The sequence below is a fragment of the Cryptomeria japonica genome, chromosome 2, assembly GCF_030272615.1.
Source record: "Cryptomeria japonica chromosome 2, Sugi_1.0, whole genome shotgun sequence".
Classification (NCBI taxonomy): Eukaryota; Viridiplantae; Streptophyta; class Pinopsida; order Cupressales; family Cupressaceae; genus Cryptomeria; species Cryptomeria japonica.
The window spans coordinates 325,149,849-325,294,027 of record NC_081406.1 but is presented as its reverse complement, the minus strand read 5'-3'; the positions used below and the strand labels follow the sequence as shown (position 1 = coordinate 325,294,027).

The 144,179-nt window shown below is 36.2% G+C and overlaps 1 protein-coding gene across 1 annotated transcript; it reads right to left on the bottom strand.

The window, feature by feature from the left end:
• Positions 1-74,997: 74,997 nt before the first annotated feature.
• On the bottom strand, positions 74,998-121,879 carry LOC131027202 (glucan endo-1,3-beta-glucosidase 8). The gene is made up of 2 exons (XM_057957202.2): positions 120,843-121,879; positions 74,998-76,702 (listed from the first exon to the last, which is right to left on the bottom strand). Exons 1-2 carry the CDS (start codon positions 121,178-121,180, stop codon positions 75,595-75,597), a joined length of 1,446 nt encoding a protein of 481 aa, XP_057813185.1. The 5' UTR covers positions 121,181-121,879; the 3' UTR covers positions 74,998-75,594.
• Positions 121,880-144,179: the final 22,300 nt, after the last annotated feature.

Sequence of the window (144,179 nt, the reverse complement as noted above, 5' to 3'; positions counted from 1 at the left end):
GGAGTTAGAGGGTGAGAGAGAGTGAGAGGTTTTTAGGAATAAAGGTTTCATTAGGCACACACAATTGGATATGTCCACTACTTGTGTGAAAAAGAAAGAGATAGAGGTTTCTCAATAGGAGGAGGTTTCTTAGTAGTTCCACTCTATCAAAGCATTTCCCCAATTCTAAAACTTCATTACCCAATTCCAATTGGAAATTTTTTTCAAAAGAAACTCTCATCTTCTTCAAAAATTACTTGAGGTTTTTATGTTATAGTATATGATTTATTATATCAATATCAAATCCTACGATGCATCCAAGCTTTAACATCTCACAAAAAACCTGCAACAAGACCTAGATATTCTAATTTAATAGATCTTTTGAAACTATTTAGCAAATTAAGCTGCCAGGCACATATTTTCCTTTTGGTTGTGTACATAACTATAAAGGGTTTAGAAACTTCATAAGATAGACACTCCAAAAGAGATCTCATAATTATATGCAGACCTTTCCTAAACAAAACCTCTAAAACCTCTCCTAATCGAAGCCTATGCAAATAGTTGTTACTTGAAATAAATACCTCCTTTTTCTTCATTGCTTCTGATAGGTTTTGAACTCTAAGAGATATCTACATTATGAACAAGTCCAATGGTATCTTGGTAACTGAAGGGTTAGGATGCCAACCAAATTGATAACTCTTTTAGTGAAAGGTTTTCAAGAATAAAGGTTTCATTAGGAACACATAATTGGATATGTCACTGCTTGTGTGAAAAAGAAAGAGAGGGAGGTTTCTCAATAGAAGGAGGATGTTTCTTATAAGTTCCACCTCTATCAAAGCATTTCCCTAATTCTAAAACTTTGTTACCCAATACCAATTGGAAAAAAAATCCTGAAAGGAAACTCTCATCTTCTTCAAAAATTACATAAGGTTTTTATGTTATGACATATGGCTGACTACATCAATATCAAATCCTACGATGCATCCAAGCTTTAACATCTCACATAAACCTACAACAAGACCTACATATTGTAATTTAATAAACCTTTTGAAACTGCCTCAACAAATTCAGTTGACAGGAACATTTTTTTCCTTTTGGTTGTGTACATAACTATAAAGGGTTTAGCAACTTCATAAGATAGACACTCCAAAAGAGATCTCATAATTATATGTAGACCTTTCCTAAACAGGCCCTCTTCTAATTGAAGCATATGCAAATAGTTGTTACTTGAAACAAACATCTCCTTCTTATTTACTACTTCTGATAGTTTTCAACCTCCAAGAGATGTGTACATTGCAAACAAGTCAAGTGGTATCTTGGGATCTGCAGGTTAGATGCCAAGCAAATTTCACCTTTGTAGAAGCTTTTTTTAATCTCTTTTAGTGAAAGGTTGTCAGGAATAAAGGTTTTATTAGGCACACATAATTGGAGATGTCCACCGCTTGTGTGAAAAAAGAAATAGGAGGTTTCTTATTATAAGGAGGAGGTTTCTCACTATAAGGAGGAGGTTTCTCACTAGTTCCAACTCTATCAAAGCATTTCCCTATTTCTAAAACTTCGTTAAGAAATACCAATTAGAAAAAATCTTGAAAGGCAACTCTCATCTTCTTAAAATATTACCTGAGGTTTTTATGCTAGGGCATATGATTAACTACATCAGTATCAAATCCTATGATGCATCCAAGCTTTAACATCTCACATAAACTTGCAACAAGACCTAGATGTTCTAATTTAATATACCTGTTTGTGAGATTTTTCCAAGATCTAGAGGCAATGGAAAGCACAAATAAGAGAGAACAAAATAGATGATAAGAATAAACTATATTCTATCAAGATGCAAAATATGATCAACTGGATCATTATAAGATGTTCAATGATTGCCCGTAATTGTCTGTACAAACAATGTAGATGAGCCTGCTTATATAGGCAAGGCTAGGGATATGTGAGCACACAAACATGACATGTGGATCAATAAGAAACAAGGGTAGGTAGGAAATAGGTGTGGGTAGGTAGGAGAAATAATAAAATATTCCACATGAGGTGGATCACCCACCGAAGGTGGAATTATCACTCCACAATAAGTGGATATGATAGAGTAGTAACAAGATCAACACCATAAAAGGTGGAAATTCTCCTACACACTCTATCCCAATGTGGCACAAACACCCAAGTGTCTCATACCCAAACTACTATGAAATGCATTTCCTAAGTAAACTTAGGGTGTAATAATATCCATGATGAATAATTGTTTACACCAACACTTTTGAAACTACCTCATCAAATTCAATTGTTAGGCACATATTTCCCTTTTGGTTGTGTACATAACTATAAAGGGTTTAGCAAATTCATAATATAGACACTACAAAAGAGCTCTCATAATTATATATAGACCTTTCCTGAACAAACCCTCTTCTAATGGAAGCCTATGCAAATATTTGTTACTTGAAACAAACACCTCCTTTTTCTCCACTTCTTCTAATAGTTATCGACCTCCAAGAGACATGTACATTGCAAACAAGTCCAATGGTATCTTGGGATCTGCAGGGTTATATGCCAAGAGGCTTTGTAGAAGCTTTTCTGAAAGCTCTTTTGGAACAAAGGTTTCATCTTGATCTTGAATAACTCTTTAATTCATTCATGTTCCTCTTGTAGAAACAACAACTTGATCTTCTCTAATGGGACATGAAACTGCGAAAACCTTAATTGTGAAATCGTTGGCAAAAACATAGTGAGAGGAAGGAAGGGAGAGGAGGGAGGGTTGGAGAGAGAGAGGGAGAGGGAGGGATCTTATACTCTGTAGTAACATGGTGGTTTCCAAATTAAAAACAACAAACATGCCATGGTTATGGGTCATGGGTCTGGTGAACTCAACCCATATTGATTAGCCTCCTTCCACTCTCCAACCATGACCAATAAATGGGGCACAATGTTCAACAAAGAGTCTATTATTCTTTGACTGATAAAGTGAGCATTCACATGAAGAAAATAAATGGGGAAATATTGGTGGAATATAATCTATATGTATAGATTATACATGTATACGTATATATACATAGATAAATGTTATAGATATACATATATATACATATACACATACATGTATAAAATTAAGTAAAATTAATGTGTACAAGTTCCTTACACATCAAAACCCAATTAAGTTTTTAATAAATAAAAGCTTGATCAAGTTTTTAAAATTTTAAACCACAAACGAGCTATGGCTCGTACTTAGACTTGGATGACAAGGTTGAGGCTTGGGAGCCTTATTTCCCTACTTTTTATGTGTTTTCTTCTTCCAAACTAGTTTCTCAACTCCATCATCATCGGATTTACATATTATTAATTGGGTATTTGTAAAATTGCCACCATAATTTCACCCATCTGTTGAGCTTTCTAACCATATAATGTTTTTTATATTTGAACAACATTAACATATTAATTCTTAGTTTCTTTTACCAATGTATCCAAAGTTCTCAAAGACATATGTGTACCATTTTTTTAACAAATTTTAAACTACTTGTCCAAATTTGAAATAAATTATATATTATTGTTCTCCACTTCATTCTTTACACTTTAAAAAAATGATTATTTTGGTACAATTTATGTGACGTGTATGAACAGGTGCCTGATTTTCACGATGCATCCACTTCAAAAAATCATTAAAAAAAATACACAACAAAAAATTATAAAAAAATACACAACTTCTAGTTCTCACTCTTAAATATCTTTCTATCAAAGGGTTTTTCAAAATACTAAATGCAACTATAACATTTTTGACGTGCACACCAGATGTTATGTTATATTTTGCTGAAAAATAGAAACACTTTTGTGTGCGTGAAAGATTTGACCCCCTTAATCTTATCCATTTTTGAAAAACTTTAGTAGTTTGGAAACTAGATTCAAAGTACTGCAATTCTTGCTATTTTGGTATCTTCAAATTTTGAGTGGACGAGTCTCAAATAGCTCCTCCAAGTTTAGGTTTAGTTGATTTTCATAAAAAAGTGGCCACTTATACCCCCCTTTTTGTTCACCATCTTGGTGCACTTACCCCAATTTTAGTACAACTTTGTTTTAGGGCATCAACCCAAGGAAGCAACAACTCCCTGAAATACAATAGTGGAACAAAGTACTTATTGTAATTGATGGCTATACACCACTGATTAGTCAACACTTATTTATATTTTCTACCATTAATTGCTTCTGACTCACTACCTTCAACATTTGCACATTATCACACATACTTGACTTTTTTTCAATAATTTTGGTCTTCTATTTATATATATCCAACACAATCTTCAAAACCTCAATCAGGTCGGCTCTAAGATGACATGTAGATGAGATAAGAATTGATTTCATCAGTCGACCACATGAAATACCCTCTACAAGTACACAAAATGTCAAATAGGTCAACGATAAATGAAATGTGTAGAGTATTACACTAGTTAGCCACAAAACTCATAAGCCATGAGAGATAATGTGTTGTGGTTCAAAAAAAGATTTAATTGGGCCCAAACACATCTTAATGCAAACTCTCGAAGTGGTGTTGACACAAAGAAACACAACACGAGCATGAATATAATGTATTATTGGTTCATCCATTAGACACCCAAAGAAACAAACTGAACTATTTTGCAATACCAAAAGGATATGAGTATCACTATGTAGATCAAGATACATACACTTTTACCCTTTTCAAACAATTCTACAAACATATCTTTCAATATATGATTGATACATGTAGGCACAAGTACATAATCATTTGTACAGGTGAAGACAAAGCATACCAGTTTGATTGTATCACTTTGGCATTATGAAAACTGAATTTGTGGTACACAAAATCATCTCAAACTGTAATAGAACATACCTTGGACATCTATGAGCATGTCCTCATAACTGCATGACCATGTCAATCAATATGGAGGAATGTGGAGCATTTTGTCTTGACCTCTAAGACCCTTTACTTTGCCTTGGCATAGTCTAGTACACAATCATCTCTAACTTTCTTTACAGAAAATGTTGTTGCGTGAAAATATTAATATAACATCTATGTATCTTGACAAACTTAACTTTTTAACTACAAGACAATATCTTTCCATGTGGAGAAATGTGGACCAGATAATTGTGTCTTTACCTTAGAGGATAAATTGTTAATGTCTTAAACAATTCTTATGTAACTTACCACTGTGTGTGGTACACCAAACTGATAAGATAGATCTATAGAAGTCTTGGAAATATATCAATATATGTGCATCCACAACCGCATCATACTAAGACATTGAACAATACTCAATAGAGCATTAACTCATCAAGGATGTACTAATGAATAGTTAAGCTATGAACTTCAGAAGATATGGTACAACTGTATACAGTGAATACTTACTCCTTGTCTTCCACGTCACTATAATGCTGAATCTTTATCTTTCACATCTCCACAAGGATGACCTATATCATAATGATAACATTTGGATGTCATATTTTCACTAATCTCCCCCTTATTCATATGGATGTACCATGGGTTCACATCAATGACAATGTGTTGCTCTACATTTGCAATAGTCCTATCCTATTTTAAAATTTCAACACGCTTTATTCCCCACTTTAAAGTTGTTAATCCACAAGACATTTCCAGATCCAATATCATGGCCCTATTATCTCACTTCCCACAAAAGCAGGGCCTATTTTGTCAAGGCAATGTTGCAAATACAACAATATTTGACAATTTTTGGCTAAAATTTTGGGGGAGTAACATGTTGGCCTTAACTTTGCCAAATTTGGTCTTGGTTTGTGTAAATAATCATTGTAAGTCACCCTTTTATCCAATTAAAGTTTTTAATTCATATATAAGCAAGTTACTTTCCTCATTTGTGATATCTATCTATTGTCTACACATATGGTAGCCTTATGATGCACAATTACTACCAAAAGTGAGTCTACGGGTCTACAAATTTGAGGAATACTCAGCAACATTTAATCTTCATCAACATTTTTTTATCATGATGGAACCTTAAGGAATGTGGGAGGATGATAGGGAATCACTAACTAATTATTGGCTTGTAGCTCTCCCTTAAGGTTTGATATGATTTCCTATTCTTACATTTTTTCATTTTAGCTTCAAATCTGAGTTCGTTTGTTGATTTATGATTCATTTGTGATTTGTGTACTCTTTAGTTGATATATGAATCAACCTTGATTGTCTCATTTAGGATTTTATTCTAACACATTTAAGGAGGGATCTTGTTTATATCTATGCACTCATTCGCTCATCACAATCTTAGACACACTTAAGTTTCAAAGCACACACTTTCGTTTCATATCCAACTTGGCTATCTATGGAGGTGAAAATCACCAAAGTGGGGGCTTGATCAAGGCAATCCCATATATAGGCAAAAAACCATTTTCCTTTTCTTTTATGTGTTTGTAGATTCAGAAATAGGTTTAGGCCTACATTACAAGTATACAAGCATAGTGTAGACAAAGATAGAGTTTCTTAGAAAAAATCACTAGAAGAGGCCTAAACTAGAGTGCCTGGAGTCAGTGTCTAGCCTATTTGACCTGAAACTTTAAGGGAAGGAAGTTTGAGGGCTTATGTCACTTGATTTTATAGTCACTTTCACTTAGACACCAATCAGGAGTAAGGCACCTAGCGCCATTTTCTAGCCATTTTGAGCTCTACTTTCTGTCATAGGTGCATTTCTATATCCCTATTCTAGTTTTGTGTTTTTTTGTATCTTCTAGTTTCCATGTAAATCTATTTTATCAATTTTGTGTTTATTTATGCATGTTTGGGACCTAATTAGTTCACACCTATGTCAATCAAATAAACTTTCATTAAATAAAGGAATAGAACCTAGGGATAGCTTGACTCTCTTTGAGTAAGAGTTAGTTAAGCATAAACACTCATTTATGGTTTGTATTCCAATGTTTAATGAAAGAGGGTTTGGTGCTAGTTGAAATCATAGCTAGAGCAGTCAATCCCTTTTTCATTGTAGACATGAACCCTGTACATTGGATACAGTGTCACCTTGGTCTTCTATACCCTCGTGCATAACATTCATTTCTGTTAAAATATTTTGACCTTCATATGAAAGCATAATAAATTATTCTTATTGTCTGATCATACCATGGTATATGTTTCATGTATTCACTTTTCTTCCATTTAGCTCTTTCACATTGGTCATTTCATCATTCATCACTCAAGAGCTCACTTGTATCGCTTTTTGCATAATTCCCTCCACATGATTGGGGCATATCATCACATTCTCCATATCTCATCCATCTCAGGATAGCTAATTTTTTTCTTTGAAACGACATTACTTCAATCATCATCTCAAAGAAGGGTAAAATGCACACTTAAAAAATGTCACCTTCACTTGCATCGTCTTATTCATCTATTTAACCTACATCATTGATTCATTTTGTCATATTCTAGGACCTTATCCAATAATCATATGTTTCATTTAATTCATCACTTGATTCATCTAGTCATATCCTATTCACCTAGGTCCTAGTTTCATTTAATTACCACCTTATTACCTAGAATACCTAACACCTAATAATTTAATTAAGTAATTTAAAAATTATTTTATTTTATTTCACTAATATTATTCAGTTTGATAAATGTTATCCATTAATTATTCCATTTGCTTATTCATAGTTATCCACATATTTATCCATTTAATTAATTAATTATACACACATTATCCATTGATAAATTAATTTAATATTAATCTCCACCTCATGTGTACCAATAATTCAATTAATTAATTCCACCTCACCTAGTTGACTGCCTAGTCTAATTAGTTTACTTAGACTCACTCTTAGTCCCACTCTTTAATCAAATCCACTTCACTCATCCATCCAATCAGTTAAATATTACATACATGCAATAGTCGACTCCCCTTGATTCTCTCGTGCACTTAGTTAACTCCTACATGCAAGAAGTTGACTAATCAACCTAATTTGTTAACTCCAATCATGTTAAGTTGATAACTTATAATTATTGTAAGTAAAAATTAAAATAATGTACAACTCTTCATGCATGACACGTCTCCTCATTAGCTCCCTAAATCATGGATCAAATCTCAAGTTGTAGATTCAATCTTAGCCATTCATCAAATCCTGTTGCAAATCAAAAAATAAAATCCATTTTTCCATCATCAATCAAGTCAAATCATACATCAAAATTTTGTCAATTTGTCATTTTAAAAAGTGCTAATCCTATATTGGCAAAATTGAGTGCTCACATCATAATGAGAAAAACTTTACACACACTCAGTCAAATATTTGCATGTGATTGATTTGAGTGTTGAATTTCTCTTAATTTGATGCTATTTATTTAGTTTATTTTGCATGCAAACAAATATATAATACAATATTACAATTATATAATTTATAAATGATGGTGATTATCAATGGAAAACTAACTTGTGCATAATCAATGTTCGCATTAGAAAAATGGCTAACAAGTCTAATTCATCATAAGAAAATAAAATTAAAAAAATCCTAATTAGTCTAACACATCACAAGAAAATTAAAAAATTGTCAAACTAGTCTAATGCTAAACATAAGAAAATTAGAATTTTTCCTGACAAGTGTAATGCAACTCTTGATATAATTAAAATATATTCTCAAGATGGAAAAATCAATCCTACTTTCTTGTGGAGAATATTATCATATTGTCAAGATAGGTTGTCTCATGGTCCTCATCTCTCATCTTAAACATGGGAACCATTTTTACAGTTTGGTCCATGGATGGTAGAGGATAGTGGTCCTTTAGGGAGGCCCAGTTGAGGCCTATATATAAATCTATGCACAACATAATATCACCACTCTTTTTCTCTATAGTACTAGATTAGATACCCTAATTATATGTTCTATAGGATATATGCAATTATAATCCACAATCTTGAATAATTCCTTTTCATTAATGACTCAATTTTGAGATTGATTAATTGATATTTCTTTTGCAAATTCAACATTAAGGCTTAGATATTTTCCAAATTCAATTGTATTTTGAATAAAAATGGGTAATAGGTTCACCACTTTTTAAGAGTTGTGGACGATAGATTGTGAAGAATGGTTAGCCTCGCTACAGACTTCACATTCTACTTATTAGGCAATAGGCACTCGAATGGATCAAATTGTGGCCCAATCACCACCATTTTATCTACTTCTAGAATCTAAGAACGAGGCACCACTTGGACATTAATAGAATCAAAATACTCAACCAAGTCCCAAACCCAGTGTTTATAAAACTTCATCAATGGATTTTACTAGGTAATGTGTTCCCAACTTGCTTAGCCACAAGCTCAATGCTGCCCAATACTTGCAACATCTCAATGCTTATCATTTCTACCAACTATATTATGTTTTAGAGATTAAAATAAATTATGTAGGATTGTAAGATTGTCTCTCCACTTGAAGAGACTAGACATACTCTAGTTGCTATAGTGATTTTGGATGTGACACTATTGAAGAACAATTTCCAATTCTTGCCATTTTTTTCCCCTTGACAGTCTCTAAAAAAGGAAGGTCCTCCTAATGAATTATATACGATGTCATGTCAATCCCCTTGAAAGTGGCATAAGGGTTGCTATCTCAATTCTTCATTCCCCATCACTCACCTTGTTGCTCACTTAAGATGATTTTGGTAGTATATACCTTTTCAACATGTGTTTTAGGAGAGGAGAGTCAATTTTCATATGTATTTCTAAGGGATTTAGTGGCTTAGTTTCTTTATGGTACATATTAAGAGTTTTGGACGAAATTTTTAGCTTGGATTTGTATCACATTCTTAGGAATGTGAAGCTATTGTCCAAGGACAAGTGGCCTTCTATTTTTGTGGTAAAATATTTGGATAGAAACATAACAATGGCAATGGGGAGTCCAATGAACCTTGGGTAACTTTGATATAAGGATACACATAAAAAGGCAATTGTAGATATTTTGCAATCTCAAAGATATTAACCAAGGTGTTGTCCAATTGGAATACCCATTCATGATAGGCTCATAAACTATCCAAAGGGCATCAATAAATTTATTGGGCATGACTAAGGTGCTTGAACCAATATCTACCATAAAACTATGGATGATTTGTCCTTATTCACCAAAATAAGATAGAAGGGTTTAGGTTTTATCTTACTCAACTCATTTTTATTGATTTATACAACTAGGAATTGCTTCTAAGTGATTTTTAATGGGCTTACAAGTTGATGCTTTTGCTTGCATAATGTCTTCTCTTTCTTCAAGGTATTGTCTAGGAGCTTCATTTGTTTTATGATGGAGATAATTTACCATAGAGGTATGCTAATTGTAGATTTCTTTAATTGGTCAACAAAATTATATGACCTCATTGATTGTACAATTTGAATGAAATTTAGTGCTCGACTCACTCAATTTTTTAATCAAAGGATAAGTGATTCTAGAATGTCTTGATATAGCATCAAGAGGTTTAAAAATTAAGGGCACTAAAACATTTGACCTTAAATTCCGACAGACAAGACATTTTGTGATCAAATTTGAATTATTTTTTTAAAATGCCCGAAAACGTTGAAATGCCGACAATGATGTCGATGATGTTTTCCAATGAAGCTCATGTTAGTCGCAATTCCAACGACCAGAGGCATTATTAAAAAAAAAAGTGCAGGTTCATTTGAAAACCACGTGCGATGGATTGAATTAACTCTCGACTTCCTCTGCCTCTGCCAATTCCTTTGTTTCTTTTGCCTCTACCTCTGCCTCTGCCTCTGCAAATCGGGTTTGATGTTTCCTTTGCCTCTTTTGCCTCTGCATCTTTCACTACCTATGCCTCTACAAATTGGGTTGTCTAGCAGGTGAAAACAAAGGATTGATTATGTAGTTTGGAGGGTATTGAACTATTGGAGATGGCGAAATTCCTGTAGATTTTTGCATGCCATTAAATTCCTATAGATTTGCAGGTTGTGTGTTTGAATCATGTAAATTTGGTTGCAGACAAGTTCATTTCAGAGTGTGTGTCTCATAAATTTGAGCTTGTCATCCTACCGGTATGTTCTCATTTATCTGTTTTTCTTTACTTTCTTAATGTTGCAGTTCCTAGTTATTGAAAAGTCTTCCAATTATCGATTATGTTAGATAAAGGCTAAAGGTATTGTATAAAAATTAAAAAATAAGTAAACCATATTTACTATACCAGAATTAATCTGCTTGCTTGCTTGTAAATGAATGTTTTCCATCCCTAGTTATTGAAAAGTCTTCTAATTATCGATTATGTTAGATAAAGGCTAAAAGTATTGTATAAAAATTAAAAAATAAGTAAACCTATTTACTATACCAGAATCAATTTGTTTGCTTGCTTGTAAATGAACGTTTTCCATTTGCTTGCTTGTAAATGAATGTTTATAAAGTATGATTGTATGAATTAGAAATATGATTCCTTAATGAAACTTGCTTTGTAAATATTTGATTCAAATATATAAAATCAATAAAAGACCAGTGCCTTGATTCCTTACTGGTTTCATATCATTTCAAATAAAAAATCCTACGTTTAACCTTAGAGACAATTTTAATAACTTGTTAATGTAACAAGACCATCATCTCAAAGGCTTCCATATGAATTGAAATTCAAATTTGACATCCAGTTAGTCTTACTAAATTTAACTTTACTTTGAAAGACCAATAAGACAATTTGAATTTTTCCAACGAATCCTTCAAACTGGTATTCAAATTGAAAATCAATCTTAATTACAACAACATAAGATTGCACAATGAAACAACCTATGTAAATAGATTTATCCAAGGAAATGATCAATCCATTGAAAAGATAGATACCATCATGAATTAGAAACAATTGAATCCTTATATTGAAAATAAAATACTTAAGCCAGTTGATTTCAGTGCATATCCTCCATCAACTTGGTACTTCCAAACAACGAGTTCATTGTTAGGATTCCCAAAGATACTAAGAGGGAGGGGTGAATCAGTATCTGACCGGTTATATAATTTTCTCCAATTATAACATGAAAAATATATTAAAATTGTGTACCGGTAAACCAAAAATAATGCAGCAAATAAGAATAACAACCACAACATGAAAAGCACACCAAAACACAATATTTAACGAGGAAACCCGATGTGGGAAAAACCTCGGTGGGATTTGTGACCCACAATATTCACTTACTGGCCAATAAGAGAATATTACTGCTTACAATAGGGGCCTGCACATGCAGGAAGGCCAAGTGCCTAGAGCTCACTGCTCAGTTACAAAAAAAGTCACACTGACTTACAAAAATGGCTTATACAAATCCAATGTCTTGTACTGCTTCAGATTAGCATCTACTATGCCAAATTCAGTACCGGTTTAAGCTCTACTACATACATAAACCCTTAACCTAATAATTCACACATTAGGTCTGCTATATTCCTTTCATCAATCGCCTTTTATCTCATCTGAATGATCTACAATGATCTCATACATATATGAGTCATATTACAATCTGCCATGTCGGCTTACAAAAGATTTTACAATTAATTACGAAATTGTTGTCAGCCAAGATGTCAGTTTTCTTCCTTTTCAGTGTCGGTGTTTTGTATGTCAGTGTAGAGTCTGTCGGTGTCGGTGCCTGTGTATGCCTGCTGGTAACACATGATTGTAAGGTTTCCATCAATGACAATACCTTCAATCACCTACAATTTCTCATTGGAGTGTGCATTTGCCAACAATCTCTCCCTTTGGCATTGATGGCAACACTCATGAGAAAAATCCAAAAAGAATATATCCAACAATGGTTTGCCAAAATTGTCTTACCAAAACTATGTGCCCAAAAATGTATGCTCCCCCTGAGCTTATGATGTCCTATTCTGGTCATTTTTTCTCATCACACTACTCCCCCTTTGACATCAATGGCAAAGGTTGTCATTCACTGTCAGTGGAGTGTGGTTCCTGCCTAGATTTTTGTAAACGGTGGGTTACAATCTGGAATATATCTGCCAAAACCAATTTTAAACTGTCACTGAATATTTTGCTTTCCTGTAATGCCTCTTGGGTTCTCTGAACTGTATCAGTGAGTATGTACATTTTCTCTTCCGGTGTCTTAAGTCCAGGAACCAGAGCCTCAGAAATTTCTTTTCTCAAAGAAATGAGGTAGTCTAGTTTTGGACAAAGTTTACATTTTAAGCTCTTTGCCTTATGCTTAACTTTCTCTTTGTCCTTCTCTAACTTCTCAATTTTCTCTTCTAGATCTGAAATTTTCTTTTTTATCTCCAAAAATGAATCGGATGTACCTATCAGATTGTCAGCAACATTGTTTATTTTAGTTTGAGTTATGTTGATCTCTGAATCGATATCCTATGTCAAGATGTCTATTTTCCAAGTATCCCTGTACATTTTGTTAAAATCCAAAATTGTTTTTCCTAGATCCGGTAATAAGGTGTCCATTTTCTCCTTGTTCTTCTTCACAATTTTCTCAAAGAGTTTCTCTTTTTCTTTAATCATTCTCTCCTTAAATGTGTCCTCATTTATTTGATCAACTGTCAAAATGTTGTCGGTGATGAACTTAGACAATGTGTCTAGTTGACCTATAGAATCCTTATTATTCACAATGCATTTAGGTGCTATCAATTTAAGAATAGGGATTGTATCATCTATAGCCTTATAGGCTTGTGCATTGCACTCTGTGATCTTCTTTATTGAATCCAATAAGACCTATGTTACATTTATAGGCTGAAATTATGACATTGAAGTACCAAATGTCTGCCCAACTGCTTTCACAATATACATGTTGTTGGTTGTAGTAATTACCTTGCTTGTTTCGACCTTGGGTAGGTCAGTCTGTGTTTGCATTTCTACTAGAAAAGGTTTAGGCTTTTCATTTTTAGTCGGTGGCACTGTCTCTATCTAAACTTGTGTCTCAACTTGTTCCTATTCCAATTTCTCCATCTGTTTCTCAGAGGGTTTCTCTAAGCTCTCAACAGTTGGTTTCTCAGATGTAGTCTCTGTATGCACTTCCGGTTTCTCAGTTTGTACCTCTGCACTGACCATTTCCAATTCTCTTGATTGTTTTTCAGTTTTATCTACCGGTTCTTCTAATGTTTTACCAGTGTTGTCCTTTGTTGGTTGTTCTGTTTGAGTAGGTTTTTCTGTGCTTATGTTTACACTGTTATTAACCTCAACCTCAACATCTGCAGCCGGTGATATAGTAGTCACTTCTTCCTTCTTATCCTCAATGGTTTCTCTATCAACCACAACATTTACTTCCTATGTGTCTATATTTACAATGTACAAGATTTCAGATTCAGGATTAGTATCCTCTAGTGGAGTATCCATACTCTCAGTGGTCAGTTGACTGTCTGTAGTATCTACCGATGGAGTATTCGAAGGAGGTGGGAGCACATTATCAATTATTTTAAGGCTTAGAGGTCCACCTACCCTACCTTTTCCTTTATCCCTATCCTTTTGGTATACTCTGATAGTCTTGGGTCTTAGTAACTCTTCATGTTTCTCTTTTTCTACAAAGAATATGTCCCATGCATCTGATGTCTCCTCAGAGACTTCATTCACTCTACCTGCCATCAGTGCTACATGTCGGTGAGCAGTTGAAAATACTATCCGGTTAGCTTCACTGATTAGTTTGTCTATTTCATCAGGTGAGTTAACTGGATGCACTCCAAGTAATTTTTTAATTTTTATTTTCTTATCCAACTCAACAATGGCTACCCTTATGGCTTCTAATCTTCTATACAAATCATTTGGTATTTCATCAACAATTTCGATCAAGAATTTCTTGTAAATATCCAAGTGTAAAATTACACTATTCTCTATGCTTTCTTTTTCATCAGCAGATAGTGTGTTGTACAGTTTGCTAATGTTTTTCAACTTTCCATCTTCAGTTATTTCACTTAAGAGTTTATCCAGTGGAGCATTATCTTGTTTTACCTGCTTCTTCTTAGGAGTTAACTTCATTACTGGAGGCCTCACTACCTGTTTCTTTTGTCTTATTTTTCTAGGAGTGGGTGAGGGTACCGGTGAGGGTTTTCTTTTCCTTTCTACCCTTTTGAATACCGTTGGCATATCACTCTTAGAGGAAGTTCCAACCGGTAAAAGATGAGCTTCTGGATGAAGTCCTTCCAACTCGCTTTCTTTTATACCAGTTTGTTTCAAAACATCTTCCTTAATTGCCTTTGCCTGTCAGGTTCCTTTCCTTACAATTTCTTCAACCTTCTTAACCCTTTTTCTTGACTGAATTCCACTTTCAATTGTTTCTGCATTTCCAAAGACTTTCTCAGTGGGTTCCTTTGGTGCTTCAAAGAGGGCTTTTGCATAAGTTTCTATGATATTATCATCTGTTTCATAGCCCATTTCAGTTACCCAGATAGTTCTAGGGACAACTGCCTCCATCCAGATTTCATCTTTCTTGATTACAAAACATATTTCCTTCTGATATTTATCCATAATTGTTTGTGACAGTCTTGCTCTTGTTTTCATTTGAGCCTTTAATGCTTGAAAGTGCTCATTTGTGTTTTTCTCTCTGTCTTCTCCCATATTGTTTAATAAATCCAATAGTTTCTTTCCTACCGGTATATCAAAGCCAAAATCTCTTCTACCAATACCGGGTACTTGCTTAGTAATGTACAGCATTAGGCAAACAAGCAAATTTCCAAATCTAAAGGTTCCTTTCTTATCTCCACTAATCTTCTTTAGATTGTCTATAAATTCATCTTTGAGCCATTCACACACATCTATTCTAGCATTATCATTTACCATATCATATGCACTTTTGATACATAGGCCAGAAACTGAGTTCAACCTATTTGCATGTGTGGCTTTGTAAACTAAGATCATACTGATAAATCTGACATTGATGTCCTTTACATCATTTACCTTTAGAGATCTTTTGTCAAAAGTTGCACCAGTTAGTTTCATCACTGTGTCATTTGAGACCTTCTTTGTTCTGTCAGGCCTGCTACCGGTGGAAGGTAACCCTGTTACTGCTTTTACTGCTTCTTTGGTGATCTTATAAATTGAATCCAACCAAAAGAATTCCCCATGGACTCTGCTTAGAACTATTCTTATTACATCTTCGGGAAAATCAAGAATGCTAAGAATATCCACAAAGCCTAGGGTTTCTACTACCTTATGTTCCGGCTTGACATTACCATCTACATCACAAATCACAGTCCTATACATGTTTTTGATCTCATCATCACCTAATTCCTCTATATGACAATGTATGTATATCCTAGGGTCTTCAGCATATACTACTCCCTTAGGAATTTGAGAGAATGCACCTATGCTATCATCTTTCTTCGCAATTTCGGGAACCAGTTTGAATACGGGTCTAGGGTGCTTAATAACCTCAATCACAGTAGGGTTTGCAATAAATTTAGGAGTGGATGAAGAAGCCATAGTTATAAATACCTCAATCTGCCTTAAGGATGAATGCTTGGATGAACTTCTTCACTTTTTCGCTAAGGATGTCTTCGCTCGGAAATTTTCGCACTCTCAAAGATTTGAATGCTCGGTGAATAAAAAAGGAGCCAAAACACCTACTTTATAATGTTATTTTCTCCAGCTACCACATTTAATGCTTGCTGGTTTAAGTCACAACTTAACTCATCTGCCGGTATAGAAGTATTTTGACTTCTTACCATCAACCGAGGGTATAATAGCATGTTTTTCAATTTGTTGCTAAACCCCCAAAGGATTTTCCTTCAGTTAGATAAAGAGTCTCCTGTCGGTGGAGTGTTACTCTGTTCTACCAGTGGAGGGGTATTCCCATCAACATTCTGATCTAACTTTCTGATCCATTGTTTTGAGAGTTCTTGCTTTACCTCTTCAACCTTTTCTTTACCCTTCAAACTAGGACCTTTGTTATTTTCCGGTGATGCCTTACTTCTACAAAATTTTGCAATATGTCCAATTTTGTTACAAGCATAACAAGTCATATTGTTTTTTTGAATAGTTTTCCCATATCCTATGCTGGTATGTGTTCTGCATCGATTAGATAAGTGTCCAAATCTTCCACAAATATAACATCTTACATTCATTCTGCAATTTTCTGAATTATGACCAATTTTGTTGCATTTAGAACATTGACCGGTGGGTGTATTAGTGTTCTGATAATTTCTAGATCTACATTGATTTGCTCTATGACCATACTTGTTATAGTTAAAGCATTTCCCATTGAATTTATAAGCATTAGGTTGTCTTACCGGTTCATTATGATCATGATTGTTTGTAGTATCAGAGCTTTCACCAATTTCAAAACCAAGGCCATTTGTATCACCATTAGGTTTCTGATTCTTCAGCATGTCAACAAGTTCTTCTGAACTTTTCTTGAATTTATCTTTGTGTTGATTTGCAACAGTCAGTTCATCTTCCAAGATTCCTTTCTATCTCATGAGTTCAATTCTGTCATTTTGTGTATGCATCAGATCTATCTTCAACATATCATTTTCATGACTGAGTCTTGTGTTTTCATTTCCAGTATCATTTAGTCTTCTATTCAAATCATCTTCATTCTTCTTTCTATCTTCAATTTCTTTACAAAATCTCATAGTCATATCTTGCATCTCATTCTTCATTGTACAATTATCTTATCTCAGTTGGTTCACCAGATCATTAAGAGTGTCCTTTTCATCTTCCTCATTCTATATCTTCTCACAAAGTTCTCTTCTTTTATTCCTTGCTATAGTGAAATTTTCTTGAAGTCCTCAAATAATATCCTGAACAGCCTTCGGATCATCTTCAAGTTTGATATTCTTCACTTTTTCTACATCATAGTCTGAAAGAGTTGTTTCCAATTGCTTTCTCAAGTTTTCCATCTCTATCGGTGACAAGATCTTCCTCAAGTTGTTAGGCTTTTGAAAATAGAGGACCAAGCTCTGATACCAATTGTTAGGATTCCCAAAGATACTGAGAGGGGGGGGGGGTGAATCAGTATCTGGCCAGTTATATAATTTTCTCCAATTATAACATGAAAAACATATTAAAACTGTGTATCGGTAAACCAAAAATAATGCAGCAAATAAGAATAACAACCACAACATGAAAAGCACACCATAACACAATATTTAATGAGGAAACCCGGTGTGGGAAAAAACTCAATGGAAATTGTGACCCACAATATTCACTTACTGGCCAATAAGAGAACATTACTGCTTACAATAGGGGCCTGCACATGCAGGAAGGCCAAGTGCTTAGAGCTCACTGCTCAGTTACAAAAGAAGACACACTGACTTACAAAAATGGATTATACAAATCCAATGTCTTGTACTGCTTCAGATTAGCATCTGCTATGCCAGATTCAGTACCGGTTTAAGCTCTGCTACATACATAAACCCTTAACCTAATAATTTGCACATTAGTTCTGCTATATTCCTGTCATCAATCGCCTTCTATCTCATCTAAATGATCTATAATGATCTCATACATATATGAGTCATATTACAATCTGCCATGTCGGCTTACAAAAGATTTTACAATTAATTACAAAATATGTTTATACAAAATTGTTGTCGGCCAAGATGTCGGTTTTCTTCATTTTCGGTGCCAGTGTTCTGTATGTCGGTGTGGAGTCTGTTGGTGTCGGTGCTTGTGTCTTCCTACCGGTATCGCATGATTGTAAGGTTGCCATCAATGACAATACCTTCAATCACCTAAAATTTCTAATTGGAGTGTGCATTTGCCAACATTCATAAGAAAATGCATAGAGATTGTCTTGATAAAAAAAACTATAAACTTGTGATATTTGTCTCTCCTAAAAGATCCTCCACATATAGATGAGGATTTGGTTTGAAAAATGAAAGGGCATACCCTTTCATTAAACTAAAATTAACAAAAAACTAACTAAAAACTAACTACCTAAAAACTGCCCTAACAAACTAAAACTATAAAATACAAAGTCACATCTTTAAACATCTTTTGATATCTATGGTTGGTCTTCAAGCATCTGATCACACTTCTGAATGTGCTTCAAATATCCCTCTGATTTGTAGGTATCTACATTGTAGATAATATCTCTGACCGCAATCTCCAAAGTGATGAAATTTTCCATCTGCTCAATTGTGTTTATCATGTCAAGTACATCAAATTGGGCATTATTAAGGGAAGCACTGAGAAGACTTTGGCACTCCATAATCCATTTATCCTTATCATTAATATGTACATTGTGATCTTCAATTTCTGAAAACCATGTTGTGCTATTTCCTTACATTCATTAAGTTCATTTTGCAATTATGTGTCAAAGTCTTCATGCTTTTTCAATAGCTTTTGTATTCCTTTAATGACTTCAGCATCTGTATTGGCCATTGTCTTATCATGCAACACATTTCCTATTCTATTATAAATCCAGTTGTGAGATATTGCATTATCCATATTCTTTTGATAAACAGCCCAGAAATCTTCAAGGAAACCCTGCAATTTTTCAAATCTCTTAGTCAATAAAATAGAGGTTGTGTCAACCCTCACACTCTGCATTTGCCTTTTCAACTTTTTATTTACCAGTTGCACTTCCAAACATTTATTTTTCCACTGAGACCCATCATGGATTTGTGGCACAGGTTGTCCTCCTCTTTTTAGCAATTCTTCATATAGTCCCTTGTACTGATCTCTTTCTTTGATCACTTTGACCAATTGTACTTTATTAAATTTTGAAATATCAATACCCATATCAGCAGTAACAATGGGATCTAATTCACCAACTTTCAATTTCATCATGTGACCAAAGGCTTTATCCACATCAATGATTGTTGGCCTCTTATTTGGAGGGTAAAGAGCCCATAAAAGAAAAGCCTCTTCATTCTGATCAAATATAGAGCCAACGTACACATCATTTACCCCCTGAATATCCAATTTAAAATCCTTATTCTCATAATGTAACATGCTATCAAAAATAAATGATGCACTCATGTCCCATCCTAGAAAGATGATGATGCATGCTTCACTAAGAAGTTGTCTTCCCCTTTGAGGGGTTATAGTGGTCAATTATAAACTTATTTCTTCCTTTAGTTTCCCCAACAATTATGATTCTTTTTTAGGGGTTACATTTGGGATAGATTCTCTCAGTTTTTTCCCTTTGAAATTATATAAAAAGGATTTAAATTATTTTGACTTAATAAAAACATCATCAGACACAAAGGCAGAATACTCATCGTATCTTGCATCACTATGGATGTTTAGCCTAGCAACAATTTTCTCTTGCAAGTCTGGCTCTTCTGTTGTGTCTGGTGCTTGATGCTTAGATACCACCTCAACTTCTTCGGACTTGCCTTCACTCTCTTCTTCTTTAGTTTCCATTTCTTGCAATCTCTTTTTCTTTTCTTCCAATTTCTTGTTTAACTCATCAATGGTTGTCTGGGCCTCTTCCTTCTCCATGTTTCTAAACATGTTCTATGCTTCCTAGTAAACCTGAATATAATCTCCCAGATTTTGAATTTTCTTATAATTGTGAATATATCCCTCAGGGTCATAATTGACCCTAGAAGCATATTTGAACAAATTGTATTCTTCAATTAGTTTCCTATCAATAGCTTCATAAGCCTTTGCTGATAAAATGGTAAAATCCCCAAAACTAAGAGTCCTAGGCAGGAAAGTCTACTTATGCATACCTCCAAAATGTTTGGCGTTCAAAACACTTAACTGTCTCATAATCTCCAGATAAGCAATTTTGTCTAGTACAAGTTTTGGCAACAGATATGGGGTTCCTTCGAAACCATAAATCCTTAATCAAGTAAAATCCTTGTGAACAAACCAATCACCCCAGTTGTGATTGAGAATACCTCTTTCATCAAAAACAATAGGTCTAAGAAATCTTTTAACTTTAGTGGAAATAGATCCTTCACATGGGACGCCATACATCTGGTATAATGGCTTTACTATTAGCTCTTCAAACTTGATGTAGTTTGATTTCACATATCGTGAATCCCAAACTAATGTCCACATTTGTATTGGTTGTTCTTTACCTGCTCTGTCCACTGTGTTCAATTTTAAATTCATTGGCCACATACCCCTAAATCTTTCATAAAATTAAATCAAATGCATTAACAATGAGCAAAAAATGAAAGTGGGCTCCCTATTATCTCTGAGGTTCAAGAAACCTTCATGTATTTTTTCTACAACATAAGTAGCATAATCAAAGGGTCTTGGCTCATACGTCTGTACATTTGCTAATAACACCAGTGGCCCAATATTAGCTACATTAGGGACCTCTATACCTCCAACCTATCTGCATGATATATAGGTGTATTGTAAGTAGTGTCTAAAAATGTCCATGTTGAATGGGGGACCATCCTCTTCGATTAGAATTCCCTTCTAAAGGTTGTGAAAAGATAAGTTCCACCCTTTATAAGTAGTATCCATTTTAACAAATTCCTTCTCTAGTTCTTCAAACGACAAGGGTACATCAAGGTTAGGGTCTAATCTAAAAACTTCATCTATGGTGCCCCAACTAAATCTGATAAACACTTCGCCATTTGGAAACTGAATGCATCTCTTCACAGAATTGTATTTTTTGACCAAGACTTCCATCAATTTGATATTTACGAAAACATTTGGAACAACGAGTTTCCCTAAGTTGGTTATCCATGGGCTACAAATTGGCACTTCTCTATCCTATCTCAGAAAATGAAACAAGAAGAGTTCATAACCTCTCACCTTTGTCCACACATCTCCAACCCCTTTAAACATGTCCTCAAGTTGGTCTTTTCTGGGCAAATGTTGTTTTGACCTCCTTGATTTTGGGCCTGGGGACTGCAATTGATCAATGATATCTTGATTCAGTTTCCGTGTAGGAGGGACTTTCGTTGTTTTGGATTTTTGAGACATGGATTCGGAGCCCTTAGCACTCCTCATTCTTCCTGATGAACTTGCATCCTTCATGATGCGTGATGAATTGTGAGCAATAATTCTCACCTTGTGTGGTTTTTACTAAGACGCAACCTACATTTGGTTCTTAATTTGCCTTGTGTGAGCCATCAATCTACTCAATTGCACGCATTAAATACAGCCTATTTTGGTTTCAGTTTTGAATTGTATCTATAACGGCTCATCGATATATGCTTTCTCGACAAATTACTCCCTTGGCGTCATCGACAATATTTAATTCCTTAAGTCACTTTGTTTTTTATCGGTGTGTGTCTTCTAGAGCCCTCCATCGGGTATCGACATAACCTTGAACAGCCTCTATTGATAGTTACTTTTTTCCCAGTGAATCTCTTGCTCTATTGTTTCCATCGGGCTTCAGGATAGCTTGAAATGTTACACCTCAATCTCTTTAAGTTGTACCGATGACTAAGGCTTCTCTTCCTATCGTTGTAAGTCTTACCGATAGCCTTATCGGCTATCAGCGAGACAACAATTCGCATGTTCTGATAGCAAAAGTCACGCCGATGATACTTTAGTAATGACTCGGTCGATGTATATCCTCCCGATGTATCTATTGGGTATCAGGATAACTCCTATCCCCTTTTAGCGATAGTTAATCACTTCCCGGTGACCTTTGGCTTTGCTAGGGTGCTTTCTTCGAGGTAGGCTACATTGATGGTTTGATTTGCAGACTTGTGGAGTTTTAATAGACTTCTTCCATTTATCTTCCACTTCTAGACATCCATACTTAAAGACATCCATACTCTCTTGTTGCTTAAATAAAATGGAGAACTAAATGGTACTAAGATTAAGAAGCTACATACTCATCATGAGTAATGAGAAATAAACAAGCTTGTCAAGCTTGAAATCAATGTGTAAGGCTAACTGTGCCATTTTGTCAAAAGTTGTCAAATAGTCCTATTCGGGTCCTGATTGTTCAAATAATGTAAAAGTACCCATGGAAGGGTAATAAAGGTTTAATATTTTGTTTTGAGTCCATTATAAGATGTTCAAAGTATCTAAGTAATGTTTAGTGGTCATTCATGTCAAAAGGCAAAAGTTGTCAAGGTGTCACTAAAAAGTTGTAATGCAACAATGCATAAAATATTGTCAAATTGTACATTTTAGTCTTAGGGGTAGTTGGAACAGTTATAGAACCATGAGATTCTATAAAATCCATCATTTATTTGGATTAAGTGTGTGTGACAAATTTGGAGTAAATTCTTGTAAGGCTAGATCAAATAAAGCCTCTAACTGTCACTTAATTCTGCAGGGTTGTGACAGTTACAGGGTTGTATATTAGTTTGAAAGTAAAACTTCCATGTAATTGTTTGTTGGATAAATAGGAAGGAAGTGTAATGCTATTGAGTATGTATGGGAAAATATTTTTGATGAATATTCAATGAGAAAATTGATATTTTATTCAATACTTTAAACTGTTGTTTTTTACAGTCATGATTATTTGCTGCTTTAGATGCTTTTCCTAATAAGATTTGGATTTAATCCGGGCCCTAATAACCTATTTGAGGTTGTAGACTGAAGAGTTATCTTTATTTCAAGATATGTTTGAAGGTCATCCATGGATTATAAAGAAAGTTCTAACGATTTTTTGTCAAAACTGTCATAAAACCCTTGTTGATAGGGTTGCAACAAAAGAATTGATTATCTCTTAATGTAACCGCTAAAGTTTCTTCATATTTTGGATTCTAATAGTCAATTCAATTCTTTTTCATATGAAGTTGGTTTCATGTTGACTTCTTCTTAAATTCATCATTCCTAAGTTGATTCTATTAGATGACACAATAAAAAGGTTTCTCTTTTTTTTAAACTCAAATATTTTTCATTAACTTGCCAAAATCAAGCTTCTTTTTTAGCCAAGAAAACTATCTAAATAAAATAGTCTTCATAATTGAAGAGAGTCGAAGTTTAAGTAACATTCAACTTCTATATAACTAGTTCTAAGAAGACTTTCATACTTGTGATATCCTTTTGCGTAGTTTGTGAAGGTTACGCACTGAAGTTTTGATAGCCCGACTTTTTTAAGTGTGAAGAAAGACCGTGTCATAAAATATCAGTGAAGAACAAAATAAGGAGACAATTTCTAGATTGTGGTCTAACTTGAAAAGAAAAGGTGATGGAAAATGTTATTGTCCCTACAAAATTTGTAAGGGCTTAAAGACTAGAAGACTTTTAATCAAAGCAGCTAAGAAACATTATAGGCAACATGGTCACATTGAAGGGGGACATGATTATCATCCATTGGTAAGTTGTTCATTATATTGTTTTAACAATTTATATACATAAGAAATCACTTCATGATGACATCATCATCATGGCTTATTTATGTTGATCATTTTTATATAGGTCAAGCTCCCCAGGGCACATGATATGAACCAACACAACCTGGAGAATATGTTTTTCGAAGCAGAGGAACATGGAGGTGTGAATATCGAAGTTGAATATAGTGATCCCATGGAAGATGATGATCATGCACCATAAAACACAATTGAAGATGATGGTACAAATACATTGATCCATGACACATTTAGTACTGGCGCAGCCGATCATGATGGTCAAGATGACTTTGATGTTGTTAATGATTTACCTATACTTGAGAAGGCATATGAGCCCCTTTATGAAGGCTCCCAAACAACTCTTCTCTCTGTTGTATTGTTGTTGGTGAACTTCAAGGTTATGAATGGTTTGTCCAACATAACAATCTCACGTATGTTAAGGTATGTCATATATGTCATTATAGTTAATAAAGGGTGAATCATGTACCATTAATATTCTTTATATTAACAAATTAATATTTTGTAGATTGATAGGTGAGATTTTGTTACCACCATCAAATATTCTACCTCGCTCATACCGAGAATTATATTCCATTCTGAAAGATATTAGAATGGAGTATCAAGCAATAGATGCTTGTCCCAATGATCATATTATATATCATAAACAACATGAATTTGCAACAGAATGCTCTGAATGTCATATCAGTAGATATCGAACAGATCAATTAACAAAAAAGGTGTCTCGCAAGGTTCTTCCTTATATTCTCATTATTCCACGTATGCAACGATTATTCAGGTGCACTAGCTTGGCACAATTTATGGATTACCATGCATGTAATAGAAGTCGAGATGACATTATTCAAATTCATGTGGATGGTTCAGCATTTATGGACATAGAGGAAAAGTGGCCACACTTTAAAGAACCTCGTAATCTCAAGCTTTCATTGGCAGCAGACGGTGTCAATCCATTTGGAGAGATGAGATTTGTTTACTTGGTGTGGCCAGTTTTTGTTATCGACAATAACATTCCTCCATGGATGTCAATAAAGAGGGAGCACATAATGTTGGTGATGATTGTTCCAGGTATTTTATCATTTAATAGTCATCTACATTTAATTATAAATATTGCAGTAAAATGGTCATAATAATTATGTAATGTTTTTGTTCATTCAACTAGGTAAGTGCCAAGTTAAAGATATGAATGTGTATATTGAGCCTCTTATCGACAAGTTGTTGGAGTTAAAGAATGGTGTCACTATGTATGACGTCTCTAGACCAATAGGACAAAGACAATTTCAATTCCATGCAATGCTTGTATGGACAATACATGATGCCTTAGGGCTAACACATTTTTGTGGTATGTTACAGTGTTCAAGTTGCGCATTATAATTATAATTATAAAAATTAACATATTTAATCCAATTATACATTACCTTGTAGGTCCTCAAACAAAGGGAAAATTTGCATGTCCAGTTTGTGGTCCAAAGATGAAATCTCGTCATTCAAAAAGTTTAGGAAAGCAGGTGTTTGATGAGTATAGGCACTTCCTCCACAGAAATCATAAGTATCGAAATACTGAAAAACATCTTTTCAATAGGAAAGAAGAGACTACATCAAAGCCACAAAGAATGACACCTTGCCTATGGAAGTTGGAATATAATAGAATTAATCGTCAAGGTAATGTCAATCCATCTAATGGCTTATGTTTGGAATTTGTATTTTTCTATTATGTTTTGTTTACTGATGATGTAATTGATGATCATCAAGGTCATCAAGGCATTAATGACCACCTTCCAAAGGGACTAAAAAGTAATCTGAGATAATTTAGTAGGTTTCCCTACTACGAGCAACTACAAATTATGCATTTGTTTGATACTATGCACATTGGAAACAATATAACAGAGACATTATGGAAAATATTGGAGGGAAGGTGTGATAGAGAAAAAATTATCAAAATTTGTAGTGACGTTCAGGAATCCAATTATGCAATGAAAAATGTCAATGAATCAAATAGAAATGGAGACCAGATTAATATAAGTGCCCTTCCTTGGTTATTAACGGGCCAGCAAAGCAATGTTATAAAACAAGTCATATAAAAAATTTGATTTCCCACAAGATTTGTTGTGAACATAAACAATCTCATATCAAGAAAAGTGAATTTGGGCCAGGGATGAAAACACATGATCGGCATACCTTCATTAGGGTAATTCATGTTCTTGTGTATTTACTTAATATTTGTATACTATGCATATACTTTTCATTGTATTATGTTAGAAAACAATGAAAAGATCAGTTGGTAATTGTTGCAGTATGTTCTACCTCTATCTCTCCCAGACAAATTTGACAATAATGTCCAGCAAGTCATATATGATCTTGGAAAATACATGAGGTAAGTAGTGATCTTTGTTCAATGTGTTGTATAGATAATATATTTGCGATTTGTTTTACTTGTTATGTAAAATATTGTATATTATTTTGTAAAGTCTCGCTTATATATTTTTGTGTCTTGAATCTCTTCTAGGTGGTTGTCATCTAAAGAAATCCATAAAGAAGATATAAAATATTGGAAGAGAAAAATTCCTCATTTAATGTGTGAAATGCAAAAGTGTTTACCTTCAACTTTTTTCAATCCACAAGAACACTACCTCATACACCAAGCTGAGGAGATTGATTGTGTGGACCTGTACACACTAGGTCAATGTGGATGGTTGAGAGGCACTTGAAATTTTTGAAGGCTTTGGTTCAACAAAGAGCACATCCTGAGAGTTATATGGTGGAGGGCTATATGGTATACCAGACTATGGTGTACATTGTTGAATATCTTCCTAAGTTTGCAGCAGAGATCCACGTAGATCTCATTTGGGATCCCAACCCCATTAACAAATTCGAAGGGGAGTACTTGATGGGGAAAGGTAGATTGAGGAAAGTGGGAGGTAATTATAAGATGTTATTGTAGTTAATTAATTCTTAATCTTTTAAATAAATTGATTCTAAGTTGTCTATTAATTATTTGTACAGTTGGTTGGGAGTGGGATGCGCTACATTTGTATATTGCAAACAATCTTGATGACGGTGTGGATTGAACGATGTCAACATTCTGGTTGTACATGAACATGGGAAGGTGTGGCTTCATTGGTTAAAGAAGCTCATCGTAATGGAGATTACAATGTTACGCAAAGGGAAATTGATTTAGCATATGGTTTAAGAGATAAACAGGTACGTATAATTTTATTAATCACCCGTATATTTATCAACTCACGATACAATAATTTTAACATGTTAGACATATTGTAGGTCAAACACCACAAGGCTATGTGTTGCAATGGTCAGAAATTTTGCATCAAAAAGTTGGATGACACGAAGAAAACTTGTGATTCTGGGATAACTGCAGTCTTTGAGGTGACCAATATTTCATCTAGAAAAGACATACATCCTCAAGAGTCTCAAATTAGATACTATGACATTTTGGATGATATACTTGAGTGTGACTTTAATTCCTTCAAATTAGTTTTGTTCGTCATCAAATGGTATAGGCTGCGATTGAATAAAAATTATCTAAATAGAACTATTATTGAACATGATAATGGATTTACAATGGTTAATGCAAGGTCATTTGAGCCAGTTGGGGATGAGCCCTATGTTCTTCCAAGCCAATGTGAGCAAGTATTTTACTCAGAGGTTTCACATAAACTGGGTTGGTCATTTGTTGTTAGACATGATCTAAGAGGAAGGTCGATAAAGTATAATGAGATGGAAGAAGAAGATACCTAAGAAGTAGAAGATGATGTAGATGATGATGATGGTGATGGTGATGGTGATGGTCATCATCATCATCATCATCATCATCATCATCATCATCATCATCATCATTATGATGATAATGATGGTGATGATGATCATGATGGTCATGATGATGAGTTGTATGAAGAAGAAGATCAATAACATTAATGAAATGTATGACATTTTTTGCACTTTGTATTTATTCATGGAATTTGGACTATTTATTAGCTATGTGATGGATGGTGATTTTAAATACATATGTGATGGATTACATGTTTATGATGATACATTTGACATTTTTTGAACTTTATGTTTATTTATGGAATGTGGACTATCTATTAGCTATGTGATGGATGGTGATTTATGATACATATGTGATAGATTACATGTTTATGATGATACATATGTGATGCCTATGATGCTCAATTACATATATGATGATACATATGTGATGCTTATGATGCTCATGATACATATATATTTATTGTTTATCAAATTACAAATGTAATGCTTATGATGCTCAATTGTTGGTGTTGATTTCATGTATATATTTTGTGTGATGTTGTCACCCTTGGTGTAAATAGGTAATTGACTATAGACATCATCAACCCTTTAGTCAAGGACCCTACATAGTCTACATAAAGTAAAGGTAAGGAATAAAAAAATATACAATGATTATGATGATTGCATATTGTTCATGTTGTGTACTATGTTATTTTTAGTGTATGTATCATGTAATTTTTAGCTAACATAAGATAATTGAATTACATATGCAGAAACCTGAACCCCTTTGACGAGGATCCTGTACAGTCTCATGGATCGACGGGTATAAGTCAATACACCCTATAGAAATAGTTTATTTTAAAAAAATTACTAGGAAAACAAACTTCTTTAGTTCTTCAAACCTCGACATTAGCAGCAAATCTAATATAGTTATCAACACTTGAGGCCCCAGTTGGACTTATTCAATTTTTAATCTCAACGTCAACTTCAGGGCTGACTTCTTCATCAACATTACCCTCATTTGCAAAATATCTCTCTCATTACCAACTAACTCTCTCATTTGATGGAGTGCAGGTACCACCAAATAGGTATTTGTCAGATGTGTCTTCCTCGAGTGAGGGAAATGTAGGAATAGTCGATGAAAGTGAGACATGTAGTAGGTCTAAAATAGGGAGATCAACTAGAGGTCAAAATATTAGAAGAAAATTCAGTAAAGCATGGAATTTTTCCTTGCTCAAGGGGGGTCATGTTCTTATGATGATGAGACCAAAGGCGACATTGAGGTGTCCTTGAGGTACAAACATCTAGAGAAACAATGGGTACCCAAGGAACTTCCTCCAATAAGCACTAATTTTTGTGTTAACGAGAGGATATATCGCATAGCACCTTTGTTGTTACATGGTTTGGGCCTATTTTCCATGGACGACATAAAGGTATGTAACAACAAAGTTGCTGAATTGATGGAGTATGTCGGACCTTGTTACAATTACCAAAACTGGATGCAGATTGTTCGATATAAAAAAAAATATGTGTAGGTATGCACTGTCAGCAAATTATATACAATAGAAAGATAATGATCAAAGTAAATAAGTGACTATATACATTGATGGAAGGCCAAAAGCAACAGGGAATATTCCAAGTTTTCTAAATAGTACGCGACCTCGGTCAACTAATAAGCAACACAATTGCATATTTGAGGCGCGCGAGGGAAATCGTGTATTCGTATGTGTGATAAAATCAATAAGTACAAGGGAAGAGTTGCAAATCGATTACAATTTGAATCGTAGAGATACAAACAAAGTTACTAACATGGGGGTGGTACATAGTTTATATCATTTAAACCAGCCTCCAATTAATGACTCCAATATACCATCTTATTATTAAGTTTTTTTGCTATGTCTATTGGTTTCATTTCACTAGCGTTTTTATATTTTTTCTTTGTCACAAGGTGACGTGGATCCGTCACATAGTACAGACAAGGATGTAGGTCCCGACACTTCTACCGAGCGGGTAAACCTCATTGTAATTGTAAAAATTAGATAGAAGCAAACGGTTACATTATTATGTTATTTTCTTGAGTGTTTTGGAGTAATTTTGATAGTGTTAATAATATTATTATCATAAACAGATGTTCAGGGAAAGGGAAAGGAACCTCCCTTACATCAGCACCTCAGCACAGTATTAAGCGATGAGGACTATGCAATTTCCACAAACCCTGTAGAAGTGATAAAAATGTCTATCACATAAATTAATAAAGAGAATGTTGCTTTGGTATGCATGACCCCTCAGACTGATGAGATAAAATATAGGCTGAATCAATTGATGCAAGCAGCAGAAAACATGTGAGTAAGCAGTAATGAAAGCTTTAATTATAACAAAAGTTCAATAATGGTTTATATTTTATACTCTTTTATGTCACTAACTAAAATATGTACATGTTGTTTTTACAGAATTTCATGTGTGATCATCAACCTGGTGGACATGATCAGGGTATTGCAGGTAGTGCAGGTGATGACCATGTTCTATACATTAAAATTGCTCCTTCTTTGGACTTGTGAACTTGCTTTTTTAATGCTAGTGTTATTTACACAGGCCTTTCCCTATCTATACTATTGCTCTCTCTTTAGAATGAATAATAATAAGTTTTGTGTGTGTATATTATTGTAATAATAGTTTATTAAACTGTTAATAAAGTATTTAGCTTCACAATTAGAAGTTCTCCTTTGATTTGATATGATCACTTGTATTTTAATTTACTATTATTAAATTATATTTCAAAGTAGAGACATTGCAAACACCAATAAGACAGCGTGAAGTTTGACAACATGAGATAGCACATTGAAGGAATCTAAATAAATAGATTCCATGGACTATATTTTGTAAGGACTATACTAGTTTATCACTTACACTGCCCTCTTGTCATAAATTTACATACCTTTGTCTTGCATCAAAACCTACCTTCCTTGTTCTCCTTCATAATGATGTATCATTAAGATTAGTATCGAACACTCAGTAAAGGTTCATATTTCTTTACAACTCTTAATAAAGGTTCATCCTTGTTTACAATTCTTGCAGTTTTCATATATTTAATGGATTATTCTTCAGGTGCTGCCAATGTTCCTATGGAAAGGCCGCCTCATTTGAGGTCATTGCCGACTGTAATGTCGGCAATAGGTAGCATGCAGATGTCCTCTACTGCTCATCATGTTGATCCACCCACTGTTGGTAGATCCCTCTTTTTCTCTCTCTTTTGTTATGTGTTTATTTCCCTTGAAGTGTTCTTTCTTGGGGGCATTTCATAGTGGATTCATTTTCTGTAGCAGGAGATGCACATGAGGATGCGCTAGAGGCGAATACTAGTGATACCATACCATCATTTCCTGGATCTTCCCATATTGCTAGTACGAGAACATTGCAGACCACATTGGTGGTGAGCAACGAAGAATTGATTCCCTTGAAGATACAGAAGGTTCCAGGTACTTTAAAATTATTATTATATATAGTGTAATTGTAATTTACTTACTGATCACTCATTTTGGACTAATTATCCCATGATTTTTTTTGCAGGAAATGATATTTTTTATAAAAATATTAATGACATTGCATTGCAGATGTTTGGGCCCACCATACGTAAAAGGTGGATCATATGTGAACTAACGCTAATTCACTATTTTTATTTCACATCATTTCTCAAATAGTTTTCCTTTGATCCATTTCTTGAACTATATTAAAGGTAGCTTCAGTTCATTTCTGAATCTAATAGGTTTTCTTTTGTTTAAAAGGTGGAATGACCAAGAAAATAGGTTAAAAGATGAACTCACAAACCGTATGGTTGATTTGTTCAGAAATGACACATTTGACAAAACCAAGCTCCTTGAAAAAGTTGGCACATATCTAAAGTATGTGAGGGACCAATACAGGAAACATTTAGAGAATAACGTAAAGTACGAGCGTCCCCCCATGATTCCAGAGAGGGAGTGGAAGGACCTGATTTTGGATGCAAAGGAGAGAATTGAAAGGAAAAAAGCAAATACAGCACTAGACGCCAGAAGAAGTTATGTGATACTATTATGTAATTATGTACTAATTACTCTTTATATTTATATAATCTAACATATTTCAAACTTTTCATAGACTGAGTGACACGTCAAAGGCAACCAAGGCAAGACAAGAAAAGCACGAGCAACACAAACTCGGCTCTGGTGGTTATATGAAACTTGTCGTATGAATTGTAAGAATTAGTAAATGAAATATCACATCAAAATATTTATAAATTACAAACAATTATTTTTTATCAAACAATACAAGAAAAATTCATGATACTAAGCAAAAAAGTAGGGCTCTAAATTCAATAGAGCACCCACAGAAGATGACAAGATAATTGCCTACCAGCAAGGCTATACAGTCATGGTTGAGCGGCTACGAGAATTGAGTGGGCAAACACGAGATTTTGGTGCATCCGTCAAACAGGTAAATAAGCTATATGAAAATAATTTCAAATTGAATACCTTACCAATAATCTATTTGATGTCAAGTTCCAACATATAGTGAATTTATTTGTTTTAATTAAGCAAGCAATTATAACAATGTGCATGACATTGGAATGTAGCCTGATAATCGTGGAACACAACCTCCACATGAAGGTCTGGATGTGCATCCCAGTAGTGGAGGTATTCATTTGCAATTCAAATTTTTTTATGTAATTATTAATACAAATAAACATCTTAAATTGTAATTGGTGTAGAAATTAATGTAACCTTTTTTGTTAATATTTTAGAGCATGTAGTCGGTGGTGACCAAGTGGAGCATGATCCGGGTAGACAACATCAGGAACGTGATGTTCCCCAGTTAGGTAAAGAGGACCAATTTTATTCATTTAAACATATTTAATTGAAATTTGTGTATGGATTAATGTAACCTTTCGTATTTCAACTCCATAGGATCTAGAGGGTGTTCAACATGTTGAGGTTGAGGCTGGACAAAATGATTTCGAAGATGATGTGGCCCCATCAGATAAAGAGTGCCACAGTTATGTTCTTTAAATTAATGAAATACTTGTAACAAAAATAAAAAATGATTTGAATTTAACCCATTTCTTTGTTATTGCAGAGGACCCCCCTTTGCATCGGTGTCCTCGTCCTCAGAAGAGGACTAGGCATACATCAAGATCACGAGTAGACGGAAGAACAACTGAAGAGGGGGGAAGTGATGAAGAAAATGATGGTCCACTTAGACTTTTCATAGCTTCAAAAAAAAATGGTTGTAATCTACATTATTTGATAATGACTAATTTGTATGTGTTAATGAATGTAATTATGTGCTAATGAATGTTCACGAATGATATGTGTTAATTAATATTGATGAATGTTGCGTGTTAATGAGTGTTAATGAATGCAATGTGTTATTGAACATTATGTGATAATGAATGAATGTTATATTTTATTAATGGATGAAACAATGAATGAATGTTAGATGTTAATAGGAAATTTAGAGTGATGTTAGGAGGGGGGGGGCGCAAATGAGCTTCCACCTTCACGTGGTTGGCCCTATTAAGTAGAGAATATTAAACTATTCTCGAAACCAAGCGAAGCTCAATAAGATAACACACTTTTCAATATTTCATTATGTTGCACAGTTAATCTTATTGAATAATGTATATTGAATCTTAATTGCAGGGTCCAATAGAGCCAACACGAACAACAACACCACAAGTAAGTGGTTTGTTTTTTAAGTTTTTTTTTCATGATAATATAGGAAGGTTCATCTGCAGTGTTATGTGTAACTATGAAGGTGAGAAATTTATATTTTTTGTGATTCTAACATTTTTTTTGTTCCAGGTGGATGACTTGGAAGAGGTCAATGATTACTATCAAAATAGGGGTCGCTTTGATGAACTCATATCCATGTTTGTGATGAGCAGCAGCACTGGAAGGAACTTACATATTTATATATTCAAGATGATGAATATGATAATGTTGCCACTACTATCATGAACCATTCTCCAGAGGCATGGGATCATATGCAATTCAAAGATGTTGTAGTTAAAGTGGCCAATGTTGAATTGTACTACAAAGTTGTAAACTTTTATTTGCAAGAACACCCAGATCTTATTAATGACCTCTTGAATGTCCTTTCCCTTAGGGTAGACCACACACGAGTGGTTGACATCATGCGTAAGGTATGGATCAAAACTCTTTTTTTTGTTACTGTTTTTAGGATTACCGAGATGTCTTTCACTTGGGTATTAAGTTTTTCTAGATGTTCTCTTTAGAAGCTATTTGGTTTGGAAAATTTTCATGAGTATCTTTTGTTCTATTGTATTTGTTATCCATGTTGGACATCTCTGTCTTGTGAAGTCGTACATGGTTGTACTACAAAGCAACAATGTAGTTGTTGTTAATGAGGCTTTGAATGAAATTTATGTAGAAGAGAAAGATTATGATAGGCTTCCAGAATCTATAGATATGCATGCTAACTTTGATGAGATAGGGCTTGCTCAGAGGGTGAGAGGAACTTCTCTATTGGTTCTTTCATTTAAGTTAAAGTGGGATGTAATTTAGAATTTGAATAGTTTTCTAATGATCTTGAATTTCAATTAGGTTGAGAAACATGAACTTATTGAATTTTGGTTAAATGCTTTTCTATAGCGAATTTTTTGAGGAGGCAAATGATTCTTGAATTCTGTCTGGCTATATTTATTGCTTGCTGAAAATTATGAAATGCTTACTTATAAATGTTTATGAAGTTGTTCTTGTAGAAATTAAAAGTATGATTCCTTGATAAATATTGCTTCTGAAAATACCTGATTTAATTATATCAGATCAACAACAGACCAGTGCCTTCATCCCTTACTGTTTTTATACTATTTCAAATTGAAAGATCCTACGTATAACCATGGAGACAGTTTTAATAACTTGTTTTCAAAACAAGATCATCACATCAAAAGCATCTATATGGATTGTAACTAAAATATAAAATGTAGTTAGTCTTATTGAATTTTAACTTTGCTCTGAAAGACCAATAAGACAATTTGAAACTTGCCAACCAGCCTTTCAAACTGATGCTCAAACTAGAAATTAGTCTCAATTACAATAGCATAAGATAGCACATTGACACAATCTAATAAAATAGATTTAGCACATGGAACTAATCAATCAATTGAATAGCATATACCATTCATAATGAAGAACACTTTAAATTTATATTGAAAATAGATAATCAAGCCAGTTGATTTCAATATGTATCATCCATCAACTTTGATATTTCCAGAAAACAAATTGCATAGGTGTTGTATAATATTGTCTTAATAAGATCATAAAACTTGAGGTATCTCCCCCACTTGCTCTAAAAGATCCTCCATTTATAGATGATGATTCAGTTTGAAAGTGAAAGGGCATACCATTTCATTAAAACAAAAACTAACTAAAAACTAACTTCCTAAAAATTGTCTTTACAATATGAACATGTTATAAAAACATAGAAAAACATGACTCTGGGCTCCAACTTAGACATCAGGTCTGGTCTCCAACTTAGACATCAGGTCTAGTCTCCCAGCATCTTGTTGCACTTATGGATATGCTCCAAGTACTTCTCTGACTTATATGTGTCTGCATCATGGATGATATCCCTGACAATGAATTCCAGCGTGACAAAGTTTTCCATCTGTTTCACAGTTTCTTTCAATTCAATTCCATCAATTTGGGCAATATCAAGGGCGGCATTGAGAAGACTACGACATTCTGGGATCCATACATCTTTATCCTTTATCTCACCCTTATGATCAATCAACTGTGGGAAACCATGTTGAACAATGTCTTTGCATTCATCATATTCAAATCCTAATTGTTCATCAAATTTATTGTGTTTAGCCAGCAACTTTATTTTTTCAATTTCTTTTGTTTCCGCTTTGGCCATTGTTTTATCATGCAACCTTGTTCCCAATCTATTTGAAATTTTGTTGTTTGAAACTGCATTGTCCATGTTCTTTTGAAACACTGTCCAAAATTCTTTCAGAAAGCCTTGCAAAACCTCAAATATTTTAGCTAGTAATACACCAGCAGTATCTGCCCTCACACTTTGCATCTATTTTAATATCCTTTTATTTTCTTGCTGCAACTCCTCGCATTTTTTCTTCCATTGAGAGCTATCCGGAGTAAGAACCATTGGCACCTGTTGCCCACTTCTCCTTAGCATTTCTTCATACAACGCCTTGTATTGGTTCCTCTCCCTCACTACTCTAACCATTTGTGCTTTATTGAATTTTGAAATATCCACTCTGATATCAGCAGAAACAATTGGATCAATTTCACCAACTTTTAGTTTCAGCATATGGCCAAAGGCCTTGTCAACATCAATGATCTTTGGTCTCTTATGGGGAGGGTACAAAACCCATAACCTCAAAGATTCCTCATCCTGATCAAATCTTGAACCAATAAATACATCATTTACACCTTGTATATCCAATTTGAATATCTTGTTTTTTGAATGCAATAAATTGTCAAAGATAAAAGAAGCACTGAGATCCCATCCGGGAAACAAAATCACCCCAGCCTCTGTAAGCAGTTGCTTCCCCTTTTGAGGGGTCATTGTGGTTATCTCTACATCAATTTCCTCTTTTAATTTCTTTAACAAATCAGCCTCATTATCAGTCGTTATGTTGGGAATAGAGTCCCTCAATTTCTTCCCTTTAAAATTGTACAAGAATGTTTTAAATTCTTTGGAATGAATAAAAACATCATCAGTAAAAAAAGTAGAAAAATCCTCTAACCGAGAGTCAGCATGAACTTCTAATGTTGTCTCTATTTGGCCCTGCATGTCTGGCTCTTCTTCCTTCTCTGGCACTTACCATCTAGAGACAACTGCATTCTCATCAAATTCACTTTCTGCCTCCTCCTCCTCGGTTTCAATTTCCTCGAGTCTCCATCTCTTTTCTGCCAATTCATCATTCAGTTGATCAATTACCTCTTTGGAATCTGCATCCTCCATGTTCCTGAAGATATCTTCAGCCTCAATACTGACATGCAGATAACCTCTCAAGTTTTGGCTCTTCTTGCAAGATTGAATGTATCCTTCAGGATCATAGTTTTTCCTGGCATAATGCTCATACAAACTGTATTCTTCTATCATCTTCTTATCAATTATTTCATAAGCTTTGGTTGACACTATGGTGAAATCACCAAAACTCAGTGTCCCAGACAGGAAGGCTTGCTTACGCATATCTACAAAATGTTTAGCATTGGACACACTTAATTGCCTCACAATCTCTAGATAAGCTATTTTGTCTGGTACTAGTTTTGGCAGCATGTAGGGGATCCCCTCAAATCCATATACTCTAAAACATGTAAAATCCTTATTCACAAACCAGTCCCCCCAGTTATGATCAATAATGTGTCTTTCATCATAATCCCTGGGTCTTAGGAACTTCTTGATCTCGTTAGAGATAGACCCTTCACATGAAATCCCATACATTTGGTACAATGGCATCATGATAAGTTCTTCAACCTTAATATAGTTGGATCTCATATATCGAGAATCCCAAAGAGATGTCCATAATTGGACGGGTTGCTCCTCACCTTCCCTGTTCTTGGTATTTAATTTTAGGCCCTCAGGCTAAAAACCCTTTACATATCCATAAAATAACACTAGATGCATCAATAATGAATAAAATTCAAAATTGGGATGAGTATCATACCTAAGGTTTAAAAAACCTTTGTGCAACCTCTCCACCAAATATGTTGCATAGTCAAAAGGCCTAGGTTCATACATTTGTATATCAGAGGCTAATACCAGCGGCCCAGTGCTTGCTAGATCAGGCACCTCCACCCCTCACATGCCCACACAACATATATGTGTACTGCAAGTAGTGTCTGAACAAATCAATGATGAATGGTGGCCCGTCTTCCTCTGTTAATTTTCCTGCCTGCATCTTGTGAATGGCAAATTTCCAGCTGGTATATGTAGTGTCCATTCTGAGTTATTCTTCCTCCAACTCCCCAAAGAAAAAGGGCTTATCAAAACTGGGGTCTAAATTGAAAACCTCATTTATGGTACCCACAGAAAATCTAATAAATGCTTCCCCAAATTTAGGAGTTGAATGCACCTCTTCACCAAATTATAATTCCTCACCAAAACCTCTAGCAATCTCATGTTTACAAAAATATTGGGGATTGTTAGCTTACCTAAATTTTGCATCCAAGGATTGTAGAGCGGCATCTCCTTGCTCCTTCTCAAATAGTGGAACATAAACAGTTCATGTCCCCTTACCTTGGTCCAGACATCTCCAACCTCTCTGTACTTGTCTTCTAATTGGTCTCTCCCCGATAGGTGCTGCTTCGACCTTCTGGATTTTGGGTTGGGTGCCTACATTTGGTCTATCATGTCTTGGTTTAACTTCCTGACTGGAGGCACCTCTTCAGTTTTTCCTTTCTTCGCCTTAGAGTTGGGGCTCTTGGTCGCCCTCTTCTTTCATGTTGAACTCGAACCTTCCATTTCTGCAATTACAATCCTCTGCTCTATTTTTCAAAGGCGCAATGTGTTCTATCTATGTATTCATCTTTCACCAACGCAATATTTAGACAAGGCAATTTCTAGTTCTGCCATATTCTTTTGAAATAATAAACTTCTCATAAAATTTGTCTCATGCGAACCATAGATGCATCTACTGCAAGTATTAAATAGAAGACTTTTAAAACTTTTGGTTTTGAATTCTGATATGACAACGGCTCATTGGCATATGTCTGATGAATACTAACAGGGGGGTGAATTAGTATACCAAAAATCTTTACCAAACACTTAAGCAAATTTACTGCAGACCGGTATAGCCTTTTAAACAGTAAACCAGTTAATACACAGAAAAGCCAAATAGCAAATAAAGCATTCACCCACAATAACACAATCACCATAACACAAGATATTTTGATGTGGAAACCCAAATGGAAAAAACCATAGTGAGTAAAACTCACAAGTCTACTATCTGCAGAATAGCAACCAGACCAGTTAAGGCCTTACAATGTTCTTCATGAGAACAGATCTTGTTAGGAATCCAGATCTTTGTAAGGAGATAAGTCATGTTAAAGACTACCCTGTTAAAGGATTTCAGATCCACAACTGTGAACCACCTTGTTAGAGGATTTTTGAACAGACTTAACTAAGCCTACCTAGTTAAGGGTTTTAGACTTGTCGAAGAGATTAGTAATCAACAAGTAAGTGATCTAGAAAGTAGCACAGAATGCTTAGTTAGATCCTTGAATGCTCTCTGTTAATGCATTATAGCATTACTTCAGTCTTTTGTTCAATCTCTATCGCAAGATACTTTTTCTGCAAAGACCTAATCTCTTTTACGCAACCCTTCTACACACACATAAAACCCTAGACATGATGTCCTCATATAGGAATCTGATTTCATGTTGGTCCAATGAGATTAGACTACAATTTCCTAGGTACAGTGCATCTAGACACAATTTGTAACACGGCATAGAATCACTGCATCAGTGTCGGTGGATGATAACTCATCACACTTTACAAGTTTGTTGGTTAACCAAACACAGTATATTGATTACCAGTTTACAAACAAAGACTGGTAAACTAGAACATAGTGTTTCGATCCTAAAAAGATTGGCTATCGCTTGGGGTCCTCATACCGCTTGAAGTCCTCGTATTGCTTGAGGTCCTCGGCCATGCTTTGACCGCTAAGATCCTTCTACAGACACCAATAGTCTTCAACAAACAAAGACTATGCATACAATAGCATACAATACCAGTTTGAGCAATACATCACATAGTATCGGTTGAGAATAACTCATATAACAAATAAGTGTGTGTCCGTCAATGACAATCACAACTAAACATCATCAAAATACCAACAATGTCTTCCCGATGAATATTTCCCTTTTGGCGCTCTCTGAATAGCCCTTTATCTTCTTTAACATCTTACTTTCTCTTGTCGGGATACCCTAAGCCAATGACTCCTTTTCCTCCTCATCAGTATATCTCAAACCGATATTCTCATTAGGCATCGAGTGAGCTCATTTAGCGTTATCGAGATAGGCATTGTTTCCCCGATGGGCTTCACCATCGGCGTAGATCTTCCCGATGCAACTGGCTTCATCGCCATGAGTCTTCTCGATAGTGTATTTTCTCCACTCAATCAATCCGCTCCTTCATTGGGTATCAGGGTAATCCGAAATGAAACATACCGATAAGAAAAGTCTTCCTGATAGAGTATGTTCCATCAGTATATGTTTCACCGATGATTTCTTCGGGCGTCGGGGTGGCTCAAAGTAACACATACCGATCACTTTAGCTATACCAATGCAACCGGCTTCATCACCATGAGTCTTCCGGATAGTGTCTTCGCTTCGCTCAATCAGTCTGCTCCTTCATTGGGTATCGAGGTAATCCGAAATGAAACATATCGATAAGAAAATTCTTCCCGATAGAGTATGTTCCATCAGTATATGTTTCACCGATGAATTCTTCGGGCGTCAGGGTGGCTCAAAGTAACACATACCGATCGCTTTGGCTATACCGATGTAACCGACTTCATCGCCATGAGTCTTACCGACAGTGTGTTTGCTCCGCTCAATCAGTCCGCTCCTTCATCGAGTATCGAGGTAATTTGAAATGAAACATACCGATAAGAAAAGTCTTCCAAGTAGAGTATGTTCCATCGATATATGTTTCACCAATGATTTCTTCGGGCGTCGAGGTGGCTCAAAGTAACACATACCAATTGCTTTGGCTATACGGATGGACTCTTCTTTTCGCCACTCTTATCAGTATAAGTCCTACCGATACCCTCATTGGCTATCGGCAAGACAATTCTCCACTGTTGCCACTAGTGTTTACTATGCCAATGGGTCATATTGGTATAGTTTTTTCCCATGCATCAATTCTCCTCAACTTTTCTCCTTGATCGGTATAACTTTTGCCGATGAGTACAACTCTAGCTTGCTACACTCTCTCATCGGTATATGGTATCTCGATGCCTCCTCACCTCAATCGGGTGATCGTGAACTTGCAGAGGAATTGCTAGTGTATTTTGTGGAACAGGTATACAATTGGTAAAACATATAGTTGGTTGTTCTCTCTCACAGGGTAAAGTATATTTTGAATTTTCATTTTGGATTGGGGCATTGAAATGGAGCTTACTTTTGCAATTTGGAACTGCAAGGCAAGAAATAATTCTTTGCTTCATGCTTGTTCATATGCTATGACTTGATCAAACCAGATGTGGCTTTGGAACTTGCCTGGATGAATAATATGATTGACTTTGTGTTTCCATACCTACTTTAGGTTATTGATATACTCTGATGATTTTGTGAATATTTTAAGTTTCTCTTTAATAAACATTTTAAATCTTCTGCACAATTAAATAGCTAATATTCAAAAAATTTCCTTTTCAAAGTTCATTCGAGAATACACGACAAAAGTGGATGAGCTTGTTAAGCACAAGTTAGAGGTTGTCCAAGAAGAGAAATCCAAGGAGAAAGAAGAGAAAGATCTTGTTGCTCAACAGGTATGAATTTTGCTTAATTGAACCTCAAGGAGCACTTGTTCTACTCTACTGACGATTTTTAAAAATTCAAATAAATATGTGCCTATTTTGCTTACAGAATATAGCATTTTAAGAGCATAATTAAGGAAATTGTAGAAACTAGCATGCACATTTCTAAGAGCATAATTTAGGAAATTATAGAAAAATAGCATTTTTTCAGGAAATTATAGAAAAATTATGTGCTAACATATTGCACTGTCTAAAAATAATAATCTTTACAAGGATGCAATGGAAACTAGTTCTCAATCGGGTGATCATGAACTTGCAGAGGAATTGTTGGTGTATTTTGTGGGACAGGTATACAATTGGTAAAACACATAGTTGGTTTTTCTCTCTCATAGGCTAAAGTATATTTTGAATTTTCATTTTGGATTGCAGCATTGAAATGGGGCTTACTTTTGCATTTGGAACTATAGGGCAAGAAAGAATGCTCTGCTTCATGCTTGTCCATATGCTATGACTTGATCAGACCAGATGTGGCTTTGGAACTTGCCTGGATGAATAATATGATTGACTTTGTGTTTCCATACCTACTTCAGGTTCTTGATATACTCTGATGATTCTGTGAATATTTTAAGTTTCTCTTTAATAAACATTTTAAATCTTTTGCAGAAATAAATGTGTGCCTATTTTGTTTACAGAATATGTATGCTCAGCTTCTTCCCCTTTGCTTTGCTAGTACCTCCAATGCCTAGCATGGGATTGGGCATGGGAGGTTGCTTTCAGCCATGTATGAGTGGAATGGGAATGCCTCCCATGTCAGCTTATGGTATGCCACCTATGGGTGGCTATTGATGGGATTGAAGAACTTAACGTGGGACACAATTCTTCAATCATACATGGTTTTTTGAGGCTAGTCTTCGAGTGGAAGATTAGATTGTCAAATTGTTTTTATTGTCATTTGGTTGGTTGATACAAAATAATGAATCTTTAGTATTATCGTATTGGTCAATCAGTTCAAATCTTTCCATCCACCAAGCATTCGACGCCCGAACTGTCTCATGATTAGATTATCAAAAAAAAAATTATTGTCGTTTGGTTGGCTAATATAGAATAATGAATCTTTAGTATTATCGTATTGGTCAATAAGTGCAAACCTTTCCATCCACCAAGAATCTGACAAGGATGTTGTATGTCCGAAAGCATCCTCGTCGGATAAGCGGTGAGGGAGCATCGAAATTCCGACACCCACCCAATTTATTCCGACGACTTATTGAGTTTTGTCGACGGCTAAGCAGTGAGGGGGCATTGGAATTTGGATGCCCACCCAATTTATTCTGACGACTTATCAAGTTTTGCCGATGCCCAGACCATCACACATATAGCATCCTCATCGGTGTGGATGCCCTCGTTGCCATCGGACTTCTGACAACTAAACAGTGATGGGGTCGTCTGAATTCAGAAGCCTGAACCTTCGCACATAAAACATCCTCGTCGATGTGGATGCCCTTGTTGTCGTCGAAATTCCAATGGCTAAATAGTGATGGGGCCATCTGAATTTAGATGCCCGAACCGTCGCACATATAGCATCCTTGTCGGTGTGGATGCCCTGGTTGTCGTTGGAATTCTGACGACTTATCGAGTTTTACCAATGGCTAAGCAGTGAGGGGGTCGTCGGAATTCCAATTTATTCTGACGCCTGAGCCATCGGAACATTACCTGCAAGGCATTGGAATTCTGATGACTTAATGAGTTTTACCGACGGCTAAGCATAGCCATGGTCATCGTCAGAAGAGTCTTCGACACCGTCGAAATTTTGATGGTCTTGAGCACTATCTAAATGTTCGACTACAAGTTTTCGACGGCGTTGCTCATCGGCAGTTCGACAAATTGTAGTCAAAATCCCGACGAACTAACATCGGAATTTGAGGCCAAATGTACTAGTGGGGCCATTTGGCTTAGTCACCACTTTTGTGCTCTATTTAGGAGGGGTTCCATCTAGAATTTTAAAAGAAGATACCCCTAGGGACTTTTGCATTTGGTCCTATCAAATCACCTAGGGTTTGGTCCTCCATCACTCTCTTCTTGGCTTTTGTTAATGCATGATAGCCTCGGTAAAATAAATGATTGAATGAGAGATAAATGAAGTCTCTCATTCAAACATTTATTATCATGAGGGGGCACGATCAAGTGATGTCTTGATCGGCCATGTCCAAAAGACATGGTCGGTCAAGGCATCACTTGACCATACCCAGCCCACTACATATACCAAATGAAATGTGTGATAATGGACATTGAAATATAAAAAATGCTCCTCCTCTCCTGCAACATAAAAGAGACAATCAGATTTATACAACACTTCAGTGATAGATAATACATAGAAGAAGATAAATTTTATTTCTGATCCACAAAATTAACATGGTATCAGAGCCAGGTTTCCTTCTATAAAGCCTAACTGCCTGAAGGAAGATCAGATTGATATCTCCTTGAAAGTCTCGAATATGGCCACATTGCAAGAACTTGTCCTCTCAAACTTAAACTACAAGCGTCCCTTGCTGAAGTCAAAAATTCAGACGTATGTTCAGAAAAATATGTTCTCTAGAAGAAACTCAAGATACCTTGTGATTGAGAGGGAGCTTACTAATCAATATTGAGCACTTCTGAGGTAAAAATTGTAAATATTGATTATTATTATTATTACTAATAATTATTTTATGGGCCCTGTGTAAATCATAAGGAAGTGACGACTTCAAAATGATTTCCACTTGTATTTTTTAGGTTATTGGAAGGTGACGATCTTACAATAACTCAAGATTGTGGATAGAATTGCCGACTGAGGCAATCCATGTAAAAGCTTGTGGATAGAATCACCAACAGAGGCAATCCACACAAGAGCTCATGGATACAATTGCTGACCGAGGCAATCCATGTAAGAGCTCATGGATAGAATCGACGACTGAGGCAATCCACATAAGAGCTTGTGGATAGAATCACCGACTGAGGCAATCCACACAAGAGCTCATGGATAGAATCCCCAACTGAGGCAATCCATGTAAGAGCTCATGGATAGAATCGTTGATTGAGGCAATCCACGTGAGAGCTCATGGATAGAATCGTTGACTGAGGCAATCCACACAAGAGCTTGTGGATAGAATCACCGGCTGAGGCAATCCACACAAGAGCTTATGGATAGAATCGCTGACAGAGGCAATCCACTCAAGAGTTTGTGAATAGAATCACCGACAGAGGCAATTCACATCTTGAAACTATGGTCCCAAGATAAGCATCATATGATTTATGAATATTGCTCCCAATACCTTTTACATTTATCTTACCTAGCTAAGAGGGAGTATTAATGCATGATAGCCTCGGTAAGATAAATGATTGAATGAGAGATAAATGAAGTCTCTCATTCAAACATTTATTATCGTGAAGGGGCACAATCAAGTGATGTCTTGATCGGCCATGTCTAAAAGACATGACCGGTCAAGGCATCGCTTGATGAAATAAAAAAATGCTCCTCCTCTCCTACAACATAAAAGAAAACAATCAAATTTATACAACAATTCAGTGATAGATAATACATAGAAGAAGATAAATTTTAATTCTGATCCACAAAATTAACAGCTTTGTGAAGTGTTTGAGCTAAATTTGTGGCCTTCCTAAAGTGGAATGTGGCTTGTTGAGTATGTGTTCTTCACATTCCTCCCACAAACATTTCCTAAATCTAAGTGTATGTCTCAATTATTGAGGGCTAACTTTTAGCAACCATAGCTTGTTGGTGGCTACCTAATAGGCAAAAATGAGTAGCATAATATGTAGAACATAGATAGCACCATATGTTTGGTTCCTCATCATTGTTGTTTGGTATAGAGACTATCTCCTTGCTAGGGTTATTAGATATTTGTTTGAGGGGGAACTCAATATGGATTAATTCATTTTAAGGCAGGTTTTGGTACTTGTTGAACTAAGATAGAGATAATTGTGATAGCTTTGGTTGCCTTGCTGACACTTGTAGCCTTGATATCACTGGTAACCATGTTGAAAGGGTGATTATTCTGGTATAGAAACTGTATGCGGGAAAAGCGGGTCAATAGAACTTAAAATGTGAAAAAAGAAGCCTAAAGAGCTTGTCCACACACCCACAAGACTTCTTGGTGCAAGTTATGGAGCTATGAAGGATAGCTCAACTTCCCAAGGTTGGTTCCATGGTTCTCTATCTCACAAGGTCCCTCAAACCAATGTCTTTGCTCTCATATTACTAAGCAAAGTGGTTTAGGGATGACAAATGCAAGAACGAGGGATGTTTTGATTGATTTTATTATGAAATGCATCCTAAGCTATGCATGATCCTACAAATGCAATAAACTAGTTTATAAGATGACAAGATTAGTAGCAAGACTATCCTAGCATGATATACTAGTCTATGATTAAGCTAAATGATAAGGAAAATACTCTAAACATGCATATTTAGATTATTTCCTATTTAAAAGAGAGGCTAAATGATGAAAACAATGATATATTAAAGCTTGGATGGATTTAAGTATAAGTATGATGCTAAAGACTTGGATCTATAAAATGGAGGAATGAAAGCTCTATTTATAGCAAAAATAGGGCAATGGATGGCTAGGATTGAAAGATTTAATCAAGGGTTGAGTTTGAAAGTTGGGAATCCATGTTTGCAATTCTCACCAATGAAATGGTGACAATTGTCAACATAAGGTTGGGTTGAGAAGAGAGGTAGGAAGCATGAAATGCTTGAGAAGACCTCATGGTTACCTTAAGAGGTAAGGGTTAAGGTAAGGGTTAAGGTTAGGTTAAGGTTAGGTTAGGTTTATCCAATGGATAAAGGTTTTACCCAAAGAATAAACTCTTGTGCAAAGGATTAAGGATTAACCATGGTCAAAGCAATGAATGCTTGATGAGACCCTTGGGTTACATGGAGGTTGAGTTTAGAAAAAGTCTCTAATCATGCTAGAGGGTTGAGTTAACCATTAATGGTTTGGAAGAGAAAGTTGTTGGAGACTTGAAGCCTTTAATGGTTATCAAAGACTTTAAGGGTTTGAGAAGTGACTTCCCCTTGCTTAGGGATGTGACAATATTTAGGAGATGGTTAGGCTAATTTAGAAGTGATTAGAAGAATCTAGAAGGGGGTTAGGAATAGGGTTTAGGAGGCAAGTGGGAGATGTAGGATTTTGCAAGTGGAGGTTTTTAAATAATAGGATTTAATTGAAATAAAGTTAATTTAATTCAATTTGGTTGCAAATGGAGGTTTTTAAATAAATTACATTTATTTAATTGGTATTCCCTTTTTAATTAAATGTAAATTTAATTAAAAGGTTTAGAAGAATAGATTTAATTAAATAAAATGATTTATTCAATTAAATGACCTAAAAGGGGTTAATTGAATTTAATTAAATAAATTGAGTAATTTACTTAATAAAATAGAGGAATGTGGATAATTTAATTAATTAGATTTAATTAAATAGAGAAATGAACATAAAATATTCATTTAGGAATATAGTCATTTTTATACGTCTACATTTTGCCCCTCTTTGAAGTGACATGTGTGCACATGTTAATTCAAAGAAAATGATGTGTAGCTAAAATTTAATTATGATCAGTTATGTATTTAGATTTTCATGTCGTGCCCCAGATTTGATAAACAATGTTTGATAATGCCCCCTCGGGAGATGAATCAAAATTTGGAAAATTTGATTTGATTTGATAATTGTGTTTGCATTGTAAAATTTTGGCTATGTGGAATGCTAAAATTGATTCATCTCCTGATATTGATGTGTGCGAGGGTACGAGGAAGACCACGAGCGAATTACATGCTCAATCCCCTAACCCTAATTTTATTTTACCCTATAAAAGGGGAAAAGTGCCTTGTTTTTGTCTCATTTGTGTTTGTTGACCTTGGAGAGAGAGACTTTTGGAGAGAAGACAAAATGCCTATTCTGTATTCTACGCATCGATTCGAGCACGTTCGGAGGTATCGGAGGCCTGTCGCGTATGGACCACTGGTAAGTCAACCTGTTTGACCCCTTTTTGATTTTTTATTTTGTCATTTTTGGTCATGTTTTGAATTTTAGCATGCATTTTTTTCGTTTTAATGCATATAGGTTGTCGGTTAGCGCATACGAAAACTTTTGTAGTGCATAAGGTTTTAGATTTTGGGTAGCGTCTGAAAACTTAGGGCAGCACATAGATTTGCTAGGTTAGCGCATAGCCATAGATTAGAGCATTAGGGACACAGGGTAGCGCAGATGGTTAAACGGGTAGCGCATCTGGTAAACCTAGCGCATTGGGTGCACAAGGGGTTGCATGGGTAGGGGTAAGTAGCGCGTAGGTCTGACCTAGCGCATAGGGTTAGATAGGTAGCGCAGGCATGGGCTAGGTTAGCGCATGGGATAGGTTTTAGCGCTTAGGGAGGACTAGATAGTGCATGGGAAGAAACATGTAGCGCATAGAGTCAATCTAGCACGTGGGGTAGATAGGATAGCGCATGGAGAAAATAAGTTAGCGCATGAGTAGGATTTCAGCACGTAGCCAAATATAGTTAGCGCATGTGGTAGGTTTTGTGAGATAGGATGACTTGTGAATGAGGAAAATTTATAGGATAAGGTCAGTTTTGTCGGGATAGATGCAATTTGTTCGTTTCTTGCCTGCTATCATGGTTTTTGATAGGTTGTCCAATATGAGTACTGATATAGCTTGGTTTGATTTGTGATTTTTCAAGTTATTTATAGATATTTAATGTGGAATTGATATGAACTTGATTTGATTTGCATTGTTTCAAGTTGATATATGTGGAGCTTGAAGTGTGTTACAAGCTGATATGATTGTGGAACTTGAGTTGTGTTACAAGTTGATATGGGTTGGAAACTTGAGTTTTGTTACAAGCTGATGTGATGTGGAAACTTGAGTTGTGTTACAAGTTTGATATGATTTTTGAAAACTTGAGTTGTGTTACAAGTTGATATGGATGGATATGATGTAGAACTTGATTAGATTTTCAAAGTTTTCAAGTTTTTGATGTGATTTTGATTTTGATATCTATGTTTTGATGAGGAAACTGATATTGGACTTGTTTTGCTTTTTGATAGGAGCGATTGGGAGTGGTTGAGTCACGTGAGCGGTTCCCTAGACCATGGGCATTGATACCACGATTGTCACAGGCTAATCTAGAGATTATTGATAGATGTGGCTTGTCTTCCCTACTAGATATGCTTCGGTTTACTGTGAACCAGGGTTTACTTACAGCGCTTGCAAAGAGATGGCATAGTGACACGAATACTTTCCATTTTGCCATAGGTGAGATTATGGTGACCCCGGAGGAATGTTATCGGATCCTGCGTATACCTGTAGTAGGTGCACTACTACCTTATGAGCAATCAGAGGAGGGCGGGATAGAGGCACTTCGCCGGATATTTCATGATGACATAGTCTGCGGATATGAGATCTTGTGGCAGGAGTTTCTGGATTTGGACTATGCGCCTCTTCCATCGGTACTGGCAGGCTTTATAGGTGGTTTCTTATGTCCCGACCGCAGGTCGAAGGGATTTTCCGTAGGATGGGGATTGGTGTTGGAGGAGATGGTGACACAGGGTCGCAGGTTCGCATGGGGATCATCTATGATAGCCCACTTGTACAGGGACTTGCATGAGGTAGTATACCTAGGTTACGGCAGTTTGTCAGTTGGCCTGACACTTCTACAAGTATGGTGTTGGGAGCATATTCCCGCAGCTAGGCCACTGGTGGATAGAGATAGGCATGTTGGGTGTGCATATGCATATGGATACTGGGGGTTAGTTGTCCAGCGGAAGCTGGGCAAGCTTGAGCATTGGAGGAGGATATTAGATGACATTGATATGGTCATCTAGCGACCTTATACAGGTTGCGAGGTTTGGGCTAATGATGGGTTGGAGATGCCATATGTCTTCATGACTCGATTTTTGATTGGGTAGACCCTGTTTGTGATCGAGAGATTTTTGGTTACTAGAGTTTTGCGACAGTATGGTCGTCAGCAGGGGATACCACAGGGGACCTGTTTGTATGCGCGTCAGAGGTAGGATATACCAGATTGGGGTCCGACTATTGACAATGCGGCGGCCGTAGAGGATTTTGTACAGTTAGCGGGCCAAATATGGGACTACGCCCCTAAGATACTAGATGTTGGTATGATGGATTATTTTGCCAGATTGTTTGCAGCTCATGTCGTGGCGAGGATATCAGATCCAACGGAGATGTGGCCCGCTTTTGATGATGATGAGGATGAGGGAGGTGGAGATGGGGATGAGGGAGATGATGGAGGAGGTGGAGGAGGATGATGAGGGAGAGGAGATCAAGGGAGGAGAGGAGACAGAGGTAGAGATGGTGGTGATAGAGGGGTGCGGGTGGAGAGAGCAGTTCGACGAGCTGTGATGGATAGAGGGAGAGGAGGATTGGCGATTGGAGCAGGGGGTGAGGGGAGAGTAGTAGATGTGATAGCAGCGGTGGGAGGGATTGATGATTTGAGACGACCAACTCAGAGGAGGAGGACTAATGTGCTACCTCCACCAGCACCGATGACAGGGGGAAGGACGTGGAGTGCGTCTTCCCAGGTACCCCTTCAGATCTGGGTTCTGACGCATCAAGAGGATGCTCAGATTAGGACCCTATAGGTGACAGTGCAACAGTTACAGGCACAGTTACTGGCGTAGCAGCGTTAAATTACACAGCTGACCACCGAGCGCGATATTGAGATAGAGCGGCGGGGTCGAGCAGAGGAGCTCGAAGCGAGCTTGCAGAGAGTGGCAGCAGGTGGTCCGATGAGAGACACCTTGAGAGAGTTGTCTTTGAGAGCCAAGGAGGCGGAGTACTACCAGTGCCTAGGGAGCGCCGAGTACAGAGTTTCACGCAGTCGAGATCGAGTCGATCTCGAGAGACTGGTTTGCGGTCAGAGAGCAGAGGCATGACGGGGCCTCATAGACAGGATCCACCTGGAGATCCAGGGGCTGGGACATTTGCGTCGAGACCGTCTCCTTCAGGAGATAGTCACTCTTGAGAGACATTGTCTCTATTGTATTTTTAGCATTTTTGTTGTGGTGGGCACAGACATGATAGATATTGTATATTGATCATTTGTTGAGATATATATATATGACACCATTTTCTTTGATCATGTGATGTATTATGGATTTATGATTTTTATATGCTTGTGATCTTTCTATGATGATGCAATGCTTAGATAGATGATATGTGATGTGAATGCATGATGTTATGAGATGTATCGTGAAAATGAGATGTTTGATATGATATGCTTTTAGATGTATCTTGAAAATGAGATGTTTGATATGATATGTTGTGAGATGTATCTTGAAATGAGATGTATGATATGATAATTGTGTGCAACTAATTGGAAAATGATATGCAACTAATTGTAAAATGATATGCAACTAATTGTTTTTTAGCAGCCTCGTTCCGCATTTGTCATCTGATATAGCCACATGTTATTTGCTTTCGACATATATATCATCATTGAGCCTTGATTGATCTTGGGAGATGTTGGAAATTTATACAAGTATAATGGTATAATTGAACCATGATGACCTGAGAAAAATTTACATGATGTTTGATTTTGCAAGATAGCACAAGTGTTAAGGTATAATTGAACCAGGACGACCTAAGTGCGGATTGCGTATAAATAGACAAGATTAAATCATATGTATGTGTAAAGTGGAATCATGTCTTCAATGATGTTGTGAATCACGTCTCGAGACAAATATTTACACAGTACAAATAATCGCCTCACAGACAGAAAACTAACCAAATATTGGAGTTTCCCGATGTTTCTCTAGCTTTGAAGCATTGTGGAGAAAATATAGAGAATCCGATAATTTAAAAAAAGTTAAATGCAAGAATAGTCAAAACTTAATGCAAAATGCAACATGTGATACTTCAGAAAATCATCCATCGTATTTCTTTTGTGATTCCTTGTTGGATCGATCAATGTTTTACTTTGTGTGAGCCTTTGGTTGTTGGATATGATGTTCTGAGTTTTGTAAATAGTTTTGACGGTTTGAACATGCTACAAGTTTTAGACGGTTATTACCCCTAGCTAAGTGTACCTCTTGATGCAAGTATGTACAGTGATTATCAAGCCATGGTGAGATGTGGTGAAAGGCTAGATGGATAAATCAAGATAGTGACTACGCTAAGTATGTCCTGAATGGATATTTGCGATAAAATGTTGGGCGATGGCCGATAGTGCTTTACTGTGGAGATAAGGATATGGATATAGATAGAGGAGTTGTTCTTTCACAATAGCGCCTGTTACCAAGTTTTCACCAGTTGCTTTTATTGTACCTTTTTATTTGCTTTTACTTGATTTTTTGATTTTTTTTTTGACTTTTTTCGTGCATTAGACTACTTAAGTGTAGTATTTCTTCAGATGGATGTTGTTAGTTGGTTCATCGAGCACATCTCCTTCTGAAGTTGTTAGCTAATAAGCACCTGATCCGTAGATTGATATGATGACATAGGGACCTAACCAGTTAGGTTCAAATTTCCCTTTCTTTTCATGATCTTGCTGATTTCTAGGATTTTCCTTGAGTACTAGGTCACCAACTTTAAAAATCTGAGGAATGACTTTGTGGTTGTAGCTTCTGCACATGCATTGTTGATATGCTTTGAGATGAGTATAAGCACGCTGGCGTCTTTCATCTAATAGTTCAAGTTCTTACAGTCGGTTAACTCGATACTCTTCATCTGGGATTAAGCCTTTTAGAGAGACTCTGAGAGATGGAATTTCTACCTCCAGGGGTAAAATAGCTTCTGATCCATATACCAATGAGTATGGCATAGCTCTAGTAGGTGTGCGAATGCTAGTTCTGTATGCCCAAAGTGCTGGATTAAGCTGCACATGCCAATCTTTGCCTGCATCATTCACTGTTTTCTTTAGAATTTTCAATATTGTCTTGTTGGATGCTTCTATCTGACCATTCCCCTATGGGTAGTGTGGTGTAGAGAAACGATGTTGGATTTTGAATTTTTCACATAGTTCTCGGACATCTTGGTTTTTGAAGGGTCGTCCATTATCAGTGATGATGGAACTGGGAATACCATATCTGCAGATTAGATAATTAAGGATAAAAGAGGCAATTTGTTTCCCAGTCACTGTGGTCATGGGGACTGCTTCTATCCATTTGGTAAAGTATTCGGTTGCAGTTATAATGAACTTGTGTCCATTTGAAGATGAAGGATGAATTTTTCCGACCAAGTCCAGTCCCCACTGACAAAAGGGCCAGGATGTTGTGAATGGTTGCAGTTCCTGTGTTGGTGCATGTATCAAATTGCCATGGATATGGCATTTAGGACACTTCTTGGCAAAGTGGTAAGAATCTTTTTCCAATGTAGGCCAGTAGTATCCCATCCTTAGAAGCTTTTTAGCAAGAGTAGTACCACTGGAATGTGTGCCACAGATACCTTCGTGAAGCTCGTGTAAAGCAGAGTTAGATTCATTATGATCAAGGCAACGAAGAAGAGTACCATCTAGACCTCGACGGTACAAAGTATCAATAGTAAGGGTATAACGGGCAGCTTGTCGGATAAAGTTATGTTTTTGGTTTCGGGACAAGTCAATGGGTAGGATATTTTTCTTAAGATACTCATCCATTGGTCCATACAATGGAGAGTCTGAACTAGTTAAGGCGTAGATAACCTAGGATTCCGAGTGGTCATAGGTTGGGGAGAACAGTTGCTCTACCAGAAACTCGTAATGACTTTGTTGTTCTAGAATTTGTAGTAATGAAGCAATAGTAGCCATTGCATCGACTGCTCTGTTGTTCAATCTTGGTATTTGCTCGAAGGTGATGTGTGCAAAATATTGCTTGAAGTCATCCACCATTCACTTATAGGGTAGCAGCTTGTCATCCTTTGTCTGATAGTCATTGTTGATTTGATTGACGACTAATTGTGAATCTTCGTAGACCTTTAACTCTGTGATTTTCCATTCTACGGCCATTTTGATGGCTATAACCAATGCCTCATATTCAACCACATTATTTGTGCATGGGAACATAAGCCTATATGATCTTGGTATAGTGTGTCCTTCAGGAGTGATGAATAGAATGCCAGCACCTGAACCATGTTGTGTGTACGATCCGTCAAAGTATAGGGTCCATTATTTGGTAGAGATAGCAAGAACATCCCTGTCTGGAAATTCAATCTCCATAGTTTGTTTTCCTGGTAGTGGTGCTTCTGCTAGTTGATCTACAATTGCTTGTCCCTTGATAGCTCTTCACTCCATATAGTGGATATCAAATTCACTAAGAATCATGACCCATTTAGCCAATCGGCCTGTAAGAGCCACCTTGCTGAGTAAATATTTGAGAGGATCAATTTTTGCGACTAGCTTGATTGTGTGAGCTAGCATGTAATGTCGGAACTTTTGAGAGGCGAAAACCACAGCTAAACAGGCTTTCTCAATAAAGGTGTAATTTAGCTCATAGCCATTCAATGTCCTACTGATGTAGTATATTGCTTGTTCTTTTCCTTGTTGATCTTCTTGTGCTAACAGTGCCCCCAGAGATTTATCTGTTGTTGAAATGTAGAGAATAAGTGGCTTTCTTGCTATCGGTGGTACCAGAACTGGTGGGTTCATCAGATATTGCTTGATTTGATAGAAGGATTCAGCACATTTGGCTTCCCATTTGAATAGTACATTTTTATGTAGTAAATGATTAAATGGTAGACTCTTATCTGCTAGTTGAGCGATGAATCACCTGATTGATTGGAATCGTCCTTGTAGCGACCTAAGCTGGCTAATGTCCTTTGGTGGTGGCATCTCCATAATGGTTTGTACCTTTGCTGGATCCACTTCAATTCCCTTTTCTAAGACTATGTAGCCTAGTAACTTGCTTGATGTTACCCCGAAGACACACTTCTTAGGGTTGAGCCTGACTTGGGATTTCTCCAATCGATGAAAAATCTTTGTTAAGATGCTTAGATGTTCTGCCCTGGTGAAGGATTTAGCTAGTAAATCATCCACATAGTCTTCCATGAAGGTATGCATCATGTCATGGAATATTATTGTCATTGCTCGTTGATAAGTTGCCCCTGCATTCTTTAAGCCAAAAGGCATGACATTCCAACAATACGTTCCCCAAGGACAGGTGAACGTTGTTTTATCTTGATCCTCTGGAGCAATCTTAATTTGGTTATAGCCTGAGAAACCGTCCATTAGTGATAGCATTGCATGGCCTGCTATGAGGTCTACAATTATGTCAATACTTGGCAAAGGAAAGTCATCCTTTGAACAGCGTTGTTGACATCTCTAAAATCTGTGCATATTCTGATACTGCCATCTGGTTTTGAAACTAGTATGATGTTGGAAATCCATTCTGCATAGTCGATGGGTCGAATGAATCCGACATCTAATAGTTTCTTTAGTTTAGCTTTGACCATGAGCGCCACATGGGGATTCATTTTTCTCAGTTTTTTCTTAACTGGCTTAGCTCCTGGAGCCATAGATAAGTGATGCATGATCAATTATGGATCGATCCCGGGCATATCTGCATATGCCTAGGCAAAGTTGATTTGCTTTTCTTTAAAAAATTTGGCAAATTCTAATCTTTTTGCTTCTGTCAAAGATTCTGCAAGGTGTATATTTTTGGCTGCTTTTGTAGTACCAATGTTGATTGATTGAGTGGGCTCAATCAATATGGGTGATCGCTCATGAAAATGTTCAGGAAGAGTGTCAAGTCTCCCATCTTTAGGTTCCTTAAAAAGGTTTTCACCCTCAGATGTGTCCTTTATTTTTACTTTTTTGTGATCTAGAGCTGCCCTTGACTGGTTTTCAGCATCAGATCCTTTATTTGGTTTATTTTTGCGACTGAGAGACTTGGCACTCCTTTGGTTGTAGACATCGTTACTTTGTTTACTAGTAGAGCCTGTTTCCAGGTTAACGGTACATAGGTAGTGAATGATAGATTCATCGTTTGGGAAAATCGGTATATCATGTATTTTGGGTTCGTCCCAGTCAATGAGGTCAGGAAAGACAAGTGGCAAGGGATCATTTGGTGGATCAAGTTCTTCCGCGGTAAGTGTCAGGATAGAGGTTTCATTGTGATTGTTTCGGGTGTTAAAGAAGTCCAGGATTCCGTTGAGGTCTTCGATGGTATCATCCTCTGTATAGACTTGTTCATAATGTTTTTGCTCACTTTCCTTAGCGTCATAGATATTCGTGGTCCAAATTCAAGCAGTCTAATTCCTGTGTTATGCTCTTCTTGAGAAAGATATATAGAACTAGTATTTTCAACGGTATCTTCAGTAGCATTTGAGCAGCTACCCCATTCATATTCATTGGAATCAGTCTCAGAGTTATCATACCAGATCTTTTCAGTGTTGTAAATAGGTATGTTGAATGGCAAAAATAGATCTTTGATAATTGATACTATTCTACTGGCTTTTTCTGATTCTGCGTCAGATCTTGCTTCTATTCTTTGCATTTGTTCATAGACTGTTTCTTCCCGGGGAGGAATGATGTTGTCTTGAGGTGATTCTGCTTTGTTGGATATTTGTTCATGAATATGAGCTACTGTCATAGATGTTGCCTTCTTGTGAATGATGGGCTTCTCCTGATGTTGCTTCTTTTCTTGATGTTCACGTTCCTTACGGATTGTCTCTGCTGACTCAAATAGTGCTTCTTGTCAGGATTCTTCTTTGTATTTCTTCTTTGCTTTCCACTGAGGTTTTTGATATTTGTGTGGTATTTTCTTTGGTAGTAGAGTGAATTTAAAGTCCAATCCTTTTTTGTCTTTACTAAATTGTGAAGGATGATCCAATGGTTCTGTGACACCTTCCTGACGCTTACCAATAGGTCCTTTACCATTGTAGCCAATTTGTTGCATGATTAAGTAGCCTTTTCCATATAGGTGTGTGGGTATAGCTACTTCCACAGTAGCTACTTTATCTTCTTCCTCATCTTTGTATAGCCAACTAAGGATATCCTTTTCCTCCGATTCATGTGCTAAAGTGCCAAGTTGAATGAATGTGTCATCGAACTTGGTGATGGGCTGAGTTGCTTGATGTGTTGATGTTGTAGGTAATCCATGAGATCTAGGTGATGTGGGTAAGCTGGTCAAACACATGGGTTCCAAAGAGTATTCCCCCATGCCTTATTCTTTGATTTTCATTTTCTGCTTGAAATCTCCAGGTAATGATTTAGACTTCTCTTGTTGAAGATCTGGTGTTGAGGGATTTTGTTTCTCTCTATTATGCGGAACCAAACTGTCTTGGGCTGCCCCCATTGCATTACAATGTTGAAATGGATTGTGATCAGCAGATATAGAAACCTCCTACCCATTATAGGGGAATTTGACACACTGGTGATATGTAGAAGATACTGCTTGCATTTCATGTATCCAGGGTCGACCTAATAAGATATTGTAGGTGAGGTCTATGTCTAAGACCTGGCACATAGTATCTTTTTGTATTTGTCCGACTTGAATCGGCAACACCACTGTTCCTTTAGAGGATCTTTCTTCATCATCATATGCCTTTATGGTAATCTTTTCGCGGGGATCAATAGACTCCTCTGAGAAGCCTAATGCATGGATAAGTGTTAAGGTACATATATTAAGCCCAGCTCCTCCATCTATCAATACTCGTTTTACTCGGTGTTTATAGATGATGACTTCAATATGGAGAGGAGTGTTATGTGGATGACTTAGTGAGATATTATCATACTCCGAAAAAGTGATATTATGAGGCTCTGTCATATGAGTGACCATGGCTTGGAATTTGTTAGCATCTAGATCTTGAGGTACATTTTGTAATGCCCCGCCAGGAAACCCCTAAGGGTTTAAGTTAAAAACACTCAATTAGAGTGTAAATATTTTTTAAAAAAAATAATAATTAAGAGCGTTAATGAAAAATTACAACATTAAGATAGTTTGAAGTTATCTCAGTTCATAATTAGACACAACATTAAGATACATTGGAGTTATCTGACAACTTAGATATCACAGCGGAAGGCTAAAACGATCCTAAGGAGTTTCCCAACGCGATTACATAACCTCACACCTAACTCAACTTGCGTCATTAGATCCATTAGACTGGATATCTTAATTACGAGATAATGCATAGATCTTGTTTATATATGTGTTCAATGGTTTGACATCTTATATCTTAAGGAGCGTTCAAATTCTTTGGGTGGTTAAGAGGCCATTGAGGGGTTATTTATTCAATGCACTTAAATTCATAATTTCATTTAGAGGCCTCCAATAGGTTCAAGCGTTTTAAATATAACAAAGTCCATTCATTAGGGTTTTAAGATAACCATCCACACTTGAAAACATCCTTAAATGCTATAAATATGCTTAACGAGATCCATTCGTTTAGGGTTAAACTACGATTAGTAAAACGAGGATTCCATCATTTGATTTCTTTAAAATAATCACCCACATTTGATATATGTTTCTTAAATATTAAAAGGTATGGTTAATAAGAAAAATTCATTCCTTAAAGATTAACTATAGTTAATAGAATGAGATCCCTTCATTAGATTTCGTGCATAGCCAACTGATGAGTTGAAGTTCTTTTATGAAAGGTATAATGTGAGTAGCCATGGAATTCATTTGAAGTTTTAATAATGCAAATAAATGGACTAATATCATTAAGAAGGATATGCATTAGGACGCGCGAGAGCATCCTTTAAATTAAAGTGTCATTAACTAGATGACATTCAACATTTCAAGATTAGAATAATTAAGATCATAGTGACATTCTTCTGTTAGGATTAAAATACAAATTCCTGATTGCATATCACTCTCTTTTTTTTTTTTTTTTGTTAAATGAACTTAAAATGAGAGAGGTACTTTTACTAAGTTTTAATGTATAAACAACAAATCAACTTATTTCCCATTTTAGATCAACTTTAGCAATCATGAGGGATTCCTTTTATAAGGATTAAAATATGGATATCTAACTGAGTTCACCCAATTATAAAATAAATCTGGTGAGGATTATTGGTTACAATTGCAACATAAATAACTAAATATATTCATCCATATAGTGGAATATACTTAACATGGCATTGCTCATTCGAGAAGATAAAAGTAATTACCTATATGTTGATCATCCTTTAGATTCCAACTTAGAAAATTATAACATTAATTCTATCTTTATTTTTCCATACTCATTTGGTCAACTTACATGCTTAATAACAAGTTAATTCATTGATGTAACCTAGCAAGATTCTTTCCACTATTACTACGTCTATTTAACCTTATCAAAATACTTCTTTCCACAACTTTAATTACAATATTTTAAAATACTTTGCCATAATCATAATTTACAATGTTTTATGAACTTAAATAACTACATTTATCCAGATGAATAATGTTATGCACTTAGTTTTGAATACATTAAATTTCCACCATACACTTAAGCAAGAATACAACCATTCATGATAATTTAAAACTTAAAAAAAAGTAAGCTAAAAACATCGCACAACACAGATATGATCTCGGAGTTCACCCCTAAAGGGCTACATCTCCGGGTCTGCTCAACTGCAAGACCCCTCTGGCATTTAATATAGTTAAGGTTACATATTTACATGTCTTTACAACTCTGCCTTTTAGGCGAACACATACACTATTCAACATCTATCTCGATTGATTATTACATAGTGATCCCTTTTAAAAGCGGGTCAAATTGAATTATAACCAAAAGAAAACAACAAACCTAGATTCTATTGCTTGACGGTAGCCTAACTAGGGGCTTGACCTACTTATAACCAACCACTATCATAACAAGTCTTGCCATTCCGTAACCAAATTCTATTATAGAAATTTAAACCTACATAGGCATAATCCGGTAGAGATGTTCGTTTACCATAACTGTCTAACCATTAATGTCGAACAAGTTTACGGATTTGATAATTTAGCTTTTATTTAAAATTTCGTATTAGTCCACCATGACTATTTAGTCCATGTAAAAAAATAAGTGTTAACTTGAGTATGATGAAACCAATATGACTATTTGTATTCAAGTATGGATTTACTAATGTTGATTCCCTAAAGTCCAAATCTATTAATTAATAATCCAAGATTTATAGTATACGAAACTGAATTTAAAATTGAATAATATCAAAGAACTGAATGTAAATCCCTTATACTAATTTTGAATTCACTTGTTAATCTGATTCTTCTCTATTTTTATTTTTTTATATCTTATATGCATATATTCATTTATTTATTTTTAAAACCATTATATAAAATAAATAAATAAATAATTAAAAATAAAATATGATAAACTTTTTTTTAATTAAAAAAAAACAAAATAAAGAGTGGGAAGGTACCCACGTGGACACCCACGTGGGCCCTCCCCCCCTGGCAGCCCAGCTACCATTGGTAGTGCTGCTACCAAATGGTAGCAGGCCGCTACCTTTGGTAGCAGTCCGCTACCTCTGGTAGCGTTGCTACTAACAGTAGCAGTTGCTACCAGCAGGGATGGGGGGGGGTTTAAAAAAGCATTTTATTTTTTTTTTAATTTTTTTTTAAATAACAAAACAAAAACAGGCATCAAAACAGATTTTCCTAGGCTGAACAAATTTCCAGGGTTATACAGATTTTAAAAAAAACAAATACAATCCCCCTAAAATCCCCAAATATTTATTCCTTCTATTTTTTTTTTTTTGAAGAAAAACACAGAATGAAACAACCAAAATAACACAAATCTTCCATTATCTTTTTTTTTCACAAATCCATTCATTTTCTGGATTTTACCAAAAACTACATTATGGGAAAAATAATTCTTCATCAAGTTTAAAATCACAAAATCCATTAAGAACAAGGATTTGATTCAAGAAACAACTAAGTCTGAAAGTAAACTGAAAACTAAACCCCAAATCATTCATGGGTAAGACTAAATTTCTTTTTGCATTCAACAAATAAATAAGGTAGTAGATTCGAATCCTACCTTATAACGCACTCCGGGCATGAATCTGATGAAGAGCTCCACCTGCAACTCCAAGCAAGAGAACCCCATTTTTTCCCCACCATTTTTCCCAAAAGAGAGAACCCCCAAAATGTTTACAAAACTAGGTTTAAAAGAGAAACCCTAATTTTGCCCTAATTTTAAATTTCGAAATTAGGCATTTATTTTTAAAATAAAACGGATGAAAAATGGAAACCTCTTATTCAATCCCTCTTATTCATTTTTCCTTTAAAATTAAAAAGCTTCCATTTCTTATTGCGTTTTTAAATTTTAATTTCTCACTATAAATTTTAGGCCTACTTCTTATTTCGAAACTATTGACCGGGTAAGGCATTTGATTAATTTAATTTTCTAAAAATCAAACTTTTATACTATATCGACTTTACAAGTAAAAAGGAAATAATTTCGTTTAATAATAATAATTTACCCCTTTTTTCTTCCAACATGCAAAAATGATTAATTTATTTCTATTTCTCAATTGACTTTAAATTTTTCCTTTCCAAAACGCATAACTCGTTAAATTTCATTATTATCGAATTTAACTATTAAATTGACTTGCTATAACATAGTAAAGCGACATTTTTAAATAAATGACTAATCTAATGCAAGAGTCTTATTTCTTCTAATTTCTCAACTACAAATACGTAAATGTTACAAATGTGCAAATGAGCACACTAATCCAAGTTAAATACCTTAAGCTTGCTACATTAATAATTTAAGGCAATCTCTTAAATTAATGATTAATCATATAAAAGAAGCTACCCATTTAAATTTCTAAATTACTAATGTGCTCGTCTACTCATAAATTTTGAATTTAATACTTAGGATAACAAACCTCAATTACCTCGCGCAAGGCACACAAATCGAGGGAGTCTTTCAAATCTCTCGACACGCATCCCAATGAAAAGCAAGCCCCACGAATCCACACACGATGCTCACCTAACCATGGCTAAGGCAAGACGAGAGTTATATGACCACTAAATCCGAATTCTAAAGATGAAGGAGGCATACTTAACCTTGCAAATCCCAAAGGAGATGAACCTTGCCCTAAGCGATGTTGTACCTGCAATCTCCTGCACCCATGAATTCATACAAGCATGCATATACATATACATATTCAATGAAGGCGTTAGCTCAAGATTTATCACAAGAGTTAGGAACAATTACATTTACACGAGAATCGATGCAAAAGCACAATAATAAGTATGCACAGTTATTTATATTATCTAAACTACACATTTCACCATGGTTAACCTACCTTTCAAGAATGCCACATAGGAAGTCAATCATGGTCAAACGGGTTTTACAAGTCGAACTAGGGTATGGGCATTACACATTTGTTTCTAATAACGCTTGCTCCAATATGTCTTTGTGTTTCGGTGAAAGTTTGAGTAACTCCAGTATAGATATTTGAGCAGGAGTTTTGCGCAATTGGCTGACTAGATCATACTGAATTTTGGGTATAGCGCTTGTTGTTGACGTATGTCCCTTCAATACATATTTTTGAGCTCTTGTTGTTATGTTGACAGATTCATGATTATGTTGATCTCGGATTGTGATGACATTGACTTGATTATCTTTAGCTGATATATGATTGATGGTGTTATTGTAGACGTGATTGATACGAACTCCACGTGTATCGTTCGAGGTTGAAGGTCCATCTTTGTTGTAGTTTGGAAGAGGATTATTAAAGGCTCCATGGTCACCGTTTGTCTTGAGACCATCTACTATTAAATCACCTCTATCAATCATGTCTTGAACAATGTTTTTCAGCCTCATGCAATCATTTGTTTGATGACCTTTGTTGCGATGAAAATCACACAAAAGTGTGAGTCATTCCACCAAGGTGATTTGATTTGTGGTTCATAGTTGCTGATTGCTGGTAAAGAGATAATTTTGTTTGCCAGGAGTTCTCTGAATGCTGACTCCAGTGATTGTCCCAGTGGTGTGTAGACACGTTTTTGGAAATTGTTGGTGCCACCTCGTGAATTGTTATTAGGTCCTCGATTTGTGTTATTGTTTTGAGTATTGTTGGTGTTGTTTGTGTTGGGTTGACCTTGATTGATATTTGGTGTGTATGTGTTAGTGTCTGGGTTAGCACCCTTTGGATTCTTTGTAGCTTGAGGATTTCCTGATAATGCGAGCACTAGTTGTTTAGATTTTGGATCATGCGGTTCATTACCTCCGTCGTTTCCATTGTTTTTGTTTCGAGTCCAAAATCTAGATTTGTCTAAGTTGTTGTTGTTTTGGTTATTGTAGTTTGATGAACCTGTTCCTTCTTTGAAGAATTTGAGTGTTCCTTTCTTGACACATGCTTCTTCTACTTGAATGTCGTTTTCAATTAGTTTAGCGAAAGATGGTATGCATTGGAGTTTGAGCCTGTAACTCATCTCACCATTCAAGTTGTCAATGAAAATTTCCAATTTCTCCTTTTCAGGAATATCGCGAGGATATCGTGAAACCATATGCCGCCAACGTTGAAGAAATACCATGAATGGTTCATTGTTTTTCTGTTTGGTGTTACAAATGTCTAGCATGGTGATAGCATGTTGAATGTTATAGGAATATTGAGTGATGAATTTGTTGACTAGTTCATCAAATGATCTGACAGGAGGTGTGATTTTGGATAACCATTCCATTGTTTGCCTCCCAAACTTCTTGGGAATAACCTCATTAGATAGGTGTCATCGTGAGCAAATTCAAAACTCATGGTGCAGAATTCTCAAACATGATCACGAGGATCGCTTTTCCCATCGTATTTGTCAAATTTTGGGACGTCTGAGTTTGGAGGAAAAGGGACCATGTGCAATCTTCTGTCAAAAGGATAAGGAAAAATTTCATTTAGTGAATATCGTACTATTGTCCCTTGTTGCATGTCTTGCATTTGTCTTTGTAACATTTGCATTTGTTGAGTAAGAGAAACCAAAGGTGCATTGTTTTTCTGAGGGAAGAGTTCTTCCCTTGCATTAATCCTGGGTTGAAATGGTGTATGGAACGGTATGTTTTTCTCGGGGATGTTTTGCTCAGGGATGTTTCGCCCTAGTGTATTTTGTTCCGGTATGTTTTGTTCAGGAATATCTTGCTCAGGGTCACGTGCTTCCCCTTCTCATTGTCGTTCTTGATACTCGTAATGTTGAGATCTTGTTCTAAACATGTCTGTGTCAAAGTCTTCAGGAAGTTTAACCCCTTTGCTTGTAAGCATGAGTAGGTATTTTTTCTTGTCATTTTCCATGAGTCTTTCCACAAGCTTTTGAAATGAAACACTCTCTTGGCATTCTTGAAGAAGTTCTTCAGAAATTTCAGTATCCTCTAGGTGTGGACCTTCAAAAGGATTTGATAACCTCCGATTCATACTGGATTCTGCTTGTGCTTCGCTTTGTTTATTTTGTTGAAAGCGAGTAACAGACATTTTTAGTAGAAACTTTCTGTGATAAAGGGGACAAAATCTTCTTCGATATGTTGCTCGGGGGTTGGTGGTTCAAATCGGGGTATGTTGTAAGTGATGCACTCGTCGGGAAAGAATGCAGGATTGATCTTTCCTCCTCGGTTTATGATTTGACTGAATGCGGATTTTTGACAATATATCCTAGTCTTCAAAGGCTCTTTGTCAAATTCGTTGGATTTGTTCTGGATATAAATTTTGACGTGATGAAGAAATGTGCGATGAGATTTGAAGAGTTGACGATTGATGTATAAAAATTTATTTCTTTTGACAAATTTGGAAAAACTTGGTTGTTGTTTCTTCAACGTGGTGTTACGATAAATATTATTTCTTCTCAAAATATGAGGATTACTCATGCATAAGTGATTAATGGTTTCCTTTGAGTTGTTTTGGATTCAGTTTATCTTGTTTTGAAGACTCGGGTTTTACTTTATTAAAGTGAAGGTTTAGATGCCCCCTCACGACAAAGTGTGTCACAAATGATATGGATAAAGTTTCCCGATATGGAAACTTGATTTGACAACTTGAGGCTTTGAACAAGTGTGTTTGGGATAAAATCCGTGAGATAGAAAAGGACCTATTCGTCACTTGCGATGATGTTTCCTGATTTTGATAGGATAGATATGTTTATCGTGCAACCAGTTTTGGATTCTGGACAACTTTTGTTTGACTAGAAATTTGCCTTAGAAATAGTTTATAAAGCCTTGTTTTTTATACTCTATTTTGATGAAAATGAAGTTGATGAAAGGAGGCTTCCAAAAGTGTTTTCAAAATTTTCAAAATTTTCAAAATTTATCACAGTTTTGCCCTCTATTTTTCTGGTTCTTGATCACACGCTAAAGCAGAGACGGGATGCGCTACAAAAAGTTTTCAATGCGCTAAAGAAAAGACCACACGCGCTAGGCTGCCCCCAGCTACGCGCTAACTTTGTTTAGATTGTTTATCTTTGCTTTCTATTTTGCTCAACAAGTCATGCGCTAGTATGGGCCTGCTAAGCGCTGACTGATCAACTCTATGCGCTAGTTTTTGACTCCCACGCGCTAAGCTGATGCTTCAATGTGCTAGGTTGTTTTCCGGACGCACTAACTGTTTCTGACCATTTCTAAATTGTGATGAAGCGCTACTGTTAAGACTTGACGTGCTAAAGTTCAGTTTTAATGCGCTAAAAGATAGCTTACATGCGCTAAGTGGTTGCTCTTACGCGCTAGACTGCCCTGGTTTGACTGTTTTCTGTGATTTTAGTGTTTTTGCCTTAAGTTTTTAATGCTGATGGATGATTTTCTGAAATAACAAATGCAAACACAACACAAAATACATAACCATTTTTGCCTAATCTAAACAATAAGTATATATTCTGCAAGGATGTGTTCAAATCCCCAATGTTTCAACAGGTTTGGATACAAATAATACACTTCAAGAAGACTCTTTATTCAAAGGTCATAAGTAATATCATAGCCTACTAGTCTCGATACTCCGTCAGCTCAAACAGCCGTGTCACCCCCTAGAGGGTGCCCTTTTTTTGCCTTTTGCCAGAAATTAACTCAAAGTGAATTGCTTCACAATTGAGTAGTTATCTTGGGAGATATATGGTGAGTAATCTTGGGGGCGGATTCTTCCCCACCCTTGCACTATGATATCACAAATGTCTAGTCACTGACTTGGCTCAAAGTTTCTATTTCTAAGGTTCGTAATCAGGCTTCCTGTTCGGCCATCAGTGATAAACTCCCTTAGGAGGCTTCCCAACCTTTAGAACAAAGGCTTTACGTATCTCAAGGGTACTGGAGGAAGGCTAATCGTTGCGTGCAACCATTGAAAAGGACTTTTGTCACTTTCCACTTTTGATTATAATGGGTTGGAACACTTGGCGTCAAAATCGTTTCCCACTTAGGTCGTTCCTTTCACACCGGCCACGAATGGCTTTAAGATTTTTTCAACCCCTCGGGAAGGCAGGCCTGCTAAAGGATGTAAATGCTTTAAATGACTAAAAGCGTAAGAGTAGTCTGGCTTTTTGATCACCCAGTTAATGGGAGAGCATATACTTTCTATTTTTGAGATAAGGCAATCAAGTTGTTCTTTTTATCCTTTCAATTCAGTGATTTTCTAAAATCTATATGGAGATGTTGCTCCACAAAACATGGTGTTCTTTTTATTTCTTCAAAGCAATGATTATCTAATGTAGAAAAGAACCTGGTCAACAAAGCAAAACTTAGATTGGGTCAACAAAAGAAAATCGGAAAAAGGGGAAGAACTTCCCTCTTTGATTGTAAACAAAACTTTCTAAATGTGATTCTTTTTCTTTGCGAAAATTTAAAATGGATCTTTTTATGCACCAAAGGATGGTGAGGTTCTTTTTAAAGCTATTTGTGCAAAAAAAACGAAAGGTTGTTTTGTTCTTTTTAGAGCCCAAAAAGGAAAGTTTTTCTCCTAGATAAGCAAGAGAAGATTTTGGATTTGTGGTTCTTTTTAGGTACCCAAATGAAATATGAGTTCAATTTTAAGGAAATTAAAAGAAGTTCAAATTTTAAACTAACTTAACTAAGTTAGTAAAAACTTTAACTATCTTAATGGTCCAAAAACTAAGCTCCTATCTGTAATAAAATTGTTAGAACCCTGTAAAATAACAAGCAAAAAGTTAAATAACTCGTGGACTTCAACAAGTCCAATTTTATCCTCGGTTACAGATTTTAGTTTTCTTTTTGTTTGTCTGTGATGCGCTACAGAACAAATTGTACGCGCTACAATATAACAGCGATGCGCTAAAAGATGACAGTGATGCGCTATGTTGTTTTCAGGATGCGCTAGGATGATTTCCGGATGCGCTACTCTGTTTTTCTCCCACGCCAAGACCTACAGGAAAATGTTAGTGGGATAATGCGCTATAGTAAAGACTGAACGCGCTACGAGATGGACCCAACACGCTGAACAGTAAGCGGGATGCGCTAGACTGTTAACCAGATGCGCTAGGGAATGGTTCCCACTCGTCGTTTCCTATTTCCTGCGGACTTGCAAAAATGGTTAAATTCAAAAACCGATTTGATATATGGGGTCGAGCCCCACGGTGGGAACCAGAAATGTATGCGGGAAAAGCGGGTCAATAGAACTTAAAATGTGAAAAAAGAAGCCTAACGAGCTTGTCCACACACCCACAGGACTTCTTGGTGCAAATTATGGAGCTATGAAGGATAGCTCAACTTCCCAAGGTTGGTTCCATGGTTCTCTATCTCACAAGATCCCTCAAACCAATGTCTTTGCTCTCAGATTACTGAGCAAAGTGGTTTAGGGATGACAAATGCAAGAACGAGGGATGTTTTGATTGATTTTATTATGAAATGCATCCTAAGCTATGCATGATCCTACAAATGCAATAAACTAGTTTATAAGATGACAAGATTAGTAGCAAGACTATCCTAGCATGATATACTAGTCTATGATTAAGCTAAATGATAAGGAAAATACTCTAAACATGCATATTTAGATTAATTCTTATTTAAAAGAGAGGCTAAATGATGAACACAATGATATATTAAAGCTTGGATGGATTTGAGTATAAGTATGATGCTAAAGACTTGTATCTCTAAAATGGAGGAATGAGAGCTCTATTTATAGCAAAAATAGGGCAATGGATGGCCAGGATTGAAAGATTTAATCAAGGGTTGAGTTTGAAAGTTGGGAATCCATGTTTGCAATTCTCACCAATGAAATGGTGACAATTGTCAACATAAGGTTGGGTTGAGAAGAGGGGTAGGAAACATTAAATGCTTGAGAAGACCTCTGTAGCGTCCTAAAATTGCGACACTTGCAATTTCGACTGCATTTCGGTCTTCACGATGGCGACGCAACACGGAACCTGAATGGAGACCCCGAAACTTGTCCACGACACCAAAAACTGCATTTTCAAGCACCCTGGCCTGAACCTCCTTTGCACCCTGCTGTCCCGGGAGGTGGGACCAGAGCGCCCAGCGCCCTGGTCCTCCAGGACCATGGCGCCCAGCGCCCTGGTCCCTGGGTCCTATTTTGGGCCCGGTCTCTTTTGGACTTCGGGTCTTTATGTTTGCAAATTGGAAATTATCTTTCTTGGTCGGCCTAAGGTCGGGAAAATCAGTCTTTTAACCCTAATTGGCAAGTATATAAACTACATTTTCCTCTCCCATTTGGGTAAGAGGGTGATATGTGTACAAGCGTGGAAATTATACTCAAGCATTCAAGCATTCCTTCAAGCAATTGATCATTCTAAGTCTCCATTCAAGGCTAAGTGTTGCATTCAAGACAAGGATTCAACCATTGAAGAGGAGATCACATATTACAACATACAACATACAACATACAACATACAACAACATCTATACCTTCGCACATAAGGATACAAACATCCTTACAACAAGGTATTAGTACTTGTTTTACATTACAGACATTTACATTTACAGCATTGCTCATTTCTTGGTTAATTCCAAAACCGGGGTTTGACCTAAAGGCAAACCCCTAATCCCTAACCCCCCAATCGTCTTCGCTTTTTTGTGTGTAGGTTGCAGGTACGCGGCTGAAATTGAAGATCTGGAATCCTTGTGCAGAGACGAACAGATCCCCCTTCGTTTCGCGGATTTTTCGGAGGACCGTGGCGCTCGGGCGCCATCGTCCCGGCAACTTTCGCTCAAATTTGCAGGACAGCACCGTATCGACATTTTACTGCTAATTCCAAATCCGCAACTTCATCCTATATCCCTAACTCAGTTTATAAGCGAATCTTTCTCACTTTCTATGCATTCCTAGCTTAATTCTTCTATGCACATTCTTTACAAAAGAGGGTAGCTTTGCTGTCATAACCCTTGAAACTCATTTAGCATCCAATCTTGCATTGCGTGGGATTGGATCTTGTGGGTTTCAACCCCTCTTTTGAATGTAAAGTCTCCCAAGTGAAAACCATCAACCCTAGCGACCTCCCTTCTCTCTCCTTGGAGTTGGAAGAGGGGAGAGCAACTAGGGTTCGATCGCGATTTTCCGCTTTACAACCTCATGGTTACCTTAAGAGGTAAGGGTTAGGGTTATCCAATGGATAAAGGTTTTACCCAAAGGATAAACTCTTGTGCAAAGGATTAAGGATTAACCATGGTCAAAGCAATGAATGCTTGATGAGACCCTTGGGTTACATGGAGGTTGAGTTTAGAAAAAATCTCTAATCATGCTAGAGGGTTGAGTTAGCCATTAATGGTTTGGAAGAGAAAGTTGTTGGAGACTTGAAGCCTTTAATGGTTATCAAAGACTTTAAGGGTTTGAGAAGTGACTTCCCCTTGCTTAGGGATGTGACAATATTTAGGAGATGGGTTAGGCTAATTTAGAAGTGATTAGAAGAATCTAGAAGGGGGTTAGGAATAGGGTTTAGGAGGCAAGTGGGAGATGTAGGATTTTGCAAGTGGAGGTTTTTAAATAATAGGATTTAATTGAAATAAAGTTAATTTAATTCAATTTGGTTGCAAGTGGAGGTTTTTAAATAATAGGATTTAATTGAAATGGGATTCCCTTTTAAATAAATGTAAATTTAATTAAAAGGTTTAGAAGAATAGATTTAATTAAATAAAATGATTTATTCAATTAAATGACCTAAAAGGGGTTAATTGAATTTAATTAAATAAATTGAGTAATTTACTTAATTAAATAGAGGAATGTGGATAATTTAATTAAATTAAATTTAATTAAATAGAGAAATGAACATAAAATATTCATTTAGGAATATAGTCATTTTTATACATCTACAGAAACATTTGAGTATTATGTTGTCTTTTGATGGTAATAAATTCATTTGACATATATTCCTAAGCAAACTTCTCATTTCATCTAAATCACTAGAGGCAAAATTGTTTGCAAAGTGGTATTATGAGGTAAAGTGTTGTATTGCAGATGGGATCAAATTCATTACAAGAAATTAGGGTAAGTTGTTAATTTGTAACTTGGGTCATAAGTGAGGGTTGTTGGGAGGTTGGATATTTGTTATAAAGGCATAAGGGGTCTATGAGCTAATTTCCCTATCTGCATCAAGTAACTTTCATTATTATTAAGTAATGAATTACACCCTATGAATTTAACCATCATGGCTATTTCAATATTTTGTGCTTTCAACTAACAAATATAGGTCATACTTGTTGGGAGTTGAACTCCAATTGAGATCCTATGCTAAGTTTTTTGAAGTTACTCTTTAGGTCATCTAGTGTCTCCATAGGAGCCACCTTGATGGTTGTCAACTACACTAGTAGAGATCTAGCATCTTCCTTTTATCCAAACTTAATCAAATCGGTACCAATATAGAGCTTTTCCCTCAAAAGATGCAACCAAAAGCCTTACAACAAAATTTTCCTCTACAATATTATGCATGAGATAGTGACCTGCTGCATCATGCAAGTGTTTCATGGGCATAATTGCATGCATCCTTATCAAATGAAAAAGAGATCTCAAGGCAACATCTAGAAAAGGATCTCCTATAGTAAAGGGAATAGGTAGTACAAGGGGGCCTATAGTATTCCAAGAGAGAGATTATTAGGGGTAATTGAGTAGCAATAATTAGATTTGTATTTGCAACAAGGGGTGGATTAGTTGGTTGAGCTTGTAGTCAAGGTGTGGTATATGTTACAACCTTCTTGGGACAAATGTAGGGAGTTTTCTACACGACATGTGGATTAACCCTTGACATAAGCCTAGTGCTTGGTCTAAGGGTCATATACTTTTAGATTAACACAAATAAAGTCACCAAATGATGGTAAAAGTCTTCAAACAACGACAGTTTGAGACGTCACCAAAATCTTAGTAAAGATGGGACATAATCCCACCAACATTCCAAAAAACTGTTGTTACTCAAATATTGCAACCACATGTTGTAAAATCCTAGTATAAACAACAACATTACACATAACAGAATGGAAAATCCTATAGATGTGAGACCTAATGTATTAGATGACCCTTGAAGTTGAAAAGGTTGGCTCCTTATAAGACATGGAATCCACACTATACAACAATTACCTTGCAAAGAGAGAGGGAAAGGTGTAATTGCATCAAAGTAAATCATTCTCTAAAAAGGGGCATTGTGCCTAAGTTAAGGGTATCTAATCTTCTACCCATACACATGAAACAATAATCTTATAAAAAATAAGAATAAACCAGAGTTCCGTGACTCGCGGCGAGTCACGCGAGTCAACGGGTCGGGTGACCCCTGCCGGGTCACGGTGACCCTGACCCGAGCTCGGACGAGTCAGGGGGCATGACTCCCCTGACTCACCGAGTCAGCGAGTCACTCCCTGACTCACCGAGTCTGAGGGTCATGACCCGGCCAGAGTCACTTAAAACAGTGCAATAAATTTTTTAAAAAAAACATAACATTTTTTAATGATTTTTTGGCCTCACGGGGCGCTGCCCCTCGACCCCGCCCTGTATCGCGACAGGGAACACGCAAGGGGCGCTGCCCCTTGACCCCAACTTGGGGGCGCTGCCCCCAAACCCCCATTGAAAAATATAGGGGGAAACCGCGTCGATAGAAGTAGGGAAAATCTAACCTACGAGTCTGATTAGGCTCCATATAACAACACGACTTAGAAATCTTGGTAATTGATATTTAGATTTAGTATTTCAAATTTCCTATATTCTCATTTGACAATGTAATTCTTATACTGTAATAGTGTCATACATCTTTTCAAAACTAGTTTTTCAAGTACTATATGTATATGTATAACTATATCAGCACCACTACCCCGCCACCCCCCCATCGCCGTCCCCAAACTTAGACCCTTGGTCCCCCCGTCCTGGAAACGCGTCCCCTCGTCCCCAACGCTCGTGGAACACTGGAAAAATAGGAAGCCATAGTTTTGCAACCAGCTGAGAGGAAGAGGTAAAAAGCTTGCACAAATCACATTGGGGCAACACTACAGTCCGATTGGCTCACTGAGTCCACCGATCCAGTCTTCACTAATGAGGACCTTGAGTGGGTTGACCAGGCAGACAGAAAGGCTGAGGTTGTAGCTATGGCAGAGGAGGAGGATAGAGCACGATCAGGCACAACACCTATGGCTACTCAGACTGGCACATCACAGGCAAAGACTATGGCTACTCAGTCATCCAGGACCTACCTTAGACGCCTTTCTAGGAGGCAGATAGATGAGCCTGAGCCTGAGCCTGAGCCATAGACTTGTTTTTGTTTACACTTTAGAGTTACATATATGTTTGGGAACATTTGAAGTCATGGATTTTATATATATTGGACAACATTTATAACTCTATATATCTATGTTTTCTAATTCCTTCAACTACAATTTACATTTCTACGCATGTGATGGATGTATGTTTATGTACGTGATCAAATTAGCTTCTATTTGATGATGTTATAGTGTCTTTAAGCTTAATTCAATAATGGGTGTATGAAACAAGTTTTAAATCGTTAAAAATCTCTAAATTTCAAAGGTTTTCTTATTTTGCCGAGTCCTTGCCGAGTCAACCTTGCCGAGTCACGAGTCGAGTCAGCCTTGCCAAGTCAGAGCCGAGTCCAAGCCTGAGAACTTTGGAATAAACGCATCATAATGAACACAAATTACAAAGGTGTCATTTACACAAGACATACTAGACATACAGCAATTAGTCATAGTTGTTTGTATTATGTTCATGAAGACAAAATTTATTTACACTAGGGCTTCGGCCCTAGCTCACCCGGTCGTGGATCGCAACTTAAGGCATGGGTATGCTCCCCATGGTCTTGAGTTCGAGTCCCCGGCTGTGTTAACTCTGTGTGTGTTGCTACCTTGTGAGTGGGTTGTACACACTGGGGGATTAGTCTTGCTTCGGCAAGGACACCTCCAGATTCCACGATAGTGAATATAAAAAAGAAACATGGTGCAAGGTCTAAACATCTGAGACTTAACAATAGGAAAAAGGTTAATTGATAGACTTACATACGAGGCCGGATATATAGCACGAATGTGCAAAATTCTATCCAAAGCCCTAAGTAAACTACCATTTATACATTTAATATTTGTTAGAGTAATGGTTTTCTCTCTCCAAATCCTATGACTGAATATTATCCCCTACAAATGCTCCACCACATGGAATCATCAGTATGAAGGTCAAATGTCCTGAATCTACAAGGAGAAATGGCCACATTTACTAAATTCAAAATGCGCAAAGATGGTCGTCGGTCCAATTTTACAAGGTGGGTACTTGGATCCTTGACTACATTGCCAACAAGTTGCCCCTCGATTTTAAGGAATTTGGTGAGACATGATTGTTCTAGCAGACATTTGCAGCTAAAATCGAATTTTTGGTTGTCCTCTAGATTAAATTATTTTTGACAGAGACCTGTAAGGAATTGTTATTACGGTTGTGGTTACCATTATGTATGCCTCTAGGTAATTGTCACCTGTGATGCTATGGGCTCTTGATTCTCGTTTATCAGACTCTGGGCGAGTGCTTCAAGCATTCCTTCCGTTGTCCCTCTCACCCCCAATGGCCAATCCAACTGTCACATAGGATCATGCTTCCAGTTATATGCGTTGTGGCCAATAGATTTCCCCGAAATCGAGTGCCGCCTGTGAGTAGAATGGACAAATAGTGAGCATTTACGACCAAACAAAGAACCTTGCGCTGTTAGATCAAGGTGATCAATTATACACAATAACTCAATACCATTAAAGATCACAACGTAAATGTCATTACAGTAACAGTTAATTTTAAAAATATAAGCATTTTCTCGCTTAAATTACTGACCAGTGTATACAAACAGATACAAATTTTTATGACATTCAAAACAACATGGAGGAAAAATTAAATGGGATGATGTCCTAAGCTAACCATAATCAATATGTTTTGTTGCAGCATTGAAGATGAGGTTATTGAAATAAGAGAAACAGATCTCCAGATGTTGAAAAGAGTAATGTGAGGATTGCATGAAAAGATGTTGCAGAATTCATATTTATTCCCAAAGATAAACTTGCAGATGGGCAACAACTTCTGCCTTTTTAGCTTTTGCTGCACCACATCCAAATTGAGGTGGGGAGGGCAAATCCCAGTATTGCCAAAGCAGACTTAATAGCATTGCTGTGTAAATTAACCCCATGAAGTTTTCTAGTGTTTGTGGGAGAAGGTTAACTGAGGCTCATGGGAATTGCAAAGATTTAAAGGCGATAGAAGTAAAAGCCAGAGATAACAGACAGCAACTAGCTACAGGACAATTGTTTTTACCTAGAAAATAGGTAATCAAAATATGGAGAGAATGAATAATAAAAATTGACACTAAAATAACACCAATTTAAAATAGTTTTCAGCCATTGATACATGGCCACTCGTGTTTCTTAGAATGGGCTTCACGAATTACTTAGCACATAAGGTACAAGTTAAGGATAGTCAAATAGATTAAAAATACACGTCTTAGTAAAACCTGGCCAAAAATCTTGTCAGAGGTTATCTGTGCATAAGAAAATGAATCGAGACTAATATCTTTTAACTAAAGGAGTTTCTGTTATATTGAAAATAAATATTATTTGTCAAGGCAAGTTAAATAATGGAATACTATTCTTTTCTATAAATATTTGAGATTCTTCCCATATTTCTCTATCAAAATAAATTTCTGAAGAATTATTCTTAATTCCATATTATAAATTTCACAATTACCCAACTGGACAATTTGCTGGTGCATTAAAGACAAACATCCTAGCACCAAAACTGAAGCAGTCTGGAGATTAAAAATATAACAAGAGAACAACCAGACACAATGGGTGCATTTTGTCGGCATCTTTAATAGGACACGTGCCATAACCAGCATATATCATGACCAAGGATTGTAAATGTAATTATAAAGCATAGGCTACCAGCAGAAGATAATTTTGGATGTTCTACAAACCTGACATTGTTGAATCATGACAACAAAAAGAAAAACCTCAAAGATTTCATCTTCCCATATTCTCCTTTTGCATGTTTGTGTATTTGACATTTAACATTTAAGAAAATCAAACAATCATCTGACCAGGGACCATCTTCACAGTAAAAAAATTGAAATTTTATTTGAATTTGTGAATGATGAATTCCATTTTATCTAAAAGTAGATAAACTTATGCATAATTATCAATTACAACTACTTCTGATCATCAATACTTCGTGACATAAAATCTAAAGCAAGTTCCTTCCATCTGCAAAAATGACTAGGTACAATACAAGTGCAAAATTACTATAAGGCCTGTTTGGCAGTATGTAAACCAATTTGATTAATGTTGCATATCATGATTCAGCTTTGAATATAGGAGAGATTTGAATCTTCCAAACATTCGTGCCACAGAAGTAGCTATACATGGGACCAAGAAGAGAAGGTAGCATGAGTTATTTCATTTTGCTTGCTAGCTCAAATGGAAAAGTAAAAGGACAACGATTGCTGAGTTTCAGCCTGGACCCTGTTCCTTAAACAAAACAAAAAAACAGTTCATTCAACATATTTATCTCGCCCGCTATTATACATAAACGCCATGACTTATTACATGTAGACACTTGAAACAATGTAAGAATCAGCATCATTTACAAGCATGAATTTCAACTCCACAAAAAAAAATTGGATATGCATTCAATGATTTGAAAAGCTGTGACTTTTGTAGATGCCGACAATGCTTCAGGTACTACTGATGTCTACATGGCATTCAAACGTCATAAAACTGTCGACAATTTGAAGTGTTGGTGACTTCTGATAGTGATGGTACACTGTTACAGAGGCAAAAAAGAAAAGCTGCTGGCATCTGCATACGAAAGAATGCACCGAAATCTGCACAGATATTTATAAAAATGACAAAAGAACAGCCACAGCCCCAACTATTATGGCAATAAAGTTAATGCAACTCTTTGTAGGCATGCTTGCTGCACCTACTGCTATCTGAATCTCAAATTTACAGGAAGGTTGTGATGGATCCATGGTAACTACGGTAGCCAGATTAGAAAAAACACAAGCAGTATTCTCCTGATTTTGAGCCTGATAGTACATGTTAAAAGCATATGATGCATTGCCTCGAATATCCAAGTCACCACATGATGATCCATACCCCAAGGCAGTACAATCAGCATATGTGCAAGCATAGGTGACACTATTGATTAACGTAGCCATTGATGAGGGGTTTGCATTAGGACTGAGAATGCACCACTGTTTGCGCAAATATTTAACACCCTTGGCAGGAACCAATGCTTTGTTCTGTCCTTTGCCTGTGAGATCAAGTGTATACTTGGGCGTCCCATCATACTGGAAAATGCCCCAATGTCTCTCAAAATTACCAGGTGCAATACTTTTTGCATCTTCATCAATAAGACTGAATAGATATGTTTCAACAATTCCAGCCTTCATAGGTGTACCTTGTCCACTCATTAAATGCTTCATAAGACCCTGATTAAACCTTTGTGCATAATTAATATTGGCACTTTTTTCCCCATCTGTTGGCCAACCAACTTCTCCTATGATTATGGGCAGATTAGGAAAACCTGCCTTCTTTAGGGCCCAAACCAGCGTATCAAGATTCGCATCAAACACATTTGAATACTGCAAGCCATTGTCAACTACAATCTGGCTACCATCAAAGAAAGCAAAATCCACAGGAAAATTCGCATCAGTATATAAACTTAAATATGGATAGATATTAACTGAAATCGGTGCATCATTACTAGATAAGAACTGGCACATCTGTATCATCAAATCACGAACATCAGTCCTAAAATCTCCCTCTGAAGGAAGAGTTCCAGCATACACATCTGCATTAAGGGGAACAGTTGCCTTCACATCCTTCCCTAGTCCAGCCTTGTTAAGTGCATTCTGGATATTTACAAGTGCTGGAAATGTATATTGTACAAAGGTACCATTGTATGCCGTCAAGAAAGGCTCATTTCCAACTGCAACATACCTGTAAATGGTGAAACATAAATCAAATAATTATATCATCTCTAGTTTCATCAAATATTTCATTGTAATATTGGATGGCTTACTGCCAATAGTTCATTTAATTATTAAAGATATAGGATGGTTCACTGTCAATTTCCTTGTTTATCATTGTAACAGTGTAAAGAAACTCATTGGTTTATCCACTAAATCCATTTTATTTTTAATATATTCTCTACCAACTTGGCATGTATCAGAATTGGGTGATATATTCTATCATTCTAGCATTGACATATTTCTGCTTGTAATCAATCAGTTTGGCTTCATCAAAATTTGCATATCAATATCTGTCATTTTGGCATTGATCAATTCTATGGATTTAAAAATTAAATGTCATTTGGTCAGCTAGCAACCAACATCTTGCTTTTAAATTAAATTGTCATCATTCTAGTCTTCATATGCTCTCACCTTTCCCACGTCGAGAATCAATAGGAATTAATAGGATTTGAGTGACAGCAAAACTTCTCGTGGATTTGAGCTAACACCCTACCAAGGACAATACAAGTCCCTATACAAATTAGTTTGCCAAGGATGTGGAGCCCATGGAGTCCATGTTTTCCTTATGCATTGCTGATTTCGAGAGGGAGATAACAAAATGGGCAGCAAATGCAGAAGCGAAGGCAGAAAAGGGGGCTATATTGCTTGACGATCATAATATGCTTGAGAAGGAGGATCATGATATGCTTGAGGATATTATTCTTGATAAGAAATCTTTACTATCTAGTTATAAGGCACTGCCACCAAAGAGTTTAGACAAAGAAGAAATTTGTAAAATGTTTTAAAGATTCGTAATTCCTTATGATGATAACAAATGATCAATTATCACGCCACATACAATACTCTGATGTACATTACATTCCTATTTTGGTATAAAGTGTAGTTACCCAAAGACTTGCATCCTAACCCTTGGTACTCATATACCATATTGAAAACATGTCCCTATCTAGGATGCCCATATGGGGATACCTCCAAACATTATGGGACTTTAAATGAAATTGCTTTGCATCTCTATACAGCTCCTAGAAGCAACCATTGAAAAATGGAAAAATTTTGATAGAGATTTCTCAAATATATAAAATAAATTATATTGGGCTTTCCTACAGTGTTGATATGTGATTGAAAAAAATCTAAAAGTACTAAATAAAAGCAACAAAAGTTATAATTTCTAAATGTAATTCTTATCAAAAATCGCAAATAGGCAATAGTATGATAGAAGTAAGAATAAAGCTCACGAAGTGAAGTTTTATCAATTGATCAAAAAAGATAATCATCTTCAAGAATCCCCATACCATCTTTTTAAAACAATGGCATTTCCCTCTCAATCCATATCTACCACCTCCAAGTGAAATTTTAAAATCTAATTGTTTATATCTTAATGATGATTATCAAATATCAATAACTAATATTTGATTATTTGTAGGAAAACTTAGCAAGTACTCAATTGGCTTGTTGTGACTCACGAGTTTTCCAACTAGCTACACCAAGTTAATGCAACTCACATGCCAAGTCAAGGGCAAATGAGGCCAAGTAAATGTATATATATATATATGCATCTATACATATATATAGATTCATATATATGTATATATATGCATATACATATATGTATATGTATATATATATATGATTTCATTACATATATATTGATATATATGTAATGAAATTTTATAATTTTATATTTATGCATTTCTGTCTTTTCTATAGATTTGCCCCCTTACACATATATATGCTCTCACACTTTTTTTTATACAATATTTCATTACATATAGATTGATATATATGTTATGAAATATTATAATATTATATTGACTTATTTTTAATACACATTTATTTGTCCGTTATTTCTCTTTGCATGTTTTTATTAGTTATTTTTGGTGTTCCATTTTTAAGAATTTGTTTGCATTTATTTCTATCATATATTTATTTATTCTTTTTATTCTTTGCGTGTTTATATATATATATTTCATTACATATATATTGATATATATATGTAATGAAATATTATTATACTTTATTTATGTTTTTCCTAGTTTTCTATGGTTGGGTGTCTTTCTATTTTTATTTCCTTCCTCGTTCCGCGTGCTTTATTTCTCTCTCTTCTCTCATCTTTATATTCAGTCTAGATCTGCAAACTACCATCTTTCTCATCCTTTGAACTCCCATCCTGATGATGAATCACGGAGTGTGATTCGAAACGTTGATGAAAAAAAAAAAAATCACACAATCGAATCCAGAAGCATCAAAAAGCTCAAAAAAATATTTATTCTTTTTATCTTTTTTTTCTTTTGTGGATTTACAGTGGGAAAATTACAATGCTAGCACACCAAATCTTCAAAGGCTATATGTGTTTTGTCCTGGCCTTATGGTGCTTATGGTGTGAACATAATTGGAGCCTATTGCATTCACACAAAGAAGAGAAACAAGTTGACCCAAGAGTGGCTTAATGCACTTGTTTTCATTTCAGCGCAACCTTTGCCTTCAAACCAAAAAGGTGGAGAGTCATTCTCATGATGCCATTGACTTGGATGACATCGATCCTTTTGCTGATTGGATTGTCCAGCAACATAATGATGTCCTAATTACTAATGAAGATCTTGCCAAATAGGAGAGAGCAGCTGTAGCAACAAAGTTGAATGCAATGGAGGAAATGAAGACACTTTTGAGGAAACAATCAGTTATCATTTTGATACCAACTTACCTTGCAATTCAAGGCCCAAAATAACAAAGTTAAATTAGAGGATGAAGAGGAGATGTAGATTGTATTTGACCGTTTTTTGACATATCATCATATGTAAAGAGTTATAATGCTGTTATACATTTTTTTTCATAATCTCGTTGTATTAGAGCATATTGTTCAATTTTAAAACTTCAAAAATTTCAAAATTTGAGAGCTTGAAGATCATATGATATATGTAGTGTTAGAACCATGACAAATCAATAATCAAATTTGAATATTGTGTTCTCCAAATGCATTAATTTATTTTTTGTGTGTGATTATGAGTTGCCTTTTTTGCTGCATTTTGCCAGGTTTTTTGCTGAGCCTGGAATTCAAGTCAAATTTTAGGGCTGTCAAAGTTCATGATTTCAAACTTTGATTTCAACACATTAAAATGTAAATATTTTTATTTTTAGCATTTGTCTTTTTACATTCTTTAAAGGTGCATATCCATTGTATAATTTCTTTTTCTGAATTTATATTTATATTAATGTTATTTTCATTTTTTTCATCTCCAAATACTCATCAACTACTTTTTTTGAAAATGGTGTATTGTTACTGCCTCCATCTCCTAGTAACTATGGTGTAAAGCTAACAAAGAAAAATACTAAGAAGTTCTCTAAATTCAATATTTTGCATGTTATTTAAATTTATTTTTTTCTCTTTTATGTCCTGAGTTTTTGAGAATTCACAAATGCAAGTCCAAATTTTGGCATGCTAAGTTTTTGTTGGGTCCTAGTTTTTGAACTATGGTTGATTGTTCCAAATTAAACAGTATCCCATGGGAGGCATCCCACCCCCACAATTTCCTACCATTTGAATGGGACAAAGACTCTAAAGAAGTATACTCTATCATGCCTCCACTACTAGCAGACAAGCGACATGTCCAAGACGTCTACCTAAGAGGGGATATTTCTAGAGCATTCCCCTAATTTGGAAACTTCAAGTATATGTCAAGATGCCCCTGAGATCCACAAGGGATTTGTTGTCATCCCTCAGATACACCATAAATACCCAACTCCCCTACGTCAAATAATTGAAAAATGATATTTTAAAAAAATTTGGCATTTTTTTTATATTCAGCCCACTAACCATAACCTTAATAGTTTATGAGCTCCACACACACACCCTAAGCACTCAACAAAAGCTATAAATTAAGATCCCAACCTCATTCCAAATCACTATCAAGCTTCAACAACATTAAGCATGTTGCAGCAAGAAGTTGCAAGAGTGAAAGAATTAGGATAGGAAAGTGAGCAACAAGTGTGAGAGCAGTAGCAAAGTCTTCGTCAATTGATTGAGAGCATTAGCCAAGATATGGGGACGCTAATGCACCTAGCCTTGGAGAGGTGTATGCATACATTTATAGTATGCTTGGCCAAATGAAGGCCATTGTACAAGAGATAAACCCCACATTGCAATTCTATCAATATATTCAGTCAATCGCTCAACTAAGGTAGGAGAAGCTCAACATGCCTTAGCACATGACTATCTATGTAGTGGTGTTGTGACCATTTCACACATCGCCCCATTTAAATGGGGACCCCCTCTTTTTTGCTCGTTTTTGCTCGCCTTTCGCTTTGCTTTTTAGGGTTTTGGTTTAGTTTGTTAGTTGTCTGGACCAGGGTCAAGCCTTAGGGTTTCTGTTACTGTGTTTTCAAGCCAGAGTCCAGTCCAATTTTGAATTTGAGAGCTTCCTCCCGAGGGATGCGATTTTGGAAATAAAGTGAATTCGCCAAAGGCTAAGTAAGTTGGTCTAGTTTCAATTGGAATTTTGAATGCAGAGTCCAAATTTGTCGAAGTGTGAATGATGAGATTTTGATTTTTTGTCCGATTGAGTAATTTTGACCAAATTTTGAAAATTTTGATAATTGATCCCGGGCATTGGAAATGACTTGTTTTTGCCTTGTGAAGTGATTAAACTACCAAAATCTTGATATTTTGGCCTGTAGGAGCAAAATCACTCCTGTCCCTCAGTGAAGGACTGGAGCTTGTTTCTCAAGATTTTACTGTCTCTGCAGGATCAAGACAAATTTTTGACTGGAAATGATAAAGGGAGGCATGATCTTTCCGTTGAATATAATTTGAAGAATTTCACAAGCATGGAAATGTGCCAGGAGCAAAAATCGCTCCTGTCCCTCAGTGGAGGACCGGAGCTCAAAATCAAACATTGCCTTGTCCTTGCAGGATTCGAACCATTTGACGATTTGAGGAGATCAAAGGAAATATATTTCATCATTTTAATATAATTTGAAAGCACAAACATGAGGAAAACTTGATCTAGAAGCTAAATCGCTCCTGTCCCTCAATCAAGGACCAGGGCGAAATTCAGTGGTAGCTCCTGTCCCTCTCCCAGGGGCCAGAGCGAATTTCCTCATGAGGCATGTTTTGGGCAAAGATCAAGCAAGTTTTGAGTTTGAAGCAAGAAAGGAGGATGAAATGAACCCGTTGAAGACAAATTGAAGATTACAAGACATCAATAGGAGACTCAAATTGGCCTAGGCGCTCCTATCCCTCAGTCAGGGACCAGAGCGATTTTTGCCTTAGGTCAATTTCTCGCCAAGTTTGAACAAACTCCCGGCCAAGGATGAATGAAAAGGTGCACAACGAGTCTATTGAAGATAATTTTTGAAGTTAGCAAAGTGTGATGGAGCCTATAAGTGAAAATTCGCTCCTGTCCCTCAGTCAGGGACCAGGGCGAAATGGTAGCTATCTTGCCTTCCACCCAAATTCAAGTCATTCCTAGTCAAAGTATAAGGTGGCAAGGACATTTTGAGGTGTCTCGACGGAGAACGAAGTATCAAAGACCGCCAAAGATGAAGGATCTGCACTGAAATGCCTAAGTTCGCTCCTGTCCCTCATCAAGGGACCAGAGCGAAAATGTTCAAATGAGGCCAAATTTGGGTTGCCATTCACATTTTAGATGTTTGAAAGGGAGTAAAGAACATCATTTTGAGCCTTGGAGATAATTGCAAGTTAATATGATGAAGGATTTATACTCTATACCCTAGTTCGCTCCTGTCCCTCAGTCAGGGACCAGGGCGATATTCATTTCACTAGCCAATTCCTTCAAAAATCACGCCAAGTCAAGGACGTACAAGGTTACACAGGGTCTAAGGTGTCTTGAGAAGATGATATGAGAAGTAGTTAAACGTCAAAGGGTGATCAAATTGAGTCAAAATGCTAGATCGCTCTTGTCCCTCAATCAGGGACCAGGGCGATTTTCATCAAACCACTTATTTTCCTTCAAAATCATGACAAAGCAAGGGTACACAAGATCGAGAACATCATTTGGAAGGTGACAAGAAAAAAAGTGAACGTCAAAAGATCGCAAAATTGAGCTAAAATGGAAGTTCGCTCCTGTCCCTCATCAAGGGACCAGGGCGATATTAGTCACAAAAGGCACTCATCCACAAAGTCAACCAAGTTTGAAATTCCCAGCAAACATGCCAGTTTCAACGTGAAGATGGAGGTTTTGAAAGTCAAAGGCAAAAGAATCAAGGCTAAAATGCAAGTTCGCTCCTGTCCCTCAGTCAGGGACCAGAGCGATATGGTTTGTATCTTTCCACCTCTCCAAGTTTTGGCGCTAAATCATTTTTGAATTTTATTAAATGCTAAAAATCGATAAATTTAATTAAAGATAGCATTTAAAAAATAGCGCAAAGCATTAATTAATTAATTTTTGCCCTTTTAAAAAATCGAATTAATAAACAAAGGCATTTAATTAATTAATTATTAATTTAATTAAAAATCGAATTTGAGTGCTTGGATTTAAATTCTTACAAAGTCGGCCTTTGGTTTTATTTATAAATTGTTTTAAAATTGCCTTATTTTGCAAAGTCGGCCTTGAGGTAGTTGTAAGGGTAAGCGCCTATAAAGGGAGGGTGATAATTTCGTTTTCAAATCATCATTTCACCTTCATTCATATGCGATTTTGAGAGGACAAAGAGGAGCGAATTTCATAAAGGAGAAGTGCGAGTTTCTATTCAAAGTGGTGCGAATATCATCAAAGGGGAATACGAACTTTGATTGGAGGTGAGGCGAATTTGCTATCATCAAGACATTGAAGACCCCTTCCAAAGGTGGCGAATTACTAAAGAGGACCTTCATTTGAAGAGAGATCACGTGGGAAAGCTTCAAATTAATTTTTTGCCTAGGCGATTTTCTTCATTTTGCATTTTAGAGTTAGCTCTCAAATAAGGTATGGCGATGTGATTCCTTATTTTGAATTTTGATCGTCATTGCCTTAAATTTTGAATTTTGAAATTTTGAATCTCAGTGGCTCAATCGTTTTTTTAGGAAATGATAACTCAAGGACTTATCATGAAGTTTCCTAAAATTAATATCTAATCTATGTTATACATTGCAAAATCTAGTTTCTTATTATGAAATGTTGTGTAGGTATGGCGACCCCGAAGGCGGGAGCATCCACCAGTCGTCCAGCTCTCATGAAGGAAGATCAAAAGACCGAAGAAGTGGAGACCAAGATCGTGTCTAAGTGGAGCAACATTGGAGATACCAACTTGGGTAACTTCAGTACGAAGAAGTTTCGAGAGGTCCCTTACATTGGCAAGCCATCACCTGTCGCCCGGAGGATAATTGAAAGTGGCATCATCAAGGCGGCCGGCTTCCCTCCAGCAGTACAGTGCCATGAGTTGATGATCGAGTGTGCTCGTCATTATGATCCTCAGTCCAAAACGATCGTGTCCAAGGAAGGAAACACTTTGGCGTATCTTTCAGAGGAAGCTATAAGTGAGGCTTTCCATCTTCCAGAGCACAGAGATATGGTCTACAAGAGCATAGAAGGAGCCAGGTCCATGTACGAAGATGATCCAGATGCTTGCTTAAGCATCATCAACAAGAACTGGTTACTCAAGAGTCGTCCTCGCCTGAGCAAGATCCCGAACACACCACATAGGATCGATTTCCAGGAGGAGTACAGAGATTTGATTACAATGCTCAACCGAGTCACGGGAGCTCCTCAAGCCTTCTACTTTGAGAGGTGGATGTACTACTTTATCCAGGTGATAGTTCAGAGAAAAGGAACAATTCATTGGGCTAGAATGATTAGCCATTGCTTGGACGTACAATTGAGGAGACTCAAGGCTACCAAGTCCTTCCACATGAGTTCATACGTCATATATGCCTTAATCAGGAGCTTTGAGTATGCAGGACTACCTCACAGAGGAGTGATTGGAAGAGGACCCGGCGAGGTCAGGGTTTGTGATTCCTATGTTCATTTGCATCATCCGCCAAGAAGCAACTACAAGTTAGTTAATGATACCTTCACTATGAACATCACGAGGACGTTGCAAGGCGGGATTCACAACAGATTATCTCAGGATGCACAGGAACTAGTAAAGAGGTACAGTGCTTGGTTTATCCAATTTCCGAAGTTTACTTATATCAGAGTTCATGGATGTCCTTCACCTCCATACATGTTGCCGAGATATCCGACAGACAAAATAGTGTTACTTGAGGTAACAAGACAGTTGGCAGCTTATGCGAAGGCATTCAGACACAGACATGGAAATGGAGTTCCTGTACCTATCATCTTAGGCAATTCAGTTGAGGTATGTCCTAATGCTTTAGCCATGGATGACGCAGAGAAGGAGTTAGCTTTGTATTCTTTTTCATTCTTTGCTTTGAGAGAAAGCTTTGATCCACATGGATATATAGAGGAGACAGTCGATAGGAAGTTTAAGCATGAATTTCAGATAGAAGATTTTATGATGAATCTCCTAGACGATCTTGAAGTGAAAAGAAAGATGCATTCTAGATTGCCTTTGGATTTCATCAGGAAATGCAAGATTTACAGAGTGGCCGACCAAGCTCAGGACAGTGGCAGACATCTCCAGTCATCCTATGACCGAGAAAGCAAATCAGTAAGGTTAGATTGGAATGAGCCCGAGGTCGTGGATCTAGATGCTTTGATGGCTTCAGTCTTGTCTTGTACTCGCAAATGGGTTGATGTGCAGCATCAGAAGTTGAGAGAGCAAGGCATAGCTATGACTTTCACTTTGGAAGAGAAACCAGCCGAAGGTGGAGCTAGTGTAAGCGAAGGTAATCCTAATCCCAGAAATGCAAGTGAAGGCAACCTTCGAAGCGCAAGTGAAGGCGATCTCCATCCAAGAGGCTCGAAGAGAAAAGAGAGACCTGAGAAGAAAGAATCTTCCAAGAAGAAGCAAGGGGCCAACCGAGATCGTTCATCCGGCACATCTTCTCGACAAGAGAAGAGGACACTTGAAGTGGAAGATTCTATGGAGTCAATGGTACAGAATGATAAAGAAGGACAGGCACCAGGTGGATCTCTTCAAGACAATGAGTTGCATGAAGATGGGGAAGATAATGAAGTAACATCTCCTCCCAGAGAAGAAGAATTGCTCAAGGAAATACAGGTTAAAGAGACAAGATCTGCCATCCCAGATTGGTTGAAGGAAAGATTAACTAGGGTGATCGTGATTGAGGACGAAGACAATGTAATTGATTTGGAGAGCCTTGTCGGACATTCCCAGGAAGTGACAGAAAAGAGGAAGGCTACCAAGATGTCCAAGATGATTAGAGATGAGACTGGATCCAGAAAGTTGCAAATAGCTACGCCGGCAGTGGACAAGTATGAAGGTGAGATCCTAGCAAAGGAATATGATATAGAGACATTTGAGCTAGGTCCATCCACAACCGAGCAGACACTAGATGATGCCACCGATTCATTCGAGGCCTTGAAAGACAAGCTTAGGGAAGAAATGGAGAAGAATAGGAAGCTTGAGAGAGAGGTTGGTGCATGGAGAACATATTTCAGCCACCTCAATCAGCCTTTGGGACGTCAGGATCCAGCAAGATCACCCGTACAGGCACTTCCCCTTCAATCAATTAATGAGGCAGAGAGGTTCAAGAGTATGGTCCAGCGTATGAGTACTTGGATGGACAAATCTCATACAGTTGCCGTAGAATTTGTAGCAAGGATGATGAAGACTATTCATAGGGCTATCCAGGTTCTTGAGATCATCCACAACTTGATGATAACAGTAGCCACTTTTGCTCATACCAAAGATGTTATCATTCCTGTCTTGAAAGTAATCAGACAAACATCAAGGAAGGTCTTAGCACAGGAAAAGATCATGGATGGAGGACCTCACAGTTTGCTTCAGTGGTCAACCTTACTCCAGATGAAGAGTGTTCTCTTTGAGGACATCAGTACTAGATGTAGCCATGTTGAGGAGGTGATCAATCCGATCCAGGACAGAGTATTTGAGGTACTACGTACCATTCTTAGCAGGAGGATCGAAGTTGAGACAGATGTGGATTTGCAGGAATTGGAGGATAGAATCAAGGTCATCTTTTGCAAGGACGCTAATATCACAGATGAACAACAGGACCAGATGTTTGCTACCATGCTCCTGATTGAGAAAACTAAGGAACTTGAACCTGAATGGGACGCTACTCTTCTCGAGGCATTTGATCAGGTCATCCACTTGGAAGAAAGAATGAAGAATCTTCCCGAGATTCCAATTGCTGAAATCGAAGGAATCGTGTCTAGATTCATTGCATATGCTAAAAAGGAGCATTGGAAAGGGAATAAGATTCTAGATGAGAGGTTATTATAGATGACATGGCACCTTAGTTGTCATTGGTTTATGTCTCCTAGATTTTCGTGCCAAATTTAATAATTGGCTATGCATTTAATGTTGTGCAATAAAAGGGGAACTTTTGTAATAAAACCCTAATTAGGGTTTAGGTGTCATAATCTTGGCCATTGATCTGCTTTTTGATCTGGACCGTTCATTGTAATTGAGGATGCTATTTATACCCTCATTTCTTTTCATTTTAAAGAAAGGAAAAACTAGAAATTAGAGAGAGTTAGAAATTATTGATGTATTAGAGAGATTAGAGTTTAGAAGCAATTTACTTTTGTAGCAAGATTGAGCTTTGAGAAAGGAATTCAAGCAATTGTTGTACATGATGGCTTTGAGATCAATGAAATATTGAAGTTATGGTGTTTTGTTGCAATTCTTTTGGTTATCTTCATGGTTGTTCATTTTCCTTGAATCATTCTCAATCGAAGTAGTGTGTTAATTCGAAGGACAAAGTGTTGGACTTGATCTTTGGTAAGATTCGTTTTCCAAACCACTAGCTTCTTGCTGATTGTAGGAACACCTTGCGTGGTCGACTGGAGATATTTGAATCGTTTAAACCTTCAATCATTGTTGTATCTTGGATATGTACCTTCGTGGTAGTGTCCTTGGTCTTTGATGTATTGAAAAATCATTTGTTACCTTAGAAGATCGCATCAATTTCAATTGAATTGTTAATTTATGGCAATATTGAAGTTGGTAGAATCTCACCAAGTCTTGTCCACATTGAGTCATTCTTAGGGTTAGACTAGATTAGACCTCTTGCAAACCCTATCCTTTTGATTTTTTTTGAAAAGCTTGTTTAGTTTAGCAAAATCTTCGGCAACGTAAGGCCCCTTGATGACACAGCAATCACAACGACCACTGGTGCTTATCCACACGTAGAGACCCTACTAAAAAGAACATTGGAGTCATCCTAACTGATCCTTCTTGCGAAAACTTCAGCAGTTAGCGCCTTTATTCAAGAGAGGATAAGATGCCTTTGGGTATTTTATTCTGTGTATGATTATGTACAAAATACACGTCAACAAGTGGTAAAAGCAAAGGCCTAGTAGAATTATCTCCATGGAGGATGCTGAGATAAATGCAAAGTTCATGAAGGCTATTTAGAAAATGTACAATGTTGAGGGTGTCACCACCATTCATACTGACTGGGCAAAATTAGGCACCCTTAGGGAGCATCCAAAAGAGGCCAAGATAGATAGGTATATTGTAATGTCCCCTTTTGGAATCACAAGTTTAATAAAAACAAGCAACATAATATAGTTAAAGAAATAACTTTACCCAAAGAATGTAAAAGCAAGATAGATCCTGATTGAGACCCTGCAATCATGTTAGACTATCATCAAAAAATGCAATTCATAAAATCAATCATTTCTACTAGGGTTAAAGGGCATATATTCATAACCATCTTAATCATATAATATCTATAATTCATTATAGGATTAAACCATAACAGGGCTTGGATAAGGAGACATCATAGGGTGCTCGAAGCAATCCTCACACTAAGCCCAAGAGTCTATATACCATTCCTCTTGGCCCCATGTGGCATTCCGCCATCCATCCTTCATGGGGTGGTGTACTTAATGGGGAAGCTTGTACCTCCCCTCCCTACTCATGCCACCTTATTCACCCTCCTATGATTGAGACTTCTTTAAATCCATTCCAATAATCAACCATGTTAGAGGTTGGAGGGGAAACCACAATAGGATGCCCGAAGCATCCTTCCCATCTAAGCCCAAGGACAGGATACACCTTGCCCCCCATGGCCTCATGTGGCAAGTCACTAGCCATCCACCATGAGGTGTTGTACTTAGAAGAGGACCACATCAATTTCTCCCTCTTGTATTCCCTTCCTTACCTCCACAATGATTTACTTGTAGCAATTTGATGAATAAACTGGGAAATCTAAATATTTCACTTCCCACAACCATCATAGGAATTGGGGAGGATAACACAAACGGTGCTTGACGCCATCCACAACTAAGCCCAAAGGCATAGAGCATCCAACCAAGACAACTCGACCCCTTGGCCAACAAGTGGCAGGAACATCCAACCAAGACAATTCCATCCCTTGAGGTGGTGTACTTAGAAAGGAAACTTGTATCTGCTCTCCTAAATGCATCTCCTTCCTCACATATGATTGTTTCCTTGGGAGAATAAATAAATAAATTAAGAATCTAGATTGATTAGCATTTCACACATCACTAACTATACCAAACTCAAGAAATTATATGTTAGACGATACCTTCATCATGCATACTGTTGTATTGCAAACACGCATTCCCCATTCCAAATGGGGACCCCCTCTTTTTTACTTCTTAGGTTAGTCGTTTTCTTAGTTTGCTTAGCTTGGCAACATTTTTGGGTTTTTTTGTCTCCAGCTCCTAGAAAGGTAGTAATGTCTTGTCCAGTTGCATGGGACAGCATTGTTCAACCCATTAAGTGTGGATTCCATCCTTGGTAGGGTGATGTTCAAGTCTGGAATACGTGAGTCAAGTCAGAAATTCCTAGGTTGAGACGTGAAATGAGGAAAATGCTAGGTATGGAAAAATCAGGACAAAATTTCCAAGGAAAGTGATACTTAGACAAGGAAAACTCCTTGTCAAGGTCGGATTTTCCAACCATGACAAGAGAGAAAAATTAAGGAAAATTCCTAAGTTGAAAGATGGAATTTCAAGAAAAAAAAAAAAGGAAATTCCAAGAGAAATCATGGAAAATCATGAATAATGAAAGAGAATTCCATTTCCAAGTCATGGAATACAAGAAATTTCCTTTCCATTGCATAGAAATGTCACAAATTCCACCTCCTAGTCGAGTTAGCACTCAAGGAATTGCCTATCAACAATTGGAAAAATTGCAAATTCCCTTCCTCAATGTGGAAATGCACTCCATTTATTCCTTCTCCATGGTGAATTTGAGCTCAAGATTTCTTGTCATAGGTATGGAAATATGGAAATTTCCTTCTGGTCTTCCACTTTTGCCAAAAAAAAAAAAAAAGTGGATTTGCGCTTAACACTTCACAAATTTCCTTTCCAAGACTCATTTGTGCTCAACAATTCCTTCTCCTAGGCAAATTTCCACTCTAAGATTTCCCCTCCTTCATTAAAGAAGCGCTCAAGACTTCCACTCCTAGGTGGAAATACGCCCACAATTTCCTTGCTTATATGAAAACGCGTCCAATACTTCCTTGTTCATGGTTGATATGCGCTCAAATTCCTTGTCAAGGGTGAAATCACGCCCTCAAATTTCTTGTCAAAGCTGAAATTGCACACAAGGAAAAAAAATTCCCCCCTTCAAATTTCACTCATCAAGGGTATAAGCAATGTTAAGATAACATTTGCAAGTCGGCTGCTTGAAGGGAAATTAAAAAAAAAATTCAAAACATCATAAAAGTCGGCCTCGTTAGGAATAGGCAATGTTTGAAGGATGATGGGCAAGTCGGCCTTATAGGAGATGAAGGAAAAAACAATTTAAAATACTAATCAAGGTCGACCTGATTAGGAATGATGGATGAACATGTATATATAAAGGATCAAAATGCAAATCATTGTCATCATTCAAAACCCAACTCAAGTGTGAATAAAAGGCAGATAAGTGCAGAACAAAGGGGCAGAAAGTGCAGGTCCAATATTGAAAAACCAATTCAAGAATTTCCAATATTGAAAAACCAATTCAAGAGCAAATTAGCAGAAGAGCAGAAGTCAATCATCACAGCAAGCATGTGCAAATCTTGTGCAAGGAAAATCAGGTCTAAAACAAAAATTTGAAAGGGCAAGGAACCATCCTCCATAGCTGACCCTTATCACAGAAGCAATTGAAACATGGAGCCTCTATGAATGTAAAACTAAAGAAGTCATTTCACATTAACTCATAGCAGAATGAGAGTGAAATTAATGACAGGACAGATTGGCAGCGAATTTCACCAGCAGGTGGTGCAAATTGGTTTAAGGAAATCAGATTCAAGTCATAATTTTGAAGGTGAAAACAGGAAAAGGTTGAAAGATGACATTGTGAAGAAAAATTAATAATTCGTGCACATACCTGAACAAATTTCTTCGCCAATTCCAAATTTGAACATCATTTCCATAGGAATTCCAGGTGTTGAAAGTGCAATTTTCAAAATTATCAAGTCATTTGAAGATTTCCTAAGAGGTGAAAATCAGGGGTTTTAGAGGGGTTTATGAGGTGAAATTTGTGAAACAAATGTTGAACAAGAATTGTCATATAATATCTTTTGGAATTCCACAATGTAAATCAAGAATGCAAGAAGTTGAATTTTCATTATCTTATCACAATCCTCTTGTATTTCATTTGTGTGTTCAGGAATTTCATTTACTGAGGTTTTTATTCACCATCATAATCCAAGATTTCCTCTTTGTCTTTTCAGGTTTGATGTGGGCAATGAGGTACATGGAGCATGGAATCAAGGACTTCACCACATGGAGGAGACAACAAGAAGATCAAGGTCAAAGTCCAAGTCATGCAGGAATGGGAAGATGATGGAAAATGAACAGGTGGATGGAAGAATTCAACAATGCAATGAGGAATCAAGGTTCAAGTTCGAGAAAAGACAAAGATGCAACTTGGAAGACAACAATGCAAGGATAGACAATATTCACACTTCAGGAAGGGGTCCAAAATGAAGACAAAGAATAACAATGACCTTGGATTTCCTTTCCAAGATCAAAGGGAAGAACTCAACCATGTGGATGAAGACAAGGACAACATGAAGGGAATCACAAAAGATGAATTCCAAAGGATGGAGAAACATTTTGAGAGGTCCAGGGATGATAATGACAATGCAAAATGGGAACATCACAAGAAGAAAGAACTCCAAAAATGAAGATGAAATGTACAAGGATGATCAAGGAAAGAAGATAGTTTCAAAATAGTTAATCAAAGTTAGAAACTTGATCAAGATGATGCAATTTGGGAATATGGACCACGTCAACAATTGGATGATGTTGAGTATCAAGAAATATCTATGTTGATGTGGTGCCTAATCATTCTCAACCAACCAAGTGATGCCACGTCGACATGTCCAATTTCATTGAATCCGACTCATTCCAAGGAAGATCAAAGTGACATGTGGAATTATATTTAAATATTATACCTCACCACACCTCACTTCTCATTGGTTCTAAAAAGGGAAATGTGACCAAAGACTTGTAATCATATCATTGGTCCAATATCAAATGTAAGTGGTGGTAGTTGTAAATTGTAACAACCCACATTAGGGTTTTGTTCTCCAAATCTTGGCCATTGATTTCAAATCAATTTGGGCCCTTGAATTGTAATTCAAAGTCTATAAAAGGCTTGGCCTTCTCATTTGTAAAGGTCAATATTAGAAGTTCATAATTAGGAAGTGGTGGAGCAGAATAGGAGAAGAAATTGTTGTGAAGAATGTTGTGTTGTTCACCAAAAGTGATAACCCAAGACACCTGCAAATCTATCTATGAGATAGCCAATCTCAATCAATGAAACACCTCAGGGCTTGGACAACATAACATAGGATCCTAATGATCCTCCTGCACTTCAGGTTCTGCTAGACCTAGGGGGGGACACCCTTTTGATGCATTGAATACAACAATCACAAACATAAGACTGCATCAACAATGAGCAGACAAACCATTCCACAAGCTCACCAAATTAGGAACACACTACAAATTGGCTAGATCTGTATAAATCATAAATGAAAACAGAGCTTGGAATGAGAAGAACACACCCCTAAACATAAAGGGAAATAGATTTATCTTTTAAATTGTTTGATCTGAAAGACATCCCCAAACTTGTAAGACCAGTGCCTTATCCAAGGGCAACAGAGTCACACATCAAACTATAAATGAAACCTTATACTGCAAATCCATCTTCATTATTAAATATTCATGCATTTATTTCCTTGCATAAATGCATTACTCAGCTCACTCACAGAAAATATCAAATCCAGACACTATATTCCATTATTCATGATTTATTACAGAATTTAAATTCTTCCTTGAAGAATCCCTGCAAACAATCACAATTACCTCCTTGAGATAACAAATCTCATCCTCCTTGAGGATCTGATCTGAATATAATGAAAATACAAATCCAGAGACAACTTCTGTGTGAATTTGTGCATGCCTTACATACACAAGAACCTGCAGCTAAGAACACCTATAGCAAAGAATCGAACTCCATTACTGAAAGGATAACCCTTCTCTGTACAATCTGGAAGAATACTCAGAATTGAAAGCCATGAAGAAATGGAGCCATTCTCCAAATTTCTGGAACCCTTACAACTGAGAAGAATTGAGAATAAAAGGGAGAGGGAACCAAATCAAATCTGCAACTGAATTGCCAAGTGTCTCCTCTCTAACTGAATTTTGTTCCCGTGGAAACTGCTTCCAAAATATCCCACATTTGTCAAAATTAACCTCATAATTGGATTCTTCATTCCGAGAGCTTTCCGGCGATATATAACACTTTATATTTCGGCCAAAATTTAGACCCTGGGCGAATTAATCTCCATTTGTGCTCAATCATTTAAATTTTTCGAATTTTAATATAGTCAGAACTATATCATTTATTCATTTTAAATTTGATTTTTGCCTCCATTTGGTCCTGACGCTTTTGCCACGTGGCGGGGTCTGATTTGCTGATGGGGTCTACTAGGCGCCCCCTGGGATGACACCTCATCACTGCCACGTCATCTGCTTTGTCACTGCCACTTGGCCGCCACGTGTACACCACCTCAGTGCCACGTCATTGCCACTAGACTGCCACCCGTGCACCAACTGTGTGCCACATCACTGCCACCTCACCGGGACCCGCCTGCTGGACCGCTAACTGTACCAGCCACCTAGCTTTCGCAACTTCGCGGGGTGTAACTCGCGTGCATCTTCCTTTCGCGAAATAGCACGCACCGTTGATCCATCTCGAACTTGCTCACTCGTTAAGTCGGCCTTCCTCTGCAAAATTTCGCATGTCTACCTCGGGAAGCGTGCCTGCGTGGGGTCCACCTAGTCGTCGCTCAGTCATCTCGGGAAGCATGCTCGCGCGTGGGCCCGCCTTGGGTGCCATCAAGCACCAACCGTCAAAAGCCTTTATGGCTTAGACATATTACTATTGTGGAGCTTTATATTTAAATATCAAAAAAGTTCATTCCCCAGCCAATGTGGGATTAAGGCTTATGCCTGGGACTGCAAATTTGAAGCTTTTCTCTGTGACTTTAATGGCGATTTTGGATGTTGCTGAAGATTTTGATGGTCCTTTTCAATGCCACAGAAGGAGGAGTTACTAGAATTTGTTTGGAAATCTCATGCTGCTACCAATTCCATGTCGATCTGGAGTTTTGAATAAATCTAAAAAACCCCCAAATGTATTTGCCAAAACCATGCTCCACGTGAAAGAGGGGTTTATGCCTTTGAACCAGCCGATTTGCATTTGTTTCATTTCTGCAGATCCTTCCTCATCACCAAGGAGTGCTGCAGATCGCCATGTTTTAGATGACTAATGTTTTAAATACTTTGAAAACTCCCACATTCCTTCTCCACCATCCACGCAGGGGATTGTATTACTGATTCTACACCTGCGACATGCATTTTCCATATGCCAATGAATTTGGCTATTAAATGCCTCCCCTTTTAAACGCAAAGGATCCACGAGGAGAACTGGGAAAAGGCTGGGATCCACTTGCCCACGTCAATTACCAAGCTTATGATTTGCCTCCAAAATGCTACAGCAGAGGGGATGATGACTGCAATTTGATATATGCTGGAGTTTGAAAACCTTTTAAATGCCTCCTCCACCATCTATGTTGACATCCTCGGCATACTTTCCAGCATACCACACAGCCTTGTTAGAGGAATATGGGGGCACGTGAGGAGAAGGAAATTTGATGCAGTTTGCCATTGAATTCGGTTGAGTGTTGTTTGCTGCTCTCAACGCCCAACCAACACTCTTCTTTACTCCATGATACTTGTTGTTACTTTAGCTTAATGTTTTAACCTTTAATCTGCCTCCCCCTTTTCTTTACCACGTGAGCTGCTAAAATCTTTTGAAAACCACTTTAGCCACCATGCTGCCTTGGAGGTCTATTTTGCTGCACGTGAGGAGAAGGAGATAACTGGAATTTGCTTGTTTCAAAAGCTCTTGTAACTTCAAGACATCTGCCAGCCCATACTTTATTTAGTCTTCAACTTAACATCCTTCCTCATCCACGACGCATGGGGTTTTATTTGGCATTTGATTTGGGGCTTCCCGAAATCTATTCACCATGCTTAAAATCTAGATTGTATCGCCCACACATCAGGGATACATCTCGTGAAACTCAAGTCAATGGACTCTTTAGTGATGGCGTGACAACAATCGCATATGTTTCATTGCCATACATGACATCAACCCGCTGAAATGCACTGAAGTTATAAAACCGCTGAACATTGCCCATCTCAATATGTTGTATTTTCCTGATTGGGATATTGTCCACAAAGAACACAGTGATTTCAATTCCAAAGAACGCTATACTCATGGAATTCAGTTGCGGGATCGAACTATAGGTGGAATCTCTCTTCTCGGCCTATATGAACACTTCCATTCCCATGAACATTGGTCCGCAGAACGTTCAACATGAACAAATAATGACACTGCTATGCAAGCCTATATCTTTATGCATCATAAAGTCATGCACTAAGAGCATTTTCGCCATAAAAAATTAATGCACGGGCACGAGCCAAGTCGGGCCCCAAAGTGGGTCCGACTAAAAACAAATTTCGTTTTCAAGCTACTGGCCTCTGGAATATCTTCACGGACCTCAAAAATGGGAACAATCGGCGTCGTTTTTAGATCATTAATCCGCATTTTACAACCTTCAAGCAATTACGCCACAATTTTCGCATTTAATCGCGAAGATGTAATTTTCAAACCTGTCAAAACACCTTTCTGGAGCTCGCCATCGAACAGGCGTGTACTTTGATATACAAGCATGAACACTGCCAAGCGGTTTTTCAAGACGAGTCCCGAGCAAAGAGATATTAATTTCCGAAAATGCCCAACTGGCTTTGTCGACACTGCAGACCTGATGAAGTCAATGCCCTGGCAACACATGACGCCTTTCTCAAAAATATCAAACAACCTCCGTGGGTCCTCAAATTCGGAACATAGGTACCTTAAAGTACATATTAAAACTTGGAAATCTCAGTTCGATCACCAGACTGACAGGATGCAAATGGTGCACTCACCAAAACAGCTACATTAACTGATATAACACTGAAAGTACGGATAACTACATTTGATGGCAAAATGAGCTCTTTTGAAAACCGATCAAACGGATTGGTAGAGGCTTGAAATTTGAAACATAGCTCATCATTTATACTGACATTAGCCCGGAATAAACATTCTGACATGACACTTACTGAGGCAACTTTTATACTTATGCGAAACAGGGCTCCGACTAGCTGTCGAAACAGGGACTCGCCAAAACATAGAAACTGCAAATGGATTTGGCTTCAAAAACTAAGCAAATGGATTCGTTAAGACTTGAAAATTTGCGAGCTCACTCACATTTATGCATAGAATTGAATCCATTTTGAATTTCTCCATGACGATCAACAGGGCAAAAGATGTAATCGCTCAAAGAAGACTACTCCATAAAATCTGCATTTGTGCCTAAAATGCACTTCCAGCTCACCCCTCAAAATGGGTACCTCATAAACTTATCCAAACTGAATTCTGAAAGTTGCACATCACTGAATAGGCCAAATGAAAGGTGTGGGACATGAATCCCGAGCCTTACCCTCTGAAAATCAACCGGCTCCATTTTGCCCCCTTGCTAACTAGGCACTTCAAACTAACTTATTTAGATGCCTTTCTGACATACAGAGCAAAATTTTGAAATGGGCCTATAAACTTGACTTAATTTTAATCAGTCCCAACATGTTGAAATTAGTACATAAGTTCCATTGAAGATATGGTGGATCTTTGTGTCTTGTTTCTGCATTCTGCATGGTTTCTTTCTGTTTCTCAAATTTAGTTAAAGTTCATTGGTTATGATGGTGATATGTGAAGATATTTGATGAATTCCTTGGTTCATACCATTGGTGATTTGCTGATTGCATGTTGCTTTGCATGATTAGTGTGAACCTCATAATTGGTAATAGTTTGATTGTGAATGTTTCGTTTGGATTGCGCTGGCAGGGTATTTGAATGCACGTTTGCAATATGAAAATATTTCACTACCTTAGAAGATTGCACTCTTTCTATGGCGTTGTGAGCTATCTCTAGTCAAGTAGAAAGTAGTTCCATAAGGAATTTGTCTATCTAAAGCATTATCCATTATCAACATTATCCTTAGATCTTAAATTAGATTTCCTATCCCTTTTGATCTTTCTTTGTTTGAGGAGTTAAGTTAGTTTCTAGTTCCAACAAAGCGTAAGTCCCTTTGTGATACCAACAATTTCAAATCATTTCAATTTAGTCTATCCAATTTAATTAGTTTCTAGTTCCAACAAAGCGTAAGTCCCTTTGTGATACCAACAATTTCAAATCATTTCAATTTAGTCTATCCAATTTAAATCTTAAGACCTGACTAAAGAAACCTTGGGGTAGCCTTACTTGATCACATTGTTTAGCATATAAGGTTTCCTTGTTCAAGAGAGGATAGAATACTTAGTATTTTATTCTGTGTTCAAGGTGTCATAAGAAACACGTCGACAAAATTGACGCTAGGAGGGCATGATCACATGAACGTTGGAACTTATCAATTCATATTTGGAAGTTATCTTAAGCCCCTCAATAGAATTACCACAAGAAGGAAGGTGAGAACGCTGGATCATCAATTGGATTTGCAAAAGGAGGAAGTTCATGTTCAAATCTACCACAAGCTGGAACCAATATGAGCTTTCAAAAATCAAATTTGAGATATGCTAATCACTTATATGTTGAAAAATCCAAAAAAAAAATGTAGAAAATTTGAAAATCAAAAAAAATCAAAAAATCAGAAGTTCCAAAAAGATTTCTCAATGGATGGGCAGCAGTTTCATGACTCGTATGACCAAGAGGATAATCATGATAATATTCTTCAGCTTTGGTGGACTTTGAATGCACAACTACATCCTAGGAGTTTGTCCAAATTTGCAGTACCAAGAAAATGTAGAATCCATGAGACAACTGAGCATGATGAAATGCACTGCTTAACCTTCTTGTCAAGGATGGAGTTAGCGCTACAAGGAAAGATCATCTTTTGGGATGTTCCCAAACTAGTGATACTTGACGAAGCCAATGTTTTCAATATTCTAGAAAGTAATGACGCATTCACAAGATATAAAGGGAGGACTGAGAATCACTTAAGTCTTGACAATGGATTATGCTTAGAAAATATATTGCTACCTCGTTGGTGTAGGATTCATAATACAGCTCACTCCAAGTTTACATGTTCATATGCGAGATGGCAATCAATCAAGTTAAAGTTCAGTTTGGGTTACCAGAACAGTCAAGCATAGTAGAGGAGTGCACTACAGACAAAATTTGGAATGCATACCCATAACAAATAAGTTCGGCATCAAAAGGGGGATGTGTTGCCACATGATCTGATGGTAAGGGGCATGAATTGTCAAAAGAAAGAATGATTGAGCCGGATGACTAGTGTATTGCAGTTGGGGACAACTTTGCACACCTTGCACCCAAGGAAGAATGCATTGAAATGGAAGATATTCAAGTTAGCAAGATAGTTGCAAGTGATGATCAAGGTTTGGAGCTGTTGAAGAAGAAGATCTACAAGTTATTGCTATAAAAGAAGATCATCCAGAAATTGAAAAGGAAAACTTAGGTATAAGCAACTTGAAGGATTGTCATGATTCGCTGTCACTGACTGCTCCATCCATCAAGGAAAAGAGAATGACTCAAATCAATTGCAAGAAGAAGAAATCTTTAACGAGTATCCAATTTTGCAATAAAAGGAAGATCCAAATGAAGAATTGCAAGTTGTCACCAAAGGTTTGGATGATGACGTTTCAGGCATCTTTGGAGAGCATGAACAAAATGATAATGGAAGCAAAGAATGAAGAGCTAGTCAAATTGGTGCTACAACCAGAGATTGTATTCGAAGAACAACTCAAGAAGATATTAGAAGATCAATCTATCAAAGAGGCCTTAGTTTTTGAGGATATGCTTACAGAGCTGCACAAAGATGCATGATTTATGCAACATGAAGATAGACAAATAGAAGAAATATTCCATGCTCCTGAGTTCAACTTTGGGCCTGCATTTCTCACTAATGAATATGATGCTAATGCAAGAGGAAGGATACATCATCAACTTCGACCTCCTGAAGTTGTGGACGACAAACAAGAATGTTCGTTCGAGGAAAAAGCACGCCAAGTTGTCTCTTTCCTTACTACTAGTTTTGAAGGTTATGAATTTGATTACAGAAATCTAGGAAAAACAACTTGTGTGTGGATAAATCATGGACCCAATGGATTGCCTCAATTGCTAATATTGCATGATCTTTTCGTTGAGCATGAAAGTTGCATAGTGAGAAGTCATTTCTCTAAATTTAAAGATAAATTTGCAAAACTTCAAACCATGACTTATGCCCCGTTACCGTTGCACATTTTGAGAAATAATGTGAGGTCTTATATATACTTAGGCCCTTTTGAATCTTGTTTGCTTAGTTTCTTTTTCTGCATTAGAATAGATTTCCTTTCCATCTGTTTTAGTTTAGTTTGCTTTATTTAATTTAGTTGTTGGTCTGCCTTGAGTCATTTGGCTCAAGTAGTTTTAATTTGTTTTATTTAGTTTAGTTTAGTTTGCTTTAGTATTGTCGTTGTTTAGTTTTAGTTTCTTTTGTGGGAACTTTGTTTGTGAGAAAGGCATTGTGTTGTTTTTCGCATACGCTAACATGATTCTGATCTTATGTTTGGTTTAGTTCTTGGATAATTGTTTATGAAGTTCATTAGAATCCGAGGTTATTCTTCTCTAACATTATCATTTGTTTAGGATTTGCCCTCGACTCAGAAGGGAATCATCTGTTGTGTCTTAATACTGAATCTTTCAATTATTATATCTTTTACATATTTAATCAATCGTTTCAGTCGTTGTGGTTTCTTAGGAGAAATCGTGGCTAGTGAAAAATCCTAAATCCTACTTCAGTGCCACTGCAATTCTCAAACCCATTATGAGCTTCACTGCTTAAGAGTAAAATTGCAATATGAGATAAGAGAAAAGCAGTATCAAAAGAGAAAAGAAAAAGACAAAAAAAATGAAAAAATGAAAAGAAAAGAAATATCAAGGTATATGGCTTTGGGAATTTGCGAATATCTCCATCGGAGCTATGGACACATGGCTGGCAATGGAGCAATTTTTGTGAGAATTATAGCAATAACTTCATCAGGGCTCTAGAAACCTGACTGAAAGCGAGGCAATGTCCAAGATGCTTTTGAAGTTAGGACTTTTCACGTAGCTTGTTATGATGGATTCTAGGAGTTACAATGGTATTTTGAGATTGAATGAATACATTTTGCACACACATAGGTAATCAAAGACGAAGTATCCTGATCCAATTTGTGATTTTTCTTCCCATTTGAGAATATTTCCTAATCACTTGATAAGTTGGAAGGAATTATCCAAAGGTTCTATGTCTGGAATAAGTCTTTATCATTGAAATGTTCAAGAACATTTTTTTCAAATTGGCACTATGTTGTGTTGCAAACACGCACGCCCCATTGCAAATGGGGAGCCCCTCTTTTTTGATTCTTAGGTTAGTCGTTTTCTTAGTTTGCTTAGCTTGGCAACACTTTTGGGTTTTTTTGTCTCCAACTCCTGGGAAGGTAGTAATGTCTTGTCCATTTGGATGGGAGAGCATTGTTCAATCCATGAAGTTTGGATTTTGTCCTTTGTTAGGGGGTTGTTAAAGTTTGGAATAGGTGAGTCAAGTCAAGAATTCTTAGGATGAGATGCGAAATGAGGAAAATGCTAAGAATGGAAATATCAGGAAAAAAAAATTCAAAGGAATGTGATACTTAGACAAAAAAAATTCCTAGTCAAGGTCAAATTTTCCAACCTTGACAGGAGAGAAAAATTAAGGAAAATTCTTAAGTTGAAAGATGAAATTTCAAGAAAAAAATCAAGGAAATTCCAAGAGAAATCATGGAAAATCATGAATTATGAAAGAGAATTGCACTTCCAAGTTGTGGAATACAAAACAATTTCCTTTCCATTGCATAGAAATGTCACAAATTCCACCTCCCGGTCAGATTAGCGCTCAAGGAATTGCCTGTCAACACTTGGAAAAATTGCAAATTTCCTTCCTCAATGTGGAAATGCACTCCATTTATTCCTTCTCCATGGCAAATTTGCGCTCAAGATTTCTTGTCATAGGTATGGAAATGTGGAAATTTCCTTGCTCAATGTGGATTTTCGCCCAACACTTCACAAATTTTTTTTCCAAGGCTTATTTGCGCTCAACAATTCCTTCTAAGCAAATTTCCACTCCATGATTTCCTCTCCTCCATGAAGAAGTGCTCAAGATTTCCACTCCTAGGTGGAAATGCACCCACAATTTCCTTGCTTATATGAAAATGCACCCAATACTTCCTTGTTCATGGTTGATATGCGCTCAAATTCCTTGTAAAGGGTGAAATCACTGACGCCCTCAAATTTCTGGTCAAAGGTGAAATTGTGCTCAAGGAAAAAAATTCCCCACCTTCGAATTTGCACTCATCAAAGGGTATATTTCCTCTCCTCCATAAAGAAGTGCTCAAGATTTCCACTCCTAGGTGGAAATGCACCCACAATTTCCTTGCTTATATGAAAATGCACCCAATACTTCCTTGTTCATGGTTGATATGCACTCAAATTCCTTGTAAAGGGTGAAATCACTGATGCCCTCAAATTTCTGAACAAAAGGTGAAATTGCGCTCAAGGAAAAAATTTCCCCACCTTCGAATTTGCACTCATCAAAGGGTATAAGCTAGGTTGCCAATTCGGGTTCAGGCATTGATTCGGGTCCGAAGAACCGATACGCCGATACGGCAAAATTTTGAAAAGGGGTTTAGGTTCATTAGTACAAAAACATGTAAATTATATATATTTGTGCAGCCTATAAGCATGAATTAAGATTAGCATGTCACATAGCATCATATAAACAACAAAACAAACATAAACTTGTAATCATAGCATCATGATCATACCATAATAGCATCATATACATCAAGTTTAATATCAAAATGACAAAATATTCAAGTATCATTGTTTCAACTTTCAACAATATAAAGTTTAATCATCAAATGGATCAACTAATTCATCCTCCTCCTCCTCCTCCTCCTCATCATCATCATTGACATTGACATTAGATGAGCCAATGCCACTTGCACTTGCACTATAAGTTTGCTCACTCTTCGACTCCTCAAGTGTCAATGCAAGAAGCTGAGAAGCGGGAGCATCCAAATCAGTATGCTCTGGCTCTATATCCCACATCTTCGTTTCCCCTTGTGTGTAGTCACGTTGTTTGTGTGAAAGAAGACGTAGGTTGGAATGCACATATACTAAATTCTCCGCTCTTTTTGATAGCAACCCATTGCACTTTACTGAGTGGATGAAAGAGTATGTGCTCCAATTTCTTTCTGAAGCAGATGAACTAGCAACCTATGAAGACAACGTAAACTATAAATAAACTTATGATAAATTTTAATTAATTTAACTTACTTGTGATAAAACTTTTATAGCGAGGGGTTGTAGGTGTTGGAAGCATGCACCATGGAAGTACCACCAGCTATGAGCATCCTTCTTGGATCTATGACGAAGTGCATCAACACTTAGACCATTCCCATTTGCGAATTCTATTAACTCATTTGTAACAATATCTCGCAAATCATCATCAGGATATAGTCTAAGAAATGCTGCCTCGTACCCATCATATACTTCTAGATCTCTCCATGGTGGAATCCTTCCCGGTTTATCAAGAAACTAATTGCTATAGTATTTTGGTGTCAAGGCATAGGCAAGAAGATGCAAAGGAGTGGTCATCTAAGTCTTATTCCACCTTTCTACAATAATTGCTTTCACTTCTTTGAAGAATTTCTCCTCGGGGTCATTCTCTTTTGCATTTATAGTGAACTTTATTTTTTCAAGCATTGAGTCAATGCCATCATAAATCTCACCAATGCAAGGCCTATCCATGTCGGTATAGCGAATCATACTCATAATGGGCTCAGTGATACTTAGGAGATATGTAACAAGATCCCACCATTTCTCATTCAATATTCTCTCCCTAATTTTTTCTGCCCTCTCACTGCTACTCTGCTTCCATATAGTCCAATTGTTGTTGATCACCATATTGCATAGTGCCACTCTAACTTTCACAAGTCGTCTTAGGACGATTGTGTTTGATGCAAAACGGGTCTCAGCAACCTATTACACAAATTAATGCAAAAATGATTAAAAAATAAAGCCAAACTTTAGAGAAGAATACACAATATAGCTTACACAATGATATTATGAACATTGAAATTTAAAAAAATCAGAAAATGTAAAATTAAATTACTATTTCACTTACCTTCAATAGCTAAAAATTTGAAAAGGATCTAAAAATCCCTTGAGACGTGGTGGTTTGTGATGAACATCTGGATGTCCTCAACCTTTGCATACACATCTCTGATCCATTTTATTTCAGTCCCAATCCTTTGTAGCATAAGATTGAGTGAATGGACCGCACAAGGTGTCCAAAAGATGTGATCATAGCGTTCCTCAACCAGCAAACCAGTAGCTCTACAATTTCTTGCATTGTCTATTATGACTTTGACAACATTACGGGGTCCCACTGACTCAATGGCAGAATTTCTCCAATAAATTGGCCATCTTTACTTGGCCCTCACAATCCATAGCTTTCAAAAACATTGCCCCTTTAGGGGACACCGCTATGACATTGATCAAGGGACGATTTTTAGCATCTTTCCACCCATCTGAAACAATTGTTACACCTGTCTCAGCCCATGAATCCCTTATGGGTTTCAATGCATCTTCAACCCTCTTCACCTCTTTGTCCAATAATGTTCCACATACCTTCTCATAACCTGGGCCCTTATACCCTCTTGGAGCTTCATTAACACTTTTTATCATCTGCTTCCAACATGGGGAGCGAACACCATTGAAAGCCAACCCATTTGCACAAATGCACCTTTATACATCTTGGTCAGCAATGTCTCGTCTCATTTTGAAATGCGGTTTCTAAAGGCCCCTTTGTTCTTTTGTGTGTCAAGGGTAGTTCACTTTCGGGTTCATTTGTGGAAAAGAAGGGGTGGTCTTCTACTACAACATCGGGATTACCCCTTGTTTTCTTTGGTGTGGTTTGATTCAATCTACGAGCTTCTCTCTCTTCTGCCTCCTCATGCTCCCTAATATATTTCATCACTGTCTCATCTGGTATAGGTTTACCATCTTTTCCAGGGCATTTTTTGATGCCTCTTCCTTTTATTCCACACAAATGGCCTACCACTTGTAGTATCCCTTGGCTAATCTGACCCTGTTTCGCTTATTTGAACCCCAAGGAATATTGTCAAACACTTGGCATACAATGTTTGATTCTCCTCATATGCAAAGCCCTTGCCAAATATATATAGTTGTTCACCTTTCTAAATTCCCTTCTATAGAATCCGAACTACTGTAGCGCACTGTTCACGCACACTATTCACATGCACTGTTCACGGCACTGTAATGCACTGTTCACGCACACTATTCACATGCACTGTTCACGGCACTGTAACGCACTGTTCACGGCACTGTGGCAGCAGATTAGAAAACTTGAAATCCGTTGTCAATAGCTGCAAATTCACACATCCAGGTCTCCAGATAATAAATAACTGTAATTGCCCTTGAATGGCACACAAATTCATGAAGCTCTCACCAATTATGCACCAATGATGACTCAGACATAAGCCATCCAATTAGCAGATCTCAGTGTTTATTTCAACACCTCAAATGTTGATCACCTTGAAGAGTTTTTAAAGTTGCAGAAACCCTTGTAGCAGATCGCCAATCCCAAGGAATAAACGATGTCAAAATGCTAATCAATCACATAATTCTCTCTTCTCCCTTTTTCCAAAAGCCTTATATACTTTTCCAAGAGAGTTCGATTTCCCATGAAGCCATTAAATTGCATTTAATAAAATTAAATAAATATAACATTTGCACTTTAAAAACTTCATTAAATACTTTGGAGTTGGCGCCCAATAATTAATCATTTAATTTGCCGCCCTCCCCCTTTAATGATGATTTGACCCTCAAATAAGTTATGAAATAAAGTTACATTATAACTTTATAATATAATCTCCAAATAATTAATGTTTAATTGAGCCAATTAAACATTAATATCTCCATGAATACTCTGTATTTTCGAACACCGTCTGAACTGGGAGCTAACATGAGGAGACTGCATATGATCATACTCCCTTTACTAAAAATAACAGGGGTCCATCTCTAACATCCCAAGACTTACTAAAAATAGTATGTAGAGCAAATGATGTTCGAATGATGCCAAACGAAGACCAAACTGAAGCACTCTAAACACTGGGGATGATACCAATCCTCAAAAGACCATCTATCCAACACATTAGCCTACGAGGGTCAGGATAATAGGCTAATCTCACAAAAACTAGGTCTACTAAAATGGGGACATTACACCACCCGATAATATGAACTATTACGTTCAATACCACATCCTTGGCATCTCCAACGGAATCCCCCACCTCCTGGAAGTGGTTTTAAAATGTCAAAATAAGGGAGAATTTGGATCATTTCTTTGTTTTGTAATTGTTTGTTCATTGCCAATGGAGGAAGAGGTAGATGTCATTCTAGTTCCTATGGCAAGAAATAATATAAACATATTCCAAAACAAAATCAAAATAATGAAAAACAATTAATGTTTCATGTTTGACAATTTGTGAAACAAAAATGGTTGGAAATAAATGGGAGCTTGCAAATGTATGGAAATGTGCTGCAACACTTGTTGAAGCTTCAAAAATCAGTCTTCAACTCCTCCTATTTGATCTTGGAAGCCAAACTTTGTTCACCCTTTCTTCAACCTGCTGTCAAAAAAATTTTGTTTGCAAGACAAATGAGGAGAAATGAGCCAAGATTATGTTTTAGAAGTCACTTTTAGGGTATAAAATTCACTTTTTACATGGTGGATTCCAAAAAAATATGGCTTTTTGGGCTGCCTGGGTTCGTCCTGGGTCCGCCCGGTTTCGAGCCAAGTCGAACCACCTCTGATTTTTGTGAACCCTGGTCGAACCAAGGTCAGATCGGACCTGAACCAGGGACCCAGACCGGTACCAGGGGTGCCAAGGGGCGAACCCGGTAAGCTAGGGTATAAGCAATGTTAAAAATAACACAGGCAAGTCGGCTGCTTCAAGGGAAAAAAAAAAAAAATTCAAAGCATCATAAAAGTTGGCCTCCTTAGGAATAGGCAACGTTTGAAGGATGATAGGCAAGTTGGCCTTATAGGAGATAAAGGAAAAAACAATTTAAAATACTAATCAAGGTTGACCTGATTAAGGAAGATGGATGAACTTGTATATGATGAACGTGTATATAAAAGGGTTTCAAATTGCAAATCATTGTTATCATTCAAAACCCAATTCAAGTGTGAATTAAAGGCAGATAAGTGCAGAACCAAGGAGCAGAAAGTGCAGGTCCAATATTGAAAAACCAATTCAAGAGTGAATTAAAAGAAGAGCACAAGTCAATCATCACAGCAAACATGTGCGAATCTTGTGCAAGGAAAATCAGGTCTAAAACAAAAATTTGAAATGACAAGGAACCATCCTCCACCGCTAACCATTATCACAGGAGCAATTGAGACATGCAGCCTCCATGAATGCAAAACTAAAGAAGTCATTTCACATTAACTCATAGCAGAATCCAAGCGAAATTAATGACAGGACAGATTGGCAGCGAATTTCTCCAGCAGGTGGTGCGAATTGGTTTAAGGAAATTAGATTCAAGTCATGATTTTACAGGTGAAAAAAGGAAAAGGTTGAAAGAAGATGACATTGTGAAGAAAAAATAGTAATTCATGCACATACTTAATGAATTTCTTCACCAATTCCAGATTTGAACATCATTTCCGTAGGAATTCCAAGTGTTGAAAGTGCAATTTCCAGAATTCTCAAGTCATTTCCAGATTTCCTAAGAGGTGAACATCAGGGGTTTTAAAGGGGTTTATGAGGTGGAATTTGTGAAACAATTGTTTAACAATAATTTTCATATAACATCTTTTGGAATTCCTCAATATAAATCAAGAATGCAAGCAGTTGAATTCTCGTTATCTTATCACAATCCTCTTGTATTTCATTTGTGTGTTCAGGAGTTTCATTTACTGAGGGTTTTATTCACCATCATAATCCAAGATTTTCATTTACACACTTACATGCAAGGATAACAGAATAGCCCAATGGGATGTAGAGTTAGAGAACCCAACACTAGTTGATTATGATGCAGCACAAACAGGGTGAATTGAGTAGCTTGACCTCAACGAGTCTAGCAATTCAAGTGATGAGTATGGCATGGACTTTGAGAATGATTAGAGGCTTTGGGCCACCGGCCACTTGTATTTGAAATTTTGAATGTTATCGTTACATTTTGAATATAATATATTGTTATTCTGTATTTGTCATTTTTATTGTTCAATGCAATGTGTTTGGCATTTCATAGTTTCATTTGTTATTCCTGATACATCTTTTTATATCTAATTTTTAAAGTTCTATATATTTGCACCAACATTCCTCGACCATCACCAAATCTAGGCTCTTGGTCCCGCCATCCCTTTGTACCAAGACTCCATGGAACTATGAAATTAATCACCATTTGAGCTGATAACAAATCCTTGACTGTAGCTACTATGTAATCCTTGTTGTTTACAAAACCCAATGCAACTTTAAAAAAATTTAGAATAACAGATTAACTTAATAGATTCAATTGCACTAACTATTTTACCACTTCCCATTAACAGGTTAGAAGTTAAAAGAAAAAGTGGTAGAAAGTCTGATGGGAGACTGCCTCCAGAGGGGATTGTGAAAGATAAGTTTTAATCAAGCCCCTTCTGGGAACCCAGGTCCAACTGGAGCTGGAGTTATGATCAATAATTCTCTCAAGGATATGGTTAAAGATGGCTATTTTCTTTTGGGTCAGAAAATGAATGATGAAGCAGAATGGAAAGCAGTGCTAGCTGGTCTTTCTATGGCTTTTTAATGAAAGACTTTCCCATTTTCGCATTTACTTAGTTTGTTGGATGAGGCTGTTGTTGCTAGTTAAAAATTTGAAAGGGTTGTTGTTGCTAGTAAAAAATTGAAATCAGTTTCGTTCTCTCGTAGATTCCCCTCTACATCCTTAGTTAGTGTCAAGGTAGAAGATTGGGTGGGTTTGAATGAGATCCTTATAAAGGAAAGACCACTGTGATTCGTTGAATATTCAGTGCCTCCACATCCATTATGGCAGGTCATTTAATACTGCTTAGAGTTGACAAATTTGCTTGTATATGGGCTTGGATGTAATTACCCCTTCCAAGTGTTCTGGCTGCCACACCCAAGGCCTCATCATGATGAGGAGCCTATTCCCATTGTGTCATGTATGCCTCGCTGAGGTTCTTTGGAGTTTGTTCTAGGGACGTGTCTTGCTTGCTGCCCTGTGGTGTTTTGAGTTGTATCCAATCTTTGTGGCTGGGGTGTCTTTCAGTCTTGGGTGGATGAAATGTAAGAGTACATGTTTGTAGAAATCCTTGCATTGTGATGGACTTATAGATCATCAATTGAGGAGAATATTTAATCGCCCTAATTGTATCCTTCTCAATTTGGTAAAGAGTGTCATTGGAGAAGAGGGCCTGATTGATAAAGGTAAGCTGATGACTCACGCAATAATCCTCGCTGCTTCTCGGTCAAGTTGGAAAGCACAGTCCCATCAGCAGAGATACAGTTGTGATGGACTTATCGATCATCAATTGAGGAGAATATTTCATCACCCTAACTGTATCCTTCTCGATATGGTGAAGAGTGTCATTGGAGAAGAGGGCCTGATTGATAATGGTAAGCTGATGACTCTCACAATAATCCTCACTGCCTTCTCGGTCAAGTTGGAAAGCACGGTCCCATCAGCAGATATACATGGATGACTAGAATTTCCTCTCCTGTTGCTGGAAAATGCTAAGGTGGCAGAGGATGTGGCACAGTGATGTGAGGTTGGTGGCTCTACCAGGGGGGTGGGATTGAACAATTCTCAGATGTCTGCAAGGAAAGAAGAGATGAGAAATATTACACTAGACCTGGATACATTCAATGTTTTTTGTTTGGACATATGCATTGTTGTGAAACATGTGTTGGTTTCTCACCTTAAAGGAACATTGAAAGTATCCGGTGCTTTCACCCTTCTATATTTGTCAGTTGGAAAGCTAAGCAGGGCTGCAAAGAGGACAGAAAATGTCCATGGAATGCATTTTGAAAGGCTTGGCAATTCTTCATGTTATGAGCATGTGAAGTTGAAAGTGATTGTTGTTGCAGCTCCCAATTGGACAAGCCAATTCTTCAACCCTGTGTCAGAGAAGGATGTGGCTTCAGGTGTTGGTCATTGGGGCATCTCTGCCCTCCCTTGATTGTCTGGGTTTTTGGTTTTTAGGTTGCTTCTCTTGGTTGGTGTTTACTTCAGTTTGTATGTTAGTTTTCTGCTAGCTTGCCTGCTATGCCCGTGTGGTTTGTTCATGAAGGCTTTTGCTTGTCTTATGTTTGGCTTTGTTATGTTTACTTGCATTTTAGGCTGGGGCCCTTTCGTATAACCCTATAAAATTACTACTTTTTAAACTACAGTTTACCACCTTTAATTAACAGATGCAAAGCAACTCTTACTCCACGCAGAAATAACAGGAAAAGAAGTTAGACATTAAAATGAACTGAAGTCAGGGTGTCAATATAAAGAATAACAAAGAACGATAAATAAGCAGAAAGAACACTAAAGTGTTCCAACAGCCCTTGGAGATGAAAAAATTTCGTAAGGTGGCACTTAAAATATAATTATAGCACTAGACTTGGCAGATTCTATGCATAATTCCAGAAAAGAAATCGCTGAAATTTAAAGATAGCCTAAAGGACAATTTTACCCAGTTTCAAAATTATTCATTAACGAGTCATTGTACCCTACGCTGCCTGACTCTCTTAATCCATTTGATTAGAACATTACTTGATATGAAACGTTTTATTATGCCCTATAATTGCACTAAATTGTACATATCCAAATTAAGAATTATAATATTTTTTGGTTTTAATGAATTAGAATCACTTGAATTTTATGCAATAATTTGATGTTCTAAATTACTCTGACAATTTCTATTTTTACATTGTCATATCATTACTAGTTGAAAGCTGAAATGGATGTATATTTATATGGGTTTTGAATCAATCAATCCAGAAGTGAAAAATGCTTTGAGGAATCCTTACCAATAATGGTCTCCAATTACTGTAAACAAAATACATTTAAGATGGGGTGAAATTGTCATAAATGATTGACTGGTTGACTTGGCAAGGTGACAGGACAGCATGAGTAGCCTAGATTGGTGGAAAAATCATTAAACAATGCTTGGAAGAAGAGGAAAGGAGATCACTGATTTGTTATAATTGAAAGAAGCTCATAGTTAAATATTATATCCCCCTATATATCTATGGAACATGTTAGGTGCTGACATGGAAAAGTGGGTTTACTATTAATTAAAAGGAATGTGCACATTATTAAAATACACAGCCCGACAGGTATAAAGTCAAAGTTGAAATTAAAATGTGAGGAGAATGTTAAGCGGGGGTTGGTGGAAATTATTGCAAGCAAGCATTAATTTCAAGTAAGGTATGACAGACCTGTATGCAAACAAAGAGCAGAGATTCAAGCATAGACCATAACCATGCTCATTGACAGAACTCGGTACTCTTCTATTGGAGGAAAAGACCTGAATGCAATTTGTAGGAAAATATTTTAAATAATGGAATGACATCCTGAAAGAACTCAGACTATCATGTGAAAATCAAAGAAAGCTGTGAAATCAGATTCAATCAAATACTCAAATTTACAGTTTTTGAAAAAGCACAAGTATAGGTACAGGCATGCACATAGCAACCTATTGTCTCATAAACAAGGAACAGAATTTTGACTCTTTTATTAAAGATGAAAAAGAATCGCAAAGGATAAGACAACACACTTTGGGTAGTGCCATCATTCATTCTTCTAATAGCAGAAGTTAGGAGTGGGAAGAAGGGCTCAAAGGAATCCATGGGATTGGCAGAAGGCTGGTGCTGATTTTCAGCCACTAAACTTTTCCCTCTTTTCACCATTTCTTACCATTTTCATATGAAAGTAAATGTTGATTTCATTTTGGATGTCATGATTGGTCCTGCCATCCCTGATTCTATTTATAAGTTGTGAAATCGTTATGGGTGACTAAGTCCACCCCTTTTATGGTGTAATTTTTGTAACTTGACCCGTGTGCAACCATATAATAGTCTTTATTTTTTTGTATATAATCTATTTTCTCTGTCTCCTTGTTGCAGCAAGAAAGATGGTTTGTGAGTAGGGAAATGAATCTAAGACTACTCAAGTTGTACTGGCTAAAAATACAACACTTCCACATGTCCAACCACAGTTTTATTGTGTGAATGAGATTTCATCCTTCTTGAAAGAGCCTAACATTTTATAGGTCCAACTATGTGAGAGATCTTTGTTAGTATTTGTATACCTGGGTTTCTGTTAATTGTGAAGCTTATATGGTTGGTATACTCTTTTGCTGAAGGCTGTTTTTAGCGAAGTTATTTATTTTATTGAACTTGTGAATGTATTTCATCTTTGTCCTACCTCATTTCACATCTTTTACCATAAACCTTAATGGAGGAAAAGGGAAGTAAGGGTTCAATACATGATGGGTAAGATTTGCAGAGTGAAACAACTGGATGGTATGTTGTTAGATTGAAGTCAATGTTTTGGTGTAAGAAAAATGAATGGATTCATCTTCATCCCCAGATCCTGTACACCTGCTATGAGGGCAGTTGTGAGGCAGCAGCAAATCTCATCAAATGTCGTATGGATGAGGAGTGACTTCACGGCTTCAACCATAAGATCTTCGCACACAATTTTGGATTTCCTATCACTTGTTTCTATTCCATTACTGTTCAAATATAACAATAGGAAGAAATGAAAAAATGCATATTGTTATGCGAAGAACTGGCTAGCTTGTGTATACATTCAGATCTGACATGATGTTTGAAGGGTGAAGGAGTAATCATGCAAGTGGATAATTAGATGATCAAGTTTTCCTTAGCCTTGTTATGAATTAATAGCAGCTAGGGGAATATTTTGGTTCTTACATATTAAATGTCAAATCTGTATTGGGGCAGCTATACCAAATGTACCCCTTTCCATTATTTAGACTTTTCTTGGTCAAGTAAGAAGCTTGTTTAATTGACAACTTTTAGAGGATCAATGGGTTAACAAATCAACCCATAAGCTAATCATCATGTTACTATGCATACTATGTATTCATACTTTCCACATGTCAACAAAATACAAGCATGTTGATGTTCATCATTTCTACTAGTCCACTCTAAGAATGACATGTATTGCTGGTACCCTTAAATAAGTCTTTTGAATCCATCCTTGATATTCATCAAGTGCTCTAAAAAAATGTAAACAGCTGGAAACTGTGGCTAGTTGTGAAAAAGTAGTAAGCATATAAGGCATGTGAGAGCAAGCCCCTTTATAAAATGGATTCTTTATTGTCTTTTTAAATGCTGGAGTGATTCTCTTTATTCCGGAATGTTTCTACTTATGACTATATGCTAAACATGGGGAGTTTTGCAATTGTGTTCATTCTTCACAGCTTACAAGCTTACTGATCTCTCTATTTTGTATATTACTTGAACTCCCACTGAAAAAATTGTAGCCCTGTAAAAGCTTCAAGGATGATATGGTCATCAACAAGCTTTTTCATTGTCCAAGTCATTGTTAGAAAACTCATGACTCGGTGGAGCCAATTTTGACTCAGTGAATTGGCAACTTGGTAAAACTTGAAAAAAAATACTTAAATTCATCAACTCAGCAAAAACATACTTGGCAAAACTCAGGATTATTCAGCAAAACTCACCAAAAACTTGGCTAGCAAGTAAATTGGTAATTTACTTGGCTGCAAAAACAACTCACAAGTAACTAGGCAAATTTTTTATCTATAGTCCAAGCCGTGTACAATTTTGGGATATACCATGGAAGCAAGAAAAATCTTTAACTGTTAGACAGAGTTAATAGCAGCTTAGATAACCTTTTTGGATTCTAAGAGAATTGAAAAAGCTCGAGGCAGTTACAGGGCCAAAAGAGATTGTAAAATCATTGGAATCAACTGAATCAAAGGTGGTAAAGGTGTTAAAAGGTGTCCTCGGAAGTAAACAAAGACTAAACAACTTCAAATTTTTGAAGAATCGAAATCGCAATGTAGCTGTCAGATCAAATCTGATCGATGGCAGATAAAACTCCATGACATGACTAGTGCACAAGTTGACCCTGCAAAAACTTTCAATTCAAATAGCTTATACAATGTTCGATCCAAAGTTAAATCAACCAAAAAAGGACTTTGAAACATTTAAAGATGCTTTGAACATGCTTGTAATTCGAAAGTAACAATTTTTTTTTGGGGGCCACTGGATCAAAGTGTTAAAAGAATGATAAAACATATTCTTGGGGCCAAAGAGGCATATAAACCATTAGATTGAATTTAAATTAATGGGATACATGAATAATATAAAGGCAATAAAGAGCTTTTAATCAACTCTGGGATTGATAGGGATTTCAAGTCATCAGCTAAACTTTTGACAACAGTTTGAAGAGCAGTTCTGGGCCAGCTAGAGGTTGGCATGTGCAAGAAAGGGAATAGAAAGCACCATAGCCAATGGTTCCTGAAAGCGATCAACAGTTGTGAAGCTTAGTTCATAATGAACTGTCAACTCCCGCAAGTAGGTGACTTGTAAATCTGGAAAGCCTTCATTTAATAGGACACAGACCTTTTAATCACGAAAAGGGGTTTAAAACCATGTGGTATTGATAATTGAATCTATTCAGTAGTCCCTAAATATTATGAAATCTTAAAAGTACTGGATTTAAGCATGTCATTTCCTCTTTATGGATATAGTGCCATAGAGAAGACCTCTACCTTATTTCCATTTCTAGTAGGATAAAGGGCAAAGAGAGGGAACTAAATTTTAATATTATTTTAAATTGGGCTGGACAATTTTGATTAAAAGTGTTTTTAAACATATGTTAAAATAAAAAGTATTTTTTAATAGTAAAAAAAAAAGAAACTAAAAAATATTCTTAAACACTAATTGGAGGGAAATTTAATCAAGAGCACAAATTGGAAAATTATACAAAGTGGATGCCTAGCCTCATTTGGTATCTTGATTTCATTTTGGCATTTTTCATTGTGAGCTTTGACATTTGAGTTTTGGCATCCCAAGACGAAAAACCCTTGTGTAATGTCCTATAATTGGAGTTGACCAATGCTCATATCTAGAACATATCAGGTATGAACCAATCACGGAGCATACACATAAAAATACGAAGTATACAAATGAATATATGCAAACACACAGCATACACATAAAAATACGAAGTATACACATGAATATATGCAGACACGAAGCATACACATAAATACTCAAAGTGTACACATGAATATATGCAGACACAAATTATACACGCAAATACAAGTGTTGTTAGATCCCTTCTTTTTTTGAGCCAAAAAGTGGGCCTAGCCCCAATCTTGCTGCTCATATCTATTTTGAGCCAAAAAGTGGACCTAACCCATCTTTTTACCCATAACCCATTTTGAACCAAAAAGTGGGCCTAACCCCATCTTTCTAACCACAATCCATTTTGAGCCAAAAAGGGCCTAACCCCATCTTTCTACCCATAATCCATTTTGAGCCAGAAAGTGGATCTAACCCCATCTTGCTGCTCATAAGCCATTTGGAGCCAGAAAGTGGGTCCAACCCCATCTTGCTGCTCACATCTTACTTTACAATCTGGTATGAAGTTCCTCTCATATCTGCCCAAGACAAGCCTTCATTTATAGGCAATATTCTTCTATAAATTCTTCATGAATTTATTCATGCAAGTCTTCTTAAATATGCACTGTTTCTTCTCTTTGGTGCATATGACTTTTAATCTTCATTGCTCATACAATGCAGACCACATACTTGCACTCCTTACCCACTTCAACAAATTAATTGAATCTACCTTTTATATCTTCCATGTATCTTTTCATAAAAAAGGTTGTGACTTTTTACATTGAGTCTTTTCTCTAATAAATCAGATTGCTTTTTGTTAATTAAACTGTTTCTCTTTAAGAATGATCGCTCCTTTCAAGGATAGTTTGATCTTAGGATAGTTTGTCTTTTATGAATCGCTGTCGCCCTTATTTTTAACAAACAAATGACATTACCATCACATCTCTTCATGAATCAGTACTCCAGTTATGAGTCTTGCACATAATGAATTAGTCAACCAACTGCTTAATATAGTTGATTGTCTATTATCACAAAACACTGCTGTTTTGTATTGCTATCACTGCCCAAGATAGACATATTGGTGCATAATTATGGGTCGCTATTCATACTTAAGAATGGATCGCTGTCCATAGAATGAAATTGCTGTTGGCTATTTGATCACCGTATTATTAACATAGATAGTTATTACAATCCTTTGTCCAAAAATCGCGGTCAACTTCAGATTGGGGTTCAAGGTCGATGTCTTAGTCAACAGTCACAAGGTTTTGGCCACTGCTTTGTATTGCATTATTCTTGGAGTCTGTTCACCGTCATACGCTTGCTTCTAATTTTTGTCTTTGCTACCTTTTACTGACATATAACTACCACCACCTTTGTTACATATTAAATCGCCTAATCTTTGTATTGGTAGTTTATGTCAAGACAGAGTTCAGGCTTGCTCTTTAATCATTGTCTGCCCATCAAATTGCTGCACACTCTAAGCTGCACTTTATTAATTATTAGGCTTTAGCCAAAGATGAATTCAGCTAAGTTGCATCAACTATTCTTTGTCCCTCAGGCTGACAGGAACGGTGCTCTAAGACCAATTGTAATGTTCCATAATTGGGGTTGACCAATTCTTGTATAATGCACAAGTAAGCTGTTTGTCTTATATCAACCTGATATGCTGTTTATACCCAGATACATATTAGTGTATGAAAAACTCTTTTCATTCTTTTCATTCTCCTGTATGTAGATTAGATATCTTAGAATTTCTGACTCTGCTGTGTGTAATGAATACATGTATATCTAAATCTGCTCCCCCCCTCCCAAATGATTTGTTCTTCCCTCTTATATCTTTACATTTGAGGGAGACACCACTCTTCAGGGCATGCCTCTTGACCTTCCGTTAAACTTAATTAAATTGTGATTATATTATTATTATTTTATTTTTATTTTAATCTTATTATTATTATTTATTATTAAATCCTATTTCAGAAAGGGGACATTACACCTCGGTTTGTTTGGAGTCCAAGAGGACGAAAACCCTCTTGAATTCCACATTTGGAATAAAGGACGAAAAACCTTGTTTCCAATATGGAATAATTCCATCTGGGGATCACAAATGTCTTGATTTGATGAGAATTTCAAGACATTTTTTAAGTTTGCATGTCGCTGCTACATTGTCACTAGGGATTTGTTTAAGTTTTCATCCTTTGGAAGGTTATATGCTATGTTGCTGAGTCCTTCTATTTTGACCCCAGTTCATGTCTGGGTTCGGTCCTAGTACCGGTCCTTTGCTGGTTCCTCCTTGAGTAGCCTGGGCGTACCCGGGGAGTACTCAAAAGGAACCCTGCTGTAATGTCCCCTATTAAGAGGCTGCCAATTCCTAAAGAGCAACATAAATTACTACTTATTATGCTAGATTAATTACATATTAAATAACTATGGTTGCTCATAGTACAACTGATATTGTCCTTATTCAAGCTCTAATCTTAATCCCTTCTAATTCTAAACCTTGGATGGGGATTTACTTGTCTAGGGCGCGATGACACCACCTCCATAATGCAGCTCAGATTTCAGGAACATTAGTCCATTCACCCTTGGGGCTCGTAATGCAGCCCAGATTTCAGGATCATCGGTCCATTCACCCTTGGGGCTCATCTATTTTTGGGATGGATATACTCCGCCTCTCCCTAACAACACCATGCCTCTCCCTATGGGGGGAAGAATTAGAATTGATTAAGTACTTAGACTGAATATATTGATATCTCATTGTACTATGAATGTATATGAAATTTAGTATGACTGTCATACATTTTGCAGTCTGTATTAGTATTACTATTAAAATCTGCATAAGAACATAATCAGGCTTCATATATTAAGCGTACATATTAAGCACATCCCTACGCATACCACCAAGAACAAGGATGTTACTGCCTGTAATTTAATAATAGTTCTAATATGATCGATGGTAATGTCAATGGATGCTTTGATTCCTTTCCTTTATATCTCTCAATCTGAGGGATAGGTCACACATGTTCATCATGTATGCCCTTTGCTAAGAGACACACCCTTACCCTTTCACCATTAGCACCCTTTGAAAGAGTCAAATTCTCCCCCCTTCAAATGTGTTCTCTTCTCCCTTTTATACCTCATATTTAAGGGAGTCGCAACTTATCATTTCATGCCTTTTGACCATTCATTAACTTTAATCAAACTTTAATTATATTTTTTATATTTTTATTCTTTTGTATTTTAATTTTATTATATTATTTATTATTAAATTATATTTCAAAGTGGGGACATTACACGTGCATACCCACGGCCAGTGGGCCCAAAATACATTTTTAAATCAAAAACTCTTCAAAAAAAAGAGAGAGATATTCCAGAAAATTATAAAATATCTGAGAGATTACATGGGATATTTGCATTAAAGTGCAACATTTCATATTCTCCCTAGTGTTAACAAATGTGGGTGCCATAATTTAAGTCTACAATTCATTAAATTTTTGAAGGTCTAAACAAGTTGAAGGTTTAGTGGTGGACCTAACATTGTCTCGTGATATTACAAAGAGATTTTTGGCAGCTTCATGGCAGATTCATTTCAGCATCTAACCACTCAAAGACATACATTCAACCCCAACAGAGCTGTATAATCAGTGATTATGTTGCTAGTCATTATATATAAATCAAATTACATAAAATATTCCATCCAGAATATAACATCTTCCTTGACTTTAGTTCCTCTATAATAGGGAACCTATGCAAATTACTATAATTTACACTACTGAAATATGCAGTTTAGTGGACCATCTTTTATCCTAAAGTGTTGCTCATAATCAGGTCCTTGTAAGGAGTGTAACTTTTAATTTTGGAGCACTGATGCTTTTGAGACTTGAGAATTTTCATTTTTTGCAAATTATGAATATGAGGTATTTAAATATTAAATTAAACGGCAATTATAAGTATCACTGTTATTCTAATTTATAAATTTGAACATAAAATACCCAAGGAAAAAAATTGCTGTACCGCCATACCAGGTTCCGATACCCTTATCCACACCCATACCCAAACCAGTAACTTAGGTTATATGTTGCTGCTACAGTGTCACTAAAGTATTGTTCATCATATTTTAAGGTTTCTACATTGGTTTTCAGGACTTAGGGGACTTATTATGCATCAAAAAGTGTTGGATCTAAATTGCTTGACTTCTATAAAATCAGTAAATTCCAGTCCTGAGAGCCATTATAATTTGGTTTACATCATTCCCAGCCACCAGCAATCATCCTCAGCATTGCATCAATCATGTAAGGTGTTCATCCAATCATCAGTTGGTTATATCACTCAGACAGAGTGTTGTTCCAGCATTTTAAAGGGTTATATCGGTCATATAAGGTGCTGAACTAATCATCCGAAGATTATTCCATTTATTAAAGGTGTTGTTCCAGCATTCTAAAAGGTTACATCAATCATATAAGGTGTTGTACCTGTCATCAGAAGGTTATATCAATCATATATAATGTCATTCCGACATTCTGGAAGGTTACATCATCATATAAGTTGCATATCAGTGTTGTCATCATTTTCCCCATCTTGCAATAAAATAAGATCAATGTCGTTGCTGCTTTCATATTAATTTTTAATCAGACCTTGGTGTGATTTAAAATTAAATTTTAAGGTTTTTTGTCAAGTTTCCAACTTGTTAATTGCAATCAACATTTGTATTACAAGTTTTAGTTGCTATTCCAGCGATGTGTGTTCTAGAGAAATCAGAAAATAAAAAGAATTATAAAAAGGGGACATGACAAAGCAAGGCTTTTATTATTGAAGAGTTAAATAGAAAATTTGATCAATGATAATTTATGTAACTATTGCTTCCAGTTGCAGTTTGGAGCAAATCAATGCTCATTCAATAGGCCTTTGGACCCTTCTAGATTGAAATTTGTCAGACCTTAGGTGCTTCAAAATGGAAGTTTGCAATTGGGGTATTTCTCAAAGGCAGTGAGATTATCTACACATTTATTTGCATACAAAAATAGTGAATGCCTCCTACATGCAAACGTGTTGTTCTATGTAATGTTTTGAAAAAAGAAAATATAGTTTGTGTTTTAGTTAGTATTGGATCATTTGAGTTTTTAGTCAGTAATTTGCTATAGGCATAGGAGTACAATATTCCGCATGCAAATGGCATCAAAGCAACAACATAGCTTAGCTCTGACCTTGTAGCAGTGAATTTGTAACATCGATGCTGTGAAGTTTGCGTTCAAAGACAAAAGTGGCCAGATGAATTTTTGAGACAGTTTTGACTAAATAAATGAATTTTAACTGTCAAATATCCAGTTGGCTGTCACTTGTTTCTTCAAAAACTTACAGGTCATGCGGACTGATTTCAATTGGATGGCGTTGTGTGCAAATTCCATAGTTGATGTGAGTCCATTATGCTTCTATGACTTCCCTCTCAGAGTACAATATAAAACAGTTTGATGAACTCTGACGTGGGAACTTTTTGTCCTCGAGGCTAGCCATGGCTAAGGAGTTGACCCCAAAGTTTCCCTAAAAATTTCAAAAGTTGAATGCTTGAAGTTGGTTTGCAATGAAGACCAAGCTTCAATTTCAACTTTCAAAGCAGAGGTTTAAAATTACATATATGTTAATGCTGAATTTTGTAGGTCAGCATGAAGGCATCGCAGGCTTAAAAACTGTGATCCCCACACTTGATAACGACGTTGCAAGCTAAACTTGGATATTATATGTGCATAAATGATAAATATGAATAACGTACATATTGGCATCTACTGTCTGCCAACCCAATGCAAATGACAGGTTTTTTCAGAGGAAATTAGCCTCAGAAATGAGGCCCACAGACGAAGGTGGCAGTGAAATTAAAAGTCTGTCGAACACAAGGGACTAATGAAACCCAAAAGCCAATCTCTTAAAGATTAACAGCCATCAAAAGAACAGAGGCTCACCCCTTGGACTCCAAAAAGAAATAAGCGAAAACTGGACCTAAAACCAAACTGCTTGTAGGCTTGGAGCTATGCAATAGGTTTCTCACTGGGTAGACATTTATTGCAGCCCAAAAAGCGTGTTTAAACTTTAGAGAGTGGAGAATGCCTTATAGCAATGCATTTAAGTATAGGGAAAACTTGCCTGAAACCGACACCATCATCCAATTTAAAGAGTGGAGAATGTCATGTAACAATGCATTGAGGGAAAGATAAAACTTGCCTGATATTGACACCGCCATCTAATTTGAATTCGGTGATATTGCTTTCGACCCAGTTGACAGCAGCCTTAGAACTCGTGGCCATTACCTGAAGCTGGTCGTTGGGTATACCCACCATGACCTCAATCCCTGTGTTGGCCAGGGCCCTGACTGCATGCTTCTCTGCATCGAACAGCTTCACCTTGGTTATTCCATTGTCCTTGAGCAGCCCCACCACTATGTCTGGCGGCAATGGGTGTGTTGCCCGCGTCCCCCAATTCATTCCCATTCCCTTTGCACGCGTCCATTTCCACCCACTGCTCAAACTCAACCACATAACAACCCACACCCACCGCTCCATCTTCCTATTCCAGTCCACGGGATCGAACCTGAAGCCTCACGTCACTTCACCCACACAACACAATCCACCCGAGTGCCTGCAACTCAACTGCTCGCTGTCGCTCTGGCTCTGGCTGGACAGTTATATGCCTGCGAGGGAAAAAGACTCTGTTTTTTCCTGTGAACTGGATTTGGGTACATAGATTAGGAGCAGCAGAAGCTAAGAATAAAGATACACTAAGGCGGATTTGAGAAAGCCGACAGAGCAAAACTAAGGAGGTGAATATCGAAGGCATCAGGAAAAGAGTGATTCAACTGCAGATTCGATCATGAAAAGCAAAAAGAATGGATTTTGAGGCATTTGCTGAGGAAAGCCACATGCCCATCTGCTTTTTTCACTTCAGTATCCATTCTCAGGCCTCCTCAGCACTCTTACCTCCCATCTCTCTATGCACGTCGATTACTGTTCTGTGTGTCGTCCACCAACCTTAACGGCGCTGTTAGCTTCCGTTAACCTTATTTTTTAATTGATTTAGTGCATATTTTAATCGTTTTTGGTGTATTCCTTGCCTCGCTTATGTGGGTTGGAACTTATTCTGCTTTACCTTATGTTTTGCCCACTACCCACTTTTTTTTCCTTTTATAATCCTGCTCTGGTTTTAAGAGACTCCAGAGAAAGTAGTGCAATTGAGCTGTAAAGATGCTTATTCAATCTAATTGAATTTTTAAGCCTTTGTCTCTAAGGCAACTTTTTGTTGGTATGTATAGACATTTCTTATTCTATGTATTTTTTAATCAATGAAACTCACAAATCAATCATTTATTTTATATGATTAATTTCAAAGAAAAATTATAGAGACCCACGGTTGGTTAGTTTAAGTTAATGTCACAACCATCCATAGAAAAGAAGACAATAAACTCTTGTTCATTGCATTGTGTATGGTTGAAGAGAGAATCATAGAAAGTACTAGTTAGATGGTGACATTTGAAGATGGGTAAAAAGCTTGGTAATTTTCCTTGAAGTTGTGAATCTAGTTCTCATCTTTTGAGCTTTTCATTCTTTTGTCTTTATTGTGGATTTTCTTGCCGTTTTAGGAAGATGGGTGGAGTGGGCATGAGGGCCCACTAAAGCTCGTAGAACGAAAAAAACCCACAAGGACTCTTTTTTGTTTAAGGCCTCCCTATTTAAGAGGCTCGAGATACTAAGTGAATAGTATTGTACAAGTCACATGAAGGAGTAATTTTGAAAAGTGTACTTTAGTATCATGTCTGCAAAGAAATATAACTCTTTTCTTTAAGTTCAATCCAGGCTAAATTACATATTTATAAATTGATTTAGATTGATTAGTCGATTGTGAAAGTGGATATTTAAGAACTAAATATTGAATGAAGAAATTAAATATGAATGAGTGTCTTTAGTTGTAATATCAGAGTTGTGAGTGAACAAATTTGATGTGTTACTGAAATTTATAGTTTTAGTAGAAAATAGATAGTTTGGAGGTATGTCATATGGTTTAGATTATATATAGGGTTATTGTTTTTTTAAGATCAAATATATTGATTCGGATTGCTTTATACATATAGATCTATTTTGTGGATCACAAATTTGATCCTACTAATTGTTTATGTTCTTAAGTTCATTAGATTCTCTACTTCTTTCTAGTCATTAAGGACTAGTAATATTTGAAAATACTTTAAGGAAGTTGTAAGATTAGATTTATCAGATTTCCATTGTCCATGTTATTGATTGTATTTGATTTTTTGATTCAATTATGTAAGCACTATTGCATCAATGTTTTGAGTCACACTTCATGAACCATCATCAAGATGAAAAAGAACAGTTGAAAGAGAAAAAATCAATTGTTATCTTTCAATTGTTCTCTTTCATCCTGATGATAGTTTAGAGATTGTGACCTAAAATGTTGATGCAAAAGTACTTACTCGGTTGAATCCAAAAATCTGCTACAATCAAGTTGTAAGATCACTAAGGTCAAGTTCCCCTAAATCAACCCTTAGAGAGAATGGCTTCTTAATTGTGCTAAATATTGGCAAACAACAAGTAAGTGTGTAAATTACTTTGATGATTTTTTGAAGTAAAAATTGTCCCTTTTAGTGCATCAATCAAAGTATTCCTCTAATAAATGCTCCTTGAATTCTTTAGAAAAAATATAATAATTCTGTTATGATTTTTAAGATATTCATTAATGCCCAAATGGATAATTTAAATGTCACTACGTAGCAATAATTACTTGAAACATGTACGGGCTAGAGTTGACCAAATTTGAATTTGATTTTTAAAAATTTAAGGAGATGTAGGTATAAGATTGACTTGGGGTAAGGAAGCAGTAATATCTATGTGAGGAATGAATGTCCAAACACGAGAAAGGTAATAAATGTAAAATGTATGGTAATATGTGTTGACTTGGTGGTCAACACCTCCTTGGGGACCCGTGACATGGCTTAACTGCCTCCCATGGGTCGGGTTAAATCTGGCATTTGTATCGAGCATTAATAGTTTGAGATTTTGGTGCAACAACAAAGGATTCCAACAATTGGTATCAAAGCCTTGGGTCACGGGTTCGAGTCTCCCTTCAGTGGGTGTTGAAGGTTCAGTTGGTGCTAAGGGGGAGATTAATGACTTGGTAGTCAGCACCTCCTTGGGGACTTGTGACATGGCTTAATTGCCTCCCGTGGGTCGGTTTAAATCTGGTGTTTGTATTGGGCGTTGATAGTTTGAGCTTTTGTTGTAATAGCAAATGATTCCAACAATATGTATAAAGACCATATTTAAGGTATAAACAAATATATGGGAATGTTTGTAAATAAAGGGAGGTAGGTGAAAGATCACAAAACTCAAAGTAAAGGAGTACTCACAAACATGCTCAAAAGTAAATACACAAGAATATAAAGGATATTGGGTCTATATGAAGTAATATACCCTAGTAGATGTCTCTATATTTTCATCATCCTTAGCATGCATGCTCCATAAAAACTTGCAAAATAGATAAATAATGTGTAATAAGTAGCTTATGTATTTGCTAATGAAATAGGCACAAAAATATAAACTTGATTAACTATATAGGAAATTGAGAAGCATGAAATGAGGAGGAATAGTTTAGAAAAATCGGTGTGTATGAAAAGTGATGTGAAATGTTGTTGTATGGCATATTAGACAATGTTGCATCATGTGGCAAAGCTCTACCTAGACAAAGTGATGAGTCTCTATCTAACATGTTTCACTACCTAAAAGCTCAATCATATAAGAATGTTAGTGATAATAAGTCTCCCCCTGCAATTGGTCGTGTATGTTAAGTGCAAGGGATTGTAGGAGAGAAAAATAATATGTGAGAGTAAATGTAGTCTAAGGATAAATATGTAAGCATGAGTCATGTAAAGTAAATGTTGAGAATGTATTGTGTAACAATTATGTAGGTAAATTCAAAATGGTAAGCATAAAGATCATATAAACTGTAGTGTTATTAATTGTATGGATCTCATACAATTTCATACTCATTTGGGACTCACTTTGGTGATTCTCCCTCCTTGCCCCCAAAATTGACTAATTTTGCTCAACATGGTGCCAAATCTGAGGTCTCAACACCCTGTTCATGTTTTCTGACCCTGTTCTAGCTGGGGAGGATTGGACTAGGGTGCCTAGCACCTTAGTCCAACCAAAAGGGGCCCAAATTTGAACCCTCTAATGGTCAAGAAATGTTGAGTAGGAAAATTAAAATGCTCTTGATGTCAACCTTCTTCAAAATTTTGAACATGTTTTGTGAGGTTAAGTATAAAAGAAAGTCTTACCCACTCATTTGAAACATCTCTCATCAAGTAATTCAATTCACATCAAGCAATTCAATTGAACAAGTAATCAAGAATTCTTAAGGCAATGAAGGAGAGATCAAGTATTCAGGTTTTTAAGCATTAAAGATGGCATCCATGATCAAGTTTATGTGAAGGCATGTGTGATCTTCTACCCAGAAACATCAACCTTTCATGAAGACTTCAAGGCAAGGAGATTCATAAGCAAAGGTATAACATTTTAATTTTTCATTTCCTTAAGGTTTTCAACCTCTATCCTACAAGGGTAAGCTCTCTTTTCCTATCTGTCATTATTGTGGGCTTAATTCCAACCTTGGGTTTGACTAAGGCAAACCCCTATATAGCCCAACACCATTTTCTCTCTCCCTTGATTGCAGGATTCAAGTATGACAAAGAAGGATACCAAATTTAGAAAGTACAAACTAAGACAAAGAGATCTAGACTTTGAAGAAGCGGAAAACCCTAGACATTGTTCAAAAGTACGAAATGCTTGACACTTGTCTGATGAAAATTTAATAAGATAATATGTGTGACATCTTGATCTAAAATCTACTCACCATATTTGCATTAGACACCTTAAGGAATAAGATGCCTAGCCACATGGTCCAATACTTTTAGGCTCAAATCACAGACATGAGTTCCTTTTTTATTCCTATTTCTAAATTTGTTCTTAGAGTTTTCATATTTATTCTATGGTTTACTGTTTATGTTGATTACTATCAATTTGTGCATCTTTAGACCTAATTCTCGCAATTTTCTCATTTGAGCTTATCCAAACATATTGAATCACAAAAAGGGGAGCAATCAATCATTGTGCCTAGCTTTTACAAGGGTTGTAGTTGGGCCTATCGATTATTTCCCTAATGTATGTTGATATAAATGGGTTTGATTCCTAGTTTGGACGTTTAGACTAGTGAATCCCATTTCCACACACTACATTTTGGTGAACATCTTTTTCTTGCAACTATTTGGATGTTCAAATCTGAGTTTAGTTATATATCATTTTTAGTTTTAGAAACATTAATTATTGTAATATATCATTTTTATAACCCATTTTGCTTAATTGAGTTCTTAATTGATCATTCTATTGCTATACTGAATTGTTTCATTCCTATTATTTGCACTATCATTTAAATTTGTACAAAAGGCATTGTGAGCATAAATCAATTCCATTAGCTTTACCTTCTTTGTGTATGATTTTCATCACCTGTTGTCCCAATTCCAATATCCCGATGAGAATAAGTTATAGACTTATGGCTTCCCAAGGTTTAACACTAAGGGTACTGAGCCTAAGTTGATTAATCTATTCCATAGGAGCTTGGGTGAATCCTCTTCTCTCAATCTAACACCTAAAATGCCTAAAATTATTGAGAATCATTTCCTTCATTTTTCTCATGATGAGGATGATCTTCCACTCAAGTTTTTATTGAATAATAAGGGAAGATTGACAATAAATTGGAAGGTCTTCAACAATTTGTGAGTCATGAACACTTGGGTGGAGGGACAATCCCATTGATTGAAGGTTTAAGGAGGTTGATTCAAAATGATGAACATGGTATGCAAGTGTTACGTGGTATAGCTCACATAGTGGATGAAAACATTATTAAATTAGCTAGTTGTGTCCAAGTGCCTAAACATTCCAATCTTCCAACCCAAGTTGAGATTTCCATGCCTATTCCTACATCTCTACCTAATTTGTCTAAATACACATCTTCCATCATGGCTATCACTACACAAAATAGTAATGCTACACATGTCAGTGTGTGGAATCCTATAAAATAATATTCTTACACACCACCTTCAACCAATCTTCCATTTGTTTCTCAACCATCTCCTCCACCTACCTATCACAATGTTCCACCTACCAATCATAATACACTGTCAAATACTCCATCTCAAGATAATTCATCCAACAAAGCCACCATAAACCATTTGTTGCAAACTGTTACATCTTTACAAAATAATTGGCTACCATAACCCAATCCAAATCCACTATTCCTACATATTATGTCGCCAGCCTATTTTTCATTGACATTCTTCATACTCCTCTTCCCCAATACATTGAGGTTCCCCGTTTCAAGAAATATAATGGACAAGGTAACTCTCACATTCATGTCAAAATAATTTCTACTTCGTGTAGTGATCTCCAATACGAAAAAAAATTCCTTACAAAACTATTTCCTCAATCGTAAAAACATAAAGCTTTGGAATGGTTTTGCTCCTTGCCTAGTCATTCAATTGATACCTTTCAACAATGACTAATGCATTTAATCAACATATTCAAAACATAGTGGTCCACAAATAACTTCAATTGATTTGGTGCATTGTAAACAAGGTGTTAAGGAAAAAGTAATTGATTTCATTGGTGGACATAAACATTTGCATGCACAGATTTCTTATCTTGTGTTTGATGGTGGTGTTCAAATGATTTTCATTTAATAATTTATAAAAAAATATTAGAGATAATCTTTTATTGTTTATTTCACATCTTTCACACAATTATGCACAACACTTCATAATTATCAACTTCAAGTGTGTCAATATGAACCTTCATCTTCAACTCTAGTTGATAGGAATGAAGATGCTCATCAAAAATTTCAAAAAAATAGAAAACAAAACAAGAACTTCATCTAGATCAATACCAACAATTCTTTTACTTGTATTGATTCTCAAAAGACAAGCACAACCCCTATTGCAACTCGCTTTTCTTCAAAATTCAAGCATCGTAACTTCACTCCTCTTTTTGAATCTTTGCCACCTTCTTTTGATCTAAAAGTATTTTGCCAATTCCATTGTCAAACCAGGCATGAGACTGAGAAGCACATTCATTTAAAACATGAAATTGAAGATCTTGTTGATTATAATACTATAGTAGTGGATGGTTTGAATGGTAAAGGAAACAAATCTATGGCACCTCCTAATCAAAATTTGTAAATCTTTACTAATCAATTACCTTCCCACTTTACCAATGGTGTTGAGCATAATGATAGAGGCTTTATAGTTATTGATGATATATCCAATGAAGTCAATTGTTGTGAACTTGATTGAGCAACCTAAGCCTAAGTGTGAACCTTGCATTACCTTTGGCTCAAGAGATATCATAAAAGCACCTGATCGACCATTATACATTTTTGCAAAGATTAAAGACAAGCTTTCACGTAGAGTGCTCATTGATCTAGTATGTATAGTGAATGTTATCACAGAAGAACATATCTATACACAACAATTTCATCAACCAAAGCCACCATAAACCATTTGTTGCAAACTGTTACATCTTTACAAAATAATTGGCTACCATAACCCAATCCAAATCCACTATTCCTACATATTATGTCGCTAGCCTATTTTTCATTGACATTCTTCATACTCCTCTTCCCCAATACATTGAGGTTCCCCGTTTCAAGAAATATAATGGACAAGGTAACTCTCACATTCATGTCAAAATAATTTCTACTTCGTGTAGTGATCTCCAATATGAAAAAAAAATTCCTTACAAAACTATTTCCTCAATCCTAAAGACATAAAGCTTTGGAATGGTTTTGCTCCTTGCCTGGTCATTCAATTGATACCTTTCAACAATGACTAATGCATTTAATCAACATATTCAAAACATAGTGGTCCACAAATAACTTTAATTGATTTGGTGCATTGTAAACAAGGTGTTAAGGAAAAAGTAATTGATTTCATTGGTGGACATAAACATTTGCATGCACAGATTTCTTATCTTGTGTTTGATGGTGGTGTTCAAATGATTTTCATTTAATAATTTATAAAAAAATATTAGAGATAATCTTTTATTTTTTATTTCACATCTTTCACACAATTATGCACAACACTTCATAATTATCAACTTCAAGTGTGTCAATATGAACCTTCATCTTCAACTCTAGTTGATAGGAATGAAGATGCCCATCGAAAATTTCAAAAAAATAGAAAACAAAACAAGAACTTCATCTATATCAATACCAACAATTCTTTTACTCGTATTGATTCTCAAAAGACAAGCACAACCCCTATTGCAACTCGCTTTTCTTCAAAATTCAAGCATCGTAACTTCACTCCTCTTTTTGAATCTTTGCCACCTTCTTTTGATCTAAAAGTATTCTGCCAATTCCATTGTCAAACCAGGCATGAGACTGAGAAGTACATTCATTTAAAATATGAAATTGAAGATCTTGTTGATTACAATACTATAGTAGTGGATGGTTTGAATGGTAAAGGAAACAAATCTATGGCACCTCCTAATCAAAATTTGTAAATCTTTACTAATCAATTACCTTCCCACTTTACCAATGGTGTTGAGCAAAATGATAGAGGCTTTATAGTTATTGATGATATATCAAATGAAGTCAATTGTTGTGAATTTGATTGAGCAACCTAAGCCTAAGTGTGAACCTTGCATTACCTTTGGCTCAAGAGATATCATAAAAGCACCTGATCGACCATTATACATTGTTGCAAAGACTAAAGACAAGCTTTCACATAGAGTGCTCATTGATCTAGTATGTATAGTGAATGTTATCATAGAAGAACATATCTATACACAACAATTTCATCAAGATACATATGATAAATCTAATGTTGTGATTAAGGTGCATGATGGTTTCAATTGTCCTACTTTAGGTTCCATCACCCTTCTCGTTGAAGTTGGTGTAATGCCCCGCCAGGAAACCCCTAAGGGTTTAAGTTAAAAACACTCAAATAGAGTGTAAATATATATTTTTTTATAATAATAGTTAAGAGTATTACTGATAAGTTACAACCTCAAGATAAACTAGAGTTAACAAAAAATTAGATAGCACAACGGAAGGCTAAATGATCCTAAGGAGTTTCCCAACGTGATTACATAACCTTACACCTAACTCAACTTGCGTCATTTGATCCATTAAACTGGATATCTTAATTGCGAGATAATGCATAAGACATGATTATATATATGTTCAATGATATGACATCTTAGAATTTTAGGAAGCGTTCATTTACTTTGGGTGGTTAGGAGGCCATTGTGAGGTTATTTACTCATTGCACTTTAAATCCTAATCACATTAAGAGGCCTCCCAAAAGGATCAAAGCGATTAATATACTGAAGTTCATTCATTTGGTTTTAAGATAACCACCCACATTTGAAATCTTTCTTAAATATTAAAAGTTTGGTTAATAAGATGAGATTCGTTCATTAAGGAATTAAACTTCCATTAATAGAGTGAGGTTCCTTCTTTTGAATCCAAGCATAACCAACTAATGAGTCGTAGTTCTTTTATGAAGGATAAAATGTGAGTAGCCATAGAATTCATTGAAGTTTTAATAATGCTAATAGATGGGCTAAATTCATTAAGATGAAAATGTATTAGGACCACATGAGTTCATCCTTTAAATTAGAATATAGTTAGCAAGATGATATTCATCATTTCAAGATTAAAATATAAGTTCATAGTGACGTTCTTCCATTAGGATTAGATTATAACTAACTAAATGTGTGTCACTCTTTTTAGTCAAATAAAGTTAATATGAAGAGATACATTTGGCTATGATTAAGATATAAACAACTAAATGAATCCTTCCCTTTCAGTTCAATTTTAGCTAATCATAAAGAAATTCATTTATTAGGGTTATAATATGGATAGCTAGTTGAGTTCACCCAATTATAAAATTGATCTGCTAAGGATTAATTGTTAAGATTAAAACGTGAATAACTAAATAAATTCCTCCAGTAGTGACATACAACTAACATGACGATATTCATTTACTAAGATAAAAAGGTAATACCCATATGAGGTTCATCCTTTAAATTTCAACTTAGAATTTATAACATTAATTCTAACTTTGTTTCCCATTCACATTCGTTCAAATTACCAACTTATATCAAGCTAAAACAATAAAGGCATCCAATGAGATTCTTTCCACCATTATTTCCTTTAACTAACATAAACCAAGTTCTTTTCCATAATCATACTTACAATGTTTAATGAACCTGATTACTACATTTATCAAGATGAATAATTTTATGCACTTTGATTTAAATTCATTAAATTTCCACCATACACATATACAAGATACAACCATACATGATAACTTAAAGTATGAAATAAAGGAAGCTAAAACATCGCATAACACAGATATGATCTCGGAGTTCACCCCTAAGGGGCTACATCTCCGGGTCTGCTCAACTGCAAGACCCCTCTGACATTTAATATAGTTAGGAATTTTCATAATCACATGTCTTTTACATCTTTGCCACTTAGGCGAACACAACCAATATACAATAGACACCTCAGTCGAAATTTACATAATGATCCCTTTTGAAGCGGATCCAACTGAACACTTCAAGCAATTATAGGTTCAAATGACGGACGCTACTCTATCTAGGGACGTACCCAGCCATGACCAACACAAGTAAACAGATGACAGAGTCCAAAAACAAACCTAGCTAAGCCTTGCCAGTACTTAACACAAGCGAAAAACATAAAATATACTTGCCACCTTTTCCATTATCTATTTCACATCATCGGGGAAGAAATAACTAAACTATTTATTCTACTAAAAGAAGGTATCATTTTCTTCCAAACTTCCAATCGACACATTATTAAGTTTCTGATGATCTTGTTAGCATATCAGTTGAGTTTTCAAAATTTCCATGACGAACTTTAAATACTTTAACATTTTCGATTCCTATTTCTAAGTTCTCCGAATGCTCAGATAGAATCACTATGTGTTTTCTGAATACCGTGTTAATTAAAGATCACCAGTTATTAATTACTATTCGATATATTATGTAAATTTCCTTAAAAATATCATTTAAATAACGTACGAATTCCATATAATTTTTTTTGATTAATATATATATTAATCCTCACCTAAAATATATATATATATATATATATTAATAAAAAAATAATTATCAACAAAGAAAAACTATATTTAAAAGGGCTGCCATTAAAATTAATTAATTTAATTTAATATAACATTTTATTTTTTAAATAAATAAAAATAAAAATAAAAATAAACTAAAATAAAAGTGAGGGCACTGTGGGGCCCACCTTCCAACCCGGAAGGTGCGGAAACCCCACAGTTCCCTCGCTGCCTTGCTACAGGCACAGGGACTCCCCCTGCGGGCCGCCGTGGACGCAGGGTTTCCCTGCGGACACTGTGGTCGCAGGTTTTACCCTGCGACCACAGTGGATGCAGGGATTCCCTGCGAAGCCACGGGCGTAGGGAGGAAATGGGGGAGGGGGCGGCGGCGCGAGCCGAGCTTCGGCTCCTTCGCCCGCCAAACCCTAACCCCCAAAATATATATGTTTTTTTTTTGTTTCTTCTTTTTTTATATATTATATATTTTTTTGTTTCTTCTTTATTTTTGGAAGAATCACAGTTTAAAACTAAGTCCAAATTTTATTTTATTTTTTAAAATATGGATACAAAAATACCAAAACACAGTCACAGCCATAGCCATTTATTTGATATTTTTATCCTTTCTTATTTTTTTTCCAGAATATTTAAGCAATAGATTGGGGAAGATTTTTCTTCTTTCAAAAAGTCCAAGAAACCATGACAAATCTTAAATCCAAGAACAACCAAGCTTTCAACAAAACTGAAAACTAAATCTTAAGAACACTCATGGGTAGTATCATTTCTATTTTTCCAGCATTTCATGGAGAACATTCAAACACAAATTTGTATTTTTTTTTTATTCAACAATAAATAAAAGGGTAGGTTGGAATCCTACCTCATATTGCATTCCGGGCAAGACTTGAAGGAGAGCTCCACCTGCAACTCCAAGCAAAAGAACTCCATTTTCTCCAACATTTTTCCCACCTCCATTTCCAAAAAAATCCCAAAAAGAGAACCCCCCAAAAACATTTTAAAAACTAGGTTAAAATGAGAAACCCCATTTTTGACCTAATTTTCAATTTCGAATTTAGGCATTTATTTTTAAAATAAAAGAAAATGGAAAATGGAAACCATTCCTTTCCATTATTCAATACATCTTATTCGCTTTTCTTATTTAAAATTAAAATGCTTCTATTTCTTTTTTCTTTTTTTTTAATTCTAATTTTAATTTCTCCATATTACTTTATCCAACAATTATATTTTGAACTATTAACAAGGGTAAGGTATTTAAGTTAATTTAAGTTTCCAAAAATCAATCCTTTATACTATATCAACTTTACAAGTAAAAAGAATAATAATTTCTTTTAACTAATAAAATTTACCCTTACTCTTCCAAAATGCAAAAATGATTAATTTATTTCTATTTCCCAAATGACTTTAAATCTTTCCTTTCTAAAACGCATAACTCATTAAATTCGTTATTTTTAAAATTAACTATTAAATTAACTCGCTACAACATAATAAAGCGACCTTTTTAATAAATGACTAATCTCAAGAAAGAAATCTATTTATTCTAATTTTCTCAACTACTAATGCATAAATGAACGCATTAATTCAAGTTAAATACTTTAAGCTTGCTACAATTATAATTAAAGCGATCTCTTTAAATTAACGATTATTCATATAAAAGAAACTACCTATTTTAAATTTCTAAATTACTAATGCGTACATCTCCTCATTAAATTGAATTAAATACTTAGGATAACAAACTCCACTTACCCTGCGCAAGGCACACAAACCGAGGAAGTCCACCAAATCACACAACACGCAATCCAATGAAAAGAGAGGCCCCACGAACCACACACGACGCTCACCTGACCATGGCTAAGGAAAGACGAGAGTTTTATGACCACCAAATACGAATTTTAAGGATGAAGGAGGTATACTCAACCCTGCAAATCCCAAAGAAGATGAACCTCGCCCTAGGCGGTGTTGTACCTGCAATCTCCTGCACCCATGAATTCATGCAAGCATACATATACATATACATATTCAATGAGGGCGTTAGCTCGAGATTTATCACAAGAGTTAGGAAACAATTACATTTACACAAGAATCGATGCAAGAGCACAATAATAAGTATGCACAATTATTTATATTATCTAAACTACACATTGCATCACAGTTAACCTACCATTCAAGAATGCCACATAGGAAGTCAATCAAGGTCAAACAGGTTTTACAAGTCCGACTAGGGTAGGGGCATTACAGTTGGTACTAAGTGCTTAAATGTTACCTTTGTCATTATACTTACTATAGACACCCTAAATTTGACTACTCAAATTTATTCAATAAACATTTTAATCAATTCGAGTTCACTAAATCCTTTAGTCTTCTAAAATAATTAATTATATTATATTTAATTTATTATTATCCCTAAACTCGGCTTGCTAGTGGGCCTTACTGGGCTATTCTAGTGTTTTCAAAGAACCAATGTAGGAAGTGGGAAAGTCTGGAGGAGGTTTGGATCAAGGTAAACTATGATGGAGCATCAAGAGGCAATCCTATCCCTTTGGGCACAAGATTTGCAGCAAGAGATTCATTAGGGAGTATCTTAGCAATAGGAGCAAAAAAAACTCAACGATGGTACAAACAACGAAGCAGAGGCACAAAGAACATTTGAAGTCGTGTTAATGGTAAATAAATTATATGTGGAGAAGATTCATTTGGAAGGAGATTCATTGATTATAGTTAATGTTGTAATGAGGGAGAGGCTTTAGCATGGAATTTGAATATATTTATAAAGCTCATATATAAAATTTTAATTTTTTTTTAAGCATATAAAGTATCGCATATCCTTTGTACTGATAACGAAGCGGCAAATAAACACTCCAAATGGGAAGTGTCATTTAATGATGAAATAATGGTAGAATATTGGGAGGAGTTTGGAGATTTAGAATTGGGTGATGAGATTTTTGGTATGCCATCATCGAGAGCAAGGCATAATTAATCGGTCAAATTGAATGGGTGATGGAACAATGAAAGCAAGTAATATTTAATATGGCAACCCTTTCCCAATACATGCCAAGATTTAAGGGGAACATTATCAATGGAAATCACACAAAAGAGTTTTAAAAAAAAAGGTCTCTGAAGGATACTTAACAATATGGAGGTTGGTTTTAAGTTGATCATTGTGAAACAACAACTTGTCTTGATGGGTCACATCTTAGAGAAGAGGCTAAAAGGGGTATTCAAAATCCATGATTTTGTATTTTTTTCAGATTGTTGACATCATGTTTGGAGAAGAGTTAATGCAAATTGAGCACCACTATAGAGTGAATGCAGATATAGTTTCAATGTTTCTGGCCTGGAGTTTGGATTTGGGGAGTAAGGCAGAGGTCGAATGGGTTATGAGGGAGTGTGTTGAGGATTAGTGTCTGTTTGGGCTAAAGCCATTGCTCACCACAATGATTTTGGGGAAAAAATTTCAAAGCTGAGTATGGGGAATGGAGAGAAACTGGCATTAACAAAGGTGGCTTTCGTTTGTTCATTGTGTGAAGTAAAAAGAGCTACAAGGAGGAATGTTTTACGAAGGCACTGGTGGGATATGAGTCTTTGTTGGAGTTTCTCTAGGAAATGGAAATTCTTCATCAATTTGAAGAAGAGGTAGGCAAAAAAAGCAAGAATAGGTTGGCATTCAATCTTAGTGACTATTTGATCAATGGACTAGTGCAAACACCAAAGGAGAAGAAGGGGAAAAAATAAAATGCACAGAGTTGAATCCATGTCTTTCAATTGTTAAAAGTTTTTGTTTTTGGATTTGTGTATGTTTGTCTTAGGTTGGCTGGTAGGTGATAGTAGTCGAGACATAGTAATGGAAATTTTGTAATTATGTGATAAATATTAAAAAGAAAAGTTGTATAGTTTTAATAGTGATGGTGAGGGTTAAGGTTTGGCAAATCAAGATTTTGAGTAGCCTTGGTGATCTATTTTTGGGTGTTAAATTGTGAAATACAAAAGGATGTAAGGGGATACATGAGCAACATAGAAGTTAAATATTTTTTGAAATATTAATAAAAATATCTATTTTCACCAATCAAATTTTTATTATTATCCCTAAACATGATCAATTTCATTATTAATTGTGTTTCCTTTTATTCTTCTAAAGATTAATTAATTTTAATAAATCAAACCCCACCTTAGCCAAAATCCTAAATTCCTCTAATTTGGATTAGTTGATTTATTCTTAATTAATTGACTAATTTTCTAGATTGCTAAATTCATTAGCATTTCTTCTAATTTTTAGTTCTTCCCAACTACCCTGGTCCACATGTGACTACCCCTCGTAAATAACCTACATGCACAAGTCATTTTCTAATCTTCAACTCACCTTTTGACCAGATATTTGATTTGGTTCTCTCACATGTGTGAGATTGTTCTTCCCAACACACTTTCCTCTTTTCTCCATTTGTCATCTCCCCCTCTTACACCTCTTCCACTTTTCCACTTGTCATCTGCATGTTCTTTTGAATACGTGACCACACATGTGTGAGCACACCTTGCCCTCTTCTCCATGACAAGTGTTCTTCCCAATGCCTCCACCTTGTGACACATGTTACAAGGCTATGAAATCAACCCAACTCATCTCCTCTCCTTCAATCCCAACCCTTCATGCCACTTTAAATATTAATCGTCCATTCCTCCATCAAAAATCTAAAAATTGGAGCCTTCTCCCTACTTAAATTCATCACTTGCAATTATATCCTTATTATACTCGAATTTCCATCTTGAGATCCTTGTTGTTATGTTTTTGAGACAAATTTGCATCCAAAATCATCAAACGAGCAAATCAAGTGAAGATTGGGTGCACTCACTTTAACTCAATCAAGGAGTCATGATGGTATAAGCTTGTGTATCTACATTAGTTTCTTGTGTTTATGCATTTTGTTAGCTGTTATTTTTATTGTTTTTATGTTGGCATGCCTAGTGTAGCCCACATTTCGTAGTTACTAACTCAAATTTGAAGTTTTTGTGAATTTTTTACCTCCCAAGTAGTGGATAGACACCTACATCTTCACTTTAGCTTCTACACTATCAGATCAGTGCCTACACTACCTTTACATTAACTTGGAAGTTTTACAAGATTTTCACTAGTATTGCAAATTTTTAGGGGTTTGTGGTTAATTTTTATAAATTTTTGCTAACTTGCTAATAGCCCAACAATTATATTTGCTTGTAACAATCTATTTTGTAGGCTTTTATTGTGTTTCGGCTAATTATTTTGTCTAGGTCTATAGAATGGTGTTTACGCTTCCCAACCAGCATTTGCATTGATCAACATCTACGCCCGATTTTCAGCGTCTCCACCCATACTAATTTAATTTTTGTTTTGTGTTAATTCTAGTCATTATTTTTTTTAAATTAAAAAGACTAAAAATTGTAAAAAAATATAGGAGTTTTTTTAATTTCTATCAAGCTTTTTGTTTTTCTAATGTTTGTATTTTGGCATCTGCACCTGGTTTTCGGTGCCTGCACTGCACATCACATATGCACCTATGCAGTTAGCTTTTTTATTTTTATTTTTTATTTTTTTATGCTAATCACTAAAGATATGTGCATCTTGTGTATGCTTGTCAAAGACAAATTTGGCAACTACTAACCTATGGTTTTGTAGGTTCGCTTGCCAAAGCATTTATTTTATCACTAGTTTTAGTTGCACTAAAGTAGTTAGGTGGTTAAAAATACTTGTTTGTCATGTTTGGAAAGTAGTAGGTGTATGTTATCCCCTTGTGCAAACTTGGGTGACCAAAAACAAACCCACTTTTGTATTATGTTTAGATTAGATCCTTAATATGTGTATACACATCCTCCTTAAACAAACATTTTATTAGGAGGGATACTTGGATATTTCATCACCTTAAGGGACGACCTCAACCACACAAACTAACAAGGTATATAAAGGGATGAGAATGAAAGTTGCAACCCAATCTATGTCATGTTGTGTTTAGCAAAATCTTGAAGCTTGGGTGATACTAAGATGTAGCATCATAAATTGTACACCCTTAATTAGGTTGTCCAATTCCATGCTTATTTAGCACTCACCTTATTGTGTCCCATTGAATTATGCATCATAGGACTTCTTTAGGCATTTAATTAATAATTTAATTAAGCCTAAGTCCTTTCCTATCAATTCACATATCATAAAATAGGGCCCTTGATCCTAGGTGTGCTCTTTTTATTATTTAATCCTGATTTAAACCTAATCTTACCCTTATTTCAATCTTCAAAGCACATCTCGCATATCTATACATTATAGCTTGATCCACTGAGCTGGATTCAACATTAGAACCTTTTTCTCTTTCATTCCCTAACAATCAAAAAGATATTGCCAAGACTAGGGCAATCCACCTTCCCAATCTCACTCTTTTTTTCTCAAATTTTGGGAGGATAATTTGGCGGTCTTCTCTATTTCAAATCCTACTCCATGTCAAAATATATCAATTCTAGGTCATCTTTTCATCAAATTCAAATCTAAGGGTTTATATATAAAGCAGATCATTTCCTCATTCAGGGGATCATATCTATCAATTCAAGAGGAGATCCTTGTGAAATGAAAATTCTACTTTAGATGAAGTCTTAGATCTGCAAATTCTTCCATTATCAAGTCTTCATCAACTGTGGAAGTTTCAAGAGACATTGGAGGATAATAAGGGGATCACCAACTATTGATTGGCTTGTACCTCTTCCTAAGGATTTGGTATGATTTCATGTTGTTCTTATGCCTCTACATTGAGCTTCAAATTTGCATCTTATTAGTTTTCAAAGTTACATTATTGTTTTAGATTTTCATCCTAATTGTGATTTAAAGTACTCTCATTATAATCATTTAGGGTTTTCTCTAACACATTTGAGTAGGACTCTAGTTTGCATTTTAGCTCATAACAATCATAGACACACTTAAGATTCAAGAGCACACACTTTTCCAGTTACAATACTAGTTTATTATGGAGGTGGAAATGATGAAAGAAAGGGGGTTGACCAAGGCAAACCCTTATATAGCCACAACCCTACCATTTTCTATTTTGCAGGTGTAGCTATAGGTATCTAACAGAGCCGATTTTTTTGGGGGAAATCTCAAGAAATAGGTACAAGTCTGCTATATGAAATCTGGCCTGGTTCTTAGGGACCAGGGTACTAGGGAACCCTTGTATGAAGAGAAAGGTGTCAGAGTGCCCTGATTCTCCCAATTCTTCTCCAAATTTTAGGGTTATCATCTAGACTACATCAAGATTCGGACTTTTAGACCATAACTCAAAAGACTGGACCATCTAGCGCCCTAATCCTGTCAATTCAACTTCATATTTGAATCATAGGTGCATAGTCAGACTCTCCTTTCATTTCAATGTTTACTCTCTCATTTATGTTAACTGTTAGCTTGTTATAGTATCTTTGTATTCACTATCCTTTGTAATTCAATTATAGCATTGCACTCTCCCATACATTATATATCCATTTCCATAATAGCTAAGGAATAGAAACCCTAGAAGTATGACTTAACTCTCTTTCACAAGAGTTAGTCAAGTATGATCCCTCCTCTAGGAGATTCTGTATTCCAATGTTTGTGTGAAAGTGGATTTAGGTCCTAATACTACTTGATTCTATTTTCATACAAAACACAACATAGGGATGTAGGGTTGGTTTGAGCGACTTAACCGACATTCTCATCCCACACTTGTGACAGACTAGTGTTCAGGGTTTGTGCCTCACGTACCTTGAATATATAGATGACTCCCTAGAGAACTTGTAAGATCCTAGAGACTTCTTATGTTATACTTGTGGTGCACCCTTGCTAGGGAATGAAAGTGCTCACATTGTGTCTCCTTTTGATTGAGATAGAATCTACTTTGGGCAAGGCTTGGATTATAAGGTAAGAGGTGTATGGTGGTTCATGACCATATATTCTCTAGCTATCCTTCACATGGTATATGTCACTAAAGGTATGGATGTCATCATTCTTCTATAATGGGGGAACATGTCAACCTTGTGAGTCCACCAATATAACATACCCACTTGAACTTAGAAATTGTGCAAAGTTCTTGGCATATTTTTATGTGAAAAAATATTATAAGCTAGCCTATCCTCACCTTTTACAAATCAAGAGTTGGCCATTGTGTCTTTTTGTTTTTCATCTCTTGCCAAGAGAAACCAAAATTACTATCCAAAATAATTGTCTAAAACTATCCTTCAAATTATACACCTGTACTTCAATGCATACACTTGCAAATCCCTATCTGTGCTTTTCAATGCATACGTCTGGGAATTGGCACGTGCACATTGGATTTCAATGCTTGCGCTCTGTTGTCAAAAAATTGTCTATCAAACCTATCTATAAAATACCATTTGCGTTAATTGAGGTCTCTAACTAGAAATTGATGTCTACACCCCTGGTTTTCACTATCTACACTCTAACAAATCTAACAAAAGACCATCTATCCAAATCTTGAGAAAAAACAATCTCTGACATCTGTTATGATCTTCAGTGGCCCTAGAAATATCTATTATGCCTTAGACCACCCCAAATCCTAGGACAAACCTTTCTTTAGCCAACCTTCCAAAACCTCCATCCAAACCCTAAATCCAACATTACCCTCATAATCCTCCACCAAAATCAACCTTAACCATCATCATCCCAAAATATTTCCCCTAGAACAACCTTAGGAATCACTAATTTTGTTTTCACCAACAATTACCCTTTTGGACTTAGGAAATCAAACCCAATAAAATTTCACCAATTTCTTTTCATTAAATCCACCAATCTTTCCATTAGTTCATCCTTCAAACAAATAAAATCAATCCTTTCATCAAATCAATCCTCCAAAATCCAAGGTCAAGATTTAGTAGAAAGTGAACTTAGATCCTTAATCCTTTGTAATCTCTTGATAGTGTGGTGCTTAGGATCTTGCCTATCTTAAGTACTATATTTAGTTATCCCTAATCATTTGGGTTAATTTTATTAAGAACTTGGCTCTCCTATGTTAGTGACATCCAAATATCGCTATCTTATTTTGCTTGGGATCTTGCCTATCTCGAGTAGAAAAAGATAAAATCCTAAATAATCCCTTTATAAGGATTTAGACACTAGAAAGCTTATTTTGACCTTATCAATCCAAATCCAATCCAATTAAATCAAAATCTAATCTACAATCATCCAAAAATCAAAATTCTAATCCAATCAACAAGAATCCAAGCATCATATCCAAAACCCAATCATCAAGATCCAAAAATCTAATCCAAAGTTCAACCATTAAAAACCAAATCCAATTCCAACTTCATCCAAAGACCAAATCAAAGTCCAACCCACAACAATCATTCTATATCCAAAAAAATCACATTCCTAGTCAAAATTCTAAGTCATCTACCAACACCCAGTCTTTGTCAACACTCAAATCATATTTATCCCTAACCCATCAAACCAACCCAACCTCCACAAACATTCATCCTTAAACCAAACTCATTTCTTGAAAATCACACACTTATCTAACCCAACCTCCATTTAATCAAATCTTAGGATATACCCCCATATCATACCCATATCACATTTAGACAAAATTTTTAATCTTCCATAATATCAACCTTAGTCGTCTAACAACCCCAAGTCCCATTACCAAACCATTAGGGTATTCCATTATATGGTCTATACAAGGGCACAAAATAAAAAATTCATGAAGCACAACACCAATGAACTCCCTTATGAGATGCCTAAAGACACAAATCAACCTACACAAGAAGAACAAGTACTTGTAGATCAATTTGATGTTTCCCCTAGGTTGGCCGATTTTTCACAAGATGAGTATAACCAAGAAATGATAGAAATATTGATTAAGTTAAGCCCAAGCACATTCCTTATAGAACAAATCTTGACCAGTCACCGACAATGAAATCAACAACATCCTTAACCCACCTTTGCATAGTAACATTCCTTGAAGCAACACCCATACTAGCACTCATCCAATGATAACCTTTGTACCTCTAAACAACACAACCAACTTCATTCACACTAGTCTTCCACCCATAACCACTACACACACATCACAACCTCCCAATACACATGTCAATACTATACCCACACTAACACCAACACCGATCCATCTTCCTACTAATACATGTCATACATGCAACCAAATTTAGATCATCATTAACATACCTCCAATAAACACCATAATCATGATAACTACATACCCCTTCATCATTAACAACATGAGGATATTCAAATTCTGAATCTTGCTAAAGAGCTCCAAGATATGAAAAACATGATCCAAAACCTAAAGACAAGACATAAAAAGAAAAGTTGTACATTTGAAGAAATATTTCCTTATTCATTTGACAAATCAATCATCATGATCCCTTTTCCTCCAAATTTTGACTTTCCTAGATTTGACAAGTACAAAGGAAAAGGTGGTCCTAGAGAACAAGTCAAATAAATTTTTATGGTATTGCCAATAAGTCTCCTATAGTGACATCTATTTAAGGAGACTTTTCTCAAAAATCTTAGGAGGAAAAGCATTTGATGGTTCACTAACCTCCCACATGACTCCATTTCCACTTTTCAAGATTAAGTGGAAAAACTTGTTACACACTTTAGATATAACATTGAAAGTGAAGTAACCATGAGAGACTTGTGCAACACTAAACAAATAAATGAAGAGACTTTTGCTAATTTCTTGCAACGATGGAGACATCTTGCTTGAAATTTCCATGGCCTATTCCCAAGGAACACCAAGTAGAAATATTCATTCAAAAAATAAACTCAAAATTTTCCTTCCAACTCCAAATACAATTTCTTAAAGACTAGAATAAGTCACCAAAAAATGCCTAGCTATGGAAAGAGCACTTCTTGAAAAAGGTCTAATCAAACATTATCAAAAATATGCCCATGGTTCCCCATCCAACGATAAACCAGGTTTTGGGCTAAAAACAAAAATATCATAAATGATGGTGCATTGATGCTAAACACATGCAAATCACACACATACAATCTAACCCACCCAAAAAATCTAATCAACTACGTAATCCCACCCCACAAAATAATCAACCCAAAAACAACATCGTCGCCATTCCATGTGGACCTCCTCGACAAAATAATAATAAGTCAAAGTGTGAGCACACACCTCTTGCTCAACCTATTGACGTTGTTTTCAAATAACATGTACAAGAAAACATGGCTCAATAACCAATAACAAGACCATGTGATGAGAACCAACCAAAGCCTGCATGGTATAATGAAAATGAATATTGTGAATGCCATCACATCAAAGGTCGTGATACTATAAAATACATGAAACTTAAGAATTACATCCAATATCTTATCGACAAACATGAAATTGAAGTTGAAGGATCTGAATCTAATACATCCAATGATAAAGTTAAGATTTGTAAATATCCTCTCTCCAAACATGGTGAAGAAAAAACTTCATCATCTCATTCCATGCCATATGACTACAACAATACCATCTCATCCTTTGATTACCTTGTCAGCTAGATTGAAGAACCCAACAATCAAGTTGCCAATGTCGTCACTATTAAAAGAATCGATTGCAATGTCAATACCCACAGAGGTAGAAGAACTATCCAAGGAGATCCCTCTTCTTCCTCCATTCCATCCATATCTCGATATAACATTCTTGATCACTTGGGTAAGAATCCAACACATATATTTATTCTTGAGTTACTCAAGACATCTCCTATCCATAAAGAGATACTTGAAAAGGCTTTACTCTAATCTCGTATTCCCAACAATATTAACACTTCCCAATTCCAAGCCTTGATAAGAAACCTCGCAGCCTAAAACCAGCTTGTCTTTACCAACAAGTATGTGCAAACCATGATCCATCACATAATAAATGCTTACACATTGAAGCCATCATCCACAAGCACAAAATTAAAAGAGTCCTCATAGATGGTGGAACCTGTCTTGATTTATGTACATTAAAATTAATAAAACAATTGGGATACCTCAATGATATTATTGATCCTAAAAGCAAGATCACAATAATGGCCTCAATGATGTAGAAAGGGTTTCCAAAGGGAAAATCACACTACCACTCTAAGTCAGTCCAACTATGGTTGAAACTACTCATCAAATTTTAGACCTTGATCTCCCATACAAATCCTTCTCAGTTTACCATGGATTCACTCCATAAGGTCCATTCCTTCCACAAACCAACAATGCGTAAAGTTTCTACATAATGGTAGGGAAATTACTATCTGTACCGATCCACAACCCTTCCAAAAGTGCAAACTCCTCGAAGGGAAACACATTCACCATTACCCTCTAAACACACCCATTTACACACCATCCATTGATCGTGCCA

Bases quoted from the DNA above. Each gene is read 5' to 3' on its own strand.
- LOC131027202 (XM_057957202.2), bottom strand. From the start codon at position 121,180: ATGGAGCGGTGGGTGTGGGTTGTTATGTGGTTGAGTTTGAGCAGTGGG. The intron at 76,703-120,842 runs GCAAGTTTTATC...CACCATTTACAG, and splicing joins GATGGCGGTGTCAATATCAG to GTATGTTGCAGTTGGAAATG.